The 118986-nt window shown below is 50.2% G+C and overlaps 6 protein-coding genes and 1 pseudogene across 13 annotated transcripts; 4 read left to right on the top strand and 3 right to left on the bottom strand.

Moving 5' to 3' along the window:
• Positions 1-7704: 7704 nt before the first annotated feature.
• Positions 7705-9001, top strand: LOC122234282 (annotated as a pseudogene).
• A 28260-nt stretch (positions 9002-37261) lies between these two features.
• Positions 37262-38869, top strand: LOC102965761 (interferon lambda-1). Its single transcript, XM_007096892.3, has 5 exons — positions 37262-37432; positions 37630-37701; positions 38258-38401; positions 38507-38590; positions 38684-38869. The coding sequence occupies exons 1-5, from the start codon at positions 37262-37264 to the stop codon at positions 38780-38782; spliced, it is 570 nt and encodes a 189-aa protein (XP_007096954.1). The 3' UTR covers positions 38783-38869.
• Positions 38870-44878: 6009 nt separating this feature from the next.
• On the bottom strand, positions 44879-63201 carry LRFN1 (leucine rich repeat and fibronectin type III domain containing 1). Of its 3 annotated transcripts, none has more exons than XM_042970286.1 (5): positions 62221-63201; positions 60046-60236; positions 55546-55578; positions 51213-53129; positions 44879-48055 (listed from the first exon to the last, which is right to left on the bottom strand). In XM_042970286.1, exons 4-5 carry the CDS (start codon positions 52616-52618, stop codon positions 47149-47151), a joined length of 2313 nt encoding a protein of 770 aa, XP_042826220.1. In that variant the 5' UTR covers positions 52619-53129; positions 55546-55578; positions 60046-60236; positions 62221-63201; the 3' UTR covers positions 44879-47148. The 3 variants fall into 3 exon arrangements, with proteins under 3 accessions (XP_042826220.1, XP_042826221.1, XP_042826222.1); XM_042970287.1 differs by lacking the exon at positions 62221-63201 and adding an exon at positions 61280-62111; XM_042970288.1 differs by lacking the exons at positions 55546-55578; positions 60046-60236; positions 62221-63201 and having other exon boundaries at positions 51213-52655; positions 53075-53854.
• Positions 63202-63279: 78 nt separating this feature from the next.
• GMFG (glia maturation factor gamma) lies at positions 63280-76122 on the bottom strand. 4 transcript variants are annotated; one of them, XM_042970290.1, is made up of 7 exons: positions 75985-76122; positions 67334-67430; positions 67164-67213; positions 66279-66328; positions 64285-64367; positions 63698-63771; positions 63280-63515 (listed from the first exon to the last, which is right to left on the bottom strand). In XM_042970290.1, the coding sequence occupies exons 1-7, from the start codon at positions 76105-76107 to the stop codon at positions 63444-63446; spliced, it is 549 nt and encodes a 182-aa protein (XP_042826224.1). In that variant the 5' UTR covers positions 76108-76122; the 3' UTR covers positions 63280-63443. The 4 variants fall into 4 exon arrangements, with proteins under 4 accessions (XP_042826224.1, XP_015399650.2, XP_007096959.2 ...); XM_015544164.2 differs by lacking the exon at positions 75985-76122 and adding an exon at positions 72044-72328; XM_007096897.3 differs by lacking the exon at positions 75985-76122 and adding an exon at positions 67855-67959.
• On the top strand, positions 72874-114768 carry SAMD4B (sterile alpha motif domain containing 4B). 3 transcript variants are annotated; one of them, XM_042970285.1, is made up of 13 exons: positions 72874-72923; positions 86557-86959; positions 96077-96547; positions 100915-101154; positions 101717-101826; positions 101967-102053; positions 102759-103101; positions 103740-103825; positions 104314-104432; positions 104996-105194; positions 105386-105509; positions 107681-107764; positions 114608-114768. In XM_042970285.1, the coding sequence occupies exons 2-13, from the start codon at positions 86764-86766 to the stop codon at positions 114673-114675; spliced, it is 2127 nt and encodes a 708-aa protein (XP_042826219.1). In that variant the 5' UTR covers positions 72874-72923; positions 86557-86763; the 3' UTR covers positions 114676-114768. The 3 variants fall into 3 exon arrangements, with proteins under 3 accessions (XP_042826219.1, XP_042826217.1, XP_042826218.1); XM_042970283.1 differs by lacking the exons at positions 72874-72923; positions 114608-114768 and adding an exon at positions 111030-111341; XM_042970284.1 differs by lacking the exons at positions 72874-72923; positions 114608-114768 and adding an exon at positions 107974-108131.
• PAF1 (PAF1 homolog, Paf1/RNA polymerase II complex component) lies at positions 110324-114906 on the bottom strand. Its single transcript, XM_042970289.1, has 14 exons — positions 114824-114906; positions 114205-114234; positions 114015-114107; positions 113558-113679; positions 113403-113469; positions 113210-113311; positions 113023-113128; positions 112854-112922; positions 112666-112769; positions 112465-112581; positions 112246-112374; positions 111172-111277; positions 110973-111063; positions 110324-110886 (listed from the first exon to the last, which is right to left on the bottom strand). Exons 1-14 carry the CDS (start codon positions 114868-114870, stop codon positions 110483-110485), a joined length of 1587 nt encoding a protein of 528 aa, XP_042826223.1. The 5' UTR covers positions 114871-114906; the 3' UTR covers positions 110324-110482.
• A 422-nt stretch (positions 114907-115328) lies between these two features.
• Positions 115329-118557, top strand: MED29 (mediator complex subunit 29). Its single transcript, XM_007096893.2, has 4 exons — positions 115329-115643; positions 116185-116243; positions 116507-116591; positions 118241-118557. Exons 1-4 carry the CDS (start codon positions 115428-115430, stop codon positions 118481-118483), a joined length of 603 nt encoding a protein of 200 aa, XP_007096955.2. The 5' UTR covers positions 115329-115427; the 3' UTR covers positions 118484-118557.
• The last annotated feature ends 429 nt before the right edge of the window (positions 118558-118986 follow it).

Here is a 118986-nt window from a genome sequence, read left to right as displayed (position 1 = left end):
GGAATTACACTCCGTGAAAAGAGCCATCCCAAACGGTTACACACTGCATGATCTTACTTATAGAATATTTCTGAAATGACAATATTTTAGAACTGGAGGCTAGATTAGTGGTTGCCAGGGGTTAGGAACAAGGTGGGTTGTGGACAGGGACAGGCGGGTGTGGTTATAAAAAATAAAAGCAACTTGGGGATCCTTGTGACTGAGTTGTTTTGTCTTGACTAGTGGTGGATACATGAAGCTACACATGTGATAAAATTGTGTGGAACTAAATGCACACACACACACACACACACACACACACACACTGTATATGAGTAAAACTGAGGCTGAGAGAGAGGGAGAGCACAGGAGGGTCAGAGAGAGAGAGGGAGAGAGAGGATCCAAGCAGGCTCTGTGCTGTCAGCGTGGAGCCCGACACAGGGCTCTATCCCACGACCCCAATCATGACCCGAGCCGAAATCAAGAGTTGGACACTCAACCAACTGAGCCACCCAGGTGGCCCCAGGATCTCTCAATAAGATGCGTGGATTGCATCAATGTCATTTGCCTGGTTGTCATATTGTACTATAATTTTGTAAGATGTTTTCACTTGGCGGGGGAGGGGAAAGAGCGCATAGGCTCTCTCTTGTATTATTTCTTACAATAGTATGCCAAGCTACAATGATCTCAATAACAATTCCAATGAAAAAATACGCCGGATAAAAATGAAAATTATCTGAAGCAGGTGACCTGCTCACATGTGCAATCTGGGCAAAAGTGGGCAGGTTAAGGGAACCAGCACCAAGGGGTGGTGTTGCACCCAGAGGCTAGCAACATGGAGAGCTCGTCTATCCATTGAGGGGCGAGGCTGGGACAGAGGAACAGTAACACAGCCACTGTCAGACATCAGTCCTGCACGGAGGGAACCAGGAGAATGGAGAATAGATACCCCAACCTTGTTCACCTCCCCTCTTCAGTCTCCTGCTGAACCCAACCTCTCCTGGGCTGAACCCAACCATGAGCCAGAGCTCACCGATGCCGTGTCTCAGGGCTCAGTACAGGCTGAAAATAGATCTGGTCAGTGGCACAGTAGCAGAAGGTTGGAGGGCCAGCCCAGCGTTTTACTCAGCCATATCAGCAAGTCTAGAAGTCAGATCAACAAGCTCTAGCTCTTAGAAAGCTCTCAAATTTTTTTTCATCCTACCAGGAGTTAAATAATGGATGAGCTAGCATTTCCCCCATATCCAATGAGTTGATTTTAGGTTTTTTTTTTTTTTTAATTTTATCTTTAAGCAATCTCTACACCCAGCCTGGGGCTAGAACTCACGACACCAGGATCAAGAGTTTCATGCTCCACTGACTGAGCCAGCCAGGTGCTCCGAGTTGGTTTTAATTTTTAATTACTCAGGTAGATTTCCTTCTCCTTGTAAGGAATTAAAATATTACTGATAAGGTTAAATATTCCAAGGATTATCTCCTCAGTTCCCATGCCCTCCCCAGAGATACCCCACTATCTATGAATCTATTTGGCACACAAGTGCTTGAATACCTTTTTACACATTTTCAGGTACGTGAAATAGCTCGCAAGGCAATATGTAATATTTGTGTGTGATTGTGTTGATCCTTTTTATTTTCACATAATTTCAGATTTGCATGCAGTTGTATGAAATAATACAAAGATCCTGTGGGCCCTTTACCCCGTTTCCTCCTGATGGTAACATCTTGCAAAAGTATAATACAGTATCACATCGATACAGTTAAGACACAGAAAATTCCATCACCACAAAGGTCCTTCCTGTTGGCTTTTCAACAGTCACATTCAAACCCCTCCATCCACTCCTGAAGCCCTTGTACACACTAGTCTGCTCTCCACTTCTCTTTCTTTCTTTCATTCTTTCTTTCTTCTTTCTTTCTTTCTTTCTTTCTTTCTTTCTCTTTCTTTCTTTTTCTTTCTTTCTTTCTTTCTTTCTTTCTTTCTTTCTTTCTTTCTTTCTTCCAGAGAGAGAACAAGCAGGGAGAGGAGCAGAGAATCTCAAAAATCCCAAAAGCAGGCTCCACACTCAGCACGAAGCCCAGTGCCGGGCTCGATCCCACCACCCTGGGATCGTGACCTGAGCTGAAATCAAGAGTCAGATGCTCAACTGACTCTGCCACACAGACGCCCCTATCTGCTCCCCGTTTCAACATTTCTGTCATTTTAAGAATGTCATATAAATTGAGTCATAATTCGGGGGGATGGGCTTTTTGCACTCTGCATAATTCTCTGGAGCTTTCCACAGATAGTTGCATATCAAGAATTTGTTCCTTTTTATTCCTGAATGTTATTCCATGGTACGCATGCACTATAGTTTGTTTAACTGTTTAACTGTTCAAGGACATCTGGATTGTTTCCAGTTTGGGGCTGTTACAAATAAAACTGCTATAAACGTTCACATGCAAGATGTTGTAGGAACATAAGTCTTCATTTCTCTGGGATAAATGCCCAGGAATACAATTGCTAGGTCATGTGGTGGGTGCATGTCTGGTTTTTTAAGAAACTGCCAACCCTTTCTTCCAGAGTGGCTGTGCCATTTCTCCATTCCCGCCAACAACGGGTGATCAATCTCTCCTACATCCTCACCAGCATTTGATGTTGTCGTTATTTTCTGGTTTAGCCATTCTGATAGCTGTGTAATGAGTGCTCATTGTGGTTTTCATTCGTATCTCTCTAATGGCTAATAGTGTGTCTTTTCATGTGCTGATTTCCCATCTGTGCATCCTCTTTGGTGAAATGTCTCTTCATGTCTTTTGCCCATGTAGACTGTTTACGTTTTGTTAAGCTTTATTTAAGTAATCTCTACACCCAACATGGGGCTCGAACACACGACCCAGAAATCCAGAGCTGCCTGCTCCACTGACTGAGCCAGCCAGGCGCCCCTGGACTGTTTAATTTCTTACTGCTGAGTTTTGAGAGTTCTTTGTATATCCTAGATACCAGTCCTTGATCAAATACGTGGTTTGCAAATATTTTCTTCCAGTCTTTAGCTCGTCTTTCCATGCTCTTAGCATGGTCTTTCCCAGAGGAAAAGTTTTCGATCACCTCCAGTTGATGAATTTTCCTCTTATAGACTGAGCCTGTGTCAAGTCTAAAAACTCTTTGCCTACCTCTGGATCCCAAAAATGTTCTTTGTAAAATTTTTTTTTTCACTAAAAGTCTTATAGCTTCATAGTTTACATTTAAGTCCATGATTCATTTTGAGTTAATTTTTTATTTTAGGTCTGAAGTTTAGAGCAAGGTTCACGTTTTGGCTCCAGCACTGTTGGTGGGAAAGCCTACTTTTCTCCACTGAACCGCTTTTGCACCCGCAAGTACTTCTGAACACAGTAGTGTATTGTTCAGCAGTGTACTTTTTTTTTTTTTTTTATCTCAACTCTGCTTCCACTTGGCGGTGTGATCTTAGGAAAGCTCTTCCCTCTGTCTCGCTCTCTCTCTTTCGAGTTTTTATTTATTTTGAGAGAGAGAGCGTGAGCATGTGCGCATGTGAGTGGGGCAGGGGCAGAGAGAGAATCCCAAGCAGGTTCCTCGCTGTCAGCGCAGAGCCCCACGCAGGGCTTGATCTCATGAACCCTGAGATCATGACCTGAGCCAGTATAGAGTTCGACGCTCAGCCAACTGAGCCACCCAGGCACCCCAGCAGTGTACTTTTTTTCACTCTATAATATATGGTGAAGATTCTTCCACGTCAACACATATAGATCACTTTATTCTATTTAACTGCTGCAGGCCTCACTTACCCTGGAGTTCATGGACCCCTCCCCACCCCATCACCACAGTAAGACTCAAGGGAGAGTGAACTTGCATGAGAAAAAGATGCATTTTCATCTTCACTAACCTCTGAGAGTTAGTATTTCTTTCCATTAGGAAGGTAAGCAACAGGGGGTGGGGGGGGGGCGGGGAAGGAATGTAAGCAACAAAATACAATCGGATTAGCAGAACCTGTGACTTTGTTGCTAAAAGAAACCGCAGATATTTTCATGGCACATTACAGACGGGGCACATATCTTAACATATCACATCCTCTCATTACTACCTCCCAAGTATAGTAGTCGTGAAACCTATTGCAATATCTTATTACTTAATGCATTAATAAAGAGGCATGTGTATTATTGCAAACTTGTTCTTAAGTTTTGGTAACTGTGTTTCAATATAATAGTGTTCTTCATAGTCCTGTGTACTTATTTATTTACTTATTTATTTTAGTCCTGTGTATTTAATGTTATGCATTAAAAACACATTTGTGAATCAAGGCGTGATTATAGCAAGGTTGCAGGACACAAGATTAATATACGAAAGTCTCTGGTTTTCTTGTATAAAAGTAATGAACAATTTGAATTTGAAATTTAAAACACCATTTATGTTAACACCTCCTCAAAATGAAATACTTAGCTACAAATCTTTTTGAATAAAGCATGCAGCCCTTTCATATTATTTTTTAAATTTTTTTAGGTTTATTTATTTATTTATTTATTAACGTTTATTTATTTTTGATACAGAGAGAGACAGAGCATGAACGGCGGAGGGTCAGAGAGAGAGGGAGACACAGAATTCGAAACAGGCTCCGGGCTCTGAGCGGTCAGCACAGAGCCCGACGCAGGGCTCGAACTCACGGACCGTGAGATCATGACCTGAGCCGAAGTCGGACGCTTAACTGAGCCACCCAGGTGCCCCAAGGTTTATTTATTTTTTGAGAGAGAGACAAAGAGCGAGAGGGCTTGAAGGAGGGGCAGAGAGAGAGAGAGAGAGAGAAGGAGAGAGAGAGAATACCAAGCAGCACAGAGCCTGACATGGGGCTTGATCTCACAAACCATGAGATCATGACCTGAGCCACGATCAACAGTCAGACACTTAACTGACTGAGTCACCCAGGCACCCCTTAGCTACAAATCTTAGTGAAATATGAACAAAATCTAGGTGAGGAAAACCACAGAACTCTAATGAAAGAAATCGGAGGAGATCTACAGAGATACTCCATGTACATGGATAAGAAGACTCGATATTGCCAAGATGTCAGCTCTTCCCAAATTAATCTCTAGTTTCAACACAATCCAAATAAAAATCACAGCAAGTCATTTGTGGATATTGACAAACTGAAAATCCATACAGAGATTCAAAAGACCCAGAACAGCTAACGCAACGTTAAAGGAAAAGAACAGAGTGGGAAGACTGACACTCCCTGACCTCAAGGCTCCCTATAGAGCTGCAGTAATGAAGACAGTGTGGTGTTGGTGAAGGGCTGGGCAAATCAGTGGAACAGAGTGGAGAGCCCAGGAATGGACCCACACAAATACAGGCGATGATCTTTGAGAAATACTCAAAGGCAAATCAATGGAGACAATAGAGTCTTTTCAACACAGGGTATTGAAACAAGTGGACGTCACGTGCAAAAAAACACACGGATCTACACACAGACCTTATGTGTTTCACAAAGTTAATTCAATACGTGTCATAGAGCTAAATAATAAAATGTAAAACTATGAAACTCCCAGGACACTGCACAGGAGAAAATCTAGGGGACCTTGGATTTGGTGATGACTTTCTAGGTACTCGGCAAGCACAACCCATGAGAGAAAAAAATTGATGAGTTCATCTTTAGTCAACTTGAAAACTTCAGCTGGGAAGAGAATGAAAAAATTGCTCCCTCCCTTCTCCACCAGCCTTGAGAACCACGGCTTTGACAAAACCTGGAAATAACATCAGTGCCCACCAAGAGGGGATTGGTTATTAAATGATCCCTTTAGACTGGAAGCCTGAATAGTGGTCTGTGTGGGATGTTTTCCATTGCCACTCCAGCCTCACTCTTCCCTCCTTTCCAACCTGTGCCAGACCCCAGGAGGCTGACCTTTGGCCTCAGTTGGGTTCAGCCAATTGGAAGCCTCGCAGTAAGGCCAGGGCGAGGAAAGGAGAGTATTCATCCTCTGAGAGGTGAGAGTATATTTTATCCCCAGGCTTCCTCCCTGCAGGGCCACTACGATTTGTCTATCTGTCCATCCTGTGAACAAGATTCTCCTTCCCAGGCCAGGCAGCCACTCCCTCCTCTCCCCTGTCCCTTCAGGGTTAAGGATGACAGATCTCTCCCCCATCCAGGGCCCCAAGGCCGTTCACTACCCTTAGCCCTTTACTTTCACTCCCCAAACCCTTTGTAGATACTCCTGGTATTAAGCCCACCTCAAATTATCCTAAATTGATTGGGCCATCTGTTTCCTGCTGGGGCTCTGATACAGTATAATTAAAGATGCAGAGAAATGCAAATGACAGATACTCGTAAGACATAAAAAGCAGGCTACCAAACTGTACACAGCCTGGTTTCAATTTAGGAGAAATTACTCCTAGAAAGAAAGAAGAAAAAAAAAAAAAGGAGGGGGGGAAAGGAAGGAGAGAGAGCCCTTCACAGAATTGCTACTAATTGACAAAAAGAATTACCTCCAAGAAGTGGGATTAAAGACTTCCTTTAACTCTCCAAGTCGTATGTGTTTGTAGTGATCGAATCTTTGAATGTGTTACTTTGGGAATCCGAAAACATATGTGCAAACAAACAGGCATACACTTTCCACACACTGGAAACACGGTTCCAGAGCCCGGATGAGGGGGAGAGGTAGGTAGTGAAGTTAGAGGCAGGAATTTTTTTCTCCTTTGTGCACTTCTGTATTTTCCAAGCTTTCTCCCATGAATCTGCATTGCTAATTTTATCAGAAAACAAAGTAGTAGATTTTAAACTAAAATAAGGAGATTGAGACAGACAGCGAAATCCTAGGCTGGATGTTTGTCAGCAAAAGGAATCAGAGGCATATGGAGTTAGACGAAGTCAGAGACACAGACAGGAAGGAGAGACAAAGGAGGCCTCTCCAGACGGAGGGGGGGGGGGAAAGAGAAATGGAATGAGATGAACAGAGATGGAGAGACAGAAGGGGACTGAATCAGATACTGCGGGGGGGGCGGGCGGCAATTATGGCTTAGAGAGAAAGCCCTGGGGCTGGACTCTGGGCAGGTTCAAATCCAGCCTCTGTCCACTTACTGTGTATCTTGGGAAAGTTCCTTCACTTTACTGTGCCTCAGTTTTCCCATCTACAAAATGGAGGCAATAGTAGGACAGCCCTTGCAGACCCATTGGAGCATTAAATGTGACACCTGCATATCGATGACTTAGAACAGGGTCTAGTACCCAGTAAGTGCATTATAAAGGCCGCTTAGTATACTAGAATGGAGATAAGGACACCCAGGCTGATGACAAGAGGAGAGGATTCAGGCGGGGCAGAGACCAGAAATGGTGGCAGATCGTGGGGCCGAGCCACGGCTGGCACCGGTCCGCAGGCGGGTAAAGTCCTCAGCCCCGGGCAGGCGCCCCAGCGCTGACGTTCGGAAAGCTTAGCCGGCTCCGGACGGGGAAGTCCGGCTGCTCACCGTCTCCCAGCCCCGCACATAAAAGCCGCATGGACCCTGCAGGCGCCGCTGTCGCTGTCGAAGGTGGGCTCCAGCCTGGGGACAGCGGAAGGCGGGCGCTGCAGCAGCACGAGGGGGCACCGAGGACAGCGTGCAGGTGAGCGGCGAGCGGAGACGGGCCGAGGGCACCAGGGGGCTGCGGGCTCGCGGCGTGTCTCGGGCCCGCGCTCTGAGCATCGGTCCCGGCGCGACGCCAAGCAGAGGCAGGGGCTTGGACTCTTGGCGCCTCGCCTTGCGCAGGAGCAGAGATGGGGCCGAGGGGCGCAGCCGCGGTGGCCGTGGGGCTGTGGGTCTTGGTGACGGCGGGCGAGGCGGCGGACCCTGGCGTGACGACACCCCGGCGCTGCCTGCTGTCACACTACCGCTCGCTGGACCCCAGGGCGGTGGCGGCGGTCAAGGCGCTGAGGGACCGCTACGTGAGTGACGCCCAGACCTCTCCACCCGTCCCCGAGGGCGCCTGCGTCCCAGCGCCCAGCAGGCGCGCCTCGGATCTCAGGGCAGAATTCAGACCGCGGCGTCTTGCGGGGCGCCCCTGCGGTCAGCACACGCTCTGCCTCTGTGCCAGGCCCCAAAGGGCGCCCCCTCCAGGCCGACTCGGTTCCACGTCGGGGCGCCGGGCTTCGCAAGGCGACCGCGGGGTGCCTTTGGCCCACCGTGCAGGCCTTCCGAGAGCTACGGGATTCAGTGCACCATCCGCACAACCGTCCCCGGCCGGGAGCGTCCCACGTGTAGGAATCCCCGCCTTCCCAGCGCTTGGGGAGCGCAGCGAGGAGGCTCAGCCTCACCCCGACCCTTGTCCCACAGGAGGAGGAGACCCTGAGCTGGAGGCCGCGCAACTGCTCCTTTCGCGCAGGGAAGGATCCTCGGCGGCCCTGGGTGAGGTTGGCGAGCCGTCGGGGGCGCCCGATCCCCGAATTTCCCGGGCACCTGCGCGACGCTGGAGCTGCTGGCGGCCGCGCGGCGGGACGTGGGGGCCTGCGTGAGTACCGCCCGCGCCCCCGGCCCCTCCGGCTCGCTCTGCGCCCCCGGGCCTCCCCGCGAGGCCAATCTGTCCCCCGAACCGAAAAGCCGGCCCAGACACGATTCGCGTCGTCTCGGTGTCCCCCTATCCGGGCTTTGGTCTGCGGTGGGAGAGTCACTCACGGGCAGAGTCCCAGGGACCCTGGGTTCTTCGCCGTCTTCACGTCCCTCCTGTTCCCCTTGCAGCTCGAGCTGGTCCGGCCAGGCTCCTGGAGGAAGTCCCTCAGGCCACCGAGGACGCGTCCCCAAACGCGCAGAGCTGCGAGCGCAGCGGGCGGGGAGGCGGTGAGTCTGCAGGGGGCGGGGAGCCGTGCGAGGCTGAGATGGGATGGGAGCTCGGACTCGGAGCGCTGAGCACCGGCAGGGGAGTTGGTCCGCAAGCGAATTCCTGGCTCAGCCCGCCTCCGCCTCCTTCCCGGGTTCCAGGACTCGCCTGGGTGCCACGAAGCCAGCGTCGTCTTCAACCTCCTGCGCCTGCTCACGTGGGACCTGAGGCTGGTGGCAGACTCGGGGCCTTGTCTGTGATCCGGCCTGGGCTCGGCCGGGCCTGGGACCCGAAGCTCTGCGGGCGGGAGGCTTCGGGCCCCGCCCTCTGGGGGGTCCTTTGCAGCAGGCGGGTCTCTCAGCCAGCTCGGGAGATCCTCAGCCTCGGTTGGCGGGACCTCGACCCACCGGCACTGGGTGCCAGAGGTGCGGGTGCTTTGCCCAAGGCCAGAACAAGTTCCCCGGGATGCAGCGATATTTCCGTGGGACGCATTGCTCTATAATCTTCCAAGTTTGTTGAAGAAGAAACTTCAAACCTTGGGCGACTTTGGGCACTGTCCCCCCACCCCCACCCCCCAAGCACCTAGAGGCAGACTTACTTATGTCATTGCCTGGGTTACTCTGACCCGAGCAGGGCCGGGCCTCTGATTTGAACCTTCAACATCTCCTCTGAGATTCTATGAATCTGCGTCTTACATCTCCCCGCCTGAGCTGGTCTCATTTCTTGAGGGATTTGGGGATCGCAGATGTCAGAGCTCCCAGGTATTGTGATATTTTTGGATCCTCCTATTCATGTGTCCTTCTGCTTGTATGCGCTGTGTGCCTGTGGTGGTGATTCAGATTCTCCTGCTGTTCACTTTCACTTATTAAATGGTGTTACACTTACTAGTGCAAGCAATCGTTTGGAGATGGTGTGAGGCAGAGGAAACCAGACTTTGGACTCAGACCTGAATTTGATACCCAGACGGGACGTGTATTTGCCCAATGACTTTTAGTAAGATACTAGCCTTTTCTGGCTTTTAGGTGTTTTTTTTTTTTTAATGTTTATTTTTGAGAGAGAGAGAGAGAGTGGGGGGGGGGCAGAGGTAGGTGGGGTGGAAGGAGGGGGTGGGGGGAACAGAGGATCCAAAACAGGCTCTGTGCTGACAGCAGAGAGCCGGATACGGGGCTGGAACCCACCAACCGTGAGATCGTGATCTGAGCCGAAGTCCGTCGCTTAACCCACTGAGCCACCCAGGCGCCCCTGGGGTTTTAGATATCCTCATCTGAAAATGACCTGCTGATATTTCTCTTTGAAAGGTTCATTTGTCATCCATCCATCCATTCCATCATCCACTCGTTCTACATGGATGGTATTTGTTGGTTGCCAGTTATTTACTAGGTATTGGGGATATAGAGCCACAGCCATGTTCTCAGGGAGCTTCAGACCGCCGAAGGAGCTGATCCTAAAAGTTTGAGTAGCAGAGAGGAGGCCAATGTGCTGGAGTCCAGAGCTCCACAGAAGGGCGGCTGGGAGTGAGATTAGACAGGTTGGACAAGGGCCAGGTCTTATGGTGTCTGTGAGTCTTTGAAGTGCTTGGATTTCCGGGAGTTTACAGAGGGAGGCCTTGCAGCGTTTTAAGCCAGGAAGCCACTGCTCCAATGTATGTTTCTAAAAGTTCTGGCCTCATCAAAGGAGAGGGGACTGGCTTGCCTAAGAGTGGTTGAGGGAGTCTAGGAGGGATATGATGGTGAGTTAGACCTCAGCAGGGCAGGGAAGATGGTGATATGTATTCATAACTTTTGTGGATTAGAAATAATATATACAAAGTAAGTAGCACCTGACCCGAGAGGTGGAAATATCTCCAGCATGATAAAGGAGACAGAATGGTTGTAGTGGTTAAAAACGTGAACTCCGAAGTCAGAGAGATCCTAGAATCTCAACTCTGCCTACTTAGTTACCTCGTGATCTTGGGCAGATTACTTCAACTCTTCATTTCCAATTGATAAAAGAGTTATGATATCTTTCCTCAACAGGTGGTTGTGGGAATTAAAAGCGTCCAGTCATATCAACTGCTAAGGCATAGTCCCTGGCACAAAGTAAGGACTCAACATTAAGTCAATTTAGCGTTACTTTTTAAAAAGCTTTAACATGTAAACTGTCAAACAAGAGAGGAAGTATTCTCCTAGGGTCTTATCTGTAAAATGGATAAAGGAGACATAGCTGTTCCCAGCCCCCCACAAATTTCTCATGTCTTTTTGGCAGATTTCTTCCCCCATGTTATTCTTGGGTGAATCTCGATTGACCTAAAACCAATCATGGGATTCCCATTCCTCTAGGGATTAGCATAGGCATGACTATGTTCCTGTGTATATCAACCAGGTTCTCTGCAGCACACCAATGTCATGGTTGAATGAGACATTTATTTAAGCAGCGATGTTCATGGTTAAAGGAAACCAACAAAGAGAAATATCCCAGGCCCAGCCAATGGCCAGAAGCTATTACCATTCCTAAATCAGAAAGGACATGGGAGGGAGTGATTATCAGTCCCTTGACAGAGAATCTGGAAACCTACTTCTGCCAGCACACAGCCCAGCAGGGATGTAGACAGGGGAATAAACACCCAACTGCTCTCCCTAGCCCCCACAACTCTCTACTGACACCTCCCATGGGCTAAACCCGGCTGGAAGACAGGAGGCAAGCGACTAGGTTACAGTTGAGGTAATCCAGATTCCGAGACCTAGAACAGAGCAGACAGTGAATCTAGATGAGAGAGGACATGTTGCGTGGTGATCCCGTTCTGGCAGATGATGAGGGCGATGTGGCTTGAGGGGAGACAGGTGCTTGTATTGTTTCATGTGGGAGGCTGATAAATGGTTCTCCAAAAGATATCCACATCCTAAAACTAATCCCAGGAACCTGTAAATGTGACCTTATCTGGGGAGAAAAATGGTCTCTGCAAATGTGATTGAATTAAGGAAGACGTGAGGTGAGACTATCCCAGATGATGGGGGGGGGGGGGCTAAATGCCATGGCAAGTGTCTTAGAAGAGCAAGACAGTGGGAGATTACACACACGAAAGGGGAGGAGGCAGGGTGCCTGGCTGGCTCAGTGGGTGGAGCGTGCGACTCTTGGTCTCAGGGTTGTGAGCTTGAGCCCCATATTGGGTGTAGAGATTAGTTTTTTAAAAATCTAAAAAAAAAAAAAAAAAAAAAAAGAGGAAGAGGCAATGTGACCACAGAGGCAGAAGTTGGAATAAAGGGATGTGGCCACAAGCCAAGGAGACTGGCAACCACCAGAAGCTGGAAGAGGCAAGGAGGATTTTCCCCTAGAGCCTCCAGAGGGAGTATGGCCCTACTGATAACCTTGATTTTGGCCCAGTGATACTGATTTCGAGCTTCTGGTTTCCAGAACTGTGAGAGATTGAATTTCTGTCTGACACCACAAAGTTTGTGGTAATTTGTTATGGTAGCCATAGCAAATTCACAGCATTCATTATAGAGACTAGAACCTAGTCTCGTTAATTTTTGCAAAAAGGGTTTTATTACAGGATGTTAAACGGCTGACAGAAATGTCAGGAAGGTTGAACAAATAGATTCTGTATGGACCATTCTGGTACCACTTCAAGAGCCAAACCATAGATTGGGCTTCTCAAGGGCCCGCTTCTTTTCTATGATCAGGACCTGGACTGCTTCATTGGGAATTGGCTTCCACTGGCGTGTTCAGGAAGACAGCACAACCAGAAATCTGTCCCAGTGGGACAGCTGCCATCAGGAAATGCCTGTGATTAGAAAGACCACCACAGAACGGCATAGCCTTTCATGATGGCGGAGCCATCGGGTGAGTGGTTTCTAGCTCATGTCCACCATTCAGATCTTGTATGAGGGCATCTGACTAGACAAGCTCAAATGGAAGAAGGCAGACCCTGGCTGCAGGGGTGTCTGGGAAATGTAGTTTTTAAACCTTCTAGCCTCTGCAAGCATCAAGGCATACAAGAGGGAAGTTGAAATGGATGTTCAGCACCAACCCACCACATCCAAGACAGGTTTCCCAGCAATTACCAGGAAACACAAGGAGATCCCTTCTTCCCCTTCTTCGCCTGAATGTCTCTGTGTCTCTATAAGATGCCTGGAACTTCAGCAGCCATCTTGAGACCATGAGGGTCTGAGAACAAGCTAATTCCCTTTAAAAAAAAGCAGATCAGAAAGATGGAAGGAATCTAAGTCCTCCATACTTCCTTTTTTTAAAGTTATTTATTTATTTTGAGAGAAACAAAGATAGTGCAAGCTGGGGAGGGGCAGAGAGAGAAGGAGAGAGAGAGGGAGAGAGAGAATCCCAAGCAGGCTTTGCACTGCCAGCGCAGAGCCCAACACAGGGCTTGAACTCATGAAACTGTGAGATCATGACCTGAGCCAAAACCAAGAGTCAGTCACTTACCCAACTGAGCCACCAAGGAGCCCCTACATACTTCTTTTTTTAAAATTTAGGGGCGCGTAGGTGGCTCAGTCAGTTGAGCATCCGACTTCGGCTCAGGTCAAGATCTCACAGTTCATGGGTTTGAGCCCCACTTTGGGCTCTGTGCTGAAGCTCAGAGCCTGGAGCTGCTTCGGATTCTGTCTTCCTCTCTCTGTCCCTCCCCCGCTCATGCTCTGTCTCCATCTCTCTCAAAAATAGATAAACATTAAAAATTTTTTTTTAATTTATTATTATTTTGGGAGCATCTGGGTGTCTCATTTGGTTGAGTGTCTAACCCTTGGTTTCGTCTCAGGTCATGATCTCATCGTTCATGAGATCAAGCCCCGCATCAGGCTCTGCAATGAGAGCACAGAGCCTGCTTTGCATTCTCTCTCTCCCTCTCTCTCTCCCCTTTCCCTCCCAAATAAATAAGTAAACTTTAAAATTTTTTATTATTTTTAAATTCAAGCATAATTAACATACAGCATTATATTAGTTTCAAGTGTACAACGTAGTGATTCAACAATGCTATACATTTCTCAGTGTTCATCAAGATAAGTGTACTCTTAATCCCCTTTATCTATGTCACCCATCCCCCCCACCTCCTCCCTCCATACTTCCTTGACCTTCTAAAATGCACTATCCACCCCCACCCCCACCCCCAGCCACCTACATTTAGACTCCTTAATTGTGACAAAATACATTGTCCTTAATGCTTAAGCCCATGAAACAGGGTTTTCAGTTATTTGCAGCCTGGTGACCTGAATCAGGCAAACTTTCTGTCTGGAAAGAGAAGGGCCTTCTAGAAGAGCACAGTTCTTTTATGTAAATATTTAGCAGTTTGCATGTGCTGGTCACTGGAGACAGTGTTGATAAGACCTTGTCCTTGTGGAGGTTTGTATTCCCCTTTTCATCCATTAAGGTCTAACTAGATCAGGGTGCCTGGGTGACTCCGTCGGTTCAGCATCTGACTCTTGATTTCGGCTCAGGTCATGATCTCACCGCCCATGGGTTCAAGCCCCGAATTGGGCTCTGTGATGGTGGCTCAGAGCCTGCTTGGGATTCTCTCTCTCTCCCTTTCCCTCCAGGTCTCCCTCCCCCACTCATTCTTGCTCTTTCTAAAAATAAATAAATAAGTAAACAAACAAACAAACATTAAAAAAAAAGATCTAACTAGATCACCTCTTCCTTTGAGAAGCCTTCACTGGACCCACTAGTAAGTCATTCTTTGCTTTTCTTCTTACACACTTTGCATATCACACTTACCAAGTTTATGTGAGCTCTTTGGTAATGTGGCCTCTGAGCCCTCAGAAGGCTGGGACAGTGGGCCACTTTGGATTCTAGTATCAAGGGCCAAGGCCTTGACTCTATAGCTATCTGGAACATATGATTAATGAATGAAGGAATGAACCAACAACTATTATGAAGTCATCACCCCTGAGCTGGGACATTACCTTGGGGGATCCCCTAGAAGAGGGCATCCAATTGCATTGGGACTCTTAGTCATCATCAAGAAATGTCCTCTTGGGGTACCTGGCAAGCTTAGTCAGTAGAACATGCAACTCTTTAAAAAAAATGTGACTCTTAATCTCAGGGTTGTGGGTTCTAGCCCCACATTGGGCATAGAACTTACTTAAAAATTATGTCCTCTTAGGGGCACCTGGGTGGCTCTGTTGGTTAAGCGTCCAACTTCGGCTCAGGTCATGATCTCACAGTCCGTGAGTTTGAGCCCTGCGTCGGGCTCTGTGCTGACAGCTCAGAGCCTGGAGCCTGCTTCGGATTCTGTGTCTTCCTCTCTCTCTCTGTCCCTCCCCCACTCACACTCTGTTTCTAGCTCTCTCAAGAATAAATAAACGTTAAAAAAATTAAAAAAACAAATATGTCCTTTTAAAGTACTTTCTCCATTTAGTCAATAAACATCTACTGAGTACCTACTCTGTGCTAGGCCCTGAACTGGGGGAAAATGGGACACTGTAATGACCAAGAGAACCCAGGTCCAGACCTCACCAAGTTCAGTTGATCTGAAACTCTCCAGCACTTGATATTTTCAGTCTTTCTGGTTTTAGTCAGTCAAGTGGGAGAGTAATGGTAACTCATTGTGGGTTTTTTGTTTGTTTTTTAAATGTTTACTTACTTATTTAGAGAGAGAGAGAGAGAGTGCATGCACATGCATGAGGGGAGGGAGGGGCAGAGAGAGAGGGAGACAGATCAAATGGGGCTTGATCCCACGAACATTGAGATCATGACCTGAGTGAAATCAAGAATCAGAGGCTTAATAGACTGAGCCACCCAGGTTCCCCTCATTATGATTTTAATTTGTGTTTCATGACTAATGCTGATGAGCAGGGTTTCATATTCTTATTTGCACCCCACATATTTTCTTTGGGGAAGTGTCTGTTCAAAACTTTTGCCCATTTTTACTGAGTTGTCTTATTATTGAGTTGCAAGTTTTAAAAAATATGTTCTGGATGAAAGGCCATTTTATCAGATCATTGGCAAATATTTTCTCTCCATCTGTGGCTTATCTTTTCATGTCTTAACCTTGTCTCTTTTTAATGTATAGCTTTACTGGGGTATAATTGATACACCATAAACTGCATATGTTTGTAACAAGTTTGCAGTTTGATCAATTTTGACATATGAATACGTCCGTGAAGCCATCACCACAATCAAGATAGTAAACATACCCATTAGCCCCTAAAGTTTCCTCATGCCACTGTTGTAACTGTTCCCTCCTGCCCTTCCTTGTTTAAAAACCCCTCCCGAAATAAGTCGGAAAAGGGTCATGTATACTCTATGACTCCATTTATAGAACAGTCTGGAAAGGGCAGAACCAGGGACGCCTGGGTGGCTCAGTCGGTTAAGCGTCTGACTTCGGCTCAGGTCATGATCTCACAGTTCATGAGTTTGAACCCTGAGTTGGGCTCTGTGCTGACAGCTCAGAGCCTGGATCCTGCTTCGGATTCTGTCTCCCTCTCTCTCTGCCCCTTCCCTGCTCATGCTCTGTCTCTTTCCGTCTCTGAAAAATAATAAATAAATGTTCAAAAAATTTAAAACAAAAGGAAAGGACAGAACCACAGGGATGGAAGTCAGATGAGACTTCCAGGGCATGTCCCAGGTTGGCCCGCCCTGGCCCCAGAAACCTCTCATGCTCAGCTGTTCCTTCTTCTGCAGGCCGATGATGACACACACAGATCATCCTGCAAGGTTAATCCCCATTTAGGAGTCTTTTTCTATTATTTTATTTGTTTTCTATTGCTGCCCTAATAAATGACCACAAATTTAGCAGTTTAAACAACACATATCTTGGATCAGAAATCTCATCTGGGTCCTCGGCTTAGGGTCTCACAAGGCCAAACTCCAGGTGATGTTAGGACCACCTTCCTCGCTGCAGGCTCTGGGGAAGAATCTCCAGGTTGTTGGCTGAATTCCACTTACAGTTGTAGGATTGGGGTCTCTGCCTCTCACTGGGTATCCAGGGGCAGCAACAAGTCTTTGCTCCAGGGGCTGCCTGCATTCCTTCTCCTGCTTTCCACGTGGTCCCTTCCCTTCCAGTAACCCTGGGTGCCCCCCCGCCACAAGTTGAATCTCTGACTTCTCCTTCCAGCACATCTTTCTGACTCCAGACACAGAAAGTCCTCTGTGTTTAAGGGCTCATGTGAGAAGGGGCACCTGGGTGTCTCAGTTGGTTGAGTGTCCAACTTCAGCTCAGATCACAGTCTCGAGGTTCTTGAGTTCAAGCCCCACATTGGACTTACTGCTGTCAGTGCAGAACCCACTTCAGATCTTCTATCCTTCCCTCTCTGCCCCTCCCCAGCTTGTGCTCTCTCACAAATAAATGAAGCATTTGAAATAAAAATAAATCAAATACCTTTAAAAAAGGGAGGGGGGGTTCATGTGAGTAGAATGGGCTCACTCAGATGACTCAGGATCATTTTCCTGTCTTGTTGCCTGAAACCTCAGTGACATCTACAAAGTCCCTTTGGCCATGTAACATACTTCTGTCACTTGTTTTTCTCATCCACCCAGCAACTTCTCAGGACCTACTTCATCTTCCAGACAACCTGGGTTGGCTCAAACTGACTTTGGCCTCTCCAGGAATCAGGACCTGGACAGTTGAGGAGAAATATTCCGCCTACCAAACATTATGGAGTTGCTAGAGCTTTTCATGTATTCTGGATTTGAGAATTTTATAAAGATATGTGTTTTTTAAATATTTTCTCCTAGTCTGTGGCTTGCCTTTTTATTTTCTTAACAGTGTCTTTCAAGAGAAGTTTTCAATTTGGGGGGTTGCCTGGTGGACTCAGTAGAGCATGTGACTCTTGACCTCGGGGTCATAAGTTCAAGCCCCACATTGGGTGTGGAGCCTACTTAAAATTTAATTTAATTTAATTTAATTTAATTTAATTTAATTAGAAGTTTTAAATTTTGATCAAGTTCAAGTTCTCAATATTTTCTTGTATGGTTTGGGCTTTTTGTGTCCCATCTAAGAAATTCCTGCTTAACCCAAAATCACAAACATTTTTTCTTCTTAGAAGCTTCATAGTCTTAAAATTTACATTGAACCCTGATTGCTTTTAAGTTAATTTTTGCATATGGAGTGAAGCATGCCATGGGGGTGGTATTTGTTTGTTTGCATGTAGATGCTCAGTTATTTCAGCACCTTTTGCAAAAACCAATTGACCATATGTGTGTGAGTTTCTGGACTCTGTTCTAGTCCCTTCATCTCCGTATCTACCTTTCGCCAATACTACACAATTGTCTTGACATCACTAGCTTTATCGTAAGTCTAGAAATCAGATGATGTGGGTCTTCCAATTTTTTTCTTTTCAAAATTATTTTCTTTTCCATATAAATTTAGGTATTTGCCTGTCCATTTCTCTTTTTTATGTTTACTTATTTATTTTGAGAGAGAGAGAGAACACAGGGGAGGGGCAGAGAGAGAGGGAGGGAGAAAGAATCCTTAGCAGGCTCCACACTCAGTGTAGAGCCCAACTTGGGGCTCGATCCCACAAACTGTGAGGTCACGACCTAACCCGAAATCGAGAGTTGGACACTCAACCAACTGAGCCACCCAGGTGCCCCAACCTGTCACTTTCTGAAATTAAAAAAAAAAAAAAAAAAGTCTCCTGTGATTTTGATTGGGATTTCATGGAATCTATAGGTCACTAGGTGCCTGGGTGGCTCAGTCAGTTAAGTGTCCGACTCTTGATCTCAGCTCAGGTCTTGATCTCAGGATCATGGGTTCAAGCCCTGCTTTGGGCTCCACGCTGGGTGTGAAGCCTACTTAAAATAAATAAGCAAATAAATAAAATATAGGTCAGTGGAGTACGCATGGACAGCTTAACAGTTTTGAGTCTTCCAACCCATAAAAATGATACAGCCCTCTATTTTCTTTGATTTCTTTCATCTTCTTTTATTTATCTCATTAATTAGTTTTCGGCACACAAATCTTGTTACATTTATTCCCAAGTACTTCATATTTTTGATGCTATTATATGTAACACTGGCAAGTTTTCAGCATCTAATTGTTCATTGGTAGCATATAGAATTACAGGTGATTTTTGAATAATGACCTTGTTTCCTGTGACATTATTAAGCTTCTCAATTCTAATAGCTTGTGGTTTTTATTTTGTAGACCTCGCGGGATTTTCAATGTAGACAATCATGCTGTCTGTGAGTAAAGACAATTTTATTTCTTCCCTTCCAATATGTATGCCTTATCTTTCTTCTTCCTGCCTTTCTGCACTGACTAGAACCTTCAGCAAAATACTAAATAAGATGGTGAAACTGGACATCCCTGCTTTATTCCCAATCTTATGCAAAAATAGCCTTCCACGATTAAGTATGATACTAATTTTCCCTTATCTCTTTTCCCTTCCTCAGACGTGAAAATTATGCCTGGAGTTATGACAGCCATTTTGCCACTAATGAGAGAAAAGCCAAGAAAATCTGTTTTGACATCGTTGAGCCACTAAACTAAAGCAGTTATCTCTTCCAAATTGGTTTTAATGTGAGGAAAAGAAATCCCTGTTTGGGGATATTCTGCTTCTTGCAGCCAAAGGTATTCCCAAGGTGATACAGTCAGTATTGCCCAGGATAGGTGTAGGACATTAACTCAGTGTCAGGTAATTTGTGGTTGACCAGATGTCCAGAATCGAGTGACTATTCCAAATCCTCAAAGTTTCCAACACCATTAGGCTCTTAATATTATTGGAGGGAAAAATTAAAAGTAACCAACTTGGGGCACCTGGATGGCTCAGTAGGTTGAGCATCCAACTCTTGGTTTCAGCTCAGGTCATGATCTCACAGTTCGTGGGTTTGAGCCCCAAGTCAGGCTCTGTGCTGACAGTGCAGAGTCTGCTTGGGATTCTCTCTCTCTGCTCCCCCGCCCCCACTTGCTCTCTATCCCTCTCTCTTTCTCTCAAAATAAATAAATAAATAAATAACATTTAAAAAGAGAGAGAGATGCGAACATTAACTTATTCTGGCTACACGTGGATTGTTTTCTCTGAGGAAACTCTAGGGTGGACTGCCACACCCACCCTTCCTCCTAGTATCAGAAAAGGCAGGGTGTCCCACCTCTGTCTTCTCATCTACCCAACAACCTTCTACCCCTTCCGGGCAACCTGGATTTGCTGAAACTTACCTCAGCCTCTCAGTCTCCTACTTTGCCCCAGTCCTTTGCTCAACCCCTGCAATCTGGCGCCCAGCCTCCCCAGCCCACCACGACTGCCAGTGGTAAAGTTTGGGGAGCCTTTTATTTGATGGGATGAGGAGAGATAATTGGTGAAGCAGTATCCTTTCCAACCTCTTTGTACTGCTTCATGCTATATTATAGAAGCTGGAGTGCCAAAAACATTTCCCTAACTCCCTTTCTGTTAGTTCTGGATGCAGATGAGGTTCTGCCAACTAGGTGCATTCACAGAGCTTTGAAAGGGAGAAGTGAAGTGTAAACCTTCTATCCACTGCTTTGATTTTCTTCTACAGCAGCATCTCAGGTTTCAAGATTCACAGATGTCAAGAAACGGGGGACAACTTTATAATCGCTGAGCGCCAATCACAGGGTACGTTCCTGAAGTCAACAGTTCCGGTGATAAACTCATGACTCTGCCTCTTCTTTTACTTGTGGCAATGTTACTCATCAGAGTACAGTCAGGAAGAGAGAACCACTCTAGGTATTTCAAGTAACAGCATTTAAATTCAGAGATTTGGTTTCATAGGTGTTTGGAAGACTAAATAAGCAAAAAAAGGAATATCAGAGTAACCCAAATATCAGTAATGGAATAAATCAGCTACCACCTCTGGGACTGAAGAAACAAAGAAGACAGATGGTGTTCCCAGAATCTAGGATCTTCGAGATAAAGCCCCACTTGATGGGGCTCTCAGACTATCAAAAGCTGGTGCTGGAAACTCCAAACCTCCAAGAAGGCACCATGGCAGCTCATGCTCAACTTCTTCTTCTTCTTCTTCTTTTTTTTAAGTTTATTTTTTTATTTTGAGAGGGAGAGAGAGAGAGAGTGCATGCACAGAGGAGGGGCAAAGAGAGGGAGATTGAGAATCCCAACAGACTCCATGCTGTCAGCACCGAGCCTGCCGTGGGGCTCAAACTCACGAACCGTGAGATCATGACCTGAGCCAAAATCAAGAGTAGGACGCTCAACCAACTGAGCCACCCAGGTGCCCCATGCTCAGCTTCTGAAGGGAGTTCCCTGCAGCAGGTGTCCAGGCTCTGAATAGAGAACTGTGAAGCTGATTCTCTGATCACCAAAGCTACATTCCGTGGCGCTGGTTCTTTGACCATCCAGGATGCATGGCACATTGGCCTACTGGTATACTTTAGGGGCTACAGAGCAATTAGTACTGGGAATACTGCCGTTTTCCAGCCGGAGCTCGACCTGTCCATTGTGTAGTGGATGCTATGATAAATGGCCCAGATCCTCATTCAAGAATGAAGAAGTTAGTTCTCTAGGTGCTGGAAGGGCTTAGCTGTCAGCTGTCTTTGGGAATTGCCTGAGTTGAAGAAAACTGCTTTATCTAAATTCACACCTCCCTCCAGGGGCAGCCTGCATCCAACGATTGATAAATGTGGGGGTCTAAAGACCCAGATCGCTCACCCCAACTCAAGACAATTCTGAAGGGCCATCCAGAGCTCCCACAGGGTACAGGGAGGTCTTTGTTGGGAATACATTAAAGCTCTGCTTCCCCCTACCGAATCCTGCGACATTCCCCTCCCTTCTACAGGTATCAATCCTGAGAGCCTCCCCTGGTCTTCTTTCTGGGAACCTCAGCTATGACACACTGCTACTGGAAAGAAGGTGATCTGATCTAAAAGCAGAAAGAAAGCTCCCTTCTTCTCTCATTGGCGGACCTTAATCAGAAGATGGCAAAGGAGTCCAGGAAAATGTAGGCTTTCAGTCCTATAATCATGGGGCAGGGTAGAGACAAATGAGCTTGGGGCTGAGACTATAGATGAATGATTAGTCCTCCCGATTTGCTACTGAATTCAACAGCCCCACAGTAGTCTCCTGAATTCCCTGGTTGTGGGAGAAATAGCAGCTCCCTGGTGGGCAAGTTCTGCGGCATTGTTTGAGGGTCATTCCTGGAGACCAAGCCTACAGCTTTCTCCTCCAAGCCTTTGACTGATTTTATAAGTGAACTAGTCAGGGTTCTCCAGAGAAACAGAACCAATAGGAGATATATAGATATAGATATAGATATAGATATAGATATAGATATAGAGGTATTTAATATGTATAATATATAATATAAACTATCATATATGGAGAGCGATTTATTTTAAGGAATTGGCTCACATAATTATAGAAGCTGGCCAATCCAAAATCTGCAGGGTGGACTGGAAAACTGGATACCCTGGGAAGAGACCAGGTTGCAGTTCAAGCCCAAAAACTATCTGCTGGAAGAATTTTCTTTTGCTCAGGGGAGGTCAGTCTTTTGTTCTATTCAGGCCTTTGAGTGAATGAAGCCCACCCACGTTATGAAGAACAATCTGCTTTACTCAAAGTCCGCAGATTTAAATGTTAATCTCATCCAAAAACGCCCTCACAGAAACATCAAGAATCACATTTGGCCAAATGTCTGGGCACCATGGCCCAGCCAAGCTGACATGTAAAATTAACCGTCACAGTAAGTGCCTAAGTCTTACTATTAAACCCCTTTTGTTTATAATAGCTAGAGTGGTTTATTCCTCCTACAAATGAACCCTGACTGATAAAAATATTGGTCTTTTCACAAGATATCTGTTAGCCACTTCAAAGTCTTTCCCATTGCACAGTCTCTTTGTTGAAGTTGAAGAGAGTCAGAAAGATAACCTGGTGTGAGATCACTTGGATCCAGGTCCCAGATCTGCCACTTACTAGGTATATGTGACTTTGATCAAATCAATCTCACTTCTCTGTACCTCACTTTCCTTTGAAATAAGGATAGGTAGAAAATAGTCCTAGCTCATAAGGTTATTGAAAATATAGGTATTTAATATATATAAACCACTTAGAATAATTCTTGCCACATCATCAGTGCTCAATAAATATTAGCTATCCTGTTCCTCCTCCCCCTCCTCCTCCCCATCCTCCTCCTCCTCCCACTCCTGCTCCTCACTTTTCTGCAGCCCTGAAGCTTCATCACCCACTTAAGCTTAATGATTTCCCCAAACACTAGGATACAGGGACTCTTGGCCAGTGTTTCCAAAGACTTCTGAGTCAGGGGAGGGAAAATAGAAATAAGGAAGGAAACAGAGACAAACAGACAAATAGATTCAGGCTGTGGGGGGATCTAGCTACAAAACTATTTCAAGAAAAAAAAAGCAAGAGAAATATATTTCTACATCGCTGTCAAAGAACACCAGAGAGCAGAAAATTTTTCTATCAGTGAAAATCCTTTGTTTATACTAGAACTGTAATTGATATTTCAAAATCTTCAAGACATTTGGGAATACCAATGGAATAATTGATTCAAATGAGGATCATCAATCAATTTGCAACCTTTGGGTGAAAAGTTGTTGAGGAAGATATTCACACAGTCTTCAGTATCATCCCACAGATGACTTCTTAAACTAGAAGGAAGGAAAGAAATCTTTACAAGGGCGAAATCTGACAGACTCCACCTTAACCCAATCATCAAAAAGGAGACAAACTGAAATCATGTTCCTCATGATGTGGCATACTGAGTATACAATGTCATCTCTGAGTCAATCTTGGCAGAAACGTTGAACCTGAATTTAAATCATGAAAAAAACAATCAGACAAATCTAAGCCAAAATATTCTATACAACAACTAGCTCTGGACTCTTCAAAAACGTCAATAGCATAAGAAAATAAAACAAAACAAAAAGGCTGGGGAGATGCTCCAGATCAAGAGACAGAAAGAGACATGTCATTGACATCTAAATGCAATGCATGGTCCTTGGTTATATTGGTCCTGGATTTGAAACTATGTATTTTTTTTAAAGAACAAAGATATTATTGATATAACTGGATAAATTTGAATATGGAATGCATACTGAATGATATAGTGTTGATCCTGTTCCCATAATGTTAACATTTTGGAGTATTGTGATTCATGTCAGAGAATGTCCTTCTTTTGAGGAGATTCATAGGAGGTACAGTATTTAGGTATAAGGTATCATGATATCTACTTTCAAGTAGGAGACAGAGAGAAAGGGAGACAAAATGTTAACACTGGCAAATCTAGGTGAAGGGCATAGGAATGTCATTGTGTTACTATCACTACTTTTCTGTAAGAGTGAAAATTTTCAAAATAAAATATTGGAGGCAAATCAATAAGTATTTCTTTTTAAAATGTCTACCATGTTTCAGGGCACCTGCATGGCTCAGTTGGTTGAGCGACCAACTCTTGATTTCGGCTCAGGTCATGATCTTGCAATTTCGTGGGTTTGAGCCCCACATCAGGCTCTGCATGCTGACCATGCACGGAGCCTGCTTGGGATTCTCTCTCTCTCTCCCCCACCCCCGCCCCTCCCCCACTTACGGTCTCTCTCAAAACAAATAAAAATTTCTGCCATAGTTTCAAACAATTATAACTTTTTCTCTGCTCCTTGAAGTAGCTAGAGGTACATTCATCCAAAAGTTATTGAGTACCTACTATATGCCAGGCATCGTCTTAGGCACTGGGTAAGCAGTGCTGAACCAAACACAAAAGTCCTTGCTCTCAGGGGCTGGGTGGCTCAGTCAGTTAAGCATCCGACTTCAGCTCAGGTCATGATCTCACGATTCACAGGTTCAAGCCCCGCATCGGGCTCTGTGCTGACAGCTCAGAGCCTGGAGCCTGCTTCAGATTCTGCGTCTCCATCTCTCTCTGCCCCTCCCCCGCTCGCGGTCTGTCTCTCTCAAAAATAAATAAAACATTGAAATTTTTTTTTTAATCTTTGCTTTCATAGAACTGATATTTTAGCGGAAAGTGCGTCTCAACGTGCCATTTCTGCTATTCTCCACACTGGCGCCCTCACCATCCGGCCATAGGTGTGTGGCAAAGACCGCCTAGTGGCCCAGGCTGCCTCCATTCTTCGCTTATTTAATAACAGAACACTGATTTCATTGCCAGTGGCGACGCACCCAGCTGGAAGGTATTTGCCAGCCTTCCGTGAAGCTGGGATGGCCGAGACCAAAAACCCTCCAGTCAGTGGGTGGGACTTCCAGGAAAGTTTCCTGAAGGGGACAGGCAGCTGGCAGGTGACCTTCATCCCCTTTACTCCTCCCATGTCATTTTTGCTTTGAATATGGCCTGGGCTCCAGTAGCCACAGGGAGCCAAGTGGTGACGTGTAGAACGGAACCCACGTGCTGAGACGGGCAGAGCAGGAAGCTGGAAGGCGTCGCATCCCCGACGACCCCGTGGAGCAGGAACCCTCTTTGTCTCACGTGGGAGAGAAACAACCCTCTGTCCTGCAGGTGGTCTCCGTTCTAATAGTCAAACATAACTCACAACTGATGCGAGAGCACACAGGAACATGAACACACCAGCCACAGGGGACGGGGGAAAGCGGGGTGATGGCACTGAGTGCTGTCCGTCAGCACTCAGTGCCCAGGCGTTGACTAAGTATTTTGCAGGCATTTACTTACCTAGTCCTCACAACAACCCTGTGAAATGGATGAACATTGGCCCGTTTTACAGGTGAGGACAGTGGGGCACAGAGCAGTTGAGTCACTGGCCCAAGGTCACACTGTTTAACAAATGGAGCCAGGCTATGAACCAGGCCATCTGGAGCCTGAGCCCATTCTCTTACAGCAAATTTTGCTGCCCTGTAAGCGAGGGGGACTCCCAAGGCAGGGTACTGGACTGACCTGAGCGGCAACCCACCACACCGGGGCCCCTGTGCGGTCCCCTCCCACGCTGACCGTGGCTTGGTCACGTGACTGGCTTTGGCCACTGGGGCATTAACGCAGAGGCTGGCTACGCGCTTGTCTATTGGAAACGGTCTTGCCACCTTGCCAGGAAGCCCAGTCTGGACTCCTGGAACATGAAAGACCTGCCCCACCCCCATGGAAGAAAGACCCACGCAGAGGAGCGTCTCAGCCGACCCCAGCCCCGAGCCAGCCCACAAGCTGACTACAGTCTCGTGAGTGAGTAGAAGAGAAAACTGCTCAGCTGACTCTTAGAATCTTGAGAAATAATAAGTCGCTGTTGTTTTCGTTTAATATTTATTTATTTGAGAGAGAGAGAGAGAGAGAGAGAGAGAGTGAGCATAGTAGGGACAGAGGGGCGGGGGGGACAGAGGATCTGAAGCGGGCTCTGCCCTGACAGCAGAGAGCCTGATTCGGGCTCGAACTCATGAACCATGAGATCGTGACCTGAGCCAAAGTCGGCCGCTGAAGCAACTGAGCCCCCCAGGCGCCCCTAAGTCATTGTTGTTTTTATCCACCAAGTTTGGGGATCATTTGTCATGTATCAGTAGATAACCGAAACAGGCAGACAGACATAGGAAGTGACCTGAGGAAACACATAGAGAAGAGGCAATTCGATTCATCAGCTATTTATTAAAGCCCCATGTCCCGTAGGTCCCAGGGGAAGCCAGGGAGAGGGAAAAATGAAATCAGAGGATCAGACAGTCCCTGCCCTCAAGGAGCTGACATTCTCTGGTCCCAGAAGGCTCCTTCACACGAGAGACAGTATAGATTGGTTACGGGGCTCAGGAGCCTGTGAGTGTGGGTTTGGATCTTGGCGTCACCACTTCCCAGTTATATGAGCTTTGCAAGTTATTTCACCTCACTGGGCATTATCCATTCATCCACAAATACCCATTATTAAACCCTGGAAAACGCAAGCTAACCTATAATGACAGAAAGCAGGTCTCTCGATGCCTGGGGAAGGGAGTGTACAGGTGTATACAGATGTCAGGACGCATCAAAACATTTTAAATGTGTGCAGTTCACCGTATGCAAATTATTCCTGGACGTGATGGTTACTTCTATGTGTCAACTTGGCTAGACTATAGTTTCCAGTTATTTGATTAAGCACAAATCTAGGTGTTTCTGTGAAGGCATTTTGTAGATGTGGTTAAAGTCTGCAATCAGTTGATCTAGGAGATAATCCTCAATAGTCTCAGTGGGCCTCATCCGATAGATGAAAGGCCTTAAGAGCAAAACTAAGTGGGGAGAAAAATTCTCCCACGAGGAAAAAGGAATTCTGCCTGTGGACCGCAGCATCACCTCCTGTATGAGCCAGTTACTTGTAATGCATCAATCTCTAGATGATAGATGATAGATAAATAGACAGATAGATAGATAGATATAGAGATATAAAGATATATATCCTATTGATTCTGTTTCTCTGGTAGAACCCTGAATGACACACTTGATAAATGTAAAAAAAAAAAATCTAAGAAATATATATAAATGAAAAAATAGCTACTAGTCTCTGTTGAAATAAAATTTGAAATTATGATTAAAAATGCTAGGCACGGTTTTAAGTGCTGGGGATCCAACATAAACCAAGAACTTGCACTCTAGTGGAGGAGGAGGGAAAAGAAAGAAAATAAACAGACATACAAATAAATATATAATGTCAGGAAGTGAATAGTACAAACTCTTGGTTTATGTCGAGGGAAAAGGGACAGAATGGTGGAAATGCTCATTTAAACAGGACGAAGTGAGGAAGCAAGTCATGCAAACATCTGGGGAGAGAACACTTCAGGCAGCAGGAATTGCAAGTGCAAAGGCCCTGAGGTGGCCAGAGGGCGTGTCATTTGTGTCTGCCCAACATGGATAGCTTGCTGTGTCAGTCCCGGTCCAAACAGGAGACAGAGATCACCCAGTAAGCTAAGTAGGGGTTGGGGCTGTGGACCTCAGAGCGGGGAAGGGACTTGGGAGGCAGCAGGATGTCTCAGACTTGCATGGGAGGAATGGGCAAGAGGTGGGGAGGAGGGTATAGAAAAGGCTGTGTAAAAGATGGAGGTCCTCTGGGATTGGGATCTGGGGGTGGAATCTGAGGTTCTGCAGCAAAAGCTGAAAGCCGGGGAGCCAGCCCACCTCCTCTACCCGTAGGTGACCCAAAGTGCCCTTTTCTGCACATTTCCCACCCTCTGCCCCCAAGGAGGGTTCCCCTGACGCTGCAGTGGGGTCCCTGAGAGACATACCAGAGAATCCAAGGGGGCACTGTGTGAGGGATGGGCAGTGGAAGCGGAGCCGAGATCCCACCGAGGGTCCCACCCCACCTGGAACCTGTGCCTGGTAACTAGAACCTTCACCCAGACCTACCCAGACCACCCAGCACAAGTTTGGCCATTTTCAGGACCATTGCAAAGCAAGAAAAGCAAATTTCAGAAAAATGTATTCCATATGATTGACTCTACTTTTGTAAAACTAATGACAAGAATATGTGCCACGAACCTGCATTTGATATAAGTATAGAGAAAGCTGAGTTAACAATGATTCTCTTAGGGGGTTAGAGTGGGAAAGGGAGAGGTAGAGAGGGAGTTAAGAATGAAAGGGGAATAATATAAGCTGAATGAAAAAAATAAGCATGGGATCATTTTTTCCTTTTAGTACATTTTGATCAACTTTAACTTCCATTTTTTTTTGTTTTAAAATACTAGAAACTAGGGGCGCCTGGGTGGCTCAGTCGGTTGAGCGGCCGACTTCGGCTCAGGTCATGATCTCCCGTTCCGTGAGTTCGAGCCCCGCGTCGGGCTCTGTGCTGACAGCTCAGAGCCTGGAGCCTGTTTCAGATTCTGTGTCTCCCTCTCTCTCTGACCCTCCCCCGTTCATGCTCTATCTCTCTCTGTCTCAAAAATAAATAAACGTTAAAAAAAATTAAAAAAAAAATAAAATACTAGAAACTTACAAGAAGTTGCAAAAATACTTCAGAGAAGTTTCCCATACCCATCATTACAAAACTATAGCACCTTCTCAAAACTAGGAAATTGACACCATCGCAATACGAATGACTAGACTACAGACCTTACTGGGACTTCACCGGCTTTCAAATGCATTCATTTTTTTTTTTGTATGTCTTTGTGCATGATTCAGTGACATTTTATCACATGTATAAATAAACACCATAATCAAAGATACAAAACTGTCTCCTTATCCCAAAGAAAGACCCAAGGGCCACCCCTTTACCGTCACACCATCCCTCTGCTGTTACCTTAGACAACTACCAATCTGTTCTCCATCTCTATAATTTTGTCATTGCAAGAATGTTATATAAATGGAATCATATAGTATGTAACATTTTGAGATTGGTTTTCTTCATTCAGCACAATGTCCTTAAAAGCCATCCAATTGTGTGCCTCACTAGTTCCTTTGTTTTTATTGCTGAGTACTATTCCATTGTATACAATGGAATGGCTCCACCAATAACGGAATATTTAACCGTTCACCTGTTGAAGGACATGTGGATGTTTCTAGTTTGGGATTACTACAAATTATTAATATTAAATAGTTTAGCTAGTACTAATAGTTTAATGGGCTATTAAAAATGCCATAAGGGGCACCTGGTTGGCTCAGCTGGAAGCGTCTTCAACTCTTGATCTCAGGGTCATGAATTCAAGCTCCATATTAGGTGTGGAGCCTACTTAAAAAGAGTTCCATGAATATTCATATCAAATTTTTGTGTCAACATGCATTTTTATTCCTCCATGATAAAATGCCCCTGAGTATGATTATAGCATCATATGATGTAAGTGTATGTTTAACTTTTTAAGAAACTGCCAACTGTTTTCTAGAGTGGCTATACCATTTTGCATTCCTACCAGCAATGTATGAGAGTTCCAGTTTCTTTGAATCCTCGCCAGCATTCGCTCTAATCAGTATTATTATAATTAGCCATCCTAATAGGTGTGTGGTGGTATTTCATCGTTTAATTTGTTTTTCCCTAATGGTAAGCAATACTGACGTCTTTTCTTGTGTTCATGTGCCATCTGAATATTCTCTTTAGTGAAATGTCAATGTCTTCTGCCAATTTTCTAACTGGATTTTCATCTTATTTTTATTTTTTTTTTATTTTTTATTTTTTTAATTTTTTTTTTCAACGTTTTTTATTTATTTTTGGGACAGAGAGAGACAGAGCATGAACGGGGGAGGGGCAGAGAGAGAGGGAGACACAGAATCGAAAACAGGCTCCAGGCTCCGAGCCATCAGCCCAGAGCCCGACGCGGGGCTCGAACTCACAGACTGCGAGATCGTGACCTGGCTGAAGTCGGACGCCCAACCGACTGCGCCACCCAGGGGCCCCTATCTTATTTTTAATTGATGAGTTTTGAGAGTTTTAAAAAATATTCTAGAGACTAGTCCTTGTCAGATATATGATTTGCAAATATCTTCTTCTAGTTGGTTACTTATTTTCTTTTCCTCTTAACAGAGTCTTTCACAGAGTAAGTTTTTAATTTTGATAAAGTCCAATTGATCTTTTTTTTTGTGAGAGAGAGAGAGCACGTGTGCCAGAGCAGGGAAGGGGCAGAGAGAGGGGGGACAGAGGATTTGAAGGAAGTTCTCCTCTCCACTCAGAGTGAAGAGCCTGATACAGGGTTTGAACTCATGAATGTGGGATCATGACCTGAGCCAAAGTCAGATGCTTAATGCACTGAGCCACCAAGGCACCCCTATCCTTTTTGGTTTTTTTTTAAGAATTATGCTTTTGGTGTCAAGTCTAAGAATTCTGCCTAACCTACATATAGACCATTTACATTTAGTGTAATTATTAATATGGTAACACTTAAGTCTGCCATCTTTTTTTCTGTTCTTTTTATTTTTCAATACTTGCTTTCCTTTCTCCTTCTTTCCTGTGACTTATCTGAATATTTTTCAGTGTTTCATTTGTTTTATCAATGGTGATTTTGCATATATCTCTTTGTGTCGGCTTTTTTTTTTTTTTTGTGGTTGCTCTCAGATTTCAATATACATATAAATGTAACTTATCACAGTGTAATACTACTGACATTTTACCACTTCAAATGAAATACAGAAACCTCATTGCTGTTTAGGTCCCTTTACCCTCTCTGCTTTATAATTACATCCATACCTTAAAAATCTTTTAAAATACATTGAGAGGGGCACCTGGGTGGCTCAGTCGGTTAAGCGTCCGACTTCGGCTCAGGTCATGATCTCACGGTCCATGAGTTCAAGCCCCACGTCAGGCTCTGTGCTGACTGCTCAGAGCCTGGAGCCCGTTTCGGATTCTGTGTCTTCCTCTCTCTCTGACCCTCCCCATTCATGCTCTGTCTCTCTCTGTCTCAAAAATAAATAAACGTTAAAAAAAAATTTTTTTTAAATAAAAAAATAAAATACATTGAGAATAATGTCAGACAAAGTAAAGTGTACTTTGCTTTCAAACACCTAACATTATTTTTAAACTTCTGAAGAGGATAGTCTATCATATTTACCTACATATTTACTCATTCTATACTCATTTCTTAATTCCTCATGTTCTAAGTTACTTTGGTTTTCCTTTGCTTTTTGTTTAAAGAATTTCAGTAATTCTTTTAACACAGGTCTGCTGGTAACAAGTTTTCTTAATTTTCTTCACTTAAAAATGCCTTTATTTCAGCTTCTTCCCAAAAGAATATTTTCGAGGCACCTAGGTGGCTCAGTTGGTTAAGCATCCAACTCTTCGTTTCAGCTCAGGTCATGATCTCATAGTTTTGTGAGTCTGAGCCCCACGTAGGGCTCTGCTTAAGATTCTCTCTCTCTGCCCCTCCCCCACTTGTGCTATCTTTGTCTCTCTCTCAAAATAAATAAATAAACTAAAAAAAAGATTTTTTTTAAATTTTTTTATTTATTTTTGGGACAGAGAGAGACAGAGCATGAACAGGGGAGGGGCAGAGAGAGAGGGAGACACAGAATCGGAAACAGGCTCCAGGCTCCGAGCCATCAGCCCAGAGCCTGACGCGGGGCTCGAACTCACGGACCGCGAGATCGTGACCTGGCTGAAGTCGGACGCTTAACCGACTGCGCCACCCAGGCGCCCCAAAAAAAACATTTTCACTGGATAAAGAAGTCTGGGATGGTTGTTCTTTTCCTACAGCATTTGAAAAATGTACCACTTTCTCCTGACCTCCGTGGATTCTGAAGAGAAATATGCTGTCAGTCAAATTATTGTTGCCCCATAAAATGTAATGCGTCATTTCTCTTTGGTTTTTCTTTTCCTTTCTTTTTTTCTTCTTTCTTTCTCTCTTTCTTTCTTTCTTTCTTTCCTTCTTTCCCTTCCTTCCTACTTCTTTCTTTCTTTCTTTCTTTCTTTCTTTCTTTCTTTCTTTCTTTCTTTCTTTCTTCCCCAGGTTCCAAAAAGGCTTTATTATATACAGAGGGGAGGGGTTCAGTCCTTTTTGACTGCCTCTTTCCTCATGACTACCAAAATATTGCTCAACTCCTCTCTCTCTCTGTCCCCATGGATGTGTGCCTCCATCCTTTTCTTGATGAACTTGAGGACGTGCTTGTCTTTAGAGACCATGAGTAACTCCATGGCTTGTGGCTCCTATGGCGTGAAGCCACACAACTGTCGGATCATGTCAGGTTATGTTGGATCATGTCGGATCATGTCACAAACTTGGTGTGCTTGGTGGGATGCCTGCAGCGGTGGCTGTGCCTCAGCTTGCTTACGGTCTTAATCAGCTTATGTCCCTTGTTGAGGCCTCCAGTCATAACGTATCACAGAGCCGTGGCAGCTGCTCCTCAGTGGCTCCTGAGGCGGAAGGCTGTTTACTTTCAAGATTCTTTGTCCTTAGTTTTCCAAAGTTTGATTATGATGTGCCTGGATATGGCTTTCTTTGCATTTATCACATTTGGGGTTTACTCAGCTTCTTGAATCTATAGGTTTATGTCGTTTACCAAATATGTGATATTTCAGCCATTATTTCTTCAAAAATTTTTTTCAGACCCAAAGTTTCTTTCTGCTTTTCTTCTGGAACATCAATGATATGAATGTTAGATGTTTTGTTATTGTCCCAAAAGTCCCTGAAGCTCCTTTTGTCTCAACAGGTACCTTTTAATTAAGAAAAAAAATCTACTTTTATTTTGTGTAGAATTCAATCTATTTACTCTCTGTTGTTCAGAGAGGATAATTTCTATTGGTCTATTATCAAGATCACTGACTCTTTCCTCTCTCATCTCCATCTTCCATGGAGAAGAATGAGTTTCTTCCACTGAGTTTTATTTCAGTTACTGTATTTTCAGTTCTTAATTTTCTGTCTGGTTCTTTATGTCCTCTATTTCTTTGCTGAGACTCTATATTTTTTTAAATATTTATTTATTTTGAGAGAGAGAGCAAGTGAGCAAGTGTGAGTGGGGGAGGGGCAGAAAGAGAGGGAGAGAGAAAGAGAGGGAGAGAGAGAGAGAGAGAAAGAGAGAGAGAGAGAATCCCAAGCAGGCTCCTTGCTATCAGCACAGAGCCTAACATGGGGCTCAATCTCACTAACCATGAGATCATGACCTGAGCCAAAATCAAAAGTCAGATGCTCGGGGCGCCTGGGTGGCGCAGTCGGTTAAGCGTCCGACTTCAGCCAGGTCACGATCTCGCGGTCCGTGAGTTCGAGCCCCGCGTCAGGCTCTGGGCTGATGGCTCGGAGCCTGGAGCCTGTTTCCGATTCTGTGTCTCCCTCTCTCTCTGCCCCTCCCCCGTTCATGCTCTGTCTCTCTCTGTCCCAAAAATAAATAAAAAACGTTGAAAAAAAAAAAAGTCAGATGCTCAACCAACTAAGCCACCCAGATTCCCCAAGATTCTATATCTTAATTTGTTTCAAGAGGGTTCATGAGTGCTCCTTAAAGCATTTTTACAAGTTATTTTAAAATTCTTGTTAGATAATTACAATATCTGTGTCATCTTGGTGTTGGTATCTATTTATTTGCTTTTCCCATTCTCTTTAAGATTTTCTTGATTCTTGGGGCGCCTGGATGGCTCAGTCGGTTGAGCGTCCGACTTCGGCTCAGGTCGCGATCTCGCGGTCCGCGGGTTTGAGCCCCGCGTCGGGCTCTGGGCTGATGGCTCAGAGCCTGGAGCCTGCTTCCGATTCTGTGTTTCCCTCTCTCTCTGCCCCTCTCCCGTTCATGCTGTGTCTCTCTCTGTCTGAAAAATAAATAAACGTTAAAAAAAAAAAGATTTTCTTGATTCTTGAAATATTGAGTATAATGAGTTATTTTCTCTTGTACCCTGGACGTTTAGGGTATTATGAAACTACAATTCCCTTTTTTTTTAAGATTTTATTTTTAAGTAATCTCTATACCCAACATGAGGCTTGAACTCATGACCCCAAGATCAAGAGTCTCATGCTCTGACTGAGCCAGCCAGGTGCCCCTATAATTCCTTTTTAAAAAGTGTTACTTCCAGGGGCACCTGGCTGGCTCAGTCAGTTAAGCATATGACTTTCTAACCATAGTTTTAGAGAACTGAGAACTGGGCTAGATGTCTGAGATGGCCCATTCGCATGACCGGCAGCTGGTGTCTAATGAGTGTGGTCACAAGGTGGTCATCCTTCTCACATGGCAGCTAGCCTTCCTCCTGAGTGAGAGTCTCAGGAGAACCAAGTAGAAGCCTCCTGTCCTTTTCTGACTTAGCCTCAGAAGCCATGCAGCACCTATGGTTATACACAAGCTACTAAGGCCAACCCAGATTGAAGGGAAAGAAACTGAATCCCTTCCAAGGCTTTAAATATGTGTTTTAAAACTACTACAGTCTTGGGGCACCTGGTGGCTCAGTCGGTTAAGCGTCCAACTTCAGCCAGGTCATGATCTCACAGTTCATGGGTTCGAACCCCACGGGAGGCTCTGTGCTGACAGCTCAGAGCCTGGAGCCTGCTTCAGATTCTGTGTCTCCCTCTCTCTCTCTGCCCACTCCCAACTTGCACTCTGTTTGTCTCTCTCTAAAGCAAATAAGTAAAACATTAAAAACATTTTTTTAATAAAATAAAATAAAATAAAAAACTACTACGGTCTTCCTTCTGGCCGCAAGGTATTTACATTCCTTCCACATGCAAAATCCACTTTTTCTACAACCTCAAATCTCTCATCTATTTTGCATCAGGCTCATAGTCAAGGTCCACAATCACATTCTCTAGATCAGATCCAGGTGTTGCGAAGGTCACACTACTGCCAGGATTCTGGAAGTCTGGGGTACTTCTTGAGGGAGGGAAGCTGATGCAACTATTTGAGAAAGAAATAGACGAGTATTTAGGACCGCGTTGCCTGTTACGGTAGCCACCAGTCACATACATCAATTAAATTTAATTTCAAGAAAAATGAAAAGGCCTGGAAAATTCAGTTCCTCCATTGCACTAGCCAATTTTTTTTTTTTTTGACAGAGAGAGAGAGAGAGAGAGAGCACAAGCAGCGCAAGAGGGGCACAGGAAGAGAGACAGAGAATCTCAAGCAGGCTTCATGCTCAGCATGAAGCCCAACACAGGGCTAGAACTCAACACTGGGATCACGACCCAAGCCAAAATCAAGAGTTGGAAATTCAACCAACTGAGCCATCCAGGAGCCCCTGCCCTGGCCAGATTTTAAGCACTCAATAGCTGCATGTGGCTAGCGGATACTGCATTGGACAGCACAGCCATGGAACACTTCCTCCCTTGAAGAAAGTTCTATCGAACAGTGTTGACTAGACATTATAAGTTCAGGTATACCCTGTGCCCCAGAAATCCTACTCCTGAATATATGTCTTAATCTGGAGTCTCCCAAAAGCATGGCTTGAGCCAAAGAGACAGGTGACTTAGTTGGGAGGTATCCCCAGAAAACACAAGTGAGTGGGGAAATTGGGGCTGGGGGAGAAAAAAAGCCAAAGTGACGAAGAATCTGGACTACAGTGAGGCAAGTAAGGCACCCAGGGCACTTGCCTGAATCTGAGAGTGAGTCCCTCCCTAAGTTTGTACCCCAGCTGCCTTGCTTCCCCAGCCCTAGTGCCAGCTCTGAAAGGGTGACTGCTGTGGGCAACTCAAGCTCCTTCCTCACCGGGGACCCTCCAAGGACATGAAGAGTCACGCAGAACGCACCTCAGAATCGACCCACTGAGGAAAAGGGAAGCAAAAGTATTTACTCACTGCCTCCCAACCCTCGCTGGCGGAAGATTGCCCTGGAAATTAATCCTGGCCCTTCCAGGTGTATTCTGCATGCAGACAGGAGAAAGTCCTCAGATGGGGAAGAAAGGCACAGTCATATGAGGTGGGAAGCTGTCAAGGTGTTCGAGAACTGCCCACCAGGTCTCCGAGTGAGTGAAAAAATTAACTGAAGGGATATGGTGGGGCGCACCAGCTGGGATGTTATGGGATAGCCTAGAAAACCTCCCACAGAGAGGATCTGTATGAGCCTTATAGTGATAGGGAGCTAGAGACAACCTAAGTGTCCACCCCTAGGGGAGCAGATAAGTAAAATTGTCGTGGGCAAGTCACGGAATACAACGTGGCAGTTAGAGACGGAGAACTTGGTGTATACCTCTATATGGAGAGATTTCAGAAACAGTTATGTTTTAAAAAAAAAAGTGGGGGGGGGAGAGAAATAGAATGAAATTTATAGCACCATCCCATTTATGCAAATTGGAAATACAGATACACACACAAAATCACAAATTATAAAGATACATCTTTGCAGCCATATATCAAGTGCATTAAAGTAGGTACCTGGGAGCGGGTGAGGTGGGAGTGGGGATAGAGTAGGGGAAGGGGGGTAAAACCTTAGAGAGTCTTTCATGGGCCAATTGTGATTCTGTGTTATGATCTGAGGAGTATGATTAATAACTTTCTGCACCTAAGGGCCAAGAGAAAAAAAAAAAAAACAAAGGAATGAAAAATATGAAGTATCTGCACATCAAAGCAATTCCCTACCTGCTACACAATTATTATTACCGCAGGGGGATGAGGATAACAAAGCAACCAGACTCTGCCTGCCTTCTGGAAGCCTTCCTCGCTGCCTTCTCCCCAGACAGCCTTCTCCCCAGGCAGCCCCTCCAGTCCCCAGCAAGTTCTCTTGCCCTTAGTAAAAGAGGAGCTCCCTACCCTTTCATGCTACCTAGAGGGAGAGAAAGGAGAGCTGGCTGGCTGTGAGTCCCAAAGATTCCCATCTTCTTTGGTTGTATGTAGAATAGAGGGTGAGCTCATGAGGCGCTGTTCAAACCCCAGCTGTGCCTCAGTTTCCTCACCAGTAAAATGGGGATGATCATAAGTGTAACGACTCATAGGAATGCTCAGAGCATACAGTGAGTTCCCAGAACAAGCTTGAATGGGCAAAGCTCCCTCCCTACCGCTCCAGCAGTCTCCCTGCACACACCCTGCCCAAGCCCCTGCCCTGCTGTGCCGGCTTCCTGTCCCTCTACCTGCCTGGGCCTCAATCGGGGGCATTCTCAAAGCTCCAGGAATTCCTCTACTAGGCTCGGGAACTCCTTAGGTTCCTCTTGATATTGAATTTCAGTTTCTGTTTCCATCTTAGCTTAACTCTGGGCGCTCACCTGGCCCCACCCACACCTGTGAGCTCACCTGGCCCCACACCGGCCCCACCCACTCATCCCTTTTAAGCCATTGCGAATCGCAATTTCCATTTGCCTTTTCACTTTACACACATCAGCATGATTGCTCACTTAGCCTGGCTCAAAAGCAGAGCCATGCAGTCAGGGAAGCAGTCACAATTTGGCCATGGCCGCGGCATGGGTCCTGGTGCTGGTGGCGGCAGGGCTGAGCTTGGCCAGCGCAGGCCCCGTCCCCACTTCCAAGCCCACCACAGCCTGGACGGACTGTGACTTTGGCAGGTTCAAATCTCTGTCACCAAGGGAGCTGGAGGCCTTCAAGAAGGCCAGGGATGCCTTGGTGAGTCCTCATTGTTGTGGGCTAACCTCCAGCCTCCCGCTATGGGCTAGCCTCTCACTTTCCAGCCACGGTTAACCACTGTCCTTTCCGCTATGGATTAAACTGCAGCCTTCCTGCGGGGCCAGCCTTCATCCTTGCTGCTTCGGGCTAGCCGCCAGCCCTCCTACTGGAGGCTGATCTCTGCTCTTATTCTCCAGGAAAATTCGCTGAAAAGCTGGAGTTGCACCACCCGCCCCTTCCCTAGAAACCGGGACCTGAGACAGCTACAGGTGAGTTGAAAGTGAGGCCACCCTTACGGGCACCTGGCCCCTCTCCCTGACTCCTCAAGGGGCCCCTCACCTCCTTTATCTCACCTGTCCTTCCCTGTCTCTGGTCTCTCCTCACCTGTCCTGTGCCCCCCCCCTTCTGCTTCAACTGCTCCCTTGACCCCGTCCCTCCCTTGGGTCTCTTTCTATCACCTCTCTGCCTGTCCCCACGTCCCTATCTCCTTCACCCGTCCCCATCACTTTCACTCTTACCCAATTTCTTCTCATTTCTCTCTTCTTTTCACTCCTATCTCCTCAAGCTTCTGTGACCCCCATGAGGTTACCTTTCACTTGTCCCATTTCACTTTTTCACCAGTATCTTCCCTTATGTTTCTGCCTTCACCCGTGTCCTCTCTTCATCTGCATCCTTCTCCTGCCTCCCTCTCACCTGGCCCGTCCCTGATCCCCAACCTGAGTCACAAACCACCTGCCTTCCCTCTCTGCACTCCCAGACCTGTCCCCACTTAACTAGGCCCTCTTGCCTACGCTTCCTAGCTTATTCTTTCTCACCTCTCCGCAGGTGTGGGAGCGCCCCGTGGCCTTGGAGGCTGAGCTGGCCCTGACGTTGAAGGTCCTGGGCACCATGGCTGACGCGTCCCAGGGGGACATCCTGGACCAGCCCCTTCACACACTGCGCCACATGCACTCCGAGCTCCAGGCCTGTGTGAGTGCTCGGGGTACCGAAGCCGTGTATGTGGGTTCTCCGCTTATGGGACCTCTCCTCTCTGCCGCGGGCCCTGCCTCACGTGCCACCCTCCTCTGCCCCCAGGTCTCGGCTCAGCCCACAGCAGGCCCCCAGCCCCAAGGCCGCCTCCACCACTGGCTGCACCGGCTCCAAGAGGCCTCGAGGAAGGTGAGTGACCCGAGACGGGGACGGATGCCCGGGCCCTGTGTAAGGGAGGAGGTTGGACACCCCAGCAAGGGCAACCATGTTCTCCTCTCGCAGGAGTCTCAAGGCTGCCTCGAGGCCTCTGTCCTGTTCAACCTCTTCCGCCTCCTCAAAAAGGACCTGGAATGTGTCGCCAGTGGAGACCTGTGTGTCTGAGGACACAGACCCACCCCCAGCTCATGTGGGACCCCAGACCTTATTTATGCACGAAGAAGCCCCAACCCTGCCTTAAGTTATTTCCTCTCACCCCTTATTTATGGAGCCGTGGAGTTGACCTAGATCCAAGAGCAATGCTTGGTTTTCTACTTTTATACAATACGCACAAATAAAGCAAACAGTGGGACCGTTCTGTGAGAGTGGATCCTTGAGCGCGCGTGTGACTGAGTCTGTGGCTGCATGTGGACGTCTGTGTGGTGCAGGTGAAATGCGTGACTTCCGCGACTGTGTGCGTGTGTGGATCTAAGCGAGTATCTGCCTGAACCTGAGTCTGACTGAAGATGTACAACGGTTCATGCCCACGCGTGCAGGGGTGCATTTAAGCGCATGTTTATATGTCTCTCTGTCTATCCCTGTCTGTGTGAACTGGGCATCCCTCTCGTCCATGGGTACTGAGGACAGTTGGAGGTCCAGCTCAATCAAGATGCTTTATCCTATAATAAGTATCAGAAAGCTAACTCAAATGGGGAAAGCAAAAATGAGTTTATTATCATACATAACAAAAAGTCAGCTGGCAGGGCAGTTCTAGGACTGGTTGATTACTTAATATTCAATAATGTTATTGGGGAACCAAATTCTTTCCGTTTCTTTTTTTAAAGTTTATTTATTTATTTTGAGAGAGAGAATGTGCGCGTGTGCGCGGGGCAGAGAGAGGGAGAGAGAGAATCCCAAGCAGGCTCTGCACTATCAGCCCAGAACCCGATGTGGAGCTCAAACTCATGAACCGTGAGAGCATGACATGAGCCAAAGTCGGACGCTTAACCGACTGAGCCATCCAGGTGCCTCTGTTGGCCGATTCTTACTCTGGCTACCTCATGGTCTCAAGACGGCAGCCACAGCCCCAGCTGTCACACACAAACAATATCCTCCAACTCCTAACCAACCGCCTCAAGCTTAATGGAGTAAAACAACAACCATTTTATCCTGCTCACAGATTCTGTGGGTCACGAATTTGGACACGGCCCGGTGTGGACAGCTTGCCTCTGCTCCACAATGTCTGGGGCCTTCACTCTTCTCCCACAGTTTTTAAAAGCAAGGAAAGCCTTCCAGAGAAACTCCCTGTTGGATGTGCATGCTTGTCTCCTTGGCTAGAATTCAGTCACGTGCCCAAGCCTACAGCAATCGGTGGCAAGAAAGATACAATTACAAAGATAGCATTGGGTTGGGGGGTGGGGGTCTGGCTGACTCAGTCAGAAGAGCATGTGACTCTTGATCTCAGGGTCATGAATTCGAGCCCCACATTGGGTGTAGAGATTACTAAAACAAAATAAATAAACTTAAAAAAAAAAAAAGATGGTGTTAGACTAATCAAGATTCACCCCTGATACTAGAAAGAAGGCCTTTCCCTGAAAACATGCCCCATGGAGAGGGGATACCAGAACAAACTTAGAGCTCGACCAGCAGGAAGAAGGTAGGAGATGGAACCAGGTAGCAGCCTATAATGGCACATGGAGGTTCCAAGTCGTGAATCTCTTGCAGGACTAATACTCAGTGGGTCCCCAGTGGTAGCACTGCTTCTGTTGTGGAAAATATTGAAAACACTTTCAAACTAGTTGACAAGTAGCTATTTCCCCGAGATCCCCCTAAACAAACCAGCCCCATCCATTCCATCCCAGGCTGGCCCCTGGAATCCCTAGACCTCTCCACAATTCAGAACCAAAAGAACTAGGGGCACCTGGGTGGCTCAGTCGGTTAAGCGTCCGACTTTGGCTCGGGTCATGATCTCAAGGTTCGTGAGTTCAAGCCCCCCATCAGGCTTCGAGCTGATAGTACAGAGCCTGCTTGAGAGATTTTTCTCTCTCTCCCTCTCTCTGTCTCTCTTCCCCTCCCCCACTTGGGCATTCATGCATGTGCTCTCTCTCTCTCTCTCAAAATAAATTTAAAAACTTAAAAAAAAAAAAAAGAATTAGTACCTGCTGCAGAAGGGATGAGGGGGCGGTTCCAGGATCTGCTCCAATGTGTGGCCAACATGCATTTTGATTCCAATAATGCCAGATATTAACTAGTTCACTGGCATCTCCAATTTGTGCATGGTATGTGCTGTGACTTTTAAAAAGTGGCCACAAATTCTTTGACGTTCCTCCCTTCAAGAGGTGGAGTCAATGCTCCCCCCTCGTTGAACTTGGACTTGTGACTTCTTCAACATAAAGTACAGTGGAAGTCAAGACGAGTGACTTCCAACACCGAGTCCACTTAGCACTCTTGGATCATGAGTTCTCAGACTCTCCCCCTTTGGAACCCATTGGAACCCAACTGCCACGACGCAAGAAGCCCCAACCACATGAAGAGGCCACATGTACATACTCTGGTTGACAGTCCCAGCTGAGCTCAGCTTTGAAGTCATCCCAGCTCAGGAACCAGATGTGCGAGTGGAGAAGCGTCCAGATGATTTCAGCTCCCAGCTGGGGCAGAGACAAGCCATCCCTGATCCCCACTGTCCCACGATCAAGCCCCTGACCCACCCAATCTGGGAGCATAACAAAATAGTTTTTGTTTTGTGCCACTAAGTTTGGTTTTTTGTGAAGCAACAGATCGTTGGAACAGTGCGACGGCCACCGGCCCATCACAATCATTGTGAGGTGTGTTACAAGAAATTTCTTACCAAGCGTAACTCACTGAGGTTTCCGACTGGTTGAGTTTTTATCACATTACAGGGGTTTCAGAATTATCCCCATAATTTCTAACTCTTACTTCTTTCCGTGCTCAAGGGTTTTCTCAGGAGACAAAGGGCTTGAGTACAGCCATCTACCAGAAATTATACACAACCCCTTAGCCACTTCTACTGCATTATACAGTGTATGAGTGACAGTGCTCCAGTTTGGGAGGGGGCAGCAAGTTGCCCAGCCCATGGCATGAATTTCTTTCCCCTTGCCTGACACCTACTTCCCAGGACTCCCTTGCAGTTTGGAATGGCCCTCCGACTGAAGGGCTTCTTAAATTATTTAATTTATGTGAAGAATTTAAAACAGTTCTTGGCACAGGTTAAGCCCCATATAAGTGTTTATTGCTTTTACTTTTGTTATTTTAGATTTTTTTTTCTTCCCTGAAACAAAGAAAACTCTTCCATTTGTTCCCTTCCTTCCTGCTTAATTCACTAGTATGAGGACGTGATGTCTGGAGCTGTGGTGGCTATTTTGTGACCAAGAGGCAACAAACCTAGCATATGAAGCTATTCTTCTAAGGAAGGTAGAATGGAAGAGTAGGAAATTGGGTCCTTGGTGATATCACGGAGCCATTGCATCAAATCCCCAAACCTCCTAACTCGAGACTTCTTATTAAAGGAGATCACCAAATGTCTTCAGTCGTATTAATTGGGTTTTCTGTCTTCCGCAGCCAAATATACCCTCACAAATCCATCTCTGTATGCCCACCATAGAACCTAGAGAAGGTAATCAATTAATATTTAATACCATGGGGTGACTGGCTGGCTCAGTTGGTAGAGCACGCGACTCTTAATCTCGAGGTCATGAGTTCAAGCCCCATGTTGGCCCTAAAGCTTACATAGACATTTGGATCGTATAGGAGATACCTAAATTCTGACATATGACCCTCCTCAGTGCTGCAATGGAAATAAGGTTGCAAATCCCTTCTCGGAAATGCCAAGGCCCAACAAAAATTTTTGACCTGGACGTATTTTGGTTTTGCCCTGTTCAGCATCCATTTCTCCTGGTAAAACTCCTCGGTTTTCCTTTGGGGAATGGCCCCGTCTTCCGATTCCTTCATTTGCCTGGACACAGGACTCAGGTTTGCTCAATCATCTCCAAAGCACAGTGGCAAGCCTTCCCTTCATCCCCTCCCCACCATCATGAGGGCCTCTGAATCAGCTGTTCCCTGCGCCTGGGACATGCTATTACTTTCCTGCCATCACAAAGTCTTCACCTGGCCAGTTCCCATTCATCCCTTACGTTTCACCTAATATCACCTTCTCCTTCAAACACCCTTCTGCGTGGTGCACTGGGCATCCTATTGCTTTTATCTGTGTAAAAACGTCCCCATCCTATTTTTCTGGTGACTATTTAGGTTCAACCATGTGAAATTGCCAATGCTCTGCCATTTCTAACCTACAAAACTGGCGATTCCATATGGTTCAACCTAATTATTATTTTGGTAACCCCCAGGTCACACAACCCAGACCCACAACCCCCGCCTGGCCAGCCAAAACATTACATTTCTGGGGTGTCTGGGTGGCTCAGTCGGTTAAGCATCTGAATCCTGGTTTCAGCTCAGGCCATGATCTCACTGTTGGTGAGTTCAAGCCCCTCATTGGGCTCCATGCTGTTAATGCAGCACTTGCTTGGGATTCTGTCTTTCTCTCTCTCTCTCTGGTCCTCCCCTGCTTGTTCTCTCTCTCTCTCTGTCTCTCTCAAAATAAATAAATAAACTTTAAAAATTATAGTCCCTTGGATGCTACAGTCAGTGCTGGGGTGGTACGTGACTCTGGTCAGACCAATCAGAGCCCTTCCCTGATTGGTTTTTTTTTTTTTCATTTAGGATTGGAGGAGATTTTTGCCATTTTAAGCATCCAGTCTGTGTCTGTAAATAAATGGCCATTGCCCCCACCACATGTGGTTGAAGAGGATGAATCTGAGCTGGGAGAAGCAGAGAGGAGAAATGAGTGAGAAAAGCATCTGGGTGGAATTGAACCTGGGTTCCAGTCTCTAAGGCCAAGTTCTTTGTAGCTCTACCCTTCATCATCTGCTTCCCACATATATAAGCCAACAATGCCCACTTTTTATGTCTAGTCCAGGGAAGCTGAGCTCCTGTCACTTGCTACCCAAAGACTCAGACTAATACACATGTCCTTGAACCTCTGGTCAGGGTCAGCTCCGCTGGGCTCCCACAGTCTCCTGTGCTTCTTACAGCAATATGACTGCAGTTGCCCTGAGCCCCAGGAGGGCAGAGACTGGGTCTGTCTTAGTTGCTGCTGGGTCTCCAGTGCCCAGCACAGGGCCAGGCACAGAAGGGATAATCATTTCCCTTGGATGATACTATGCCCTCTCTCGCCTAGTGTACCTGTTCCTTGGGTTTAAAGCTCTCGACCTTTTTATGTTTATTTATCTATTTTTTGAGAGAAAGAGAGAGAGATCCAGGGAGGGGGCAGCAATAGAAGGAGAGAGAAATCCCAAGCAGGCTTCGAGCTGTCAGCACAGAGCCCAAGGTAGGGCTCAAACTCACGAACTGTGAGATCACGACTTGAGCCGAAACCAAGAGTCGGACGTATAACTGACCGAGACACCCAGGTGCCCCTTAAAGCTCTCAATTTTGAAAACCAAGCATGGCATTGACATTGATAAATACATCTCTACTAAAATGAAGAGGTTACAGGTGAAGGAAGGTGGATGGAGTGTCATCCAAAGGGCCGAACCGGGGATCATGTTGGCCCCAAATGTGTCAACGGGTAGATGCCAAACTCTGAGATGGCAGTTGCTGATTCGGTTTCTAAGGCACGCACACCCCACCCCAAAGCTGGGGTCTCCACAAAAATCAGACCATATACTGCCTCTACAGAAATCCCTCCATTGGCTTCCCGTAGCTCTGAGAATAAAATCTTGACTCTTGACCCCAGTCCACAAGGCTCTTCAGAATCTCCTCCTGCTCACCTCTCCCGCCTCCTCCCCTCCCACTCTCCCACTCACTCCAGCCCAGACATAGTACCTCCAGCACACTGAGCACCTGCTTCCCTTAAGGGCTTTGCATGTGCCGTTCACTTTGCCTAAAATGCTTTTCCCTGGCTCTTCCTACAATGGATTTCTTCAGCTCCGCCACCACACTCCTTGACCCTCCGATCTGAAGTAGGCCTCCCCACCCCCCCCACCCCCATCAGTCCTTGTCCTCTTTCATTTTCATTCTTTATGCGACATTCATTTACCACCCATTTACCACCGGACAAGGCGTTTACTGTCACACCCTCCCTCCCCTGGGGCATATAAGCTCCATGGGGCAGGGGTTTCTTGTTTTGTCTTATTTAACTATTTTGTTCACTGTTGTATCCCCTGCATAGAGCCAGGTACACAGTACATGCTCGAGAAAGCTTTATTGGGTGAATCAGAGACAATATAGTCAGCTGGTTAGGTGTGCAGGATTTGGAGGCAGTAAGCTTTCCGATCGCGGCTCTGCCCTTAGGTGGTTGTATGGTCTTGGGCCAGCTCCCTTAACCTCTCTCAACTTCAGTTTCCTCCTCTAGAGAATCGGATGCACACGCTACACACATCTGTTGCAGAGCATAAATGCAATCGTGCTGAGTAACTCCCATTTTGCTGGGCACTGGCTTGCATGCTCTCTGCTTGCATCAGGGAGGGTCTGTGAGCACAGCGCCTGGCATGTGGGAAGCCCTCAGTAGCCAGGAGTCGTGATGACTGAGAGAAGTGTGGCTGGGCCACTGGGTGAGGGAGCCTCATGGCATGTGAGTCGCTGGTGCTTCTGTCCTTGCTGCTTCCCACCCTGTCTGCCCAGCTCCATCCCCCTCCCTCCTGCTTCGTTTCTATTTCCGTCTTTCTCTCCTCCTCTCCAGGCCTCAGGGGGCCCCTGGCTGGCAAGAAGCCTTTTTCCTCCTTCTCCAGGATCAAGGAGTAGTTTTCACTGCAGGCCAAGCCTTTCTCCCCAAGGGCTGGGGCACCCCCATCGGACCAACTTCCCTTCCCCAGCCATAGCCCTCAGCCTCCCCTGAGAAACTCTTCCCCACACACCGTTCTCTGTGTTCCCAGCAAACTCTAGCACCTAGAATCCCTCAAATTCCAGACAGTGACCAATGAGCATTTTCCCTCATCCCCTCCCCCAGGTTGACTTTGGATACCCTCAGCTAACCAAGGTCTTTGGGGCCATTCCCTGGCCTCCAGATGGATGCCAGAGGCAATATAGTGTAGTAGAGAGGAGTCGATACTGAGGTCAAACTGCCAGCTACCCTATTTCCTCATCTGGGGGCCTTGGGATAGTGCCTTTCATTTCTCCCTGGCTCAGATTCCTGACTGTAAAATGGGATTAAACATATCCACTTCAAACAGCTAGCGGTCTGACCTCAGAGAGCTGAGCTGTGCTTAGCCCATGTGCAGAATGAACATCCACCAAGCTGCTCAGCAGTCGAGTTCTATGGTTAAGAATACAGACTCAGAAGTCAGGCTGCCTGCCTTTTTCAATCCCAATTTTGCTACCTTCTGTTCTGGCTATGTGACCTTGGGTAAGTTACTTAACTTTTCTGGGCTCAATTTCCTCATCTGCAAAACAGGATAACAGTGCAGGTGTACTAGGGTTGTTCAGAGGATTAAATGTCTTAAGTGCTTGGCACATAGTAAGCACTCACTAAATGTTAGCTGTTATCATTTTTATTATTCCCCACCTCTAAGTCAGAGGACGGGAAACTATCTGCAGGTATCCCTGGTCCCAACTAGCCATCCTTCCTCCAGTCTCACTTGAGTCAGCACGCTGTAATTCAGATCACACACACATATCCCCCCAAACACACGGACACACAGAGGTCAGCAGAGCGGCCTCAGACACAGAAAAAAGTTTAATTCTGCTGCGGCGGAGGGTCCCGGCTCCGGCAGGGAGGGGAGGATTTGGTTTTGGATCTTGTTCATGTGGGGGTTTATTTGGGGAAAGAAGGAGGGATAGGGGAGACTCTGGTCCTTCCAGTGGGACCTGCCCGGGAGAGTGTGTAGTGGGAAGAGGTAATCAGGAGAGAGAGGGAGACTGGACAAGATATGGGAGGGAGAAGAGACGGCGGGACAGAGAGAGACAAATAGGGAAGGACAGAGACATAAGACAAAGACGACATAGGGCGGGACAGAGAGGAAGGGAACAAAGGGGGACCCCAAGCCAGACCCGACGGGACCAGGGAGGTGAATGGGGTGGGGGTGGGGGCTTTGGAGGCCGCCGCGGGACAGAATAGGATCTAGTCCAGCCAGATACAAGAAATGGGCCCCTCGCCCCTGCCCCGGTCCCGGGCGGGGGGAGGGGGCTCGTGTCTCAGTGCTGCAGTGTCGGGGGGGCCCTGCCCCTCCCCGCGCTTCGCTGTGTAAGGCACCGGCTCCAGCGAGGTCCGCGAGCGCGCGGGGGGAGGGGCAGGAGGGGGACGAGGAGTCCTTGGAGGAGGGGGGCCCGGCTGCCCGCCCCCTAACTCCCCCGGGCCCGGGGGCGTGGCCAAGAGCTGCAGACGAGGCAGCCTCGCCCCCTTCAGGGAGGAGAAGGGCGCGTCTCCCCCTCCAGTCTGACCACTAGGCGCCGTGCTTTCTCCCCCGAGTCCTGCCCCAGCGTCCGGGTGGCTGGGCGTTTGTCCGCGGCACCCAGGCTTCCCGGCGCCCGCCCGCCGCTCAGACGGTACTCTCCAGCATCCACTCGGTGCTGGTAAAGGCCAGGCGTGCCCTGGCGGAGCCCAGCCCCAGGTCTCCGTCCTCCCCGGCCGCGCCCCCTCCGGCCCCGTCCAGGTGCGGCGTGGACCGGTGGCGCTTTGTCCGCCGGGCGCGGCGCGGGTAACTGTGGCTCTGGAAGAGTGCCCCGTAGTCCCCGTCGAACGAATAGCGCTGCTGCGGCCTCGGCCGGGCCGGGGCCCCCCCAGGAACCAGAGCTAGAGTGGGGGGCGCCGAAGCCGGCGGCCCCAGGGCCCCGGAACGGCTCCTCCGAGGGCCCGCCGTGGCCCGAGACTCCTCCCCAGAGATTTCCTCAGACGGCAGCAGGCACAGCGAGGTGGCTGAGCCGCCCAGGGAGCGTCCAAGGACGGCCTCTGGCTCGGTGGAATCCTTCTCGGCGGCGGCGGCCTTCGCCTCGACCGCCAAAGCGGCAGCAGCTGGGGACGTCACCTCGCGCAGCGCCTCGTAACGGTCTTGCGCCGGCGGGGGCGGGGCCTGCGATGCGCCTGCGCCGTTGGTCTGCGAGCACACATGGCTGACCCGCGGAGGCGACCTGGAGGTACCCTTGACGCGGCGGCCATCTCCGTCGCCGTAGACCTTATAGCGGATCATGAGCAGAACGATGAAGACGAGGACCGAGGCGACGATGACGCCCCCAATGGCGATGATCATGGTGCCACCCAAGAAATGGGCCCTCAGTGGGCGGCAGGGCGCGGGATCCCCGGCAGTGGTAAACTGCACACAGCCCACCACTCGCGTGGCCGGCAGTGCAGTGGCCCCGTCGTCGTAGACTGCCAGCACGCACAGGTCGTAGGCGCGGCCTGCTGCCAGATCATTCACCAGGAAGGTCTGGCTGGTGGATGGGATCATCCTGCAGGAGGGGACGGCATCAGCACTGGGTTAGCTCCACTATGAACGGTACCGCTTCATTTGCGTGTCCCCTCCGTGGTGACCAACAGGGAACAAACCATGCATTCCTACCGATATTTCACTCTCTATGGGACAACAGCAGCCATTCAAGCAGCAAATGTACATCCTCTCAGGACCACTGCTACAGGCCACGCCCCTCATCTGCAAGCCCAGACCTCAGAACCACTCCCTGTGGTGTTTCATCACCTGCTACGATAATATCTGCCATTCGTGTTCCCTCGTCTACATATCCTGGACCCTGCCTGGGAGGAGTACTATAGCTTTTAAATCCTGCCCTTAAGGAACATGCCTTCAATGTGGGTCAACTGCCATTCAGAGTCTCTCATCTATAGATTTCCATCCTTGAAGGGGCCCCAATACTATTTCCTGCATGTCCCATCCTCCCTCAAGTGGACACCGAAGTCAACTCACACCCCCTGTCTTACTCCTACTGGGACAACGGATGCTCTTCTAGTTTCTTTTTTCTACGTATTCCCATCCTTTCCGGGAAACCATGATACAGGCCACGCCCCTCATCTGCACGTCCCACCTTGGGTACATACATCTAGCCGCCTCTGTCTATTTCCAAGCCCCTCAACTACATATTCCCACCCACCAAGGGGACCTGGCTATAGGCCACTCCACTTCTGGTTGACCAATCACTTCCAAGCCACACTCCACAGGGCCTACTACAGATGGTTTCCCTACTGTGCCTGGGACCATGTCCGCTCTTTGCGTGTCCTGCAATATCGATCACCTTGTGTTCATGCTGTGCCCCATACCACCAGAGGTCGTGAAACCATGCCCCCAGGGTAAATTTCATCCACAATCGGGTCAAAGGTAACCAAGCAAGCATGCCACTCTCTTGCTATAGGCCCCTGCCTTCTAATGAGGGCAGTGCAAAGAAGTGGTTATGCCGACAAAGCCTGGGGGCCTGTGTTTGAGTCTCTCTGCTGCCCCTTGCTAGCTCTGTGACCTTAGGCAAGTTTCTTAACATCTCTGTGCCTCATTTCCCCAAAATGGAGACAGTAAGAATTCTTCTGTCTTCTTCATAGAGAAAGTGTGAAGTATGAATGAGTTCACCTACCTAAAGCCTGGCACTGGATAATTTCACCATGATTAGCTTGGATCCCACCCAGTGCTGGCCAGTCACCCTCACCGTGGCTCACACTTTACTGCCAATGGCACTCTTCCCCAGCTGGAAGAGCATTCCCACTAGGCCTTGACCCTCTCCTGTTGGGCACATCTCTTCTGTGCTGTTGGCCACATCCAGCCTTGGCTAAGCCAGGACTGCCACATCCACATGGATTTGTATGCCCAGCACTCAACCTCACAAGCTCCCCTCACCTAAAAATCTCATAGTGGGTCACCAGAGACAAGGACTGTTGCCCAAGACCATGTGGCAGGAGCTCCATCTCCTCTGAAAGGCCACGCCCCCCCCCCCCCCCCCCAGGCTTCTAGCCCCTCAGCAACTTCACATTCTCTCTAACAAGCCACCTCTGCCATCTCTGGTCCTGAAGCCCACCTCAGCTCCCTTATAGCCAGAGCCACCCTTCAAACCAAAAGATTTCAAGTATGGTCCCCATCCCCCCCCCCCACCCATAAAGGCCTACCCGCTTTTCCGACTCACCCCCTGCCTGCCATTTCACACACTGCCCCCCACCCCTTCCAGCCCTGGGCCCCTGGCTGCAAGTCTTCCTCCTCTTCTCATCTCCTCTCCCAAAGAGCATTGGATTCGTCTTGCTCCTTTCCCCCAAAGTAACCAGTTGCTAGGGGCTCCCCACTTTTCAAGGACAGAGGCTGGCTCCTTAAGAAAGCTTCAGCCCATGTGTCTCTAATTGGCTGCAAGATGCAAGCAAGCAGCAGAGCAGGCTTCTGGTTGGATGTCACCTCCGCCCCGTGGCAGCAGTGAGGAGGTTAACCCCTGCAGCACCATAGCACAGGCATCTGCAATGGGGGACAGAGGACTGAACTGTGGCCTTGAGGGGAAAGGAAGAGAACAGGGGTTTGTTACCCTGCTGGGGACACAGGGCCACCAACATCTGCATACATGCACGGTCCGAGGGTCTGTGAACCTCCCCTCACCGCACCACACAGAGGCTAAGAGTTAGAGAAGAAGAGAAACAGAGAGGTGGAGAGACACAGAAACTAAAAGCTATTGACAGAAATGTATTATCCTTCTCCCCTAATCCCTGCCTGGCAAAAAGTAGGGGCTCGATAAATGTGTGTTCAACGTATAAAGGGCAAGATTAGGAGTTAGAAGGGTTAGGGCTGGAATCCTGGTCACTTCCTCTGTGACCTTGAGCACGTGATTCCCCCCACTGAGTCTCAGTTTCCCTGTCTATAAAAAGGGAAGGGGGATCATGACTGCTTCACGGCAGAGTTGGGAAGCTCAAATGAGATAGCACAGGGCCTAGCACGGAGCAGGGGCTTGGTGCCTCATGAGGACAGGAGGGAGAGACGGGACAGACAGAGGCAAAAGCAAGAGAATTGATGGGAGAAAGTAGCCCTTTAATGCCTGTCTATGCTGTACAGATCTGTCCACACCAGGGCAAGGGCTGCTAACCCAGTGGATGGTGGAAATAACTTAGGTGTGTCTATAAAATGGGAGGGGGTATCATCATTGCTTCACAACAAAGTAGGGAGGATCAAATAGTCATTTATGTATTTTTCTCATACTTTTCGTTCCCTGTTCTATAATGTACCTGATGTGTTGCTAACAGTGACACTGGTATGGGTTAATCATAAGTGTGTGAGAATATTTCATGTTCCAAAATGTTTAACTGACAAGGTGCAGAATCAAGCACCCTCGGCCAGCAGTGGCCTAGACCATGAACCCCAGAGAGCAGGGATGCTGCTGGGCACATTCACTATTATAACTCCAGTGCCCGGCCCTAGTCTGGCTCGTGTGGGTCCTCGACGAAGACTTACTAAACGCAGGAAAACCAGAAAGAGATAGGGAGACAGAACTAGAGAGGAGGAGACAGGGCGGGTGAGGGCCCAAGACAACTCCGCATGTCCATCCAGAGAACCACAGCTGAGCAAGAAGGCCAACGGAGTGGGCAGATGGGAGGGTGGGCCCCTGGAGGAGGTAGAGGTCCTGGGACTGCAGCACCCACCTGTAGACAAGGGAGTCATCTGCGGAGCTGTTGTACTGGACCTGGTACATGCGGATGCCGGGCACGGGCCTCTGGGCCGGCCAGCGGATGAGCACCGAGTTCGAGGTGAGCTCGGCCGCCACGAGCCGGCGCTCGGCGGCCGATTCGTTGGCACCGGGTCGGCCGGGCGTGGCGATGTCTGAGGAGCCGGGCTCGGTGAGGGGCGGCGGGGCGGCCGGCGGGGGCGCCATCAGAGGCAGGGGTACCACGCACACCTCCACGGGGGCCGTTGCTTCCCCAGCGGCGTTGGAGGCGATGCACGTGAAGGTGCCACTGTCCCTTAAGGTGGTGATGGTTACATCCAGTGTCCCATCCCCCCGAACCCGGGTCCGGCTCGAGTTCCCCAGCAACCGCCCATCAGGTGCGACCCAATGCACCACGGGCTCAGGGTCACCCACAGCGCGGCACCGCAGGCTGACCGCCTGGCCCTCCACCACCAGGGCCCGGCCCCCCGCCTGCCGTGTAATCAGCGGGGGTTCACACAGGAACTCCTCCTCGGGAATGGACCAGAAGTAGCGGTCGGTGAGGTGCTCCGGGGTGGCGCACGTCTCCAGGTCGTCCTCTCGGGTCAGCCGCCGCAGCCACAGCAGCTCGCAGTTGCAGTGCAGAGGGTTGCCGCCGAAGCTGACCGTGAGCGGCGTGGGCGGCTTCGGCCCCGAACCTTGGGACCTCAGAAAGAGCCCATCGGGGGGCAGTTTATGGAGGCGGTTGGAGGTCATGTCCAGGCGAACCAGTTTGTGCAGCTGCACAAAGGTACCTTCAGCGATATGGTCGATGAGATTGTGGTCCAGCGTGAGGGTGTTCAGGTTCACCATCTGGCCCACAGCCTCCCACGGCAGGGCCTCGAGATTGTTGTAGGACAGATCCAGGTCCTCCACGGTGGACAGGAAGGCGTCGAAGGCAGCTGACTCGACCCGGCGGATCTGGTTGTTGCCGAGGATCAGGTGGCGAAGGTTGCCCAAGCCGCGGAGCTGGTCGCCACGCACCTCGGCCAGGCGGTTGCTGTCGAGGTGCAGGGCGCGGAGGGCGCGGAGGTCAGCGAAGGCGCCGGCGGCCACCTGGCCGATGGTGTTACGGGACAGGGTGAGGTGCACCAGGCTGGTCATGTTGGCGAAGTCTCTGCGGCGGACGGCCGCGATGAAGTTGTCAGTGAGCCGCAGCTCCACCACGCGCCGGTCGATGGCCGGCGGCACGAAGAGCAAGCCGGTCTTGGCGCACAGCATGGTCAGCGTGGGCGCCACGTTCTGGCAGATGCAGCGGCCGGGGCAGGGCTGCCCACGGGATGCCCCGGCCCAGAGCAGCAGCAGAAAGGGCAGGGCGGCAGGTGGCGGCGAGGGGAGCGCCGAGGAGAAGGGGCCCGGAGCCATGGTGCAGAGGGAAGGCGGGAGGAGTGGGGCGGGAGACCTGCAAGGGAACGACACGGGTTACCCAGGCACAGGGCTTGACCACCAGCCTGGCCACCCACGATGTCCTACTAGAAGTCTGCCTCAGGTCCCTCCCTTCCTGACATCCAGTCTGAACAGAGGCAGGACTGATCATCACCTGGCATGCATTTGTTGTTAACAGACAATATTTCCATGCTGGTTAGTAAATTACACGGCCCTCCACCCCCCACCCCCAGGGTCCTAATCCCAACTCTGACCTTCCTCTAGGAGGCCCAGACCTCTCATGATTTTCCAACCAGAGGGGTGCGGTGACACCTGGCCCAGTCTGGGCCTTCGAGTACCCACTAAATATTTTTAAAAATCAGGGTTGACTAGGGTTTAAGGTTGTGGATTTCAAAGCCATAGTCCCTGGGTTCAAATTCCAGCTCTGACACTTACTAGCTGTGTGACCTCGGGCAAGTGTCTGAACCTCTCTGAATCTCGGTTTCTTCATCTGTAAAATGGAGATAAAAACAGGCCTTACCTCTGTGAGGATTAACTGGATCAATGAACATAGTGTACTTAGAACCATGCCTGGAACATAAAATGTGTCCAATACGTGTTGGTAATTATTCTCATCATGATCACTGAGGGCCCAATATATGCCAGGTACAGAAGTGTGCACTATTATTAAGAGTAAGTGCTCTGAAATCAAACAGACTCAGGTTCAGTCCTGGCTCCCCACTAGCTGGTTCTGTGACCGCAAACCAATGATTTCCCCTAACTAGGCCATAATTTCCTAATTTGTACAACGGGATGACAATCATACCAGCTTTGTTGGGTTGTTGCAAGGGTTCAGTGAGCTCATTCACTGGGGCCACTGAGCACAGGGCCTGACACACAGTAAGTATCCAGTAAATGTTAAGGGGAACCACTACCAACCCCACCCCCCCACACACACCCTTGGGAGTGGCAGAGGGAATGTGAAGTTAGGAGGCACTGAGAAAAACACAGCAGTCTCCTTCCCAGTCTTGGGAAGTCCTTCTCTGAACCTGGCTTCATCCTGGGCTCTGGTGAGCTCCCAAACAGCGGGCAGACTTCCATGCTCACATCAGCGGGCACATACAAGGCCCCATACATGCCCACACTCACACACACCCTCACACACTCACGCTATGCCTCTGCTCCAGGCAAAACCTTCCGGCAGGGATTCCCCTGCGGCGGCTGCAGCCCACGACATGTCAGTTCCCATCACAACACCGGGTGGGTGGGGGGGTGAAGAGGGAAGGATGGGAAGGGGGCGTCCCTGAAACTGTTTTCACCCTACCCCGCACCCAGTCCCTTGCTGGCCCACCTCCTAGGGATCTGCAGTTTGGGGCTGTGGCCTGCTGTGGCCCTGATCCTTCACCCTGTGGGGAGGGGGACCAAGAGAGTCAGAGAGAGAGGGGCAAAGAGACAGGGAGAGACAAGTGGGCAAGGGGGGAGATGCACTGGCAGACACAGAGACACAGAGTCAGAGAGAGAGACAAAGGGACAAAAAGAAAAAGAATCTGAGGGGCGCCTGGCTGGCTCAGTCAGTAGAGCATGTGACCCTTGATCGCAGCGTGGCGAGTTCGAGCCCACATTGGGCAAAGAGCTTAAATAAATAAATAAATAAATAAATAAATAAATAAATAAGGAAAAGAGAAAGACTCTGAAAGAAAGGTGCAGAGGCAAAGAGCCAGCCTGAAACCAAGACAGGCTGGAGCACTAAGAAAGGAGGAAACAGGCAGAGAAGGGCGTTGAGCCCAAGAGATGGGGAGAGGAAGAGTGAGGGAGAGGCGGGAAGTGATCCTAAGAGATTACAGAGAGACCAAAATGGAGGAAGAGATAGAGACAGAGGGACAGCGCCCGGGCTGGAGAGAGAAAAAGAGGCAGAGGCAGGGCATCCCACCATCTCTGAGCACCCCCTATTAATTTGTCTTGCGATCCTCCTGGGATAAAGCTCTGTATCGAATGGAAAACCTGAAAGGCGGAACTCCTGAGTTGGGAGGCCCAGCTCTGCACCTGCCTGCCTGTGGGGTCTCTAAGGCTCAGAACCCCGACCTATGAAGCAGAAGTGCCCGGTTTGGCCTCCCACAGCTGGGGTGGGACTCGAGTCGAAGGAATAATAACAGCAATGAAAATAGCTAACATTTCTTGAGAGGTAGTGCAGCATTGCAAGAAAGAATCTGGGCCTGGCCGCTCAGGTTCACACCCCAGTTCCCCATTGTGCGACTTGAATCCAGTGACTTCCCCTCTTTGTGCCTCAGTGTGCTCCTCTGTAAAATGGGGATAATGATAGCACCTACCTCACGGGGTGGTGACGAAGTATAATACACTGTAACATGTTCAGAATAGTTTCTGACAGACTAAACACTACATAAGTGTTAGCACCTATTATTAACATCATCATCATCATCATCATCATTATTATTGTATCATTTTCTCTGCCTCTCTCCCAGCCACTAGCCGATCAGTCTACCAGGAGATCTTCCCACATGCATGCACGCACACACACACACACAAAATGGTAAACCATGTCGCTCTCCAAATGCAAGGTTCACTTCATGTCACGAAACTCTCTGTACCCTCTACTGATATCATCAGGAGACTTCCTTGTCCCAACCACCTGACCCACCCAGAGAGGAGATGCTTCCAGGCCCGAAACCCCCACCTACCACCCATGCCCTGGCTCCACCACGAGCCCTGATCCAAACATGATGCTCCTGATCTTGTTGTCATGGCCGCCCCTCCCCCCCCCCCCCCCCCCCCCCCCGCCCCGGGGCCCTTTCGACACTGCCATACCCTGCCCTGAAATCCATACCAGGCAGGGCTCCAGGCCTCCAGCTGGCTCAGAACAGGCCCAATCACTCCACATCTCTCTCCCCAGCCTGAGGGACCCCACTCACCTCTCTGCAGGGAGTTAGGGCCTGGGCCGGTACCTGCAAAGGAACAAATGACCTTATTAGCATCCTTCTGGCTCCTCTTTGAAGACCTGCCTCAGAGACCATCTCAGCCAAGGAAGTCCCTGGTGTGATCATTCTCTCAGCCCTCCTGCTGCAGGCTCTGCATAGGCTCAGACAGACCCAGTGAGTTGTTTCTGGAATCCAGGGAGTCTGGGTCTCAGGACTGTTCACCCTCCAAAACCCAGGAGTCCAGGACTTTAACTCTTTGTCCTCTGTGGGCTCAAGAGGCCAGGAACCCCAGCCCCTTCCCCTTCCTTCCACCCTGGTGTGTACAACCCCAGCTTCCTCCTCCTTCAAACTCCAGAGTCCAGGTCTCAGTTTCTTCCTTTCTCAAGACCCAGGAATCTGGCCTCCCAGCAGCCTTCTCAGATTCAGGATTCCAGGCTTCCAGTCTCCTCCTTCCAGAGTTCACATCCTAGTCCTCCAACTTCAAAGAGCTGAGTGGTACTGGGGGTAGGAAAAGAACCAGCGGTCCCCATCCTTGCCATTACACCATTGTCACACCAACATGTGTGGACATGCCAAAACCCACATGGGCCCAAGTCTCTACGTCTGGATTTCCATGGACCCACCAGCATGATGTGTGCCCCCCACCCTCCATGGCCTCTTAGCCCAACATGTGGACGCACTCGTGTCCTTGGACCCCCTGGATGGACCCCAGCATACCACGGGTCACACCACATGGGCCCAAATCTCACTGGGCCAAGAAGTGGGGTCAGCCTTATGCCAGGAAGACAGGGACGTGTGTGCATACGCCCTGCACATAGACCAATCCCCAGAGACCAACACTGACACATAAATGGACTCACAACATAGACCCACACCCTCAAGGCTGACACAACCTGCACACAACCTGCACACAACCACACATGTACAACATTGACTTTCCCTTGCACATTCATATATACATATGCACACACACAACAGAGAAACCCATGTGCCTTCTTGCAGACAATCGGATACATGCACCTATAAGAGAGAAACACGTGCACACTAGCCAACACACAGGGGCACACACCTATAACATATACTCACTTGCACAATCAAAGATACACAGGTGCATGCTTTTAAACGTCCAAACACACTCATACACACTCATACAACTTCACATATCCCCATGAGCATGGTCACAAAACTGATATATCCCCACACCAACAGATGCCCAAATGCACACCCTAGCTGATACACACCTCATACACATGACACAGAACTACAAGCACACACAGACACACAAAACTGATACACAAGCACACAGGCACAAAAAGATTCACCTTGCACAGACATTCTGAGATGTTCACTCATAAGACACATGCTCACACAACAGCCCTGTGAGGGATTTACACACTTCCAAAATGCATACAAAATATTGAACCACGGTAGCATAGTCAACAGATAGGCATAGATTCACACTCACATACAGTCATGAACACACATCCCTCCTGGCCCTGAGGTGCCCCAACCCCACCTACTTCCCAGGCCAAAGAAATCCTAGCATCCTTCCCTCCCAGCACATCCCCCCCAACCCCCAACCAAGGCACAAGCCAGGGCCTGAGGTCAGAGTTCGGCAGGTGGAGTCTCAAAGGGTTGGGGGACTGAGTCCCAGAGCCCCCGCCACAAGGCAGCCCAGAGGTCCCCGGGCCTGGCCATCTGTATGCCGGCAAGTCCGGCCCCATCTGCGGAGATCTGGCGGGCGGGGGGGATTGGGGTGGGGTGGGTGGGGAAGGGCTGGGTCTGTGCCCCTCCCCTCGGGCCCATCTGTCCATCCCTCGGCCTCTCATCCCTCCATCTGTCCACCTACCGGCCGCCCATCCCCCCCACCCCCAGCCACCGGGAAGGGGAAGACATGGCCGTCTCCCCCAAGGACCGCTGAGGACCCCCCAATTGACATAGACCGAGGGAGCGGCAAACTCCCCATCCCCCAAAGCCACACAGAGGCCTGGTCCCACAAGGAACGAGCCCCAGCCCCCGGCCGGGAACCTGACGTGGACGCACAGACACACACCCTCGGAGACACACAACCCGCAGACACACACATACACACACACAAATGGACACCAGGACGGGCACACCCGGCTACACAAACCCTCGGATGGACATCCAACCTGGACACAAACACCCAGCGCAGCCAGCCCCGCGCACACACTCGTGGGGGGGGGGGGACCCACACCTGGGCACACAACCCACGCACACACACCTGCACACAGCCCCTCCGATGGGCGCGCGACAGCCCCCCAGACACACAGCCAGAGGAGCAGCCGCTCGGGGGACACACGCGCGCGGCCGGACACAGCACCTCGGCTCGACACCCAGCACACACCCGGATGGCCACACAAGCAGGGCGCCGCACACGCCGGCGCCGGGCACACACAGGGCCGCGCGAGCGCACGCCGGGCCCGCCGCAGCGCCGCGGACACACACTCACACGCTCGCACGCTCACACCCGCGCTCCCACCGGCGCCCCCGCCCGCCGCCTCCCCGGCCGCTGCGGGCCGCGCTCACCCAGCCCGGGGGGGCCCCGGGCCCGGCCCCGCCGCCGCCGCCTCGCTCCGCGCCATGGTGGGGGGAGGGCCGGGGGAGGGGGCGCGGTGCCGCGGGGCCGCCTCCCTCCCGCCTCCCGCCCTCCCTCCCGAGCCGCCGCCGAGCTCCGCCCTCCGCGCCGCCCGCCGCCGGAGCCCAGCCGCCACCACCGCCGCAAGGGGGGAGGGGGCGCCGACCGGAGGGGGCGGGCGGGGCGGCCGCGCAGCCCAGACCCCCGCTCCGGGGCCCGCCGCAGACCCCTCTCCACTGCGGAGCCGCCGACCCGCCCCCGACCCCTCCCCAGTCCCACCCCCAGCCCTGCCGGCTTCCCCAGAGACCCCCAGACCACGCCCCAGCTGGCGTGGGGACTCGGCGGAGATCTCGGGAACGTGTCCCAATACCCAGGGGAACCTCAGGCCATGCCTTACCTCCTTGGAGGACCCAGACCATGTCCTACAGCCACCCAGGACCACAAACCATGTCCTACTCACCTTGGTGACCTCAGACTCTGCCCCATACTCCATCGGGGACCCCAGACCATATCCCAGCACCTAAGGGGACCCGGAGCACCCCCATCAGGGACCCTAAATCATACCATAACATTCAGGTATGAATGTTACCACGCCCCAGAGAGGACCCAAACCATATATCAATATCTAGGGAGACACCAGATCATGTCTTACTCCCTCTGGGGACCCAAACCATATCCTACTGCTTCTTGGAGACCCCAGCAGTGTCCTTCCACACACCATTCCTTGACCCCCAATAGGGACTCCAGACCATGTCTAGTTTCTAGGAGGACCCCAAAATGTCTCTTATTCCCCCTAACTTTCCTCATTACCCCCAGTTAGACCCCAGACCATGCTCCCCTCTAAGGCACCCCTTGGTTTCCAGAACCCCTGATTTGCCCCAGATTCTTTACCTGCATCCTTTCTGTTCCTATTCTCTCTTTTGGACCCGGGAGACCCTTCCCCTTCCCTGTGACTTCCATGGATACCAGGATTCCTTACTCCCTCCTTGGTTAGACTCCTTTCTAGCTCAACTCCTATTCAATAGCTGACCCCTAGCCCCTCCCCCAAATCCCACTGTCTCTGGCCACTCTCCACCTCTTTCTGAGATACTCACCAGACCCCCAAACCCAGCAAGGCCTCCCCTCCAAATCCACCTTATTGCAGTCCCTGGCTCCCTGGCAGCTCAACCCCTTCCAATTTTGGATCCTACTGTATCAAGGTCCTCTGCCAACCCCCTTCCCTAAGTTCTTCCTAGTCACGTCATGGCACAAAGCCTGCCTGCCCCCCACCCCCAGATCAAGGGCACCTCTGCAGAGCCTCCCCTCTAGTAAACCTTGACCCCACTCGCAACCATTAGATGCCCCCCCGAAGGACACTCACAATCCCCCCCTCAGTCTTCAGATTCCAACATCACCACCACTACCACCACCGCCACCTCCCACCCTGGTTCCTGGCGCTCCCTGATGGGATACAGAGGTCCAGGGCTGGGAGCACGGAGAGAGAATAGTAACAACAGCAAAAGTGGACACATGTCCAGCACTGTTGTGCGCCAGGAATGGTTCTATGGGCTTCACATACATGACTTCAGTTAATCCTTCCAGGAGCCAGACGAGGAGGCCCCATCACATCCTGATTTTACAGATGAGGAAAATAAAACCACAGAGAGGTTAGGTAACTTGCCTCAAGTCACACAGATAAGGGAAAGGAAGGGGAGGGCGGACCTGGGATGGACAGGAGGGAAAAAGACAGGATGAGAAGATAGATGAAAATTAGAGAGACCGAGATCCTCAGAGATAGGGAAACAAAGAGCCTGAGCCCAAGCAGAGAGCCCCACCCCCACCCCACAGACTGAAACTCTGGCCCCGCCCACCTCTTGACCTCTTCCCAGAGCTCTGGTTTCCCTGTCCCAACCAACCATGATCTTTCTACTTCTCCAGTATCAGTTCATCACAGCTCCTGGGGTCCTTGCACTCTTTCCCCACTGTAGTGATTCCTCCTTTTCATCCAAGTCTGAACTCAAATGCAATCGCTTCAGAGAGGCCTTCCTTTCCCAGCCCCAGTTCACACCTGCACCCCTACCAATTGTCCTCATGTCTGCAGGTTACTCTGAAATACATAAAAAATACGATGGATTGACGGAAGGGTTGATGGATGGGTTTATGATAAAGCAAGTAAAACATTAATGGTAGAATTTAGGTGGTGGGTATATGGGTGTTCACTGTAAAATTATTTTCAACTTTGCTGCCTGTTTGAAATCTTTCATAATAGATGTTGGGACGTGAGCCAGAGGACTCTCCTAGAGACTAAGGAGGCAGCAAAAGCATAGTCCCAACAGGTCCCACTATTTCTATCTATCACATCACCTCATTTTATTTCCTACATGGCTTGTTAATCATCGTGTTTGCTTCTTCGCCTCTTTACTGTGTTACTTATCTGTTTATTGCCTATTGTCTAGTCATTGATCTATAAGCCTCCTGAGGGCAGGGGCATGGGCACCACTTTTCTCCGGTGTCCACCGGCACCCAGGAGGTGCTCAGTAAAGACGTGTTCTTGAATGCCTCTTAGGAGAAGGCCTGGGAGCTGGGCCCACTCCAGACTCACTGCAGGGGCCACACTCAGCAATAAACATAATGCCCCAGCCTCCGGTCACTGGAAGGGAAGGGGGATACCCCGGGGGGGGGGGGGGGGCGCGGGTAGGTAGAGAATGTCCCCTAAGGTCAGGGAATGTGAATTGGCCTGAAAAGAGGGCAACAGGTAGAAGTTTCCCTCTGCGTTGATTCCTGACCCAGATTTGCTAATAGAGACCCAAAACCATTCTCACACTTCCACAGTTCGGCCCCGCCCCCAAGCCTAGGTCCACCCTGTCTCCAAGACTCCGCCCAAAGCAAAACTCCCCAGCCCTTTCTGACCTAAGTTTGCCCCTCAGGCCTAGGTCCGCCCACCAATCCCCCCACACTTAGCCCCTGCACTCCCCCCTGCACCTTAAACTCCACCCCAAAAGCATCTAGCTTTCAGGCCAGGCACTGGTCCCTTTTGCCTAGTCCTTTTGCCATTCTCAGTTCTGCCCTAAATCCCGTTTCTTCCTCTCCAACATAAGCCCTACTTTCCTTGAAGGTTAGCAAGGAGAAGTGCCCCCAGGGAAAACCTACAGCCTGGATTTAAAAATTACGGAGCCTGGATCTGCGGAAGCCCAGGAGAAGGTTGGTGGAGAGAAAGTGGTCCCTAGTTTGTTTGGGGGCCCCTTGAAGGAGTGGCCCCAAAGCTAGAGCCACGCCCCATTGTGCTGACTCTCCATTGGATAGTGTATTCTGTTATGGCCTCTCTGATTGGTTCCCCCACAATCCCTCTAGCCAAACCTACTCTGCATTGGGCAGTCCCTAGAGCCACCCTCTCTGATTGGTCCTTGCTTTCCAAACTCCCTGCTCCTGATTGGGCAACTCCTCGTACATGCTTCTTTCTGATTGGATTGTTTGCAATCATGAGCCTGGATGCCGACAGAAGTTCAACTACGTGGGAAGGAGGAAGAGCTGATTCCCTAAACCCCCTGCCTGAGAAAGGGAGTGGCCATTGACCACCAGATAGCCTTGAGTTGGAAGTTTTTAACCGTACAAACCACTACCAGTGGGACTTCAGGCAATTACTTTTGGCTTTGCCAAAATTTTTGCCTCAGTTTACTCATCTGTAAATCGGGGATAATAAGGATGCCATCTTCATAGGGTATTGTAAGGATTAAATGAGTTAATACCTAAAGTGCTTATGGAAGTACCTGGCACATAGGAAGCCCTCAATCAGAGCGTTAACTGTTATTAATTTGATCACGTAAGTGCATGACCTTGGACACGTTCTTTTGCCTCTCAGACCTCTGCAGGAGGGCAGTTGCTTGGCCTCTTAATTGAACGGCCCCTCCTATCCCCAGCCCTCTTCTTCCATCTCTAGCCATCAGAGACAGAGGCTATGATCAGAGGGAGAAGTAGAGACGTGCCTGGCCAGAGATGGGGTGGGGAGGGCACCAGGACGGGTGTCAGAGAGGAGCTCAAATCCGCCCCTCCCCCAAATGCTGGCAGGGGGCGGAGAAAGGGGAGCGACTTACCTTTGCAAAGGGCTGGTCCAGTCTGGAAACAAGGGGGGCAAGTGTTGAGTTGAGCGGAGTGGTGAGGGGGATGGTGTGCTCTGGCGGGGAGGGCTGGGGAGGGCTTGGAGCTGGGCTTGTGGACCCTCCCCCAGGAATGACAGGGCTGGGGGAGGGGCTGCCCAAACCCAAGGTCATTGTGTCATTGTTTCCATGGCAACGAACACCTCTCAACAGGGAACCTGGAAGGGGGGGGGGGTGGGGAGGGAGCTCCCAGGTCCCTGGATTTGGGGACAGAGGGAGGAACAGAGACCAGGAGGAGAAGCAAAGAGAAAGGGTGATTTATCTCTGTGAAGACCTGCCCATCTCAGAACTCTCGGAGCCTGGTACACCGTGGGTGCTCAATAAATGTCCCTCAGGGACAAAGAGAGCCTGAGAGAGTCAAAGACTCAGAGATGCCAGAAGAAAGAAAACTCTCCAGACTGGGGCGGGTAGGGTGTCCCTTTCCTGCCCTTCAACCTCATACCCCTCAGGGGTCCCCTGAGAGTCCGGGATCCTCTCCCCTACCCCAGTCTGGGGCCCCCAGGCCTACCTAAGCACACAAACCACTCACCCCAGCAACTCCCTTGAAGCAATTACATTTGATCCTTTAACAACTCTTCTGCCTTTAAATTCTTCCTGCCTGGGGGCTCACTGAGGAAAGTAGCATTCAGTGCAGGCTAATGTCTGATGCCCCTAGAGCCGGGGGTGGGAAAGTGGGAGGAGGGGAAATGGGCACTCGGCCTCGTTTTTCCTCTCAGGAATCCAGGTGTCCTTATTCCCCTTGGGAGTGGCCCCTCCTGGATTCAGATATTTTCCCATTCCTCCAGGAAACCTAGCCCCCCTTCCATCCTCCCACCCAGCCACACACCCACACAACCCTAGAAAAACCTACAGGCCCCTCCCTTTCTGAGAAATCGGGATCCTCTTTTCCTCCTGGGACTCACGGCCATCCACTTGGTCTGCCTGCCCTCTGCTGGCCCAAGGCCGGTACTGCAGGGACTGTCGGCTAGGGCCCACAATGAGAAACAAACTGAGAGCTGAGGATCTCTTGCATTTTAATTTCTTTAAATTAAACTCCTCCTGCTGAGGAGTTCTTGCATTTTAATTTCTTTAGGGTTTCGGATGTTCAGGTCCTTAGGGGTCCGAGTCCCCCGTCTCTTCAGGAATTCAGACATGAGGATTTCAGTTCCCCAACCCAGAGGTCAACGAAAGAAAGACAACTTCTCTTGGAGCCAGGCCTCGGTGAGGTCTTCAGTGGTGCGGATTTCAAACACCTGGGCGGGGAGAGGTCTCAGCGTTGAGATCCAATCAGGAACTCAGAGGGCGAGCACGCTGGCCCCTTCCTCCCTCAGAATTGGAGTCCCGGACCCTCAGCCCATCCTCCCTCAGACCTGGAAGCCCAGACCCTCCCCCTCCTCCTCCCTAACACTGGGGAGCCCCAGCCCCAGGCCCAGACCTTCGTGAGCTCCGCCGTCTGCACCAATCTGTTTTTACTCCCCGCATACATCATTTGTTGCTCAGGCTTGCAGCCTGCATGGGAAAAAGGAGAAGGGAGCATAACTGGGGGACCCGGGTTATCACTAAGGCCCTAGCAACGTCATACAGGCCCTGAAGTTTTTCTAAGGGTCTTGGGAGCTGTTCCAAGGTGGTCTCTTGAAGCTCTACTCAGAGCTTTGGGACTTGTTCGGGGGCTTGCTAATCCGAGGGTTCCTGGAGATGGTTTAGAGGCCAGACAGGGCTTCTAAGGAAAAGGAAGAGGCTAACTTGCTTATACACCTTGGGACTGAGGAGTATGGGTGGATTCTTAAAGAATCTGAGCCCCCACCCCCACCCCCACCCCCACCCTGCTGCCCTCCCAACACCCACACACCACACACACGCACACACCACATGCGCCACACGCTCCCGTACTCACAGTCACGTATACGCACATTCACACAGTGCCCGCTCACACGTACCTGCACCCACATACACACTCTCACATGCCGCACACACAGCATCTAAGACCCCCCCTTATCAGGACAGGTGTCAGCTGTGTCTCACCCACGGGGCTGGAGAAGATGAAACACAAGGGGTAGGACACTCGGCCGTCCTCGTGCACATACTTGTAGCTGTAAACCACGAACCTACACCAGTGAAAGGGGATTCAAATTCAATACTTCGGCCTGGCGCCCAGGTCCAGGGCCCATTGCCTGCCGGAGCCCACAATCTTGAAATCTTGCCTGAGTCTGAGAGCCTAGGGTTAACAGATGAGACCCAGGACACTGGCCTCAAATGCAAAATGAAAATCAAATAGGAGGTGCTTGTTCGATTCACAATAACCGATGACATAGTGCTATTATTATCCCCATACTACAGATGGGAAAACTGAGGCCCAGAGAGGGAAGGTCACTTACCCGAGGTTCTGTGGACAGAGGAAAAATTTGAGCCCAGGAAATTCAGTGTCGGAGTGTAAGGGCTCAAGCACTATGCAGTACTGTCCAGAGCTCTAGATCTCTGGCCTGAGACTAGGGCCACCCACATAACTTGCCAAGCCCAGTGCAAACTGAACACATGGGGCCTGTTGTTCCAAAGGCAGGAGAAAGGCTGTTCTTCTTCTGCAGTCTGTCTCCAGACTGACTGTGGTCTTTCTGTTTTTTTAAAGTTTACTTTTTTTGAGAGAGAGAAAGCATGTGTGAATGGGAGAGGGGCAGAGAGACAAGGAGACACAGGATCCGAAGCAGGCTCCAGGCTCTGAGCTGTCAGCACAGAGCCCGATGCGGGACTCGAACCCACAAACTGGGAGATCATGACCTGATCTGGAGTTGGATGCTTAACAGACTGAGCCACCTGGGCGCCCCGTGATTACAGTCTTTTCACGTTTGCTACATAAAGTCAGGCTCTCTTGGGCATGAGCACACACGCAGGGGAAGTACAGATGCTTGCAGACAAATCCTGGAACTTGTCATGCAGGGGGTGTGTGCCAACCTTGACCCTGACTCTGACCCGCCCCCGACATGTGCACTCAGGCCCCTGACTGGGGCAGAGGGCAGCAGCACTCACTGGGTGGCAGTGACCAGGGGAGAAGCTGTCCAGGGCTGGAGGAGGGACCATGTGTGAGCCGGAGGAGGCTCCGAATCTCCAGCACATGCTCCATTGTCCTATCAGACCCTTACACAAAACACAAATTCAAAGGTAAAACCATAAAAAATTTCCAGATGGCAGGCAGCCGCAGAGCATTAAGCCCTGTGTTCGAGGGGCACCTAGGTGGCTCAGTCAGTTAAGCATCCAACTCTTGATCTTGGCTCAAGTCATAATCTCACAGTTTGTGAGTTCGAGCCCCACATCGAGATCTGCATTGACAGTGTGGAGCCTGCTTGGGATTCTCTCTCTTCCCCTTTCTCTCTGTCCCTTGTCTACTCTTGCTCTCTCTCTCTCTCTCTCTCTCAAAGTAAATAAACTTAAAAAAAAAAAAAAAAAGCCCTGTGTTTGAGGCTTCCCTTCTGTGGATGAGGCCCAATGTGACTATACTTGTCAGATACCTAGGGAGCTGATCCTGGCTGAGATCTAGAGCCTGAGATTGAGGGTTGCAATCCCGGGGCACCCAAAATTCACCCCAGTGGAGATGAAAACTCTAAACGGACTAGATTTCATAGAAGGGTCAAAGAGCTCCTCCATACAAAAAGCACCAGCCTCGTGTGGCTTCGCACAGGATTCCCTCCAATCGTTAAGGGTCAAATAACTCCTCTGCCGCCCCAGATATTCTCGTGCGTTGAAAAAGGAAATTTTTTTTCATTTTTTGTTTAATGAAATGCAATAAGGAGACCAAAACCTAACAAAGTTTGTACCCAAAGAAAAAAATAATCCAGCTCTAATGTCACGTGACTGTCAGTCTAAAACTCTGCAGTAAACAAAAGGTCCTGGGGTGTGAATTCGTGGCCTCAAACACGGATCAGAACCCGTGATTGAGACAGGAATCCAAGGGGCCCCTCTGTCTGTTCCTTCATCATCACCCCTCTCCCCCTGGCCTGACCCTCCCCTTCCTTCCCCCACAATACCTCGGCTGTCTCTCTGGCAGCTCTGTTTTTAGTTCCTCTGGAGAGATGTTCTGGCGGGGGGGGGGGGGGGGAGAAAAGACTGACATTAAATAAGCACTTCCAAGCACTTGCCAAGACACTGGTCTAAGAAACACACATAGATCAACTCACTGACCTTTCCCACAATGCTGTGGGGGTAGGTTCTGTTATTACCCCCACGTTACAAGTAAGCAAACTGAGGCCCAGAGTTGTTACGACACCTGTTCAAGGTTGTAGACAGCGAGCAGCAGGATTCAGATTTGAACCTGGGTTCAAATCGTAACCATTTGCTGCACTGCCTTTCAGAGGACCTGAGAGAGCCCAGCTCCTGGCCAATCCCCCTCCCGTCGATCAGCCCCAGGGTCAGCCTCCAAGGGCTACCCTCCCCCAAATTCTTACCGCGATACTATGAAGTAAGCTTTATTATCATCCCCATGTTACTGATAAAGACAGCGAGGAAAGAAAGGGTGGGCTCTACCCTTTTACAGATTTCCACTCGTTTTTTTTTGTTTGTTTTTTTTTTTTACTTCTCTGGAAACTTTCATTTAAGTGCCAATAAAATATCGTCACCGTCATCATCATCATTTCACTGAGCCAGGCCTTCTTCTAAACCCACTACAAGGATTAAATCATTGAATCCATAGACAACCCTGAGTGAGAGGGACCGGTATCCCCATTTCACAGATGAGGAAACAGACCCATGCAGGTGAAATCTCTTGCCTCGAGTCACAACTGAGCGGGAACTTGACCCCCAGGCCTTTCTGGCCCCCAGTGTCAAGCTCTGAGCATCAGTTCCAGCCCCCTGGCTCTCCCAGTCCCACCCTGCACTTCTGGGGGGGGGGGGTCCCATCCCTCCCAGCCCCTCACCTGAAATTCTTCCTCCAGTACCACCATCTGCCGATCCTTGTCCACCTTCACTGGGGAGGGATGGCACACGGGTTAGACGCCCCTTCCATCCGCTCGCCCGTGACACTGGCGCAGACTTCGTTTGTCCCCACCCCTTCACCCATCCTTCCAGGGGAGAAGATGACACTCACTTATTATGGCTGCGTTGTCCGTCTCTTTTCGGAAGCGAAATTGCCTCAGCTTTTCCTTTAGCTCTGGGTCCACCTCGCACACCACGAGGGAATCAGACTGCCAGAGAAGCCCAAGAATAGCTGAGCTGACCTGGACCCAGCCCCTGTCCCCTTCCCCAAACCTCAGTTTCTCCACTAGTAAAGAGGAGGGCCCTGACGGCTCATAGGATGCTTCTGTGAACATTAGGAAAAAGTGCCCTTTCCTTAGGGCAGACGCTGTCCCTTACCATGCACACCCTTGGGGTGCAGAGTAGAGGCTGGACTCCAGCCCTCTCAGCAGGCACACTTGGGGAACGGTCAAGGGGACCCAAGGATCTGCCTGCCTGGGGCTAAACCCGGAAACGGCATCTCTCTTCCCCCCAGCCAGGCCCTTTGCCACAGGGGTCACCCTCCTAGCCCCTGACCTCTATCCCCCAGCCTGACCTTCACCCAGGCACTCTCCCAGCCCCCAGCCCTTCCCATACAACCCCCGGCCCCCTGACCATGACTTTTCTGTCCACAGGCCTCTTCTTTTCTCAGTTCCGCTGTCTTCTAGGGGTGGGGACCAAGGCTTCAGGGGGCGGGGTGTGGGGCAGGGGAAAGGTTTCATCCACCACCACATCCTGTTTATGCCCATTCTGGGACAACTGTCTCAGAAGGCCCCTCCCCTTCCTTCCTTCCCCTCATCTGCCAGGACCTCCCAGGCTTTGCAATCACCTAGACCTGGGTTCGAATGCTGCCTTGCTGTGTGGTCCTAGCTAAATAACTTCGCCCCTCTGGTTCAGGCTTCTTGTGAGGATAAGATAGCTTCGCATACCTCCTGGTATGGTGGGCACACTCAATACAGAGTAGATAACAATGAGCTCTTTAACTCCTCCCCTCCTCCAGGAAGCTTTCCTGGATCTCTCCCATCTGGAATATTTTAATTCTGGAGCAGAAAAGGGGGAACTTAGGGATGTTTGCTAATCAAACGGTCATTTGTTGTGCTGATGGGGAAATGGGAGGCTCCACAGAGCCCAGGTGATGGTGAATTTTTTGCCTGCCATTCAACCTCGGGGGCCTAATAATCGGCCCTACAACAGTGGTGTTCAATTCTGTCAGACCGGTACCCCCCTTTTTTCTTAAGTGCATTTTGTGTTGCCCCTTTCCCACTCTGAAATGAAATTCCTGGGTAATGTAACCTACTTATGTACATAAATTCCTCCCCCCAAATCAATATAATGTCCCGTCATACAAAGGAGAAATAAAAGGGAATGTAATGTATGGGAAAATTCCATGTATTTCAGTGAGAAAATATAAGCAAACCAAAGAGACTCTTCATAGGGGTACCTCGGGGGGGGGGGGGTTCAGTCGGTTAAGTGCCGGACTCTTGGTTTCATCTCAGGTCATGATTTCTCAGTTCATGGGTTCGAGCCCCGCATCAGGCTCTGTGTTGACAGTGCTTAGCCTGCTTGAGATTCTCTCTCTCTCTGTCCTCTCCCTCCACTTGCTGCCTCTCTCAAAAATAAATAATCATTTAAAAAAAAAGAATCTTCACAGGTCCCAGCTCCACAATGGCTGGCCCGCTGTGCTGGCCCCATGGACAAGTGTAGTGAACAAGCTTTCCTCAAGCCCTTCCCTGGGCACTGGTTCCCACCCTGTCGCATCTGCTTACGGGTCTCACTGTGGCTGTCCTCCCTCTCTCTGCATCACCAATGTTCCCACCCCCACTGGATCTTTCCTCTCGGCCTCCGTGTGGGGTTATGTCTTCCTTTTTAAACACTAAGAATCCTATCTTCCATCCAGCCACTGCCCATTCATTTCCTTCCCTTTTAGCAAAACTTCTAGAAGGAATCGTCTACGCTCACTGCCTGCAGTTCCTCCTCCCAATTTTCTCTTCAACTCTCTCCCAGCAGATGGCCACTCCTGTCCCCATTCCCTGACATACCCTTGTCAGGGCCACCAATGACCTAAAGGTCAATTCTCAGTCTTCATCTGTCATGTGCTGTCGGCCACATGTGACACCGTCCATCACTCCCTGTGCCCTGATACACTTTCTTCCCTTGGCTTTCAGAACAACACCCTGGCCTGGTTTTCCTCCGAGTCCTCTAGCTGCTCCTTCGTGGCTTCTCTTGCTGGTTCTTCCTTTTGACAGTGGGGTGTTCTAGGGGCTCAGTCCTTTGTCCCTTTCTCTTTTCTATTTACCTTCCTCGCCTCCTGATCTCATCGTTTCTCAGCTTTCAAAGGGGACACGCTAAGTATTTCTCCAGCCTGGCCCTCTCCCTGAACTCTAGACTCCTACATGCAGCTGCCCAGCGGATGTGTCCACCTGGATCTCAGTCATCTTTAAATTTTTTAAAAATGTTTATTATTTGGGAGAGAGAGAGAGAGAGAGAGCAAGCAGGGAAGGGGCAGAGAGAGAGGGAGACACAGAATCGGAAGTAGGCTCCAGGCTCTGAGCTGTCAGCACAGAGCCCGATGCGGGGCTCGAAGTCACAGACCACGAGATCATGACCTGAGCTGTAGTCGGCCGCCCACCTGACTGAGCCACCCAGGCGCCCCATGGATCTCAGTCATCTTTAACCCAGCTCATCATACATCAGAACTTCCTGGTTCTGAAATTCAAAATGTAACCAGAACCTGCCCACTTCCCACCCTCCCCACCACCACCGTGGCCTGTACTCTGGTCCTGCCCAGCAGCCCCCTCCCTGTCCTCACTCTCCCAGCAGCCTCCTCACTGTCCCCCTGCTTCCCCTCACACAGTCTACTCTTCTAGAGTACTCTCTAGGACTGCTAGAGGGATCCTAATAAAACCCAAGGCATACGACATACTTCCTCTGTCAAAATCCCCCTATGGTTCCATATTATTTGGGTAAAAGCTAAAGTCCTTACGGTGGCCTTTATCTGCCACCACCCCTCTTCAATTACCACTTGGACCTTGTCTTCTATTACCGTCCTCTTTGCTCACCCCACTCCAGCCACGTTAGCCTCTTTGTGGTTCTGCAAATAATCCTGCCACTGTACCTTTGCATTTGCTGTTCCTTCTCCCTGGAACCCTCTTCCCCTTATGGTTTATCCTTTCGTTTCCTTTTTTTTTTTTTTTTTTTTTTTAATGTTTACTTATTTATTTTTGAGAGAGAGAGAGATTAGGGGAGGGGCAGAGAGAGAATCCCAAGAAGGCTCTACACTGTCAGTGCAGAGCCCAATGCGGGGCTCAAACCCATGAACCGTGAGATCATGACCCATGCCAGAATCAAGAGTCAGATGCTGGGGTGCCTGGGTGGCTCAGTCGGTGAAGCATCCGACTTCAGCTCAGGTCATGGATCTCACGGTTCATCTCAGGTCAGAGATCTCATGGATCTCTGTGCTGACAGCTCAGAGCCTGGAGCCTGCTTCAGATTCTGTGTCTCCCTCTCTCTCTGCTCCTCCCCTGCTCCGCCATGTCTCTCTCTCTCAAAAATAAACAAACATTAAAAAAAAAAAAAAAGTCAGACGCTTAACCAACTGAGCCACCTGGGTGCCCGAACCCCTTCATTTCTTCAGATACCTGTTCCAATCTCATCTGATCCAAGAGGTCTTTCCCCATCTAAAATAGTGCTGACCTCATCACTCCATCCCCTCAGCTTGCTTTATTTTACTCCATAGTACTATCACTGAGTCACATTGTATTTATTTATTTATTGTTTGTGTCCCCTCAACCAGAACGTAAGTGTGGGGCGGAGATATTTGTGTGCTTTGTTCCACTGTTGAATTTCTAGAACCTTGAACAGCACCTGACACGTACATATTAGGTACCTAAGTATTGTTGGATGAATAAATGAGTCTTTGTGTGTCTTTCAAGCACAACTATAGGGTGTGAAAGTTTTTGCTTAAATGTAAGGGTAGTGGATGGGGTTTGTGATATCCCCCACCCCGGCATGAAATGACCTTTTCTCACGCCTTCCTTTCTGTCTGGCTGCTCCTTTCCAATCTTCGAGACTCTCGATTCCTTTGCTTAAACCTTAGGTGTCCCCTTCTGTCAGGGTTCTGTTGGGTCCTTGTCTCCATTCACCCTCATGCCCTCTCCAGGCTAGATCGCTAACACCCACAACTTCAGTCACCACCTCTGGTGATCCTCAAATCTTGGTTCCCAGCCCCAATTTCTCTCTTAATCTCCAGACCCAGGGCTATGCAGCCTCCTGGCCCCTGCTGCTGGGTGGCCCGCACTGGGCTCAGAATCTTCCAGACCCGTTTTGGGAGGCACCACCAACCCCCAATGCCCCAGCCAGGGACCTTTTCTTGGATTTCACCCTCTCTCCCCATCTGCAGCCAGCCAGTCCCAGGGCAGGTTCACTCAGCCTCCTGGGCATCACCCCCCCCCCCCCCCCCCCGGCCCACGTCCACACCCCCTCCCTTTCCTAAAGTCCCCCCTGGTGCAAACGCCCCAGTCCCACCCCAAAGGCCTCCCGAGACTGAAGGCCCCCAGTTTTCTACTTCCTCCAATCCTTGCTCCATATGAAAGCCAGAGCCATCTTTCCAAACCCGCAACTCACCATGACTCTCCCTGGCTTGAAGCCCTTCCATGGCTCCCTAGTGTCCTCAAGACAAACTCCCTCAAGCGGCCAAACACCTGGCCACAGCTCATTTCCCACCGCTCCTTGCCTGGAGCTCTACACTCCATCCACCCCGACCGCATTTTCTTTGAGTTCCTCTAACAAGCCATTTCTCTGTCACCTTCTGGGTGAGGGCCCCCGCTCCGCTTAGTCACCAGATCCAGGAAAGTTTGTGGAATGAACAGATTACAATAGTCAAAGCAACAACTCCCATTTGTTGACGGCCTCCATTGTGCCAAGCGCTTTCTACGCATCGTCTCTTTCAATCCTAGTCCCAATTGAAAGACGAAGCAACAGGCTCAGAGAGGGCTGCGGTGGTAAAAGCTGAGACTCCAGAAACCTGAGCGCCAACTCGTAACCTGGCGGCTCGGCCCAGCTGGGCCCAGGCCTCAGGCCGGGCGTGCAAGAGCCGCGGGGAGGCCCGCCCGATCACCAGGTTCAGGAATTGTGACTTAGCTAGCGGCTGCCGAGGGAGACGCGCGCGAGACTGCCCCCTGCGGGCCGGGAGGCCCAATCCCCGGCTCCGCCGCGCCCGTTGCCCGTGGCAACGCCGCGCGCGCCCCGCCCCCTCCCCGCCCGCCGGCCCCGAGGCCCCGGCGGGGCCGCCTGCCCGTCAGCCCCGCGGCCAGCCAATCCCACCGCGCAGGGGGCGGGCCTCTTGGGCCTCGCTCAACCCCCGGCGCTCCCCTCTCCGCCGGGACCCCGCCTTTCTCCGCGCACACCTCCCGCCCTTCGGGCTGCCCTCGCCGCCCGTTGGCGGGCGCGCCGCTCGTCACCGCGGCGTGAGCTAATGCCGGCGCGCGGCGGCCCCGGCGGGGCGGGGCCAGGGGCGGTGACGCACGGCGCGGTGACGCAGCGCGACGGCGGCGGCGGCGGCGGCGGCGGCGGCGGTGGTCGGTGCGGGAGGAGGGAGGGGAGCTCGCGGGCCGGAGAGGGGGCGACGGCGGCGGCGGGGGCCCGACGAGGCCCGAACGGCGGCAGCGGCGGCTGAGGCCGAGGCGGTGAGTCGCGGGCAGGGCCGGGCGGCGGCGGGGCGGCGGCGGGTCGGGGCGCGCAGGGCTCACCTCAGGGCGCCCCAGGCCGCGCGGGCGGCCCCGCCCCCTCAGGGACCCCGAGCCGCGGGGCGGCGGCGAGCGCGGGCCTCGGGGGTCCCGGCCCTCGAGAGAATCCCCCAGCCCCGACCCTCGAGTCGCCCGCCGGGGCCGCTTGGGACGCTTCCCTCCGAAACCCTCCTCACACCCTGGGGACCGCGAGGGGCCGGGCCAGGGGACCTTCCCCGCGACCCCCACCCCCCGCAGGTCTGCCTCGGACACCTCCCAGGAGGGCGTTCCCACGGCGCCCCGAAACCTGCCCCCGAGCCCCCTGGAAACCCGCACCCCTCCTCCGGCCCGGAATCTTTCCGAGAGACCCCCCCCCCCTTACCTCCCCACAGTCCTGTCCACACACCGGCGCAGGTCTTGGAAATCTTCCTCAGCGAACCCCTCCTCTGGCCCCAGATCCCCCATCCTCCTCCTCCGTCCAGAAATATTCCCCGGAGGCCACTCCTCGTCTATTCCAACAATGTGTGTCATATCTCCTCCCCGAGCCTCCCTCGTAAGCCCTAAAAATCTCCTGCAGTCTCCCGGAGAGCCCCTCCAGACCCCGCACATTCCAGAAATCTCCCCCAGACACCTACTTCGCATATCCCCACAATCTGCCCGGACTTCCCTGTCACACGTCCCCGAGAATTTTCCCTCCTACCTACCCCCGTACCAGAAATCGCCTGGGAGACGTGCCTCTCGTGGCCCCCCAAAATCTCTGAGCCCCCTTCCCCGCCACCATGTCCTTTGGAATGTCCCCAGTGTACCCTGAAAGACTTCCTCAGAGACTCCCTGAGATGTCCTCAGGTCCCCAAAAGTCACCCAGACGACTCCCCCGACGCGCGCGCGCACACACACACACACACACACACACACACACACACACACACACACACCCCCCCCCCCCCCCCCCCCCCCCAGGCATCTCTCAGACACACTCCCCCTTTATGGAGTCGTCCCTTAGGATCCTTCCACAGATCCCAAGGGTTTCTCCCAAAGACCTCTGTTCCCCCAAGTTCCACCCCGAAATGCCCTAGAGATCACCCTCACATACCCTACGAATCTTCCCCGCAGACCTCCCTCGCTTATCCCAAATATCTCCTCCAGAGGTTCACTGAAATCTCTGTGGAGAATTTCGATCCCATGTTCCAAAAGCCTTTTCCACAACCCCTTTTATGTATCCCAAATCTTTCCCAGTAAACTATACCACATGTTGCAGAGATTTCTTCAGGATTCTCAAAAAGTCCCTTGTAGTTTCTGATATTCTCTAGAATCCTCCTTAGAGAACCCTTAAAAATCCCCCCCCCCGCGACCTCCTTGAGCCCCTTAAACCTTAAGACCCTCTTCATGACCTCTGTGAGATGCAGTTTTTCAAGACCTCCTCACATCTTCTCAGAGACCTCAGCAGCCCCTCAAGCCCTCCTATTGAGATAAGCCCTTGGAATCCCTCCCAGAGACCCTTCTAGCACCCCCCTCAGAAGCCCTTGAATCACTGCTCCAAGACCCCCTGCCTTCTACTAAGACACTTTTCCTAGAGATTTCCCTCCCTGAACTCTTCCTCACAGGTTCTCTCAGGTCCTTTAGAACCCCCCTCCCCGTTCAGTCTTCCCTCAAAATAACTGAGCTCCTGCTCTTAGAAAGTCCCAGAATTCTTTCTGAAAAGCTCTCTGCCCGGACAGTCGCCCATTCCACTCAGAAGGCCCACCTTTCCCATATTATACCCTTTCGAAGACTTTACTCAGAGGTTTCTCCTCATCTGAGTCCTCTGAGGAGTTCCTGAAAAGACCCCTGTCATCGTGCTCCAGTACATCCAAGATCTCTCTGAGAAAGCCACACCTCCCGCAGACGCCCTTTAGAGAATTTTCGTCGAAATTGCCCTGTATTAGCAACCTTATCCCCAGCACTTTGTTCCCACTTCTTTGGAACATCCCTTCATTTTCCTTCTGTGGCATCCCCATTCAGGACCCTATCCGATTTACCATTTTTAGAATCCCTGTTTGCACCCTCTCGTCTCCTCCGTTCTCTTTCCTCTGAAATCAACTTAGAGGTCCCTCTCAGATCTGAGCCTCCTTGTCTCCTCAGAGGCCGCCAACATCCTCCAGTCCTCTCCCCTCCAGGAGCCTCCATGTCTCCTTTTAATAAAAACATCCTCAAAGACAGCCTCAGGTCTTGAAATCCCAACCTGCAGAGACCTTTTTTCTTAGGTTTCCTCCTCACAGACTCCTCCTTTTGGAGACTGAGCGACCCTTAACACCCTCCTTAGAGACTTCCTGAGGACTCGTCCCATTTTCCTTTCAGCAGCCTTCTCCTTCCTTTCCCCCTTTGAGGGCCTCCTCGCTAAAGAATCCCTTCCCCTAGGGGCGCCCGGGTGGCTTAGTCAGTTAAGCCTCCGACTCTTGATATCGGCTCAGGTCATGATCCTCTGTTTGTGAGATAAGCCCCATGTCGGGCTCCACGCTGACAGCACAGAGCTTGCTTGGAAGTCTCTCTTTCCCACTCTCTCTGCCCCTCCCCTACTTGTACTTTCTCTGTCTCTCTCTCTCTCTCTCCCAAAATAAACATTAAAAAAAAAACAAAACCCTTTCCCTATAGCAGTGGTTCTAAAAGTGTGGTTCTTGGACCAGCAGCACCGATATCACTTGGGAACTGGTTAGAAACGCACATTCTCGGGTCCAGCCCAGACCTACAGAATCAGAAAACTTGAACGTAGGACCCAGCAATGTTTTCAGGAACCCTCCTGATGATTCTGCTGCATGCTCAAGTTTGAGAATGATTGTCCTGTGAGAGGATTTCCCTTTCCCCCACAGAAAGCCCCCTGAAAGAGGCTTCCGGGTATGCCTCCGAACCGCTGCCCATCCTCATTTTCCCAAGAGTCGCCTATGGGAAATATCCACCGTCCAGGAAGTCTTCTTCCCCTCCTTGGAAGGATTCTGGCTACCCTGAAAGGTTACCCCATCCTCTGAGCAATTACTGCATATTCTACCTTTGAATAGTTTCCTTTCAGGTCTTCCTCGGCACTTTCACCTTCTGGCTTCCCCTGCACACCATACCCCAGCCTTTGGTGTTCTCGCTTCAGACTGCTGTCTCCTTCAACACATGTGTCCATCTCCAATCTTCCATCTGTTCCTCACCACATAGGCACCTTCCCTTAAAGGCACTTTCGGTTCTTTGCATTCTGTGTCTTACTGTCCGGAGCCCTCCCTTCTAGAGCACCACTCACCTTCTCCCTTTAGTTGTTCATGTACTCGTCCACTCACCCTCATTGGGCTACAAATTTAGAAAGTACTGGGATGTGTCTTGTTTCTCTCTGAATCCCACAAAGTGGGATCTGCCTTCTGTAAGTTATTGGGAATCATTAGAGAAGGGTAGCTCTTTCTTCTGCATTTGGCCAGAAATCTCTAAGTTTTTCAGATCTCACTCCCCATTCAGGCTGTATACACCTTCCCCACCCTCTCCTGTCTTCTTCCTGTACCCAGCGCACATTGCCTCTCCTCCTAGAAGAAGCTCTGTGCCCCACCCACTGCTATCTGAGGGACTTTTCTTTGTGCTCCCTCCTGATTCTGAGCTACCTGAGGTCCTGTGCTTGGTGACCTGCCTCACCCCATCCTCAGTGGCCTGTCAGCCTCCCTCAAGCCTTTATAAGTCTTTATAAGTCTGGAGCTCTCAGCTTTCTCCAAGGGATTCTGTTTCTCTCTGGGGTCAAGAAGGGGAAATGGAGATCACAGGATACACACTGGGGCCTGCCTTCAGTGAGCTCACAGTACATTAGAGGGGTTGGGCAGGTACACAGGGCAGAACATGAGGTACAAATTATATGCTGTGGAAATTTGGCAGTGAAAGAAGGAGCCCTTTATCTGGAAAGACACGTCATGGAAAAGGTGGTATTTGGGCTCGGTGGTGTTCCACAGGAGTTGGGACAATGATGAGTGGTCTTCCAGGCAGAGGTAACAGCTTTGCAATAGGTCAAAGATAAGAAGGGCTTCTCATCTCCCACTCATGGCATCTCTTCTCTTCACTTAAAGGACAGAGATGAAAGAAAACAGATCTCTTCCATCTTTATTATATTTGCCAGCTATACTCTTGTGACCCGTAGAGTGATAATATCGATGATTACTGTTTATTGAGTAATTATTTGCCAGTTACTGTTTAAATGCTTCACATGTATTCTCATCTCATGCTCCTCATAGGGAATCCTACGAGCTAGGTAAACTACAACTAATCTCATAAATGTTGAGGACAGGTGGCACAAATAGAAGGTTTCTGGACCCTGTCCATCCCAAGATGATAGTGCCATGAGTCATAGAGTTGGATTTTCTGTTCAGGTAGGGTTGGGTGCAATGAGGAGGCATTATAGCATAGTATAAGTTAAGTATGCAGACTCTGGGGCCAGACAGGATTTGTGTCCCGCATTGTCACTTACCAGTTTTGTGACCTAGACAACTACTTAACTTCCCTGGCTCTTAGTTTTCACAGCTAAAAAATGAAAGTAATAATGGTAACTTATGTTCTAGAGTTATTATAAGAATTACATAAGTTAACACATGAAGTAGCTAAAACAATGTCCTGCGTATAAGTGCTCAGTGTTATCAAAAATGAATGGTTCGGGGCACCTAGGTGGCTCAGTTGGTTAAGTAACCGACTTCGGCTCGGGTCATGATCTCGCAGTCTGTGAGTTCGAGCCCCGTGTCGGGCTCTGTGCCGACAGCTCAGAGCCTGGAGCCTACTTCAGATTCTATGTCTCCCCTTCTCTCTACCCCTCCCCTGCTCAGGCTCTGTGTCTGTCTGTCTCTCAATAATAAATAAACATTAAAAAAAAATTTTTTTTAATAAAAAAAATAAATGGTTCGCGTCAGCCAGGACTCTAAAGACATAAATGACAGAACCTTAGTTCAAGCTAGTTTAATCAAAAAATGAAGTAATTGACTTGTGTTATTAAAAAGTCCAGAGCTAGGATGACTTCAGTCTTAGCTTCATCCAGGAGTTAAAACAATCTTCTCAGTAATCTCTGCCCATTTTTACAAGGAGTGTCTTCATCCTCAACAAGTTTCTACTTAGTGGTGACAGAGATGGCCTTCAGTAACCCTACGCTTTAATCCTACCTCAACACCCTTAGCGGAAAGAGAACTCTTTCCCGAAAGCCCCAGTTTGAAAACAATTTCTTCCCTGAATAAGTGTGAAATACTAACAGAAGATCCTCAGGGACATGTTTGGAGTTCTGTACCCTGGAATTAATTCTCTTGCTAACTCAGGTTGCTGTGATTCCATCCCATGAGCTTTCTGATATTGGTGGCCGTTCCCCTCCTTGCTTGTTCTCTAGCCTCAATCATTCTCCAGTCTGTGGTCGTTTGGATCCAGAGAGAGTTTATGGCTAATCCCATCCAACCAGACTTTCCTTTGGGATCTCACTGAGAGAGAGAGACAGGGAAGAGGTGACTGGCCAGGTTTGGTGGTAGCCTCAGGGTAGGGTAATGGAATCCAGGAGTAGTGGTATTCAATCCTGTACCTCAGCTTTGGGTTTTCAGGACTCTGAACTTTGAGAGAGTTAAGTAAATTACTTTGGGTAGAGTTTTGTTTTGTTTTATTTTAGTGTAAATTTGTTGAATACAGTCTGATTGAGAGCAAGTTACAGAACAACAGTATATAGAGTATGCAAGTCTCAACTCCAGCAGTTAAACAATTTATGGAGGCACTTTTTTAAGTTCTGGACGTAGAGCAGTGACTGAAACAGTCAAGGTCTTGGAACTCATGGCCCTTACCTTCTGATGGGGGTGGGTGGAGAGGATACACAAAAGAAATCAGTGATACATGCTATGAAGGAATTAAAACAATAGTATGGAAGAGAGGGTGCCTGTGGCCACTATACTCAAGGTCAGAATTGGCCTTTGAGCAGGTGACAATCGAGACTGATGACCTGAAAGATGAGAAGGCACCAAGTTGTGGGACCATCTTGGAGTAAGGCATTTTAATCTAAACATTGTTTTAGGTGGAGAAAGGACTGCTGCAAGGTGGAAAATTTTTTCACAGATATTTTATTCGGGATGTGCTATGTGCCAGGTGCTAGGTTAGGAATTGAAAATGTAATGGGACGCCTGGGTGGCTCAGTCGGTTGAGCATCTGACTCTTGATTTCAGCTCAGGTCATGATCCCAAGATCATGGGATTGAGCTCCGGGCCCCACGCTGAGCGTGGAACCTGCTTGGGATTCTCTCCCTCTCACCCCTACTCATGTGCTCTCTCTTTCTTTCTCTAAAATAAAATTAAAAAATTTTTTTTAAGTATATGGCAGTGAATAATACAGTCCTTCCCCCATGGATCTTAAAATCTAAGCGTTTCTGGAAGAGCTGCAGCCTTTGATTTCAGTGTTTCAGACCAAAAACTCTTTACTGGGGAGATGAGGAAGATTGGGGCACACGGGAATCCAGATTTAATTGAAGACAGGGAACCAGCCATGTGATGATCTGGGGAAGAACTTCAGGTAGGGGGATTAACAAGGGCAGAAGCCCTGAGATGTGTTCAAGGAACAACAAGGAGACAAGTGTGAGGGAGAGGGGACAGAGGCTAGATCATGTAGGGCCTTGTAGGCCATGGTAAGGAATTTATATTTTCACTTAAGAGACTTGGGAAGCTGTTAAAGGGTTTTTAATTTTTTTTTAATGTTTATTTATTTTTGACAGAGAGAGAGACAGAGCATGAGCGGGGGAGGGGCAGATAGAGAGGGAGACACAGAATCTGAAGCAGGCTCCAGGCTCTGAGCTGTCAGCACAGAGCCCGACACGGGGCTCGAACTCACAGACTGCGAGATCATGACCTGAGCCTAAGTCAGATGCTCAACCAACTGAGCCACCCAGGCGCCCCTGTTAAAGGGTTTTTAAAGCAAGACAGTGACATGATTGGATTTTTTTTTGTTTTTTGGGTTTTTTTGTTTGTTTAAGAATGTTCACTGGTTTCTGCAAGGAGAACAAGGGTAAGAATGGAAGCAGGAGGTGGATTAGGAGGCATTACATTGGTCCAGATGAGAAAGGATAGTGACTTGAATATGGTGATGGTAGTAAAAAATAAGAGAAATAGATATGTTTGGTGTATAGAGAAAACAGGACTTGATGGGATTGGTGACAAGATGATGATAATAGCTAACAACTCTATGAAAGTCAATAGTGTTATTAAAACCATTTTACAAATGAAAACAGACACAGCATGGTGAAATCATTTGCCCAAAGTTACACAGGTAGTAAGTGGAAGGATTCTGTTTCCAACCCAGACAGTCTGGTCCCAGAGCCACTTGAGTTTTGGGAAAGAAAAAGGATAGCATGTTTAGCCAACGTTAAGAAAAAAGAATTATCGAGACCAGATGACTAGATCGTATGGAAGAAAAAGGAGTCAAAGATGACTTAAGAAATTCTTTGTTGTCCACAGAGAGATGATAGTTGAATCTATAGGAGTTGATTACATCCAAGTGAGAGGATACAAGTATAGAGAAAGGGAAGAGCTAAAGATAGAGTTTTAGTGGGGAAGGGTCAACACCTATAAGCATGGGATGAGTGAAAGGGAGCAATACATGGGGGCAAGGGGAGAGGGAACCAGCTTCTCTACTCCAGGGTTTCCCACAGCTTCCTAGGCTATGCTTATCTTCCGGGAGGCCCCCCTGACTTCTCCACTCCTCTCCCTCCCTTCCCCAGGACTGTTCATACAAAAGCCTCATTCTTAGCTGAGGCAATAGTATGCATATTTTGTGTACATATTTCAGGAGTTTCGGAAAATAATGGTTAGTTTTTACAAAAGAGAAGTTGAGCTCCCTTGGCATCTGACATTCTCTTGTTCTTGCTCAGGTCAGGATGGTGAGTTAATCTTAGGTAACTAACCTATTACCTTGTTCATGAAGTATGAGTTTCTCAAAGGCCTAGGCGTGTGCTGTAGAAGGGCTAGGAATGGGTAGGAAGGCTAATAGAACCCCCTTATTCATCCAGAGATGTTGGCATTAATGGGTGTACCTGTTACCCAACTTTTCTAGGCAATGGAAGGGAATTTACAGGAGGCTATAATATTCTTAGGAACAAGCAAGGGTTCTAAAACCAGACTGGCCTTGAAAATCTCAGCTTAGCTGTGTGTAGCCTTGGACAAGTGACTTAACCTTTTCTGTGTGTCAGTTTTTTCATTTATAAAATGAGAATAGTGTTATACATGTATATGTGCATGTGTGCGTGTAATATACGCGTATGTCACGTATATGTGTAAGGTATAGCGTATGTATTATTTTCAGAATTGAATGAACTCACCCACAGAAAGCTGTTCGCATAGGGCCTGGCACATGACACGGTATATGGTATATGAAGACATGCCAAGCATCATGGTAGGTATTTTTACGTACATTGTTTCACCTCATTCTTATAACCAGCCTCACTGAGGAAGAAACTGAGTTACCTGCCAAAGGTCAACACAGCAAGTAAGTGTCGGCAGGAGAGCCCCGTTTTCAGCTACATCTGACTCCACGGTGCTGGTTCCAAGTGAGGAGAGCTGGCTCCAGAGGCACCTCCTATCTGTGGGCTGCTTCTTGTTTGAAGCCAATGAAGGGAGCCTAGTGAGTAATTTTTCCTAAAACCTCTTAGCCAATGTTGGCTTTATTTTCCACCCTCCAGGATTGGTAGATGCTTCCACAGAAGCTTACTTGGTCCCTTAGAGAGCAAATATGGCAGCAGTAAGTTGGGCTGTTTGAGAACTTTTCCGTTGGAATTCCCCTCTAGTGTCTTTCCTCAAAGGCAGGGAGTCATTTTTTTGTCGCACAAAGACAAAGAGATCAGAGCAGTGGTGAATTCTGTTTTTGTATGGGAGCAGTCAAGGCTCTTCCAACTTCAAGTGATAGAAACACAAATTGGCATCAGCCCAAAAGGAATTTATTGGTCCATATAACTGAAAAGTCTGGAGTGAGGTGGCTTCAGTCTGACTAGGTTGGATCCAGATCTTCAGATGTGAACAGGTCTCCCTCTTTGTCCCCTCATCTCTTGACTCTGCTTTCATCTGTGTTGGCTTCATTCTGAGGCAGACTCTCACTGAGGTAGCCGAAGGGGCAGCCAGTAACATCAGGAGATGTATAATGTCAGCAACCCCAATGGAGAACTTCTTTTCCTCAATGGTTCCAGCAGAAGTCCAGTGAAGACTTTCCTTGACCAGTGGACTTGCCATGTCTACTTCTGGAGCCAAGGAAGACAGTTAATTTTCCAAAGGGAACTCAGGGGCTGGTATCAGAAGATGGGCATGGATGGTTGGCAGCAGATCCACCAAAATCCATCACAGTGTAAGGTGCCTTGGAATAGCGTGATGCCTCTTTCCTGGCCCATGTCACTAACCGAGGTCTCCCCTTCTCATTGCTGCCAACCACCCAGGAAAAGAGGTAGCCGGGGACCTCTGGCCCTTTGACGGAAGAAGCCATATCACTCTCCTCTCTAGTCACCATCCAGAACAAATACCCAGCATCCTTCTCCTGTCCTAAAAGCAACTGTTTGTTTCTCTGAAGCCCCCAGTGTTTACTGAGGACTGTCACAGCCATTGTTGGGCACTAGATCCTCTCTGCCAATCATGTTCCCTGAACAACTGGGCAGCTTGAAGGTATAAACCAGAGAGGCCTGAGGGAGGGACAGTTCACAGACTTCTGGTCTTTTCCCAGTATGTGTCCATCTGGTCCAAGGACTGCAGGCCACATGCTTTGTTTGTTCCTCATGGTGGTTCACTGTTGCTATTTTAATGTGAATTAGTTTCCAATATTTAAAAATAGGGGAAATTTTATTTAAAAATCCAGATTTCCGGTTCCCCTTAAAAAAAAAAAAATCTAAAACCTAACAACACTGGACCCACATTCCCACATGGTAGCAGTTGATCAGAGCTAAAATCATGACTTCTCCCTTTAGATAGGGTATGTGCTTTCTAACTCACCATAGTCCTCCCCAGCCTGCTTCATTCAAAACCTGGACTTAATAAGAGTCATATTTGAGACCCCGCTCTGTCCCAAACCTTTGCTTATAGCATTTGGCTTGGGAGAAGATTCTGGTCGTCAGCTTATTTGGGAAGCACAGTGCTGTTGCTTTGGAAAACTAACAACCCAGAAAAAGTTTATGGGAAAGAGTGTGCACAACTTTGGTCTCTTTGTGGATTTGGTCATCTTTTTGCCGTACATGTTGTTGGCATATCAAACCTCTCGTCACAAATGTTCTGTCTGAAATAGTAACATGTCCTTCTATCCTATGAGTTGCCACCCAGTGAAGGAATCCCTCCCACTCCCGAGGGATGTTCATGTAGCCTCCACTTGACCACTTCCAGCAGCCAGGGAGCTATTACCTCCTCACGTGGCAGCCAGTTCCATTCTTGGATAGATATATTATTTTAAAATTCTTCCTTATGTTAAGGCAGATGCTGTCTCCTTAGGGCTGAAATCCACAAAATGTTGGAGGTAGGAAGAGAAACTGATTTTTCAGGCATGTGAACTACCACTCATCCATCCTGCATCCAGGGCAAACATTGATAATCAGTCACAGTATTCTTTCTCACTGAGCCAGATAGTAGAATGCAGCCTTAAAAAAAATTTTTTTTTAATTCTTTAAAAATTATAGAAGTAATACGTGTTTACTTGCAACTAGTGAAGTGCTACAAAGTTACATAAAGAGACTGTTAATAATTCCTCCTCTCCGAGGTAAACCAATGCGAACGGCCTAGGGCGTGTCTTTATACACATTTCTCTATACACATACACATGTAGATATAATGAGGTGTGTAAGGATTTTTGTATGGCTTTTTATCTTCTTTGTATGAAAATGGCATTGTATTGTATGTATTACCATGGAGCTTATGATCAGCCCTGCAGGTTGGTGGTGAAAGATCAAACACTATATATAGATGTAAACGTGCTATGTTTTTTGTATGCTATCAGAATCAAGCATGTTTTTAATAGCTACATAATATCTCTTTGTATGAGGTGTGCCCCAATTGATTAATCCTTGCCCTTTGATGGATACTCCTGTTGCTTCATTTCTTCTGGATCCTTCACACCATAGTGCCCCAACCAGCCACTACCAGTCGTTGGGAGTTAGCCTGTGAGGTAAAACCCATTTGTCGTGTCTGATCCAGTCTGACTCCTTATCTTACACATTGTAGAGAAGGGAAGCGGGCTAGCTCCAGGTCAAAGTGAATCAGTGTCTAGGGCAAGACTAGAACTGAATTTTCTTGACTCTCAACATTTCCCGTGTCCCCTCTCACTTAGAGCCATCCACCCTGGTTCTCCTCTGGAGTAAAAGAACAAATCTAATTCCTCTCCTGTGTGCTACCCCTTCAGATATTCAAAGTCAGCTATATCATTCCTTCTAAGTCTTCTCTTCCACCGGGGAAATTTCCTCAGTGCCTTCAAACTTCTCTTAGGACAGAGTTTCCAAGTCTGTTTCCCATCCTATGGGCCATTCCTTCTGTCATCTTCTCCGGGGCTGTAGAAATCCCAATTGTGGCTTCCATGCTCACCTTATTTATTCATTCTTTCAGCAAATACATGCTGAAAACCGTCTGTATGCCAGTCACCATTCTGGGCACTGGGTAACCATATAGCTTGCTTTTTGGTGGAAAGAGAAATAACAAACAAATAATATCTGAGGGTGTCAAATTATATAGAAGAAATAGCCTAAATAGGGTGACAGACCCCTTAAATCCGATAGTCAGGGAAGCTCTCTCTGAGGAAGTCACATTGAGCTGAGACCTGAGTGACAAGTAGGGGCCAACCATAAATAGGTCTGAAGAAAGAGTTCTAGTGAATAGAAAACTTGTACCAGATGAAATTGGAGAGGCCACAGGAGTCTTCCAGGGACCTGTAGACCAAGATCCATTCAGTTTTAGTTTAGGTTTAGTTTAGGAAATCATTGGAGGATTTTAAGCCAGGAGCAACATTTGATTCCTTTTTAAAGATGTCTTGGCGCGCCTGGGTGTCTCAGTCTGTTAAGCGTCCAACTCTTGATTTCAGCTCAGGTCATGATCTCGCAGTTTGTGAGATCGAGCCCCGCATTGGACTCTGTGCTGCGGGAGCCTAGCCTGCCTGGGATTCTCTCTCCCTTTCAGCCCCTACTCTGCACATGCATGCTCACTCTCTCTTTCCATCTCTCTCTCTCAAAATAAATTAAAAAAAATAAAAAATAATAAAAAGATTTCTGGGGCACCTGGCTGGCTCAGTTGGAAGAGCATGCAACTCGATCTCACAGTCTTGAGTTCAAGCCCCGCGTTGGGTGTAGAGATTAATCAAAAAAGTAAATAAACTTAAAAAGATTTCGTTTTCCCCTACGCTTGCCCTTATATGCAAAGGGATTGACATCTGGGTCAGTTTGCTTTGTTCAGGTGTCCCAGAGAGGATCTGCCAGGTGAGTCATAGCCGTTGTCAGATGCACCTCACAGCGCTCTTCAGCAAGAGGATGGAAGTTCAGGGAGGTGGCAAGACATGAGCCCAGCAAGTTCAGTGGGTCTTTGTGTGGAGTTCTCAGTCCGTGGAGCCAAATGTGGTTTGGGGATAGAGCCAAGGCACTGGTTGTGGGACAGACCAGGAAATGCGAGTAGAGACCTGGAGCTCGAGACACTTAAAAAAAGGCTTCAGAGTAGTGTCCAGAAATCAGTCCACTGAAGAATAGTCCTGTTGTCTGCCCAGTTAACACAGCTCCTGTGTCGTTCCCATCCAAGAGAGGAATTTGAACACTTTCTAGCTTGGGAGTTTTTTACTTTGGATGTGACCCTTCTCAAGTTGGCATCCTCCGTGCTCTTAGGAGTCTGGATGACAGGCATCTTTGGAAGCCAGGGGTCTTGGGTCAGGAGTAGCCTTCAGAGGAATGAAGAAGAGGTCTGGGGGAGACTCACCTCAGAGCAGAGATGAGTGGGATCTTAGAGATCAGAGCTGCACCTTTTCCAGAGTGGCAGAGCTGGGTTGAAGGAGGTAAGATTCCCCCAAATCTTTGAAAAAGCCTTTGTCCATGCCCCTACCTTTGGGCACCCAGGCAGTTACTGATCACTTAGCTATCTGCATACTTGAGATCTCCACTGAGGTCACCACCCACTCACATCCTAGCTTTATGAGTCTTAGATTGACATACATAAACACCATGGAGTCCTCTTAGCAGGTGAGCAATCACTCTTTCCCACTCTCAGAAGAGGTAGGTCAGGGCATGTGCTGGGGGTCACATGTCACATAAGGCCAGGTTTCCATTAATTCAGATCTTTCCCTGTAGTGTGCAGCCTCTCCTGTTTCCCATTGCTGGAAAATCCTACCAACTTAATTCTGCTTCCTTTGGCCCTTTGATAGCTAGGACTGAGGGGCAACCTCTTCTCCTTAGTCTTGCTGAGTCCCAATCAGGTGTCTTTTCTACATCTGGAGATTGGTGGGAAAGTTGGTTTAGTGTCTGGTGTTGGCTTCCTCTTTCTCCCAGGAGCTCAGCAGAGCAGACACCCTAGGAGAGGAAGGCATAAAGCCTCCTTACCCTCTCAACCTGCATTCACCAGGCCAGTTCCAGCCCTTTCATTCTGTCTGACCACCTTCCTTCCTTTTCTAGGAGCCTGGAGAGGTGTGGCTGGACCAAGACCTCCCCCGATGTGAGCAGGTTTCCTCCTCCCCCTACCACCCGTTGCCACCACGCCAGGGAACGTCCTCAAGCCCTGGCCCTCAGGGGAGAGGTAACAGGAGCTCTGAGCCGAGACCATGTGACGGCGCTGGCCCTCGCCACCGCCGTCCCCCCCACCCTGGCCCCAGGCCCGGCACCATGATGTTCCGCGACCAGGTGGGCATCCTCGCTGGCTGGTTCAAGGGCTGGAATGAGTGTGAGCAGACGGTGGCCCTGCTGTCACTTCTGAAGCGGGTCACTCGCACCCAGGCCCGGTTCCTGCAGCTCTGCCTGGAGCACTCGCTGGCGGACTGCAATGACATCCACCTGCTAGAGTCGGAGGCCAACAGTGCTGGTGAGTCTCCACCCGGAACAGGAGCAGATATCAGAGGGCTGAGGAGGCCCACCCCACAATGTGCTGAGAAATGTGGGTTCTCAGCTTGTTGGTGGAGGGGGAGTCCCTGACCTCCCAAGTCATCATCATTAGTCTCCTGGGGCTTTGTTGCCAGATATCCTCAGGCATGAAATGAGGGGCTACTGGCGGATGGCAGTGCAAACTGGAAACAACCTATAGCAGAGGAAGAGCTATGTAGGGTGGCTTGTCTGGGCGACTGAGAGGAAGGGACTAAGGTCATTACTTATGAAAGTGGATTGGAAGCTGAACAAATAAGTCATTTCTCAAGCTCTGGGACACCAGAGCTAGGAGAGAATTTTAGAAATTCACAAGTAATCTTAAACTGTTCTGTAGGCACAAAGGTAGGTTGGACTTAAGGCATAAATAGCTTCAAGAGAATTTTGAATTTAGGTATAGTCCGTATCAGTTCCCTAAGCACTCAGTAGAGTGTGTACCAGGAGCCTGGTGAGCCAGGCTTCTCTAGAACTCTCTCAGGGGCTCCAGTCATAGACAGGAGTCAGGCCAGAGAACGCTCTCAGGGCACACTGCTGAAGCCATTCTGGCCTGTAGGCTTCCACAGGGCGGGATGGAGAGCTGTTGACCTCAGTGATGGGTGAGAGAGATGGAGGCCAGAGAAGAGGACATTTCGTGCGTACTTGAAGCTAACTGGAAAGGGGACGCAGGGGCTCCGTGTCAGTGCATCCAAACCCTTCCCACCTTCTCCCCCATAATAATAGCTCACATTAAGCCCTTACAACACACCAAGTACTGGCTGTACTTATATACTAACTTGGAAAGCAGTGTTTTTTAGTGTCTCTAGGGTCAGACTGTCTAGGGTTAGATCCCAGGTCTGTCATTTGCAATATAACAAAGTAACTTTCTGAGCCTTGGTTTCTTCCTCTCTAAAACCAAGATAGTAACTATGCTTACATTTTAGGGTCACTGTGAGCTTTGAGAACAGTGCCTGGCATGTAGTAAACACTCAGTAAATGTCAATTGTTTTTATTGTGAATAACTCATTTAGTCCTCACAACCCCATGAAATTGGTACTGTTATTTTCCCCATTTCATAGGTAAGGAAATCCACATGGGCTGCTAGGAGCCACAGAGTTGCCTGGCTTCCCTCATCTCCCCAGGCCCATTGCCTTCGTAACAATCCCCTTTATTTTTCCGAATATTTACGTATAAGTCAGAGAAGCACCATGGTTATAGGGTGAGGTGGCTCCTCGGGCCAGGACTCACACCGGCTTTAAGTCCCAGTCTGGCAGACAGTGAGAGCAAGAATCTAGCAAGACTACAGCAGGCTCAGAGCTCAGCAGCCTCACACTCCTCCACACCAGGGAGGGCTCATCTCTGCTCTGACATCGGTGGCAGGAGTTCTTGGTTGTGGTATGGCTGTGCCCCCAAGTAGGGCTCCTGTGGGACAGGCCGTTTTCTTATGTAGCTTTGTCACACTTCCCTGCCACCCCATCCTGTGAAGGCAGTTGGATGAGCACTAAGTACCAATCTTGTCTGTATCTCAGAATCACCAGTGGTGTTTATTCTATTTATTAGAGCGTGTTTAATTTTTGCATTTGTTTTCAAAACTTGTAAAATCAAACCCTATGAAAAGTAAAAAGTGAGATCTCCTCCCTTCCATACTTCCATCTTCCCAATTGGTGTATGTTTTGTGAGAGATTCTGTGATGTATGAGTATGCACATAGTCTCCCTTCAGCTTTTTCATTATTTTGATCATTTCTTTAAAATGTTTTAATGTTTTATTTGTTTTTGAGAGAGAGAGAGTACGAGTTTGGGAGGGGCAGAAAGAGAGGGACACACAGAATCCAAAGCAGGCTCCAGGCTCTGAGCTGTCAGCACAGAGCCTGACATGGGGCTCGAACCCACGAGCCTGGAGATCATGACCTGAGCTGAAGTTGGATGCTTAACTGACTGAGCCACCCAGGCACCCCTGTTTTGATCTTTTTTTTTTTTTTAAGTTTATTTAGTTATTTATTTTGAGAGAGAAAGAGCATGTGTAAGGGAAGGGGCAGAGAGAGGGAGAGGGAGAGGGAGAATCCCAAGCAGGCTCCACGCTGTCGGCGCAAAGCCCTGAAACCAAGAGTTGGCTGCTTAACCAGCTGAGCCACCCAGGCGCCCAGATCATTTTAATATATGGAGTAGAACACTGTGTATATTAACCAATTTCATTTAACAGTGTAATTTGAAGATCATTTCATATTCAGCACACATGTATATGCCTCATTGTTAATGGCTGCATAATAGGAAGAATAGGTATTTATAGAGGCCTACCTGGGAATCAAACAATTCTTTACGTTTATTACTCATTTAGTCTTCACAACAGCTCTGTAAGGTAGTCTCACTGTTCCCTCATTTTATAGATGAGTAGACTGAGGTCTGGAGAGGTTTAGTGACTTGCCCTGGGTCATACCACTGGTCACGGGTGGAACTGGAATTTGATTTTAGAGCTCTTGCTCCTGACCAGTAGGCTCTACTTTATGGTCTGTTTGGTCTCGCTCATACAAACAGTGCTGCGATGAGTACCCTTTAAGCATCTCTAAGATAAATTCCTAGAATTCTGTGGAACTGCTGGTTTGAAGTGATGTGGATGTGAAAGATTCCTTGTTACCACATCGCCTTAAAAAGACACGGCATCCTTTATACCAAGAACCTGATGCTCATCCCAGATGGTTTGCACTGGGATTTGGGGGTAATGCCTAGCCAGGGTTGAGAATTGATGTGGAACGAATTCACTGATGAATGAAAATAGGAATCAAGGTCTTCAGCCGCAGCCCCAGGTCAGATGGCGAGAATATATAACAAGCTGGTACTTAGATGGAGAGGTAGGGAAAACTTAGAATGAGAGAAGGAGGGCTATGGTGTATATCAGAGTCAGCAGGAAACCTGCCAGGACTAGAGCAGAGCATGACTAGAGAGAGAAGTGGTCACAGAGGCAAATTCTACAGACCGTTAAATGACTCTTAATGGACATGGGGACTCCTGGGCACCTGGGTGGCTCAGTCGTTGAGCATCCGACTTCAGCTCAGGTCATGATCTTGGAGTTTCCGAGTTCAGGCCCCACATTGGGCTCACTGGTGTCAGCACAGAGCCTGCTTTGGATCCTCTGCCCACCTCTCTTTGCCCCTACACTGCTTGCGTGCACACTTGCTTGCTCTCTCTCAAAAATAAATAAACATAATAATAATAATAATAATAATAATAATAATATACATGGGGGCTCCAAGACTAAGGAGGCCTGTGTCTCCTGTCTCGGTCCCTCCCTCAAGTAGAACAGCCCCCTTGCCTTATTTGTGAAGGAAGTAGCTTCTTCCTGGGCCTAGAGGCCTACTTTGTGGGAGGAACTGTGCACCCTCTGACTTTATCTCTTCCCTTGTTTGTTATGGGCTTCCCATTCCCTTGTGTTTCCCAAACTTGCGTCATTGTCCACATCACCTGGTGGGAGGGAAGTGACTCTTAAAATCCAGCCTCCCCACCCCCCCAACCCTGACTCCACCCCTGAAATCAGAATCCTGAGGGGATGGGCCTGGGAACACGTATCCAAGTTCTTCTGCTGACTAGACAGTTTGAGAGATGATGCTCTGCTGGATGATTCATTTGTTACAGGACATGAGAATAGGAATCAGAACATCCAGGAGTTCTAGATCCAACTCTGCCACTAAAACCTCTTGTGCAATGGACCAGTTCCACCCCTCTTGAGCCTGAGGATCCATATCTGGACAGTGAGAGGGTTGTTCTAGATACTCTCCAAGTGCCTCTTGGGCTCTGAAATAATGTACCAAAGAAGGTAGAGCCACAGCCAAGCATATAACTTTGGGGGCTCAGCACATTTTTCTAAAGGAATAGCTCTTAATATTTTATGAGATGGGGGTGCCTGGGTGACTCAGTCAGTTGAGTGTTCCAACTCTTGATTTTGGCTCAGGTCATGATCCCAGGGTTGTGGGATCGAGCCCTGTGTCAGGCTCCACACTTAGTGTACAGCCTGATTAAGATTCTCTCTTTCTCTCTCTCTGCCCCTCTCCCCTGCGCTCACTCTCTTTTGAAAAGAAAAAAGTGGGGGAGGGGCGGAGGGAGGAAGGAAGGAAAGAAAGAAATGGGCAGATAGGACACCTGGTGGCTAGTTCGATAAGCATCTGACTCTGGATTTCGGCTCAGGTTATGATCTCACAGTTTGTGTGATTGAGGCTTGCATCAGGCTCTGCGCTGACAGCACAGCACGGAGCCTACTTGGGATTCTCTCTCTCTCTCTGCCCCTCTCCTGCTCATTGCATGTTGCACACTCTTTCTCTCCCTCCCTCTCAAATAAAATAAACTTTAAAAAAAAAAAAAAAAGGCAGGGAGTACAGACGGCTTGATCTAGGCAAGTGAGTCCCAACCCTGGCTTCATGTCAGAATCACTCAGGGACTCTATAAAAATAATCTGAGGCCTGGGTCCTATCCCCAGCGAGTCTAATATTTTTTAAGCTCCCTAGTTGGCTCTTGCGTACATCCAGTGGAGAACCACTTGTCTTGATACTGACGCTGATACTGACCAGGAAGGTGGTGGCCTGCTGGGAGTGGGGAGTTGGGGCTGTAGAAGGGGAATCTGGTCTGGGCTCTTCCTCTCAAGCAGTTGGGAGGGTTTAAGGAAGTCCCCCAAACCCAGGCAGCCAGCATTGGTTTCATAGAAGCAGAATCTGAAACAATACCCAGGAACAGAAAAGCAATACCCTAAGGGTCTGTGGAACAGGAAAGAGAGGCCCCAGGTTACCCCTTGTTGTCATCCCTATTGCTTCTCCCAGTGCTGTCTTCCCTGCCTGTTTGGAGCTGTAACAGTAATGCTAGTCCTCTCTTTCCTCCTGATGCTGACTTGGACCAAAAGAATAGAGCCAGAGAAGCTGAAATCCCCTTCCCTCCCAGGTCCTTCAGCTTCCTAGGCCACATTTCCTGCATTTCTTTCCTCCTCCTGTCCTCTGAGTCAGAGTCCCTGTATCCAGTAGGTTTAAGCTCCTCCCTATCTGGCTTACTGAATCTGGGTGGGGAAACTGAGGTCAGGAGGGGGCCGTGGCTGAATGAGTCACCAGAGCTCAACTCTCATGCCTCCACCCTCCCTTTAAAGCTCTACTGACACAGTTCATCAAACAAAAATGTGAGCCCCCTGGCCCTCCCCCATGTTTGTGTGAGCTGGGGTGAGATAGAGAAGGGCATGTTTGCAGCCAAACCCCAGCCCCTGTGACTAGTGCCTGAGGCTGCCACGATTATTGCAACAGCCCAGCACGTAAAAATGGATTTGCTCTGTGGCAGTCTCCAAGATATATTTGGCTCCTATGATTTGCCAGGACCCAGGGTCATGACCTATTTAGTTCTGGTCACCTGGCCAAGGAGGGTACTCATGCACAGTGTCTCTGGTCCTCTCCGTGCCTACAGAATCCAGGTTTGCAGCTTGGTGAGAAGCAGCCATTGGCATCATGGCATTCTCAGCCCCCTCCCCCATCCGCCCACCTCCAGAATTTCATCATTGCTTGTTGTACGTCTAGCTCAGAGGAACCAGAGATATGTCTGTTTTTGGTAAATAACTGCACGAAATCCCCCACCCCTGTTGGGAATCTTAAGGGGGAGTCCCAGATGTGCCCTCCCATATTACTTGCTCCCCACAGCCCTGAAACAGCGTGGGCTCTAGATCTTCAACCAAAAGCAATGACAATAACATTTAAAATGACAGGAGTACTTAACACATGTCAGGTGCTTTGCATGATTGTCTCATTGAACCTTTACAACAACCCTGTGACATAGTGGCTTTTACTACCCCCACTGTACAGAAAAGGAGACCAGGCTCCGAGAGGTTAAAGGACTGGCCCACAAATATGTTGACCTAGCTCATAGAAGCAGAGGTAGATTTTGAATCCAGGCAAGTTTGCCTGTTGAACTTGTGCCCTTACTCAGTATACTCTGCTAGGATATGAAACAGGGTCACCTGAGGTCAGGGGATCCTCGAGAGGGCACGCTATACACACATAGACACCACTACCTTCTAGGAGACCATCTGGGTTCAATTCTGCAGGTATTCATTGGGCCCCCACTGTGCCCCAACTCTGGGCCAGACTTTTCTGATCTGAGCAGGAAACGAAGTTTCATCCCCACCCGTCATCTGCAGCCCCAGCTGGGCTCACCCCAAGGGGCCTGAGGCTGCGCAAATTCCTTGGACCAGATCCAGTGCTCACTGATGCTTCCCAGTCATGGGAGGCCCGCCCTCCCCACCACACCGCTACACAGACACATGAGCACACATTTCCCCAGGGTCAGCCTCCAGTCGTCCAAAACCACTCTCTCCTTTCTCCATGGTAGAACAAGGTCCTTCATTGAGCCCAACCCTTGGGGCTGTTCTGTCACGTCCCCTGGCAGTACCAGAGGAGAAGCTGTGTCCCTTAGCCCTGGGGTCCTGGCAGTATCCTGGGGTGGGGGAGGGACTAGACAAGGCTTCTCTCTGTCCCAGATGCCTCTGGCTACTCTGTAAGGCCTAAACAACAGCGATTGAGAACGTCAGGGTAGGGCTGGAAGGAGTAGGCTGACTGTTGGAGGAGAAGGGAGAAAAACACCAATCACTGAGTCATACTGAGTGCTTACTGTGGGCAGACTCTGTCAGGTGCTTTACATGCACTGTCTCCCTAAATCCTCTCAGCAGACCTGTAATCCCTCCTTTCCAGAGGAGGAAATGTATTGCCCAGGCAACTGCATAACACAGCTGGGATATAAGTCTTTGACTTTCTGTCCTTAATCTTCATCACGCTATTTCTTCTCATCAAGAGCCAAAAACTCAGGGATTAAGCCAGGGGAATGGGGTACCAGGGTATTCATTCCTATATGATCTAGTGCCATGTGGAGGTGGGAGGGTGGGAAAAGTGAAGGCTTCCTCAAGTCAGGAAGGCCTGTCCCACCTTGGAAACATCCTTAGATATGGAGATGACCTAAGAGACAGCCTTGTAGTCATGGGAAGCTGGTTCAACAAGGTTTCCTAGCCTTGAGTGGTAGGTCCTGCATGAGATCAGGAAAGCCAAGGATGGCGGAGGGGGAAGGGGGTGGAGAACAAGAGATTTGGCATTGAAGAACTAGTATAGTGTTGTTGGTAAACGTTTCTCCCAGTTCTGGAAGCTGACAGACCTGGGCTCAGATCTTGGCTCTGTCTGTTTGAGAAAGTGATTCCACCTCCTGAAATTTAGTCCCTCATCCATAAGATGGCAATGTTTTTTGTTTGTTTGTTTAATGTTTATATTTGAGAGAAAGATAGAGAAAGACAGAGCATGAGCAGGGGAGGGGCAGAGAGAGAGGGAGACTAGAATCTGAAGCAGGCTCTAGGCTCTGAGCTGTCAGCACAGAGCTTGATGTGGGCCTCGAACTCACAAACTGCGAGATCATGACCTGAGCCGAAGTCAGACGCTTAACTGACTGAGCCACCCAGGTGCCCCTTTTTTTGTTTTTTAATTTTTTTTAATGTTTGTTTATATTTGAGAGAGAGAAAGAGCATGAGCGGGGGAGGGGCAGACATAAGATGGCAATGTTAAAAAGAGTTGAGGTGAGGTTCTTAGCATAGTGTCTGGAATATAGTAAGTGCTCAATAAATGCTATTCATTATCATTATTATTGTGTAGTATTACTGTTCTATTTTGGCCAGTACTATGGGCATAGCAGGAATTGATGACTCTGAATGAATAGATGAATCCCTGGGCACTTAAACAGAGGTTCTTTAGGCAGCTTAGAGCAGAGAGTCCCAGGCCAAGAAAATGTGCAGTTATATGGTGAGTTGGGAGTTGTGTATGATTCATTTTCTTAGGGCTACAGATGTTAAGTGTTTCCTTTGCCCTGTAGCATTTTCTCCCATCCTGCAGTCCATTGAGCTAGTCACAGAAGTGGTAACAAGGTTTTCAAGGAAGACCTGTAATAGCTCCTTCCCAAGGCCGCCTTTATGTGGCTGGTCTGGGGCCTTATTACTTAGGGAGTGACCTTCTGGGTCAAAAGGGGAAACATGGCTCATCTCCATGAGACGGATCTAGGCCCTCACACTGTGGGATGGGAAGGAGATGTCACCAGATGATCACTGTGGCATGGACTGGCCAGTGAGGCTTCCTGGAGGAGGGCAGGTTTAGGCAGTCCGTTAAAAGACAGAATTCAAATGGGAGGAAAGATATTATTGTAGGTTCAAGCCTTGGATCTCAGTGTAAGTGTGGAAACTTGGATGAATGTGATGTGGAGAGAGCCCCGGGGAATGTGGGGGTATCCCACATCTTTATCTGGAGGAATAGGAGGTGGCGAGTGCCCTAAAAATGAAGGTGCTGTTGGCTAGGAGTTCCTGAACGTGAGTCTGTTGGTTGCCATTGGAAGCTCCTGGTCAGGAACATGACATTTGGTGTGCTTTTGAGAAGACAAATCCGTCTGGGTGAATGGGACCAATTGGAAGAGGAAAATCTAGAGGCTGGTCTCTACCACTTAAACAGCAAGCATTTAGTAAATACATTCTTTTATATGCCTGGCCACTTTCCATTCTTTATTAGCTTATTGGATCTCAGAGGAACACTGTGAATTGGGTACTGTAATTATCCCCAAAACTGTTCAGGTTAGGAAATCCGTGTGCAGTGAGGTTCAAGATGACTTGCCCAAGATCTAGCTAGTAAGTTGGAGTCCAAACTGTCTGATTCCAGAGCCCAGACTTTTAACCATCGTATTCCATTGTCATCCACTGTCAGGGAGGAGGCTCTTCTGATAGGGGAAAGGAGATAGAGGCCATGGAGATAAAGAACAGGGATACAACGAGAAGGGCAGGCCTGGGGACAGCAGGAGGAGCTCAGATTCCAGAGTAGCAAGTTTGGCTGATTGGGGGGCCACAGCAGGTATTGGAGAGTAGGAGTGTTGGAACCAGGAAAAATTACTCTGGAAGTAGGGTGAGTGCATTTGGTCTCACCTGTATGAAGGACAAGCTCAGAGGTCAAGGGGTCATGAAGGGAGAAGGGAAAGGAGATTGGAGCTGAGGGAGCAGGCTGAGGGAGTCCCCTACCCTGGCTTCTCTGACATTCCCTTTTGTTCCCTCTGTAGCCATCGTCAGCCAGTGGCAGCAGGAGTCCAAAGAGAAGGTGGTATCCCTCCTGCTGTCCCACCTGCCCCTGCTTCAGCCAGGCAACACGGAGGCCAAGTCGGAGTACATGAGACTGCTGCAGAAGGTGCTGGCCTACTCGATCGAGAGCAATGCCTTCATCGAGGAGAGCCGCCAGCTGCTCTCTTACGCCCTCATCCACCCGGCCACCACACTGGAGGACCGCAATGCACTGGCCCTCTGGCTGAGCCACCTGGAAGAGCGGCTGGCCAGCGGCTTCCGCACCCGGCCTGAGCCTACCTACCACTCACGCCAAGGCTCAGATGAATGGGGGGGCCCTGCAGAGCTGGGCCCTGGGGAGGCAGGGCCAGGCTGGCAGGACAAGCCACCCCGGGAAAATGGACACGTGCCCTTCCACCCATCCAGCTCAGTGCCGCCAGCCATCAACAGTATTGGGAGCAATGCGAACACAGGTGAGGGAGTGGGGGTCCCAGGAGGCCATACCTACTTGAAAAAGGTCAAACTGGGCTCTCTCTCTTTACTTGCTCTTTGGTCCTGGGCAAGTCTCATAACTTATCTGGGCCTCAGCTTTATGAGGCAGTGCAGAGGTTGTGAACTGACATTCCAGAAGCCATATCTGACCTACAGACTTGTTTTGTTGAGCCCAAACACATTGAAACTTTGGTTTTGTCTTATGCTTTAAAATAAATTTGGTGACATAAGAAATTGAGAATTTTCCCCTAAAACTCCAGATTTCAGCTTCTCTTAAAAAGGAAAAAAAAAAAAAAAATCTGAAAACTCAAGGCTTGTATTCCTATAGCAGCAGTAAGATGGGGTTGAAGGATTAAATATTGTCCACCCCCTTCAGACCCTGCACATGTACCCCAGTTGGCCTCTGGCCCCACCACCTCCCTTTGGGCATGTCTGACACCTGCTTGGCCTCTGAAAGTATTGAGCTAATGGCCAAAATCTAAGGTCCATTCCAGCTTAGACATGGTGGATTTGTGGATGTGGTTTCAGCTAATAGCATCGTTTCTGAGAAATCTGTGTTTGTAAGCCTGTTTATATATAAGATGTAATTCACTCTATATGGTAGTAGTAACGGTAGGTAGTTGAGCATTGACTGTGCTGTGAGCACTTTTCTGACATGATCTCGTTTAATCCTGGTCACAACCTTATCATCGGCCTCATTCTATAGATGAGAACACTGAGATTCAAAGAGGAGAAGTCATGTATTCAAAGTTACACACATAACAAGTAGTAGAGCTGGCCACGGTTCAGACTTGGGAAGTCTGACACCAGAGCCTACCTCTGGCCACAATGCTGTTCTCCAACCAAGTGGTCTAGAAAGGGCTATCTTGGTAAGCACCCCAGAGGCTGGGGTGAGCAGTAGGAGCTGGTATTCTAGTGAGTTTTTGAAATACTAGTGGAAATGAACAAGGTAAGGGAAAGCGGGATTTCCAAGACTTGGTGAGATAATATTACCTGACTCCAGGTGAGAGGTTTCCAAGATTTCACCTCAAGATGGCTGGTCCCCTTTGGCTGGCTGGTACTGGCTAAAGCAAGTCAAGAGAGTGGCAGTGAAATGTCATCCATGCCAGTGGGCGGGGTGAACCCTGGGTCTCTGGTACCCAGCTCTGTGGCACCTGGTACACACCTTCTGTCCCCTGAGTATCTTTCTTTCCCCAGTTTAATACGGATGTCCTGGCCACCTGCCTCCCTCCTAGGTGTTGGTAAGAATCAGGGAAAACAGGGATGGAGGGCATTTCTGGCAACTCTGGCAACCCAGAGGGTGTTAGACCTTGTTTTATAGTCTCAGAGCATCATAGTTTCTGGGTCCAAATGGAGAAAATATACTAATAATGATCATTCTAGCTAAGATTATTGAGCATTCGGTCTTTTCCAAAAGCCGTTCTGAGAACTTTATACATACAGATTCTTTGGCTGAGTCACAGAAGAGTCACTTGCCCCAGGTGGTATAGCCAGCATTGAAATCCATGCAGTGTGGCTCCACAGCTCATACTTGTAACTACTCTGCTACATTGCCTCCACCTAAAAGTGACCCTCCCATAGATGCTCAGACCTCATCAATGGGAGGGGTTACCATGCAGGGTGCCCATGCATTTGTTCCTCCCCCCAGTAGGAATAGCAGCTATGAAAGGACTAAGCAAGAACATTGTCAGAAAGGGGGTGTGAACCAGAAGAGAGAAAGGAATTGGGCATTCCAGGTAGAGGACATAGCATGAAAGGAAGGCACGGGGTGGCAAATTGGAGTATGCAGACATGTCTGGCTGGGATGGAGAGGTGCAGGGATTTAAATGAGTAATTGCCGTAGCCAACATCCATGTTTACTGTGTGCCTGCCCCTGTGCCAAGGACATTACTTGGAAACGGAGGCAGAGGGGGAAAATAAAGTGACTTGCCCAGGATCACAAAGTTAATAGGTGGCAGAGCCAGAATTTCAATGCAGATCTGTCTTGACTCCCAGATCTCAGTATATTAGGGCCACATTCTGGGGGGCCTTGAAGGATAGGGTGAAGCTTTTCAATTTCAAGCAGTTGCAGGAAACAGGAAACCATTAAAATATTTTTGAGTGGGGAGCAGCAAGGACTGGCCTGTAAGGGCAGGCAGGGTGGGTTTGGGGTGCTGCCAAGGACAGACCAGGGTTTCTCGGAGAGCGTGAGGCCCTGGATCTCCGGCCGGCATTCCTGTTTTTATAGCCCTCATGCTGTGGCCAGCCTCCACCCCAGTGCCTGGCCAAGCAGCACTCCTCGGGAACTGCACGATCATTCCAATCAAGATAATTTCCTGCCCTCTCAGCCTTGCCTGCCTTCTTCTTGGCTGAGAGGGAAGGAGGAGGAAGCCATAGGCACCAAGACAGGCCACAGAAAAAAAGAAAAACCTATACCAAGTCCCCTAGGGCCTAGAAGGTGCCATTTTCTGGAAGGCCAGAGCCTTGGAAGGAGCCCTGAGCAGAGGACCCCAGAGGTCACAGCAGAGGTGGAGGCTAGCCTTAGGGGGCTATCAGTGCACTGCCCTTTCCCTCAGGTGATTTCCTGGCTAGGAACATAGATATTGTCATAGATGAGGGAAGGTGCTTTGGAGCCTGTACCAGGCTGGTTGTCCTTCCTGGGCTGAGTTTCAGTGGAGGACTGGCAGGAATTCCAGCCTTTCCATCAGAAACAAGGCTAGGGTTCTTAGGTCTGTGCCTCCCAAACTTGCTCTGGGAACTGGGGCAAAGGGCTTCTGTTCCCTGAGCCTTGATGTTCTCACCTACCCAGGGTGAGGTTTTTTGGCTTCGTTTCCTTGTCTTTTTTTTTTTTTTTTTTTTGACTTTGGGTACTTTTGGATTCCCTATGCCAAGCTTACAGGCACCCTCAGGTCCATAGGTGCCCTCTTTTTGGCTTTTATGAAACTGAGGGCTCTTGCGTATCATAACCCTGCACCTGGTCATGGCAATACAGAAATGCGTGGGTGGGGTTGCCGTTCTACATGAGCCCAGAGTCCAGTGCAAGACGCAGGCTAGTGATGGAGGCAGTAAATGCTAGGCTTGAGGCAGTAATGCAGGGCCCCAGGGAATGCAGAGGAAGGAGTCGTAGAAGAGGTAACACTTGAGCGAGGAGCGAAGGCTGAAGTGGCTGTCAGGGCAGGGTGGAAGAGCAGTGAGCTAGGCAGGGGGAATAGCTCCATGTGAAGGTCTGGATGCTCGTGGAAACCTGCCCTGTCCTGAGAATGGTTCAGATCAAGTTGAATCCCTTTTCCTACCTCAGGAATGGGATGGATGGAGGGTGTGAAACATCCTGTGGAAGAAGGCCTCGATTCACCCTGAGTCACTGGGCCTCATGGGTGGCTGATTTTAGCTCAGTACCAGAAAAAAACTTTGGCAGGTGGTAAGACCCAATGACAGGGATGTTGAGGAAGCAGTTTATTTATTTCGTTCATTTCACTTACTGTACAAATACTGATGAAGCAGCTCCTCTGGGCCAGGCTCCACTGTAATTACTGACGATACAACGATGCCGTCACAGATCTTGTATCGTAGCAGGGGGGTATACAGTTAATAAGCAGGTAAACAAGTAACTAGGTAAGATCACTTCAGTTTGTCATGGGTGCTGTAAAGAAGATAAGTAAGTGTCCTATGATGGAGTAACCAAGATTGGTGGTGGGCAGCTAGTCAAGGAAGGCCTTGGAAGAGATGTCATGCTTGCTTGAGATGAGATTTGAGGAAGCCAACTGCCAAGATCAGGAAGACAAGAAGAAAGCAAGTGCACAAGTCTGAGGTTGGACAGCTTGAGTGTTCCAAGAACAAATGGGGGGTGGGGGTGGGGGAGTAAAAGCTAAAAAGGCTTGAACTGAAAGGTGAGCTGTGGGAGGTGAGAGGTCAAAGGGTCCAGGTCCTGCCAGGCCTTGTAGGCATGTGGAAGAGTTTGAATTTTATGCTCAGTGTGAAGGGAAGGGATTGACTTGGTCAGATTTGCATTTTTAGAAGGATCACCATGGCTTCTGTGAGGTGAATGGGGCTGTAGGAGGCAAGAAGGAAGGCAAGAAACCAATAAGGAGGCTGTGGCAGTAATTCCAACAAGGGACACCAGTGACTAGGACCAGGGTGCTGGAAGAGGAAGTAGAGAGATTCAGAGATGTGGCGGAGAGCTTGCCGATGGGTTGAGTGTGGGGAGTGAGGGAACGAGCACTATCTGGGAGGTGGTTCCCCTCACACCCCAGGGTCCCTTCCCCTTGTTGGATTCTGGGGCTGAGCGGCCATGCATGGCACCAACCAGGGGGCACAATCTCCTGTGGTCAGATCTCCAAGCCTGACCTCTTGCCTCTCCCCCTCTGGCCAGGTCTCCCCTGCCAAATTCACCCCAGCCCGCTGAAGCGCTCCATGTCTCTCATCCCCACGAGCCCCCAGGCCCCTGGTGAGTGGCCGAGTCCGGAGGAGCTCGGGGCCCGGGCTGCTTTCACCGCGCCCGACCACGCACCCCTCTCACCCCAGAGCAGCGTGGCCTCCTCTGGCAGTGAGCAGACGGAGGAGCAGGGCTCCAGCCGGAACACCTTCCAGGAGGACGGCAGTGGCATGAAAGGTATGACAGGGGAGGGCAGCACTAGGACCCTCTGAAGAGAGGCCTCTGCATGGCTTAGAGGACAGAAGGGAGCTGGAAGCTTCCAGCTTTCACCTTCCTGTCACCCTCTACCCTGCCCTAGGCAGGGACAGGTCTGAGGGGAGGAGAGAGTCCCTGCCCTTAAGGCTCAAGACTGAGCAGAGAGATCCCCACAGGCCCTAGTCTGATGTGGGAGAAATCCGTGCCCTCAGACACCCTGGCCTGACAAGGAAGCCAGGACGCAGTGGTAGCCGATGGAACAGAGCTTCTAGGAAGACTTTTAGGGACATCGATGAGGCCATCCTAGTACATATCCAGTCGAACAGCTCAGGAGGGTCAGATGTCCTGCTGTCAGGGAAGGCCACCTACAAGGGTGTGGCTGGGCAGAAGAAGTGGCTTTTGGACCCTTGGCTTCCCCTTACTCCTCCCAGTTTTCTGCATCTTTAATGTTGCCTCTGGTTTATTCCTGGTTCCTCCCCACAGCCCTCCCTCTGCCCTGGTCACAAGGGCCGGACTCCTGACCTCTTGCTCTCCTTTTCCACAGATGTACCCTCATGGCTCAAGAGCCTCCGCTTGCACAAGTACGCAGCCCTCTTCTCACAGATGAGCTACGAGGAGATGATGACACTGACTGAGCAGCACCTGGAGTCTCAGGTGAAGCCAAGGGGACCATCAGGGAAGGTGTTGGGGGGTGACACCATTTTGACAGTACTCTTGAAGCCCGAGCCTCTTGCATCTCCTCAGGCCTTGTTGGGGCACCCCAAAGTATCTATCCCCTTCTGCCCCTACCACAGAATGTCACCAAAGGTGCCCGCCACAAGATAGCCCTCAGCATCCAGAAGCTGCGTGAGAGGCAGAGCGTCCTCAAGTCCCTGGAGAAGGTGAGGACCTGGTATCCCCATCTTCAAGGCCAGCCGGCTGCCCACTGGCTCTGGGTAGCCTCCCCTTGGGGCCTTCACAGCCCTCAGGTCTGATGTCCAGTGGCCCCAGCCCTAGGGAGGGAGGCCAAGAGCAAGTCAGATCACAGGGGTCACTTGCTTGTGGCTGAGAGGCTCCCCTTTTTGTCCTGGTCTTTGTCTCCAGACTTTGTTAACTCAGTCCCCTCTGTTCCCTCTCTTTTCCATTTCTTAGTGGTATTTCTGGTGTCTGATGTCTGAATGTCTCCCTGTGTGCATGATCTCTCTTTCCGTTTGGTTCTCATCCACTCGCTCCCCTTCCGTATCTGCCTCAGTTTGCATTCCTTGTCCCCTTTTCCTGCCACTTGACTTCTGCTTCCCACCCCCACCCCCAGTGTCTTGATCTGAATCTCTGGGTCTGAATCTGGTCCCATTCTTGGCGGGACCCTGAGACCCCAGCGTCAGACCTCCTTGAGCCCCATGGAACGTCACCTCGAGGGGGGAAGAAGGGTATGCATCTACAGATGTGTACGTACGTGTGAGCGTGTAGTGCCCTTACTTCCTTTCTCCAAGTGCTAGGACCCAGGGTTCCACCAGCCCTCTCCGATCTCTGTCTGACCTCGCTTGTATAGTCATTCTACGTAGCTGTGGGGGTCAGCATGTGACCCTGTCTGTGTCCTCCCTACTCAGGATGTGCTGGAAGGAGGGAATCTGCGAAACGCTCTGCAGGAGCTGCAGCAGATAATTATCACCCCCATCAAGGCCTACAGCGTCCTCCAAGCCACCGTGGCTGCTGCCGCTGCCGCCACCCCTACTGCCAAGGATGGGAGCCGGGGGGAGCCACCACTGCCAGGTGCTGAGCCTCCCCTGGCTCACCCCGGCACAGACAAGGGCACTGAGGCCAAGGACCCTCCAGCTGCAGAGAGCTACCCCCCTCCACCAGCTCCAGCTCCCACTGATGGCAGTGAGCCAGCCCCGGCTCCCGTCGCCGACGGAGACATCCCCAGCCAGTTTACACGGGTGATGGGCAAAGGTGAGACCCCCCCCGAGGCCCCTCAAGAAGTTCGGGGACAGGGAGCCAAGTGAACCAGTCGTCAGGGATCCAATTCAAGTTAAATGGTGGGAACAGCTTTTTTAGAGTACCCTGGGAACTAGATCACTTCAGAGAGTAGCTGAGACTGAAAGCAGCAAGTGTGTCCAGAGCAGAACGTCTGCCCTCAGGTGTGTCCAGGTTGATGGTACGAGACAACTTTTACTTACCTTCAGAGTGTCTCCAGCCCGAGCAGAAGACCGGACAGTGTGTCGGTGGAAGTGGTGTACAGTCGGTGCGAGGCAAACCCACGGCTTCTTTCACAAGGAACTAAAGTCCACAGATGGATATGTTGAAACTCATAACGGGCTCCGCCTTTCCTAAGGCAGCATGGCATAGCAGATTTTACACTTGGGTCCATATCATTTTAGCTGTGTGACCTGGGGCAAATGATTCAACTTCTCTGTACCACTTTGGTGGGCTTTTATATCCTAACGATAGCCAGGTGCCGTGCTTGGCACATAGCTAGAGCTCATCCAGCCTGAGTTTCCTCTTCCTCCGATGCTGGCCGGCAGGGACCAGGGAGCTAGACTATGGCAGGGGACGTGCTGGGGCCGACCTTCCTCTCCCCTGTCCCACAGTGTGCACCCAGCTGCTGGTGTCCCGACCAGACGAGGAGAACATCACCAGTTACCTCCAGCTCATTGAAAAGTGCCTGACTCATGAGGTGAGGCCTTCTCTAGAGTCCCAAGAAGGGAAGGGCTGCCCTGTCCCTCTCAGGGTCCACATCCCTCATGTGGTCCTCAGGGCCCTGCCCGTCTGGCACCCACCCTCGTGTCTCACCAGTGTTGGCTTCAGTGGGTACCCTGTGCTCTCCTTCTCAGAGCCTTAATACCTATTCCTTCTTTGCGAGCCAGTTTCCCCTCCCTGCTGCTGGTCCCTCGGCTCTCATTTCCAGCGTATACACCTCAGGAACGCCTTCACTGGGCCTTCGCGGCAGATCAGTCTTCTGCTCCTGGGCTTCTCCCTCACAGGGCTCGTCACAGTTTAGATCACGTGTGTATTATCTTCTCAACTAAACTGTGAGCTCTGTGTGCACAGGTCACCCCTGCGTCCCAGCATTGCCTGGCACCGAGCAGGCAGTCAGTAAATGAGTGGGTGAGTGGAAGGCAGATCTGAAAGCGTACCCTCCCTGCCTCGCCCTCCCAATCCTAGGCGTTCACGGAGACGCAGAAGAAACGGCTGCTGTCCTGGAAACAGCAAGTGCTGAAGCTCCTGCGGACCTTCCCGCGCAAAGCCGCACTAGAGATGCAGAGCTACCGGCAGCAGAAAGGGTGAGCGGGGGGTGGGGGCCGGGGCACAGGGACCTTCCTTCCCTGGGCCCTCGTTGGTGGATGGAGAGCGCGGAGAGGGTCACTGGCGTGGCGGGCCGGGAATTGGTTGTCCTCATTCAGTCCGCTGAGCGGCCTTATACGAGTCACCCAGTGAAGACTCTCCCAGAAGAAAATCAGGGTGTGTTCTGACCACCAGAACAGGGTGCCGAGCTGGCAAAAAGCACCCGTCCCTTCGCCTGTCCCTTGTTCTCACCTGCGTGCAGGGGGCTCTGAGGTCCCTTCGCACCCCAAATAGTAAATATCGCATTTGAGAGTTGAAGTTAGGAGAAGTGCTGTGAGTGGATGTGAGGAGACCTTTGTTTGCTCCTGTCTCCATCCTGGGGGTACCTTGGGGCAGGAGAAGAGAGCGTGTGTGATGCAAGGGCTTGGACGGGGAGTCCTTGCTCGGAGCAGGTCTGTGTTCTGTCCTTCCCATGGGGATTGTGGGGGGAGGTGAGGAAGGGACGGACAGAGGGGCCCCATCCCCGTCCACCTAAACTGACACCCTGCCTTCTCTCTCACAGCTGGGCGTTCGGCTCCAACTCGCTTCCCATAGCTGGCTCTGTGGGGATGGGGGTAGCCCGGCGGACCCAGCGGCAGTTCCCCATGCCTCCCCGGGCCCTCCCGCCCGGCAGGATGGGCCTTCTGAGCCCTTCGGGCATTGGGGGCATCTCCCCGCGACATGCCCTCACTAGCCCCAGTCTTGGGGGCCAGGGCCGACAGGTGAGCCGGTTGGAAGCAGAGGACGTGGCACTTCTGGGTTTGGGGTGGTGGTGCCTGGGCTGTGTGTGTCCATATCTCTGCATCTGGGCCCGGCTTGGAAGGGAGAGGCTCCTTTGCCAGCTCCATGGTGCCTGGGCCTGGGACTCTTCCCTCTCAGCTCACCGCTTTCTCTTTTCCCCTGCCCCATGCAGAACCTGTGGTTTGCCAACCCCGGAGGCAGCAACAGCATGCCCAGCCAGAGCCGCAGCTCTGTGCAGCGCACCCACTCCCTTCCGGTCCATTCGTCGCCCCAGGCCATTCTCATGTTCCCTCCAGGTAAACTGCCCCTACCCATGGGGCTCTGCCTCAGTGACACCCTAGGTGGCCTTTCTCTCAGTCCGATTCCCACTATCCTTTCTCATCTGCTCACCTCTCCTTATACCTCCCGCCACTCTGCACCCATCTTCCCACGTCGTGGGTTTTCCTGTACCCTCCCCCATCCCACTTCAATTTTCTTTCTCAGATCCTGTCTGCTTTCTCTCAGTCTTTCTCTCCCCTACTCCCAGCCCTGCATCTCCTCACCTCTCCCTCCCTGTGTTGCAATCTTAAGGTCCTTCTTGGTCTCTATCACCATCTCTTTAGAAGTTCATTAAATACTCAGTCTGGAAGGGGTGGAGGGGATGAGACAGAGCGTCAAGGCCTCTGTGGAGAGGAGTCCTGCCTGTCAGTGCACTGGGAACCAGTGGGAATTCTTTCAGGCAAGAACCAGGCAAGAGTCAGTTCTTGGATCAGGTCTACACTAAAGGATGATGTAAGGGAGCGGTTTTCCCTCTGTTCACAGGCCAGCCGAGAGGTGAGAGAGCAGAATGAGGTGAAGTGGGCAAAGGGAGGTTAGAGGAACGCTAGCCTCGCCTTGCTCGTCAAGGGGGGGTGACCCCGCCCTGGGCCGTGCTGGGCCCGCAGAGGCAGATGCGGCTGGTCTGGAAAGGGCTGCCTCTGGAGAGATCTTACATTTGCGGCTGAGGGTGGCGCCTGGCTGGCTCATCAGTAGAGCATGCAACACTTGACGTTGTGGTTGTGAGTTCGACCCTCCACATTGGAGGTAGAGTTTGCTCAAAAAAAAACATTTTTTTTTAAATGTTTTATTTATTTTTGAGACAGAGAGAGAGAGAGCATGAGCAGGGGAGGGGCAGAGAGAGAGGGAGACACAGAATCCGAAGCAGGCTCCAGGCTCTGAGCTGTCGGCACAGAGCCTGATTAGGGGCTCAAACTCACAAACTTAGAGTTTGTGAGATCATGACCTGAGCTGAAGTCGGACACTTAACCAACTGAGCCACCCAGGCGCCCCCCCGCAAATTTTTTTAATTAGATTTGCAGGTGACCCTAAGCTCTTTGTGTCATAAACTGCCAAATCGGTGGAGATTTTTAATTTAGGAGATTACACGAAGTGCCATCTGTCACAGGCAGAGGCCCTGCCATTGTGTTCATCTTAGCCTAGGACTTGGCACGTGGTGGGCCTCTGTAACTGGTGCTAAATGGCTGGCTGGATGAAGTGCACGAGCAAAACATTGAAACCGTTCTTTTTACGGGCGTGCTGTGTGCTGCGCTGTGTGTCCAGCAGCAATCCTGCGCTGGCAAATCAGAGCCTCCCGGCTGCACACATGAGGGCGCTGGTGTCATTCCCATCAGATCAGTCGTGAATCTGACACTCAGGTGACTTGCCCAAGGTCAAAACATTTTTTTGTTAAGAAGAGACAGTTAGGTGTCTTGACATGGTCTGAGCTCAGGGTTCATTGGGAATGTGACGACAGGTGAGGCTGGAGAGGGGAGCAGGTCCTCTGAACTCAGGCAGAAAGCTCAGGCTTCCTCCCTGTAGCAGTGAGGAGCCAAGGGAAGGGTTTTAAGCACTGCGGGGTGGGGTCAGGGCAGCTCAGGGTGGTGGGTTGTTTCACCAGAGCAGGAGACCCTTTTGAGAGGTAGTTTGAGGACAAGCCCCATGGCTGCTGTCCTGATTTGCCCCGCCTGCTGGGCCTGCCCAGATGACATCCAGCCCAGAGAAGCAAGTCCAAGTGGGGATGGGAAGGGTTCTAATGAAGCTTCTGCACCAAATACAGAGTCCAGGAGCCCGGGGCTGCCCAGTGCCTGGGGCAGATGCCCAGACTGTGCCCAAGGCAACATGTAGCGTGTGGCCTCCAGGAAGCTCCCTCAGCTTCACATCACTTCCTCGGTCGGCTGATCGGGCTTTGTCGGCATTGCTAAGCCTCTGCCTGCGCCATGACGCACCCAGGCCCGTCTGGGTCCTTCATCTCTGCTCGGTCATACTTTCCGTCTGGTGTGTGCCATGTCTCACGCACAATTTTTCGGTCTCTTGCCACTCTCTCCCTCCCTCCTTTCCCTCTTATCGGTGTCAGCCCCTCCCCCATGCCAGCCCATCCAGTCCTTTGTCTCCTGGGTTCTGCTTCCCACCTCAGTTCAGTCCTCACGCCTCCCTTCTCTCTCGCCCTCAGACTGCCCGGTCCCTGGGCCTGACCTGGAGATCAATCCCACTCTGGAGTCTCTATGTCTGAGCATGACAGAACACGCCTTGGGTGGTGAGCATTTCCTCTTTCCCTGACCCAGCTCCCACCTACCCAGCAGCGTCTCCACCTCTGAACTGAGCAACTCAGAGCAACCTGAGGGGTCCCTAGGGGAGGCCAGCCTCCAGGGAGGGCCTGACTGGGATGACAGGCTACCCGAGCGCCTTTTCTTGGGCCTCCCGCCAGTTCCTGATCTTCCTCCCTTCCTCCCTTTCTTATCACAGATGGGACAGACAAAACCTCCACCATCTGACGGGACCCACAGCCCAGCGCACCCATAGGCTCCCTGGGCGGCGGGCGGGGGCCAACCCCCAACGGGCTTCTCCGCGACAGCGAGAGGGTGGGCTGGCTCAGCTATACATTCTAGTATTTTTCTACTCTCTCACCCTTTTAACTTTTGTTTAACATTGGCACACGCCTTGCTCACTCCCAGGCCCGTCAAGGGGTCTCTGCTGAGGCTCAGGGAGGTAGGGGGCAGCCAGGATAAAGGGGCAGGGACTGGCCAGCCCGACTGCCCCTCCTTCCCTCCCTCGTTCCCCCACCCGGCCCCGTCCCACCCCTGCCTCCTCCAGACTGCCGGCCCCCTGCCCCTCCCAGGGGAGCAGCTCCCCCCTATCTTGTGGGGCCTGCTCAGAACCATCTGACATTTGTGGAGAGAGAAGTGGGGTACATAACCTGCTCTCCTGGATGTTATTTGGGAGGGGCTGAGGTGAGGGTGGTGGATGAGTGGAGGAGCCTCTTTTCCTCTCCTCTCCACCTTCTTCCCCATTCTCGTCATTCGCAAGGACAGGAGCCACCCTCCTTTCCCTCACTTCCTTTTGCCCTGTTTATCAGAGGTTCTCTACAATTAATTTCTTAGGCCTATTTAAGATGCATATTTATATAGTTCTTAACGGTTTTTCTCTCTGATCATTCCCTCTCATTTTTAGAATCCCCAGGCCTCTGAGCCAAGAAAGTGGCAGGGGGAGCCTGAATTTTACAAGAGGAGAGGGCAGAGCCCCCTCCTCCAGACCCCCTACCCCTTCCCCACTTCCCCCCAGCCCGGGCTCCCCAGATTGCAGTGGTTGAAGGCCGGGAGCCAGGGCAGCGAGTGAGGTCAGGAAGTCTGTTGCCTTAACATCCCCTTCCCGCAACCAACACACCCTTGTCCACTCCCGGGTCTGGTTGCTAAAGACTTGGGGGTAAGGAATAAGGGAAAGGGGATTGTTTGGTTTTTGGTTTCTTTCCCCACCCCGCTTTTTCTTTCATCCTTCCCCTACCCCCCATTCTGTCATGACCTCACTTAAGTGGAACACTATATCATAACCCAGAGATTTGTCCCAGCCGTGGAATTATACAAACCCTCTGGTCTCTGTTCCTGCTGAGGGGTTGTGCTGGGGCCCAGGTGGAGGGAGGGGATTTGGGGGTTCAGGCTGTGGGGAAGCCAGGGTCCCCTATTCCAACCCCCTCTTCCTACTCAACCCACCCCACCCCCCTCACTGGGACATTCTCAAGCTTTTCACACCGAAAAGGAAAAAAAAAATGTTATTTTTAGATACATTTTATGAATAACTTTTGTTATGAATATGGCTGGTAACCATTGTGTATGTTATTAAAGATACAAAATGTTGGGAAAAAACAAAAAACCAAAAAAAAAAAAATTTTAAAACCACCGCCCTCCCTGCACTCTCACCCCATTCCCCAGACCTTCTTGCCTCTGCCCTCCTGGTCTGGCCCTCCCTCAGCTCTGAGCCCAGGGAGGGGGAGGAAGCCAGGGGGGAGGGTGGCCCTGGGGATCTGCTAAGGTCCCCACCTCCTCTCCCAGTGCCGGGCTGGGTGGGGTGTCAGGTTTATTTATGTACCTCTTGCACACTCATCAACCTATGCAAGTCCCCACCCCGGCCCCGCCATGTTTCTGTGCCTTTGCTCATTCCCCTCAAGCTCCCAGGGCTTCTCCAGTCCCCCTCCCAATAGCCCCGGGAAGTGGGATGGACAGGGGCCACCTCGTTTGGAATCAGCAGGGTGTCCCTCTTACAGGACCCTCACCGCCTCCCAGCCAAGTCCTGTCTTCTTTGCTACCCATCAGGGTGAGCAGGTTCTGCCTGGCACTGGGAGGTGGTGAGGGACACCCCCCCCACACCCAGCGGGAGGCAAGAGCTGCCCCCCCCCCCCCACCTGACAGCAGAGTGTGCAGGACGCAGGCGGCCCCACTCTGATGGGCAGGACCCTGACCCTCTTCTGCTCCAGCCCCTCCCCAGGCCCCTACACCCCCCCCCCCCCACCCCACCACCATGATTTCACCCTCCCTCCTATCCCCAGCCCCACTGGCAGAATCAGCTTTGAGTAACTGTACAGTTTTTCTCGCTGTTGGAGAAGACTTACTTGTTGGAGTTTCACTTGTTTAATGGTCTGGGCTTATTTTGGAAAAAAAAAAAAAAAACAAGAAACAAAAACAAAACAAAAAAAAGGATTCTGACCTTTGTTATGCTACATTTCATGGAAAACCTAGTGGCCTTGACCTGAGGCCTTGGAGCTCCTGGGGTGGGGGGAAGGAGAGGTGTAAGCCGAATGAGACCATAGGGCTGGATGGGGGAGTAAAGGGAAAGACATTGGCTTTATTAACAGCAAGGCTTGCAGAGGAGGGAAATGAACAAAGCGAAGGGCTCGCAAATAGACCACCCGAAGAAAAGTGCCTTCCTGCGCATAATAATCGCATTGTAATCGTGTCTGCACCAACCCTGAAGGACCTGGGACTCAGTCACTGTCACTGTCGGCTTCACTGGAATCAGAAGCTGCTGCTTCACTGCCATCCTCCTGGGCTGAGTGCTCGCTGCCACTGGGGAAGGGACTGGCGCTGCGGCTCCGGCTCCGCTGGCCACCCCCGTCACTGCCGCTGTCCGAATCATTATCACTGCCACGGGCCTGGCCTCTGTCCTCATCATCAGAATCCGCATCGTCTTCTGAATCCGCATCGCTGCCAAAGATCTCCTCTTTGTCCCGAGCGGCCCGGGCCTCATCCTCACTGCTCTCGTCCTCGCCGCTACCGCTCTTGTCACTTGCCTCGTCCCTGTCACCCTCTTCCCGTTCGCTCTCACTGCCTGAGCGCTCATCCTCGCTGCCTTCCTTCTCACTGCTGCTGCCCTTCTCTCTCTCCTCATCTGTAAAGGAGCAGAGAGACGTGAGACCCAGTTCCCAGTTTCCCACCCTTCCCAGGGCTCCTGGGGTTCGGCCTGTCCAGCTTTACCTGAGCCCCCAGCTTCTTTCTCTTCTGTCTCCATCTCTTCTTCCTCTTCCTCCTCAGGTTCATGGTTCTCCAGTTGGGCCTTCCGTGCTTCCTGGAAGCAGCACAGTTGAGGGGAAGGAGGGTGTTCTGTCAGGCCTCTGCGTCTCTCCCTACCCACCACCACTCTCTACGGGTGCCCTGGGCCAGTGATGTTTGTTACCTGGGCTTCTAATTCCTTCTCGTTCATGTCCCGGTGCTTGACCACAAGCAGGGCATTGGTACCCGACTGAACCCCAGCCTTTGCCCGGCGTTTACTCAGGCGGACCCTGCAGCGGGCACGGTGGTGGAGAGGTGTGTGTAGAAAATGCATCTGAAGACCCCACTCTGGTATCTAGTCTGACTTGGTTTTTACTTCCTTACCGCTGCTTACTCCAGAACAGACCAGAATAAATGCGAGTTCGATAAGGGGACTAAACTTAGGGGTTGGATACAAGGGAAAGGAAGGGTAATAGTTCCATAATCTCCTGTACTTATAAAGCGTCTACGCGTGCACGCACACACGCATACACATATAGGAGCATCCATAAGAGATTTTTAAGGCGAATTAGTTACCAACACTTAAAGCACAGAATCTAGATTGCTGGCTTCTGGAAAATGTTAATCTATGGCCCCACTGGGACCTCCCCTCCCCCAACCCCCATAGCATAGTAACAACAGGTTGGAGCCCTTTGCCGGGCTAGGTCATGGTGCCTCTTGGAGGTTGCCAAGAGCTCCAGGTCACCCAGAGCCCACCCAGCCCACTGTGCCACCTTTTACATAGGATCAGAATTTGTGACCTCTGCTTTCAACAAACCCAGGATCACACTTTCTTTCCCAACCCTCAAATTATACCAAGGGCTCTAGCACAGGAATAAACTTAGCTCTCGGGGGAGTTGGGCAGGAGGTCACATTTTTAATTTGGGTATCTAGGATTTCATTTAAACTATTTATGCTAATTTTACATATTACTCTGTATTTTGCCTACGTTTACTTTCACGTGAAGTCTCTTATTGACGTCAGAAGAAACTTGGCTATCTACCCTACAAAAAAGCTCAATCTTGAGATTTCTTTCTGGGCTCTCATGTTAAAACCAGGCCCGGGTCACATGCTTGAGCAGGCTTCTGCTGCTCTTACTGAAAACGCACACGACCAATCCTTACGTACAAATGACCTCCAAGGTAGTTCCCACATACCCCAGGACCTTGATTCTAAAGCACAGGCCCAGGCTAATCCGAGGGAGGAGTGTGCCAAGTACCTGGTCTCCAACTCATTGTAGTAAACCCCGTCACCCTCCCGGAAGATGAAGAAGTAGTTTTCTTCGTAGCCCTTGCTAGCTTTGTTCTTCACGTTCCAGTTGTACTCCCGAGCAATCTTGTAGTCATACCTGGTGAGGGGAACAAGGTCAGCTCCATTTCTTCCTTATGGAGGAGAAAAGACCCAATTCTCAGTCCCCAAAACCCCACACCCCACGCACACATCATCTGGTGCATAGTCCATCTCCTCCTCCTGGTCCCGCTTTCGCTTCTTCAGTGTCTCTTCCACAGGCAGGAAGTAGGCCACAAACTGGTTCCCTTCCTCATCCATCATGCCTCTGGTCGGGAGAAGAGCAGTGAAGAGTGAGGACAAAGGGGCAATGAGAAGCGGGTCAAGGTGGGCAGTGGGGCCACTTACTTACCTGATCATGGCCTGAGACATCATCTCCAACGCAGCTGCACCACTTGTGTCCTTGGGGGCTGGGTCTGAGTCAAAAATTACCTGAGCGCATGGGTTGATCCACATCTGGGGGACGGAGAGCACTGGGATCAGACTGGGACGAGCAGAGATGGCAGGCTACCTCTCTCTGCCTCCTGCCCTGGATCTGACCTTAAAATCTGGGAAGACAGGCATGACCTCCACTGGTGTCACTCGGGGCTTGCTGTAATGCTGGGAGATCTGGTGGGGTCAAAAACAGGGTGAGGAGGAGGATGCGGAGCTCTGGAGCTGCACCTTGGTCTGCCTCCCACCCCCATCCCATCCCGGTCCCTCAGTTAACTGATTTCTGGGCGTCCTCAAAAGTCTTCTCGATGGCTGTGATCTGGCTATCTCTGTCTTTGTATATTTCTTCTTCAGTGAACTGTTGCTTCACAGAAACCCCAATCCTAGGAGTAAAGAGAGGCTTTTAGGAGTCACTGAACACACCTGAAATCTCCACTTTTCCCTTCCTACCCACCACAACTTACTTGACCTCAGGCTTCTCATTGGAGATGCCATAACGATTGAACTCAGTGGAGATGTACTCTGTCTTCCGCATCCACGGCACCACCTTCGCATGCTGCTGGGATCTGGGGTGGAGTATTAGGCACCAAGGACCCATCACCCTCCTCCCATCATAGATCCCCGTATCTCCAGTCCCCCCTCCACACACACACTCACCTCTTGGAGCTTGTGGGAGCTTGAATCTCCTCTTCCAAAAGCTTCTCATCAGCTGGATCTAGGAGTACTAGAGGAGAACAAGGGGCCAGGAAGACTATGAGGGAGGTCCTAGCCTTTGCTGGCCTAGTGCAAGCCCTCCCTGCCTTCTCACACACCATTTGGGTCAATGCGGTAGGTGTCAGGGTTGATAAGGTCAATGGTGACCCCCAGGTCTGGCTCAGTCAAGAGGTCGTGTTTGTGCTGTTTTTCCAAGGAAGTTGCTTTGTACTGGACGAACCTGGGTGGGGAAACATACCCATTATGGTTTCCTGATTCCAGCTTTACCCTTCATATCCCTGTTTCCCAGAGCCCAAGCTTCTCCAGGGAAGAACTCAAAATGCAGTGTCTCCCCCGCCCCCCCCCCCCATGTTAGAGTGAGAAGGCTGGCTCTTCAATGGGTAAAGACTTAGACACCGATGGTTTTATTCATTAAATATTTATAGAGCACCTACTACCATATGCCAGATACTGTTCTAGGCTCTGAAAAAAGCGGCCAACAAGAGAAGCAATTCTCTCTCTCAAGGAACTCCTGTTCAAAGTGGGTTATTTCACCATCCTCCATGTCAGTCTCACCTGTTCTGGTCAAAGGGGTAGGTGATGAACTTGGGGTCGAAGGGGATGTCAGGGAGGCTATTGCAGTACTTGACTCGGCAGACCACTCCAGACCTGGGAATACAGTAGCTTAAAACCTAGCCCCTGCTGCCCCACCTCTGCTCCCAGCCCCCACGGGCCCATCCCTCTGAGAAAACACAATGGGGCTCACCTCTCAGGCAGAGTCCGGTGAGAATTGGGTCTGGTAGGTAAGAGAGAAAGACATTGACAGAAAGATGAACAGGATTTACAGAAGGGGGGAGGGGCTCCAAGCTTTTAAAAGAGGGGAGAAGGGGGTGACAAATGCTAATCCCTTTTGGGAGGGGTGCTCCAAGTACTTTAATGGAGGGAGTCTAGTATTTTAACTCCTTTTAAAAACAAGTGTCTGCAGATGCTTCCATGAATGAAGCCAACTGCTCAATCCCTTTTGGAGGGGATGTCTTCAAGTGCTTTAATACAACTACGTACTCAATTGATTTTGGAAAAGGGGGTCTCCAAACGCTTGACTGGAATCTTAAAAGCACAATCCCTTCTACTTAGCCTCCCAAGAGTCTAATCCCTGAATTCCATGGCAGGGAGAAGGGAGCAGCACCCCACCCCTGAAGGAACCTACCCCCCTATGTCAAAGGTGAGCGCTCGGTGACGTCACGGCGTTCGCGGGAGGGGTATGACATCACGGACAGACCTAGGGGGCTGTTGACGTTGTAGGATACCCGAGCCCGACCCCCCGCCTCGCCGAAACCTGAACAGACCCAGAGGAAAGCGGTGCAGCCAGGTGGCGTGGCGCCTACCTGTGGCCATCCTCCCGCTGGGCCTGGGTCTGGATGGTGGGCGCCATGGCGACAAGGCGAAGGAAGCCCGGACGGGGTCCTTGCTGAGCCGCGGGGAGAGGCGGAAGGGTGTACCGACGTCGGCGGACGCCTAATCCGAGGGAAGGCTCGGGTTGGCGCCGCTCTCTGAGGAAGCAGGGTCGGAATGATGTGGGCTGGTGAGAAGAGTTCCTGTAGAGACTCAGGTAAACGCGCAGGCAGCGCCAAAGACGGACTCGCAGCTCCGTCTCCACCAACTGCCGCCAAGACGCTGAGGACCCGACAAGTAGCCTCAAGCTGCGAGGCCTTCTGGGAAATAGAGTCCGTATTAGACCCACACCCGGATTGGTAAATAGCTGGGTAAAGGGCGGAGCGAAGGAGGAAAAACCTCTTGTGATTGGTGAATCGGTATCTCCATATGACGTTTTATTTGAGCGTCAAGTGCGGGTAGTCATTCTTTCCCCCCATTGGCTGACTTGCTTGGGAGGAGCAGCTAACTAGCAAACAGGGCCTGGAAACACAGAAGCTAGAAAGAAACCGGGAGAGACACGCCTGTGGCGTATTTCCGGCGCGCTAAGCGAGGAAGATGGCTGCGTCCCAGCAGCAGGCTGCTGCGGCTTCGTCCGCTGCAGGTGTGTCGGGTCCGGGTTCGTCTGGTGGCCCGGGTCCCCAGCAGCAGCCGCAACCACCAGCACAGCTAGTGGGGCCTGCCCAGAGCGGGCTTTTGCAGCAACAGCAACAGGACTTCGATCCAGTGCAGCGTTATAAGATGCTCATCCCGCAGTTGAAGGAGAGCCTGCAGGTGATTGGCTAGGAACGGCGAGAAGATTGCGGGGTTTGGTTCTCTGACTCCAAGGGGTACAGGGGAGGGCAGAGGGACTCTGTAGTGTGGGAGAGAGCAAAGGAGCGTTAGGCAGGGAACGGGAATATGAGTTGGCCCTTTTGATGAGGCCAAAGCGAAGCTCTGCTGATTTACAGTGTGAGCGGGATAAGCGCGAATGTTAGGCCTGGGAATGGCCGGAACTCGAGTGGGAGTGAGTTTGAAGGGGCAAAAAGGCTCTGGTTGTTAAAGCCTGAGGAAGGGACCAACCAGCCTGTACAGAGATTCTGCCCGTGATTGGTGGGTGAGGGAGGATCTAAGATCTGTCGGGGAGATTACTGGCGAGAACCCTGGATGAGAGCGGGCTTCTGGGAAAATACAGGTGCTACCCTGGATTGACAGGAGACGTGCCAAGTGAAGAGAAGGCTTGAAATTGAATAGATCTTAAGGAAGACTGTAGATCTACCAAAAGCATCCCTCTCTGTCTTTCCATTTCGTACATTTTTATTTTTTTATAAACTAGACCTTGATGAAAGTCGCAGCCCAGAACTTGATTCAGAACACTAACATTGACAACGGACAGTGAGTATAGTCCCCTTTTCCTAGTCTTAGAAACTCATCCCCGGATTCCCATCCACCTCCCCCCCACCTTCCTTCTATTTTCAAGCCCCACTCCTTAGCGTCTGGCCTTGCTCTTTTTGCTTCTTCTAAAACAGTCCCTGAGGCCCTGCCTTGGGGCTTCTGGGCCTAAACTTGGTTTCCTGATGGATACTTGGTTGGGTAGACACTGACATGCCAGAGATTGGAAATCCATTCTCCAGTTACCTTCTTCTCCTGGACTACAGAAAGAGCAGTGACGGACCTATACAGCGCTTTGACAAGTGTCTGGAGGAGTTCTACGCACTCTGTGACCAGCTGGAGCTCTGCCTGGTAAGGGGCCTTCTAGACACTGGGGCACCACAATCCTGCCTCAGTCCCCAGGTCGTCAGGAACCCTCATTCAGTCAGTCGTCACACACACACTGAGCACCTCCTGTGGGCCAGATGTGTGCATCAGCTGATGCTGGGGACACAGTGTTGTCCTGATCCTTGCCTTCACAAAGCTTCCAGTTCACTGGGGTGACATGTGTCCTCAAACAATGACAGCTCAGGGTGGTCAGGTCTGTGATAGGAAACGCCCAGCCCACACAAGTCAGGGCTGTGATGGGGGAGGCACATAGCCTGATATGATAGGGGAGGTGTCAGGATTAAAATGAGAGAAAAAACAAAAAAGTAAAGTGATGGAAGCTCAGGGGAGTGTAGAAGGCCAGAGAAGGAACCTGACTCTGCCTAAGGTAGGGTAGGGAGAGGGGGCTCAGGGAGGGCTACTGGTGGAAAGCACATCTGAGCTGAGGCTGAGACATAAATGGAAGAGGCATAGGAGTTTTGGGGAAAGTGGGTGGCTAAGAGCACAGCCTCTGGAATCAGATGGACCACCAATTCCCACCTGTGAGCCTTGGGTTTCTCCTTTGAGAAATTAACTTTGGGGAAAGACAGCAAGATCACGTATGTAAAAAGCTGAACGTGGTACTAAGCACGTGGCAAATGTTTCCCTTAGTGTCGTCATCATCATTTTGAACTAGGTTTTGAAAGAAAAACCAGAATTTGAGAAGCCTGGTGGTGGTAGAAAGGTGTTCCAGCCAGAAGGAACAGGCTGTTGCTTTAACTCTCCTTTAGGAATGTCATGAAACTCAGTTTTGCTGAGGTGTAGGAGGCATTAGGGCTTGTTGGGTTTTGAATATAGCCCTGTGGGCGCTGGGGAGCCATGGAGGGTTTTAAGCAGAGAAGACCGTCGACCTGCTTGCTGGCTTCTTTAGGAATATGCCTCTGGCTGCCCAACGAAGGATGGGTTCGAGGAGCCAAGAGTGGAGGCTGGGAGCCCCAGGAGGCAACCATGGCAGGATTCAAGGAGGCTAGGCCGCACCAAGACAGGCTCCTGAGACAGGGACCCAGGAAGAGGAACATTTTGGTGGGGAGGGTATGAGAGCTCTGGAATTCCAGGGGAGGCCGGGGACACAGGTGTGGTGTCAGCGCAGAGGTGAGAACTGAGTGGTGCCTGAGGGTGGGAGAGGAGACGGGACCTGGGAATTACCCCCATTTAAGGCTTGTGTAGACTAAGAAGTGTCTAGAGAGAGCAGCCAGAGAAGAAGGAGGAAACCCAGGAGCAGGTGTCATCGGAGAAGTCACTGCCAGTGCCAAAGGCCGCAGTTAGGACAGTCACAGTAATAGCTGGCCGACATTCATCAGTTAGCACTTAAGGTGACGCGCTAGTGCCCGTGGCTCTCACACTGTTCTCGTGTTCTCTGTTCACACACGCTTTCTCGTCCTTGCCTGATGAGGTAGCAAAGGAAACAGGCTCCGAGAGGAGCAGCTGCACACCGGAAGTCACCCAGCAAGTGATTGGCAGGGGGGCCAGGCTCTGACCCCAAGACCCTGGGAGTCCAGAGGCTGAGCAAGCTACCCCAGGCTGGCCCGTGGGGTGGGGTTGGGAGTAGGCGGGGTGAGCGACACTGATGCCGTACCTTGCCCACCTGCCCACAGCGCCTGGCACATGAGTGCCTGTCCCAGAGTTGCGACAGCGCCAAGCACTCTCCAACGCTGGTGCCCACAGCCACCAAACCGGACGCTGTGCAGCCTGACAGCCTGCCCTACCCGCAGTACCTGGCAGTCATCAAAGCCCAGATTGCCTGTGCCAAGGACATTCACACCGCTCTGCTGGACTGTGCCAACAAGGTCACGGGCAAGACACCTGCACCACCTACAGGCCCTGGGGGCACCCTGTGAGCTGGCAGGGCTGGGAGTGGGGCAGGCAGTAGGGGAAGGGGACCGGGAGGGAATGAAGAGTGACCTCAAAGCCACCTTGTCTTTGACTTTTCTTCCCGCTGGAGCACTGTGGCCACAGCCAGCAGGGGGCAGCAGAGGCTAGCAGGGAGTTTGCAGGGCGGGGCCTTGCTCAGCCCCGGGCCTGCTGTCCTCCCTAGCCCAGGATGCACTTTGGACTGCTTGTTGATGACCTCTTCCAGGGGCTCTCCCCCAGCTTGGCCTGGGTGAGGATCCCTGACCTGTCCTTCTCCTTCAATCCTTCCTGCTTCTGTCCCAGTTTGGGGGTGGTCTCTCTGATTTTGTTCCCTTTTCTAGCTGTCCTGTATGTTTCTGAGGCATGTGTCTGTTCTCTCTCTCTCTCTCTCTCTCTCTCTCTGCGCTTCTGTGTTCCTGTCTCCCTGTCTCTGACCTTCTCTGTCCTAGCCCCCTTTTGCTGTCTTCTGCTCCCAATTCCTAACTGGGAC

The sequence above is a fragment of the Panthera tigris genome, chromosome E2, assembly GCF_018350195.1.
Source record: "Panthera tigris isolate Pti1 chromosome E2, P.tigris_Pti1_mat1.1, whole genome shotgun sequence".
Taxonomy (NCBI): Eukaryota; Metazoa; Chordata; class Mammalia; order Carnivora; family Felidae; genus Panthera; species Panthera tigris.
The sequence above is the reverse complement of the archived record's forward strand: the minus strand, read 5'-3'. Positions and strand labels throughout refer to the sequence as shown.

Bases quoted from the DNA above. Each gene is read 5' to 3' on its own strand.
- PAF1 (XM_042970289.1), bottom strand. From the start codon at position 114,870: ATGGCGCCCACCATCCAGACCCAGGCCCAGCGGGAGGATGGCCACAG. The intron at 113,680-114,014 runs GTGAGACTGACA...TTCCCCACCCAG, and splicing joins TACCCCTTTGACCAGAACAG to GTTCGTCCAGTACAAAGCAA. The intron at 111,064-111,171 runs GTAACAAACATC...TGCTGCTTCCAG, and splicing joins AGAAGGAATTAGAAGCCCAG to GAAGCACGGAAGGCCCAACT.
- GMFG (XM_042970290.1), bottom strand. From the start codon at position 76,107: ATGGACACATGTGTTGAAGGAGACAGCAGTCTGAAGCGAGAACACCAA. The intron at 67,431-75,984 runs GTAGAATATGCA...CTTCTCTGGCAG, and splicing joins TGAAAGGAAACTATTCAAAG to TCTGATTCCCTCGTGGTGTG. The intron at 66,329-67,163 runs GTGAGGGGCTGG...CCCCCCCGCCAG, and splicing joins TACTGGAGGAAGAATTTCAG to AACATCTCTCCAGAGGAACT.
- SAMD4B (XM_042970285.1), top strand. From the start codon at position 86,764: ATGATGTTCCGCGACCAGGTGGGCATCCTCGCTGGCTGGTTCAAGGGC. The intron at 102,054-102,758 runs GTGAGGACCTGG...CTCCCTACTCAG, and splicing joins TCCTCAAGTCCCTGGAGAAG to GATGTGCTGGAAGGAGGGAA. The intron at 103,826-104,313 runs GTGAGGCCTTCT...TCCCAATCCTAG, and splicing joins AAAAGTGCCTGACTCATGAG to GCGTTCACGGAGACGCAGAA.
- MED29 (XM_007096893.2), top strand. From the start codon at position 115,428: ATGGCTGCGTCCCAGCAGCAGGCTGCTGCGGCTTCGTCCGCTGCAGGT. The intron at 116,244-116,506 runs GTGAGTATAGTC...CCTGGACTACAG, and splicing joins ACTAACATTGACAACGGACA to AAAGAGCAGTGACGGACCTA. The intron at 116,592-118,240 runs GTAAGGGGCCTT...ACCTGCCCACAG, and splicing joins ACCAGCTGGAGCTCTGCCTG to CGCCTGGCACATGAGTGCCT.
- LOC102965761 (XM_007096892.3), top strand. From the start codon at position 37,262: ATGGCCGCGGCATGGGTCCTGGTGCTGGTGGCGGCAGGGCTGAGCTTG. The intron at 37,433-37,629 runs GTGAGTCCTCAT...CTTATTCTCCAG, and splicing joins AGAAGGCCAGGGATGCCTTG to GAAAATTCGCTGAAAAGCTG. The intron at 38,402-38,506 runs GTGAGTGCTCGG...CTCTGCCCCCAG, and splicing joins ACTCCGAGCTCCAGGCCTGT to GTCTCGGCTCAGCCCACAGC.
- LRFN1 (XM_042970286.1), bottom strand. From the start codon at position 52,618: ATGGCTCCGGGCCCCTTCTCCTCGGCGCTCCCCTCGCCGCCACCTGCC. The intron at 48,056-51,212 runs GTGGGTGCTGCA...CCCCTCCTGCAG, and splicing joins GATGACTCCCTTGTCTACAG to GATGATCCCATCCACCAGCC.